General features: G+C 45.1%; 5 protein-coding genes and 1 long non-coding RNA gene across 12 annotated transcripts; 2 read left to right on the top strand and 4 right to left on the bottom strand.

Annotated features, from left to right (window-relative positions):
• Nucleotides 1–18568: 18568 nt before the first annotated feature.
• Nucleotides 18569–34783, bottom strand: ST6GALNAC4 (ST6 N-acetylgalactosaminide alpha-2,6-sialyltransferase 4). 2 transcript variants are annotated; one of them, XM_020965643.2, is made up of 6 exons: nt 34692–34783; nt 33893–33956; nt 25371–25559; nt 24070–24482; nt 23016–23123; nt 18569–21649 (listed from the first exon to the last, which is right to left on the bottom strand). In XM_020965643.2, the coding sequence occupies exons 2-6, from the start codon at nt 33902–33904 to the stop codon at nt 21460–21462; spliced, it is 912 nt and encodes a 303-aa protein (XP_020821302.1). In that variant the 5' UTR covers nt 33905–33956; nt 34692–34783; the 3' UTR covers nt 18569–21459. The 2 variants fall into 2 exon arrangements, with proteins under 2 accessions (XP_020821302.1, XP_020821301.1); XM_020965642.2 differs by lacking the exon at nt 34692–34783 and adding an exon at nt 34390–34481.
• Nucleotides 34784–43443: 8660 nt separating this feature from the next.
• Nucleotides 43444–54257, bottom strand: PIP5KL1 (phosphatidylinositol-4-phosphate 5-kinase like 1). Of its 4 annotated transcripts, none has more exons than XM_020965750.2 (11): nt 54154–54257; nt 53287–53346; nt 52731–52974; nt 51984–52034; nt 49702–49856; nt 49094–49218; nt 48953–48987; nt 48813–48868; nt 47173–47285; nt 46628–46781; nt 43444–44860 (listed from the first exon to the last, which is right to left on the bottom strand). In XM_020965750.2, exons 1-11 carry the CDS (start codon nt 54156–54158, stop codon nt 44506–44508), a joined length of 1353 nt encoding a protein of 450 aa, XP_020821409.1. In that variant the 5' UTR covers nt 54159–54257; the 3' UTR covers nt 43444–44505. The 4 variants fall into 4 exon arrangements, with proteins under 4 accessions (XP_020821409.1, XP_020821411.1, XP_020821410.1 ...); XM_020965752.2 differs by having other exon boundaries at nt 43444–44758; XM_020965751.2 differs by lacking the exon at nt 53287–53346.
• Nucleotides 54258–56823: 2566 nt separating this feature from the next.
• On the bottom strand, nt 56824–64824 carry DPM2 (dolichyl-phosphate mannosyltransferase subunit 2, regulatory). The gene is made up of 4 exons (XM_020965735.2): nt 64685–64824; nt 59713–59802; nt 58966–59068; nt 56824–57710 (listed from the first exon to the last, which is right to left on the bottom strand). Exons 1-4 carry the CDS (start codon nt 64685–64687, stop codon nt 57652–57654), a joined length of 255 nt encoding a protein of 84 aa, XP_020821394.1. The 5' UTR covers nt 64688–64824; the 3' UTR covers nt 56824–57651.
• Nucleotides 64825–72309: 7485 nt separating this feature from the next.
• On the top strand, nt 72310–74716 carry LOC144455898 (uncharacterized). The gene is made up of 4 exons (XM_078150029.1): nt 72310–72593; nt 73290–73393; nt 74202–74411; nt 74519–74716. The coding sequence occupies exons 1-4, from the start codon at nt 72310–72312 to the stop codon at nt 74668–74670; spliced, it is 750 nt and encodes a 249-aa protein (XP_078006155.1). The 3' UTR covers nt 74671–74716.
• A 1672-nt stretch (nt 74717–76388) lies between these two features.
• Nucleotides 76389–120427, bottom strand: EEIG1 (estrogen-induced osteoclastogenesis regulator 1). Of its 3 annotated transcripts, none has more exons than XM_020965605.2 (11): nt 119065–120427; nt 93372–93492; nt 92892–92921; nt 89966–90082; nt 87427–87473; nt 86777–86940; nt 83683–83787; nt 83069–83258; nt 82232–82350; nt 81924–81993; nt 76389–80283 (listed from the first exon to the last, which is right to left on the bottom strand). In XM_020965605.2, the coding sequence occupies exons 1-11, from the start codon at nt 119208–119210 to the stop codon at nt 80238–80240; spliced, it is 1155 nt and encodes a 384-aa protein (XP_020821264.1). In that variant the 5' UTR covers nt 119211–120427; the 3' UTR covers nt 76389–80237. The 3 variants fall into 3 exon arrangements, with proteins under 3 accessions (XP_020821264.1, XP_020821262.1, XP_078006154.1); XM_020965603.2 differs by having other exon boundaries at nt 82232–82353; nt 119065–120426; XM_078150028.1 differs by lacking the exon at nt 119065–120427 and adding an exon at nt 105695–105915 and having other exon boundaries at nt 82232–82353.
• Nucleotides 101794–102921, top strand: LOC110193670 (uncharacterized). The gene is made up of 3 exons (XR_002320514.2): nt 101794–101879; nt 102071–102215; nt 102675–102921. It is a non-coding gene; the product is annotated as an uncharacterized LOC110193670 (long non-coding RNA).
• Nucleotides 120428–128120: the final 7693 nt, after the last annotated feature.

The following is a 128120-nucleotide window of genomic DNA, read 5'->3' as shown; positions in this document are numbered from 1 at the left end:
TTTGTATCTATGCTTCCATCCTGTGGCCATTGCTGATATCACAGGCCTCTAGAGTAATTGCTGTCGGAGAGAGACCTGGACAAGGCGGTTTTTGAGTGGGGGAGGGAGGTTGCCTCTTCGTAATTGGGATTGAGTCCAACAGGGTTAAGGTAGCTCTGCTCAAATTGTGCCCAGCGTCCTCTCTGCAAACTTCCCTTGAATTCATTTGGAGAACTTCAAGAGATAACCAGCCTCAGTCCTTTTCAGAACATGCCTCCTAAAATGTGGGCCTCTTAAAACTTGATAGACAAAGTCATTCAGCCTCACTCAGTAGAAGAATAACCCTCCCCCGCACACACACACAACCCTTCGAGGCAGAACAGATTTAAGACACTCAGGTCAGGAAGGGTGCAGGGTAAACCCCAGAGGATCTATCCATGGAGGATCATTAAGAAAAGCTGGGCATGAGAGGTGAGGAGCTTTCAAGAAGAAGGTGGTCTGTTAGGAACAAGGAGATCTAGTCCCAACTCCTTATGTGACCTTGGACAAGTCATTTCACTTAGCTGCCTCAATTGTAAAAGGAATGTGGTGGGCTATACCTTCATTCTGCACTGTCCAAATAACTTCTGGTACTTATCTGCAGGTAAAAATGGCCAGACTTGGACCAATCCCCTTGTTGGTGGCTGTCTTCTCTTACATAGAAGCTTTCGCTATAATGCAGTCAATGGAACCTACACTCATGTGGTCACCTCCAAGCCTGAACAGATCCTTCACAGGATAGGTACTCATTCACCCGATATCATGAAAAAATAAACACAAAAGAGGTAGCCCAAACCCCAACTCGGGCTTGCCTAAGCAAGGAGTAGGTTTTACATACTATACACTCATGGCTACATGAAGGTCTTATGGAGTCTGGGGTGGGCAGCTAGGTGTTCTGGTGGATAGAGTGTTCAAGAAGACCTGAGTTCAAATCCAGCCTTGGACACTTACTAGCTGAGGAAACTGAGGCAAACAGGGTTAAATGACTTGCTCAGGGTCACACAGCTATTAAGTCTGAGGTCAAATTTGAACTCAGATTTTCCTAACTCCAGGCTCAGCACTCTATCCACTGCACCACCTAGCTGTCCCAGGATCAAATACATACTTCTCTGCTTAGCATTAAAATCTCAACAATCTAGCTAGAGTACATAGCAAAACTGTGAACCAGCTACTGAGTTTCTTAAGAAAGGTGGGAGAATAATGGTAGCAAAGATCTGGATAGAATGATGAGAGATGTAAGTAGGGCAGGGCCATCAGTGCTTTGACCCTCAGTAGAAAAAAAAATTTTTTTGTTAAAATTCCCCATGTAATTTTATTTACACTGGATTTTTAAAACCTGATAGTATTTTATTGTTTTCCAATTACATATAAAGATAGTTTTCAACATTCATTTTTGTAAGATTTTGAGTTCCAAATTTTTTGTCCCTCCCTTCCTTCCCTCCACCTTCCCCAAGACAGCAAGCAATCTGATATAGGTTATACATGTACAATCATGTTAAACATATTTCCACGTTAGTCGTGTTGTGAAAGAAGAATCAGAACAAAAGGGAAAAAACATGAGAAAGAAAAAGAAAATGAAAATGCTATGCTTCGAGCTGCATTCAGACTCCCATAGTTCTTTCTCTGGATGTTGATAGCATTTTCCATCATGAATCTTTTGGAATTGTCTTGGATCATTGCATTGCTGAGAAAAGCGAAGTCTATCATAGTTGATCATGGCACAATATTGCTGTTACTGTGTACAATGTTCTCCTGGTTCTGCTCATTTCACTCAGCATCAGTTCATGTAAGTCTTTCCAGGTATTTCTGAAATCTGCCTTCCTGAAATCATTTCTTATTTCATAATAGTATTCCATTGCATTCATATGCTACAACTTATTCAGCCGTTCCCCAATTAATGGACGTCCCCTCAATTTCCAATTCTTTGCCACCACAAAAAGAACTGCTGTAAATACTTTTGTACATGTGGGTCCTTTTCCCTTTTCTATGATCTCTTTGGAATATAGACCTAGTAGTGGTGTTGCCCTCAGCAGAAAATTTAAAGAGTCAACTGGAAATCACATCAGCTCTTCCTCTTTCTGATCCTGCCCCTTACTCCAGTTGGGTGCTAGCCTCATTCTGGTGATAACTTCCTAGTTTCAGAAATCACATCCATGTCCCATCTCTTCCCAGAAGTGCCTAGTCCATCAGCTGCGTGGACATCTTTTAAATATATAACACAAAAGTCATTCTAAGTGACAAATGGCTAAAGGACTTTAACAGCTTTTTAAAAAAACATTAAATAGTATTTTTTCCCACAGTTACATGTCAAGAAAATTTTTAGAATTCATTTTTACAAGATTGAGTTCCAAATTTTTCTCTTTCCCTCCCTCTCTCCCCTCTTCTGAAAATGGCAACAATTTGATATAGTTCATACATGTGCTATCATGTAAAACATATTTCCATATTCATCACTGTTGTGGAAGAAGAAACAGATCAAAGCGGAAAAAAACTACAAGAAAGAATAAAGTAAATGAAAAAAAGTATGCTTCAATCTACAAAGTCTATCGGTTCTTTGTCTGGACATGGTCAGCATTTTCCTTCATGAGTCCTTTGTACTTGTCTTGGATCATTGTGTTGCTGAGAAGAGCTAAGTCATTCATAGTTGATCATCACACGAAGTTGCTAACAAAGAGTTTTTAAAGGAAGAAAGCCAAGTTACCAACAATCAGGTAAAAAAAACCTCCAAGTCAATTAATAATTATTGTCATTCAGTCACGTCCAACCCTTCATCACCCCATTTGGGGTTTTCTTAGCAAAGATACTGGAATGGTTTGCCATTTCCTCCTCCAGCTCATTTTACAGATGAGGAAATGGAGGCAAACAGGATTAAGTGACTTACCCAGGGTCACACAGCTAGTGTCTGAGGCCAGATTTGAACTCAGGAAGATTCCGGCACCCTATTCACTGTGCCATCTAGTGACCACACTAATAATTAGATTAGTAAAGATGACAAAAAAAAGAAAATGACTGTCCACTGGCCACACCCCAGGAAAATCTCCCCAACCCATGGTTGTACCAGGTGAAAAAAACTGACAGGTATGTCTCTAAGGGTAATGTAGACAAATGGAAGAAACCTGGAAGGAGAGATTTCTAGGAGGAAGGAAGCAACAGAGGAGAGAGGGTCTGAAAGTGGTCATACGGAGCAAGGAATAAACCGACTCCTCCTCTTAGCCTAGTGTTTTGGAAACATGAGAGAAAGAACAGCTAGTCCTGGAGAGGATGGCAAGAAATAAAACTGTCTTCTATCTGTATTGTTTGTTTTTGTTTTTGGTGAAGCAACTGGGGTTAAGCTAGTAAATGTCAAGTGTCTGAGATAAAGCTGTCTTCTAAAGAAATCCTGATTTCTCTGTGTTCTAGAAGTTGGAAAGAGCATGAGAGAAAGAAATAGGATGTTGAGTTCATTAATGATAGAACAAGAATTCTAGAGGGCACTATAAAAGAGGAAGGGCTGAGGAGAATAAGGACAGGCTTAGGGTAAGTTTAAATTAAATAAAGACTAGAGAACATGGATAGATCAAAGGAAAAGGGGATTCCATTTAAGCAGACATCAGTTCTGCATCACAAGTTTAGGGGATCAAGAAGCAGGAGTTTGCTAGCTATAGGACAGGAGAAGTCCATTGAATTGGAGCACACACTCAGTTGTTGGGAGCTGGGGTGGCATGATGTTTTTAGAGCAATGGACTTGGATTGGAGTCAATAAGACCTGAATTTAAATCCTAATCCTACATCAGACACTTACTAGCTGTGTGATCCTGAGCAAGTCACCTAAATGCTGTCTGCTTCAGTTTCCTCAACTAAAATTGGGGATCATAACTGTACCTACTGAATAGTTGTGAGGATCAAATGAGGTAACACATTTTACATATGCACTTTGCAAATCTTAAAGTGTTATACAAATACTAGGTATTGTTATTATTATAACCATTAATGATATTAATAATAATAGTGGTATATAGAAGGGTCTCACGATAAAGGGAGCCAGTTGTCTCAGCAGCTCAGGGACTGTGGTAGGGCATTAGGGACAATGGGGTAGCTAGGTGGTATAGTGGATACAGTGCTGGTCCTGGAGTCACTTACTAGCTGTGTAACTCTGGGCAAGTCACTTAACCTGTTTCCCTTGGTTTCCTCATCTGTAACAAAGCAAAGGAAATGGCAAACCACTACAGTATTTTTGCCAAGAAAACCCCAAAGGGGGTCACAAAAAGTTAGACACGACTGAAATGACTCAACAATAACAACATTAGGGACAATGGCCTATGGAAATATTTCTTTTCTGTTCAGCAGCATTAGCCTTCATCCAGTTAGGTGATGTAGTGATGGAAAGTGGGATAGACCTTGCGCCTTGGGACAGCTGGTGGCTCAGTGGCTAAATTACAGGACCTAGAGTCAGGATGACTTGAGTTCAAATCTGGCTTCAGACACTTATTGGCTGTGTGACCCCAGCCAAATCATTTTACCTTAGTTTTGTCATCTACAAAATGCGGGTAACTATAGCAACTACCTCCCAGGGTTGTTGTGAAGGTCAAATGAAATAATAACTGTAAAGCAACTTAGAACAGTGCCTGGCACATAATAAACATGATCTAAATGTTAGCTATTATTACAATTTTTTTTTGCCTAATAATGGTATATCTGGGTCAAAGAATATGCACAATTTAGTGACTTTTTGGTTCTAATTCCAAATTGTTTCCCAGAATGGTTGGAACATGTCCCAGCTTCACCAAAAGTATATTAATGAGTCTATTTTCCCACATGCACCCTAATAATTGTCAGTCTGATGGGTGTGAGGTGGAACTTTAGAGTTGCTTTAATTTGCATTTCTCTACTTATCAGTGTTTGGGAGCAATTTTTCACATGGCTGTTGATAATTTGAATTTCTTCGTTTGAAAGCTGCTTGTTTAAAACCTTTGACCATTTATCAATTGGGGAATACTACTTGTTCTTATACATTTGAATCAGTTCTTCATGTATCTTGGAAATGAGATCTTGATCAAAGAAACTATCTAAGTTAATTTATTTCCTCTGTGTCATACCAAACTACTAAAGAATTACTTTATAGAATAATTTCTAATGTAAACATTTTAAAACTTTCAAAATTCTTGTCATCGTAATTGTCCATTCTATCTTCTGTGATGGCAGCTCTTACCCTTTTTTGGTGATAATTCTTCTCCTATCTATGAATCTGAAAGGTAATTTCTTGTTCCTCTAATTTGTCTATAATGTGCCCTTTTGGGGGCAGCTAGATGGCTCAGTGGATAAAGCTCCAGGCTTGGAGTCAGGAGGACCTGAGTTCAATTCTGGTCTCAGACACTTGACACTTACTAGCTGTGTGACCCTGGGCAAGTCACTTAACCCTGATTGCCTCACCAAAAAAAAAAAGAGAGAGAGAGAGAGTATAATGTGCCCTTTTATACAGAAGTCATATATTCATTTAGAGCTTATCTCGACATGTTATGAAATGTTGGTGTACACCGAATTCCTACCAAACAACTTTTCAGTTTTCCCAGCAGTTTTTATCAAATAGCAAGTCTTTATCCCACTAGCTCCAGAATTGTGGGCTAATCAAACTCAAGGCTACTACTAGATTCTTTCAGTTCTTTGTGTTATATACCTAATCTGTCCCACCGATCAACCTCTCTATTGTTTTACCAGTATCAAATTGTTTTGACGAGTAGAGTAATTTGAGTTCTGCTACTGCTAGGCCCCCTTCCTTCCCACTTTAAAAAAAGTTATCTCTTTTGAGATTCTTGACCTTTTGTTCCTCCAGATGAATTTCATTATTGTGTGTTCTTGCTCTATAAAATAATACTTCAGTAAGGTGCTGAATAAGTAAATTAATTTAAATGGTATTGTTATTTCTATTAAATTGGCTCAGCCGTCCCTGGGCAATTAATATTTCTCCAATTATTTTGGTCTGTCTATATATTGTAATTGTATTCATATAGTTCCTATGTGAGTCTTTGTAGGTAGACTCCCGAGTATGCTATATATTCTGTATAAAATGCAATGGAATTTAATGGAATTCTATTAAATATAATTTCTCTATGTCTTCCATTCTGGGTTTTATTGGCAATACACAGAAATGAAGATGACTTACATGGATTTATTTTATATCTTTCAACACCACCTAAGTTATTTCAGTTAATTTTTAGTTGACTCTCTATGGGTTCTTTAAGTAAACCATCATATCAGCTGCAGAAAGGGACAATTTTATTTCCTCTTTACCTATGCTTATTCTCGTAATTTCTTTGTCTTCTCCTATTACTATAGCTAGCATTTTTAACATTATAACAAAAAATAGTGATGATTGATTGACTGCTAATGGATAGCCTTGATTTATCCATGACTTTATTAGAAAGGCTTCTAGTTTATACCTATTACATAGCAAGTACATGGCAAATATGCTCTGGCCTCACTCTCCCAGAGTAGGGCTGGCTACATCTTCTTTTCAAGGTTCTAAGTGTAACCTTGAAAGAACTGGGGCTCTTTCTTCTCTCCTCAAACCCTCAAACCCATCAGTGATCAGTGCCTTAGTTCTACTTGACAACTTAACATCAATTAGCTTTTACAAAAGGCACACTCTCATCTATACCATCTCAGTATCTGGAAAAATTAAGTTCAGTCTCAGTTCAGTTTCTACATAACATTGGTCCCATCAAGCTCATGTCCAGATCTGGCATGAATACTAAACAAGTTCTCATCTCAGTTTGAAATAAGCTGGGTCCAAAAGGTCACACTCAAAGTTCATTTCTTGCTCCTCAGAACATCAGATAATGACACAGTAAGACAGCATACAAAATATTTGGGATGCAGTCATGGCAGTCTTTATAAGAAAATCTGTATTTCTTAATACATTCCATCAATAAAAGAAAAAGAAGAGCAATGAATTGGACATAAAACTAAAAACAAAAACAACCTAGAAAATCAACAAATTACAACCCCCAATTTAACATCAAAATAGAAATCTCGAAAATCAAAGAGATTAACAAAATTGAAATAAAAAATTGAATTAATAAATAAAACAAAGAGCTTTTTAAAAAACAATAAAAGAGACTAATAGTTGGATTAATATTTACAAAAAATTATAAAATGTCCATATTAATAGAATGAGAAAAGAAGAGTTTGAATATTTTAAACTCAGAAACATTGAACAAGCCATAAATCAACTCTCAATGGAAAAAATTATCAGTCTCAGATGATTTTGCAAACAAATTCTTATGAACATTGAAGAAAAATTCATTCCAATATTACATGGAATTTCTCTTCCTCTCTCTTCTTGCTGTGTTTTGCTGAAAATACATAGAAATTTTAATGATTTGTGTGGTTTTATATTCTGTAGTTTTGCTGAAGCTATTAATCATTTCAATTAGTTTTTAGTTGACTCCCTAGAGCACTCTAAGTACACATCATATCATCTGCAAAAAAAAAAAGTGATCATTTTGTTTTCTCTTTGCCTATGTTTATTCTTTCCATTTTTTTTGTCTTATTGTGATAACTAGCATTTCCAGCACTACATCAAATAGTAATGGTGATGTTGCTTTATCCCTGACCTTATTGGAAAGACATCTAGCTTATCTCCATTATAGGCAATGCTGACTCTTGGTTTCATGTTGATACTGCTTATCATATCGAGGAAAACTTCTTTTATTCCTATGCTTTCTAACGTTTTTAAGAGGAATGAGTATTGCATCTTGTCAAAAGCTTTTTCTGTATCTATTGATATAATCATATGATTTTTTGTTTTTATTATTAATATGGTCAGTTATGTTTATGGTTTTCCTAATATTGAATGAGCCTTGCATTCCTGCTATAAATCCAGCCTGATCTTGGTGTATAATCTTTGTAATATGTTACTATAGCTTCCTTGTTAGTATTTTATTTAAAATTTTTGCAGCAATATTCATTATAGATATTGTCTTTTATGTTTTCTTTTCCTGTTTTGACTCTCCTTGGTTTAGGCATCAAGATCATATTTGTATCATAGAAAGAATTTTATGAGATCCCTTATTTTCCTAATCTTTCCAAACAGTTTATGTAGTGTTGGAATCAGTTCTTTAAATGTTTGGTAGAATTTGCCTATAAAGACAATTCCAAAGCACCCATAATGAAAAAATGCTATCCATCTCCAGAAAGAGAACTGATTAACTGGGAATGCAGATTGAAGCATACTTTTTAAAATGTCTTTATTTTGGGAGGGCTTTTTATATATGTTTTCTTTTGCAGCATGGCTATTATGGAAATATGTTTTGCATGACTTTATGTGTATACTCAATATTATACTGCTTGCCTCCTTAAGGGGTAGAGGAGAAGTAGGAAGGACGGATTTTGAAACTTAGAATTTTCAAAAATGAATGTTAAAACTTTTTATGTAATTAGGAAATATTTAATGAAATAAATAAAAATATATTTTAAAACTTTTTTTTTAAAAAAAGGACTTGTTTATAAACCCATATGATCTTGAGTCTTTTTCCTTTAGGAGTTCATTTATGGCTTGTTTAATTTCTTTTTCAAAGATATGATCATTTGAGTACTCTCCTATTCTTTTAATCTAGGCAATTTATATTTTTGTAAATATTCATCCATTCCATTTAGATTGTCACTTTTAGTGGCATATTTAATTGGGAAAAATAGATCCTAATAAGGGGGCAGCTAAGTGGCGCAGTGGATAGAGCACCGGCTCTGGATTCAGGAGGACCTGAGTTCAAATCCAGCTTCAGACACATAACACTCACTAGCTGTGTGACCCTGGGCAAGTCACTTGACCCAATTGCCTGACCAAAAAAATAAAACAAAAACAAAATAGACCCTAATAATTTCTTTTCTTTTTTCTTCATTGGTTGTGAAATTACCTTTTTTAAATCTCTGACATCAGCAATTTGGCTTTACTTTCTTTTTCTTTTTTTAAATTAAGTTAGCTAATGGTTTATCTCTTTTGTTTGGTTTGGGTTTTTTTTAAGCCCCTCAATTTATTAATTCAATTAGTTTTTTCTTTCAATTTTGTTAATCTTTCCTTTGGTTTTCAAGATTTCTATTTTGATGTTTAATTGGAGGTTTTGATTTGTTGGTTTTCTAAGTTGTTTGTTTTTTTAGTTTTTTTGCCCAATTCATTGATCTGCTCTTTCTCTTATTGATGGAAAATTTTAAGAAATATAAAAATTCTCATAAGGACTGCTGTGGTTGGATACAAAAAATGTTGGCATGTTGTCTCACTGTTGCCATTGTCTTTAATGAAATTATTGTTTCTGTGATTTGTTCTTTGACCCACCCATTCTTTAGGATTAAGTTATTTAGTTTCCAGTTAATTTTTTTTTTTGCCTTAAAGGCCCTTTATTGAATAGAATTTTATTGCATTGTGATTGGTAAAAGATGTATTTGATATTCAGCTTTTCTACATTTCTCTGCGAGGCTTTATGTCCTAATAAATGGTCAATTTTTATGAAGTTGTCATGCAAAGTTGAGCTATATGTATAATCATTTCTATTCCCATTCAATATTCTTCAGATGTGTAGCATATCTAATTTTTCTAAAATTCTATCCCGATCTTCCATTTCTTATTGTTGTTGTTGTTGTTGTTGTTATTGTTGTTGTTAGATTTATCCTCTTCTATTTTATGGGTGAGTTCATCTCATTTACATTCACAATTATTATTGTTGTGTACTTCCTTCCATCCTGTTCTCTAACACTTTTCCTTCTCTTTATTTCCCTCTTGCTTCTGACTAATTCCATCCTTAATGTATCCTCCCTCTTATTTCTCCCCTGTCCTTTAACCTCTCTCCCTCCTATTTTCCTTTGGGTGAAATGCATTTCTGTACCCAGCTATGTGTTTGTGAGTATTCTTCCCTTCTTTGGCCTGTTCAGATGAGAGTAAGGTTCACATGTCACTCCCTCCATTCACACACACTACTTTCTCCTTGTTACATAGACTTCTACTTGTGCATCCCATTTATGTGAGATAATTTTTCCCATTCTTCTCCTTCCCCCTGCCCATTGTATTCTTCTTCCCCTCCCTTTCCTTCTTCTTTTAATATCATCAAAACATCAGCTGTGTTACTTGTAAACAACATATTGTGAGATTCTGCTTTCTAATCTTCTTCCATTTTAAGCTGACTTCATCCATTTATATTTATAATTATGACTGTCAATTGTGTTTTTCCCTCCATCCATAAAAGTTCTCTTATGCCTTTTCCTCTATTTGCCCCCTGCTCTACTTTTTATAAAGAAGAGGGTAGGAAGAAAGGAGTATTCTCAGTACTAGTGCAATCTGCTTCTGTTCCTATCTCCCTCTTCTCCTCACTCAAACTCCAGTCACAGCATACTCTTTCTTTCTTTCTTTCCTTTTAAACATCTCTTCATGATCCACCCTCCAAGATTAGAATTTGTTTTGCTTATAACTGATTTCTTTCTGAATTTTACTCTCCCCCTCTTCTCCCTTCCCCCCTGCCCTTTTCTCTTGTTTCTTTGCTGAGTTGAATGTATTTCCACACCAAACTGTGTGTCTTTGGCGGGGAGGTGATTAAATGAGCCTTTGTCTGATTCAGATAAAAGTGAGGTTCAAGTGACATCTGCTCCCTCCACTTCTTCCTCTGTGTGGTCTTCTGTTTGAGTACTGAAGTTATTTGAGATAGTAAGTTCTTCTACCCTTCTTCTCCCTTTCTTATCCAATGTATTCCTTTTTCATCTCCTTCTCTTTTCTTCTTTTAAGATGTTTAAAACATAATAAAGACAAATCTTACATAATTCACTCTGACTCCTTAAGACAATTGTTTCATCTCTCCCACTAGAATGTAAACTCCTCATGCTTGTATAGTCCTTCCTAATTACTCAAATGTATTTTACCTTTTTATGTTTCACTTGACTCCAATGTTTGTATTTCAAATTTTCTACTCAGCTCTGGAATCCTTTCATCAGGAATGCTTGGAAGTTCTCTATTTCATTCAAGACTTATTTTTCCCTTCACACAAATAAAGTCAGATCTAAGTAACTGGGAAAATATCAGTTGCTCATGGGTAGGCCGAACTAATATAATAAAAATGACAATTCTACCTAAATTAAATTACTTATTCAATGCCATATCAATCAAATTATTAAAAATTATTTTATAGTGCTAGAAAAAATAATAAAAAATTAATCTGGAAGGACAAAAGGTCCAGAATATCAAGGGAATTAATGAAAAGAAATGCAAAAGAAGGTGGCCTAGCTGTACCAGATCTTAAAATGTATTATAAAGCAGCAATCATCAAAACTACTTGGTACTGGCTAAGAAATAAAGTGGTTGATCAGTGGAATTGGTTGGGCATACAAGACACAATAGTCAATGACTATAGTAATCTACTGTTTGATAAATCCAAAGACTCCAGCTTCTGGGATAAGAACTCATATTTAACAAAAACTGCTGGGAAACCTGGAAAATAGTATGGCAGAAAGTAGGCATAGCCCAATGTCTTACACCCAATACCAAGATAACATCAAAATGGGTACATGATTTAAATATAAAGTGATACTATAAGCAAACTAGGAGAACAAGGAATAGTTTACCTGTCAGATCTACAGAGAAGGGAAAAAATTATGACCAAACAAGAGATAGAGAATATTCTGAAATGCAAAATGGATGATTTTGATTATATTAAATTGAAAAGTTTTTGCACAAAGCCAGTGCAACCAAGAGTAGAAGGGAAGCAGAAAGCTGGGAAACAATTTTTATAGCCAATGTCTCTGATAAAGGCCTCATTTCTAAAATATGTAGAGAACTGAGTCAAATTTATAAGAATACAAGTCATTCCTCAATTGATAAATGGTCAAAGGATATAAACAGGCAGCTTTCAGATGAAAAAATCAAAGCTATCTGTAGCCATATGAAAAAATGCTCTAAATCACTATTGATTAGAGAAATGCAAATCAAAACAACTCTGAGGTACTATATCAGATTGGCTAACATGACAAAACAGGAGGATGATAAATGTTGGAGAAAATGTGGGAAAATTGGAACATTAATGCATTGTTGGTGGAGTTGTGAACTGATCCAACCATTTTGGACAGCAATTTGGAACTATGCCCACAGGGCTATAAAAATGTGCATACTCTTTGACCCAGCAATAGCACTTCTAGGGCTGTATCCCAAGGAGATCATAAAAATGGGAAAAGGCCCCACATGTAAAAAATATTCATAACAGCTCTTTTTGTGGTGGCAAAGAATTGGAAATTGAGGGGATGCCCATCAATTGGGGAATGGCTGAACAAGTTGTGGTATATGAATATAATGGAATATTATTGTGCTGTAAGACATGATGAGCAAGCAGACTTCAGAAAAACCTGGAAAGACTTGTATGATTTGATGCTGAGTGAAGTGAGCTGAACCAGGAGAACATCATACACAGTAACGGCCACACTGTACGATGACTAACTTTGATAGACTTAGCCCTTCTCAGCAATGCAAGGATCTAAGACATCTCCAAAAGTCTCATGATGGAAAATGCTATCCACATCCAGAGAAAGAACTATGGAGTCTGAATGCAGATCAAAGCATACTGCTTGCTCTTTTATTTTCCTTATTTTGTTTTGTTTCCTCTTTCTTGTGGTTCCTCTTACTGGTTCTAATTCTTCTTTACAACATGATTAATGTGAAAACATGTTTAATATGAATGTGTAAGTAGTATATCAGATTGCATGCCATCTTGGGGAGGGGGGAGATAATTTAAAACTCCAAATCTTATAGAAGTGAATGTTGAAAACTAAAAATAAATTAATTAATTTTTAAAAGATTTATTTTTCCTCTGAAGAATAATACTAAGTTTTGCTAGGAAAGTTATTTTTGATTTTAAGCCTTTAACCTTTTGGAATATTGTGTTTCAAGCTCTCTACTCCTTTATAATAGTGGCTGCAAGAATGTGCTGGAGCCAGCTCATACTAGCTTATGAGAGCCAATTGTTAAACACTCCATATGAGCATTACATCTCAGAAATCATCACATGCTACAAATCAGGGCTTGATTTATTATTTTGTTGATTGTCTAAACTTAGGAAAGTAATGGAGAAAATGTTAATAATGCAGAATAAACTTACAAATGTATCATATATACATTTTCTCTCCCAGAGACCTGGTTGTTAAACATTTACCAGCACACCCCTGGTTAGCTGCCAGATTTTGCATCATCCTGACTGTGGTTCTTGTGTGACCTGACTTGGTACTTGAACTCTTTTTTTCTAGCTTCTCTCAGTATTTTATCTTTGACCTGGAATTTCTAAATTTTGGTTATGACATCCCTGGGACTTTTCATTTTAGAATTCCTTGGTTAGGGGGTTGCCAGCTTTCTGTGGGCCCTAAGCAGTGTGAGCTAGATCGTGGTCTGATTGCTGCCTTCCTGGTCAGAATCGTGTAGACTTCCCACTCTGGTCTGTCTCTGGGCAACTGGACGATCCAGTTCACAGTTGCTGACCCTGGCTTCTGTTAGCTAGCTGGAATACTCTGCAGGTTCAGGATGATATAGATTCTATGGGCTCACCCCTGGATGCTACTGTCTGCCCTGGATAACTAGCTGCAGGCCCCAGATCAGGCCTGTGAGTCTAAGATCCTGCTCCAGTGTCAGAGGGACGAAGCTGTAAGCCCACAGTTAATCTACAGTCTCTGCCTTGGTTACCCAGCTTCAGGTCCCAGCCTCAGTCAAAATGTGCTGGCCCTGTGGCCCCAGTCCAGACTCAAACACGTGGCTGCCAGCTCTCTCCTTTTCCTGTTTCCTGCCCACACACAGCCCAGTTTCCGCACTGGAAGGTTCCTTGTGGGCTTTCTTGGCTGGACTACCCTTCCCAGGGCCCAGAGGCCTCTGGCTGTCTCCTTGTGCTGCCTTGAGCTGGAAAAAATGACCCACTGTGGTTTCTTCACGGATTTTTCAGTCACTTCTTGGTCTAGTGCACTTTCTTAATCCGCATTGCAATAGTTATGGGAGAGAGAGCAAGACTCTATGACTTCCTCTTCATCCACCGTTTTTGCTAGTCTTGTATTCTCAGATGGTAACGGACAGCGTGCAGGGATGAGGATAGAGTAGGGGATCAACAGGACCAATACAGTTAATCAGAGAACTCGGGTTACTGGGTCAAATAAGAGGAAGGTTCGTGGTAACGGCAGCAAAGAGAGCCCTGTGGAGAGGAGGCCTCTTGACCTAATTCTATGGCGGGGAAGGACGTGAGCTGAGCCAACGCAGAGGCAACAACAGGGTTTTGCTCCCCAAAGGAGAAAGTGAGGCGGGTGACTTTGCACAACCTTCCCTCACTTAAATCCAATTCACTTGCAAGTCATGGCATTATCTTCCTGATGTCATGAGAAGGAAGGACAAACAACAACCTGTGAGTAGTACAGCTGGGGACCCAACTGGTCACAATGCAGCCCTCCCCTCCCCTCCCTTTCCCTTCCCTTCTCTTGCTCCCTTCCTCTCCCTCTGACCACATAGGGTATACCCTTACCTGAGGGTGCTCTGCCCAAAGGAATGTAAATTTTGATCCCTGAAATATTGAAAGATATCTTGGGGTTTAAGGACTAGATTTCTTCCTTAAGGACCATGCCTTAAACCAGACCTACACAACTTGGCAGTAGGCAGGGGCCAAAATTAAAATAAACTAAACTTCTTCGGGTCACAGATAGGTTTTTAGTGGCTCACTTTCCAAGTAAAGGTATAATTAATGACTAAACTATTTTACAAATAAACCATATTTTAAAAAGGGAAATTTCAGGGTACCTAGGTGGAGCAGTGGATAGAGCACTGGCCCTAGATTCAGAAGGATCCGAGTTCAAATCCAGCCTCAGACACATAACACTTACTAGCTGTGTGACCCTAGGCAAGTCACTTAACCCCATTGCCTGGGGGGGAGGGGAAATTTCAATTAATTAAACATATTAAGATTTTTATTTATCATGAAATCTTCCTCTCAGACTACAGACAGACTGATGATGGTTGTCATGGGTCACATGACAAACAAGAGGGCACAATGGCAGCCCACCCCCCAAGTTACATGATGGGCCCAATTGTGACTAGTGGAAGGAGGGTTAAGTGGGGCACAGACAAAATGCTCTTCACATCTTTACTTTCTTTTACATCCTCTACATTTTTTGAGGGCTGCCTGAAATCTTTTGGCAAGCCATATGTTGTGCAGATCTGCCTTAAACCCAAATCACTCTAGCTCTCATTAATTAGCCAACAATAGGTGTGGCCCAAGCCCCACCTGGTCATTGCTTGGGCCCTGATGGCTCAGAGTGAATTAAATAGCAATTGTTTCTGTTTTGGCCAGAAACGTTGAGGCTCTTCCACTTCCAGATTGATTTTTTTTTTAACTAGGTAAAAGAGGCCATTCTTTGCCTCACTTTTTATCCAGCCTTAATCACTGAATGGGGCTTGCCTCAGTCAACCTGAGACCTGTTAAAGACCTTAGTTTAAAAAGGCCAACACCTCCCAGTGCATTCTGGGTCATCTCCAGTCATCCTGATCTATATCTGGCCACTAAACCCAGATGGCTCCAGGGGAGAAAGTGAGGCTGGTGACTTTATATGGCCCTTCCTCACTTAAATCCAGTTCACTTGCAAGTCATGGCATTATCTTCCTGATGTCATGGCCCTCTTTGAGAATGTGTGTGTGTGTGTGTGTGTGTGTGTGTGTGTGTGTGTGTGTGTGTGTACATACATATAATCAACAGAGGGAAGGCCCTGGGATTAAGGGTATCAGGAATGGTTCCCTGTAGAAAGCTAGGATTTTAGCTGGGACTTAAAGGGAGCTAGAGGAGCCAGGAAGCAGAGATGAGGGGGAAGAACATTCCAGATATAGGGAGCATCCAGGGCTGAGTGAAGAAGTATCGTGTTCCAGGCTCAGTAAGGATGCCATGTGTCACTGCATGGCAGAACAAGTGGGGATGGGAAGCAGAGAAGTGGGAATATTGCTCGTTTGTGAGAAATGGTTAGGGGAAAACCCCCCTCAAAATAGAGGAATAAGACTAAATTGAGAAAATACCTGTTAGAGCTGAAAGGGACCTCAGAGCAGAAAGAGAGCTGGTTTTGTAGTCAAGGGACTTGAGTTGAAGTTCTGACGCTCAATATCTGTGTGACTTTAGGTAAGTCACTTAACCCCTAGCAAGAATATTGGGGGAACACAGACTTGGAGTCAGAAATCCCTTAGTTTCGGAGTCAATGAATCCTAGCTGCTTCGATTCAGCCACTCTCCCCACCCCAACCCTTGACCATCCTGCAATCCTGTGCCCTCTCCTCCCCCTCCTCAGCCCTGGTGACCATTCCTGCTCGCCTCTGGTTCACAACCCACAGCATCCCCAACATCTCCCCCGTCCTAATCCAAACCCCCAGATCAGGGTTTTGGCTACAACAAGCGGACTGGATGGTAGGTCTTCCTATTATGTGACAGCCTTTGAGTGGCTTAGCCTGGCATAGAGAAGAATAGAATAGCCTCCAGGCACCTAAACTTTTGAGTGGGTGTGTGTTGGCACAGAGGGTAGGAGGAGAGAGAAATTGCCAAATGTTCATTATCATTGTCATCAAGAAACTTTTCACTGAGCTCCTGGGTTCACTGAGATGAGTCAGAGTCAAGGCAAAGCTAACCTCTCAGGATAAGCTAACGTGCCAGGGCACCTGGTGGAACAGAGGGGCAGTGCGTAGAGCTGTAACCAGGAAACTCTGTGCCCAGGGGCTACTACCATAAACCTCACCCAGGAAAGACTGTGAAGTGCAAACTCAGGTACAGAGAATGGAGGTTGGGGGTGGGGGAAGACAGAGACCTTGGACACATTGCCATGAGCCCCTTTTAGGGCCCAGCGCCCCCATATGGGTGGGAAGCAAGGCCGGATAGGGTAGAGGGAAGAAGTGATGCCACAGCCTCCCATCTGGTAGCTTTCAACGTTAACGAATGGCTCTTGCTAAGTAGGTGCCAAACTCTATTGCTTCCAGGCTCTGGAGACTACAGCTGCTGTTAGCATCCCCTAAATTCAGTGCCCTCTGAATTTCTAGTTACAGCTCTGATGGAACTAGTTTGGTGTGCTGGAAATAGTAGCAAACATTTATATCATGGGTACTCTGTGTCAGGCACTGTGCTGAGCACTTTACAGTTACTTTATTTGACCCTTACAACAATCTGGGGAAGCAGGTGTTATCATCATCCCCACTTTACATATGAGATAACTGAGGCAAAAAGAGGTTAAATAATATTTATATGGTGCCTACTATGTGCCAGGCGCTGCGCAGAAGTGCTTTACAATTTTCTCGTTTTGTCCTCACAACTCCGGGAAGTAGGCGCTGTTAATCATCCCCATGTTACCATGGGGATGAGAAAACCGAGGCTGGGAAATTGCTACATCTTTCAGATTGCACAGCTGATAATTGCGGTAGCCAATACAAGCACAAGTCTTCCTGATTCCAAGGCCATCATTCTATCCACCACATCAAGCTGCCTCCCAAGTGAAAGATGAAGTCAGGAAGCCAGGGTTTCAAATCCCTACTGCCACATCACCTATCTCAGCCTCAGTTTCCTTATCTGTAAAATATTGTAAGGGGAAGGGTGAAATAACTAGCATCTTCACAGGATCTAATGAGATAACATGTGTAAAGTGACTTACTGACCCAAAAGCCTATATTCCTATGTTAATGTTATCATTGCCACCATTATGATAGTCCAGTGTAAGTCAGAATGGTCCATGCCCCAGAACAGGTCCAACCAAAAGGCATTTTGCAAGCCTTTAAGCACTATACAAATAAGAACTATCAGAGCTATGAGGAGAGGCCACAGGACGTGGGGAGAGAGTTGGTCTTAAAGGCACGAAAATCTCTGATCCCACCTCTGATATGTAACCCTTTGTGACTCTGGGTAAATGACTTCTCAGTGCTCAAGGCTCTTTCAAGTGCCCTAGGACTCTTATGTTGCAGAGAAGATGACAACCCACATCAGTCAGTTCCCAATACCAGTAAAATCACAGGTTCATTCCTCTCCTCTAATTAGGACAATGGGAGAAAACAGCACACAAGCCCCAGTCTCATCTTCCTGATCTTCCTGCCAGCCTCTCTGCTCAGAGATGCCAGAACATCTGGATTGATGCAGATTGCTACTCCCACCCCAACATCGACTCTTCCCTCAACAGACAGAACCCTACACCCCCCTCCTTCACATACCTCTGGGTCTTTTCCCACCACCCCTGCACAGTATCTGTGTAAGAATTCTGCTCAAATAACACCTTCTGATCCTTCTGACTTTCCCCTTTCCCCCCGACCCAAAAAAAAACAACTTACCTTGCATTTATTTTGTCTATGATTATTTACTTAACTGTTTTCTCCCCAGATAGCAGGGCTAGGATTATCTCCTGTTCATCTTAGTGCCTTCTGCTCACACCCGGTAAGTTGCCTGCTTGTTAACCCTGGGCCACCAGGGCCTGCCTCCCTTGCCAGCCCACGAATCCTCTCCCTCTGTCTTATTCCCCAGGGGCTGGCAAGCAGCAGCCTTCCCCACCCTTCCTCCACCAAGGCCAAGACCACACAGCATTCAAAGTGACTTTATTGACAAATCGCTTTGGTATTTGATCCAAGGACACTTTGTAATTCAAGGAAGGGGACACTGGTGAGTTAAAGGAATCCTTTCAGCTCTTGGGCCGACTGACTGACAAGTCAGCTGCTGGGAGCTTCCAGAGTTTTCCCCTTCATGGGAGGCGGCTGGAGCTCAGTCCTGATGTGGGATGTACATGTGTTTGAAAGAGCTTCTGAATTTGAATGCCACTTCCTGGGTCAAAACGGGGGTAGGATGAGGAGGTGGAGGCAGCTGCGGTATGCACTGGAAAGAACACTAGCTTTGGAGTCTAAAAATCTGGGTTTAAATTCTGGCTCTGCTACACGCTGCCCATGGGGACTTGCGCAAGTCACTTTGGGCCTCAGTTTCCTCATCTGTCAAATGAGGGAGGGTTGAACTAGATGATCTCTAAGGTCCTTTTTAGCTCCAAATCCCACAATCCAATGTCAGGGACTGAAGTTCTTTACCACAGAACTCTGAGGCCTCATTTTCATCCCAGGGAACAGGGCTCTTCCTACAAGGAACCTGCACCCCCAGTACCACGTGGTACCCATTGGCCCACACAGCCCACAGTGTGGCTACAGGCCCACAGCAAGGGAAACATCAAGTCTAAACAGGAGCAGCATCGGGATGCTGGGATATTTGGCCAGACCAGGTAGCCCCAACTGCACTGTTTATCCCAGGGGACAACAGTCGGGGAAAGCTGGATGGGGTCCATAGTGAATTGTGGTAACAAGAGCACGGTTGTTCCACTATGGGACCTTGGGAAAGTCATTTTCCCTGTCTGACACTAACTTTCTTCACATATAAGATGAGAAGGCTGGACCAGACCATCTTTAATAGCCCTGCTAACTTCAATCCTATGATGCTGTGAGCTACACCTCCAGAGACAGGTCTGCTGGCCCCAGGGATGAGGAGCTTACCGAAAGAGCCTGGCTGGTAGAATGAGCTGAATGCCTGACCTGGAGACAGGCAGACCTTGGTTCAAATCCCCATGCCTGAAACTTATGACTATGGAGTTTGATGATGTGGGGCTGGTGTGAGGCCTTTATCTGTATTCCTTGAAATCTCAGATCTGAAGAGCATCCTTGGGCAAGTGACTTCATTTCTCTAAGCCTCTGTTCCCACATCTGTAAAATGGGGATGATAACACCCATAGCACCTACCTCACAGGGCTGTTGTGAGGCTACAAGAAGATGGTGCACACACAGCACTTTGTAGCACTACGTAGGTATCAGTTGTTGTGGCTGTTACTATTATTATAGGAATTATTAACCAGGAAGGAGGTGCCCTCAACTGATGAATTTGGTTTTCAGTTCAGATCATTCCCAGAGAATAAGAAATAGAGCTCTGTTGTAAAAAAAAACAAAAAACCCTGGACCTGGTTAGGAAAGGTCAAGAAATAGCCCATTGAGGGAATTATAATAATCATAATCAGCATTCTCATAGGGCCTACTATGTATATGCCAAGCACCGTGCTAAGCACTTTACAAATATTATCTCATTTGATCCTCACAACAACCCTGGGAGGTAGATGCTATATTAGCCCCTTTTTATAGATGAGGAAACTGATAGGCAGAGGTTAAGTGACTTTGCCAAGGTCACCCAGCTAAGGAAGCATGTGGAATATATGTCCAGAAAGCAGCACCTTTATCTCCTGTGCATCATTGATCCCTGGGCAGTCTGAGAGGAATGATGGATTCCTTGAAGTCCCATGAGAAAGTCAGATGCCCTGGATTTGAATCCTGCCTTTTGTCACTGACTAGCTATGTGACCTTAGGAAAATCATACTAAGTTTTTTAGTTCTTTATCTATAAAAGGAGAGGGTTGCCCTAGAAAATCTAAGTTCCTTCCAGCTCTAAATCCTATGATCTTATGACTCTGGGGAGGGGAAGGAGAGAAGTTTTAAAAGCTGCCTGTCTTGCCTCCTACAGAGTTTTGGCCAATGAGAGTCAACGAGCATTCCCAACAGCCTGTCCCCTGCTCTTTTGGACCTTCCAGCTGCCTATCTGACCTGCCTGCCAAGGAAAGTTATCGGGGCTAATGCTAATTCTCTACTTTCCAGGACAAGGAGGGGACATGAAATAGTTGCTGAGGAGATGGGGGTGGGGGGCACACCAGAGCAGGTTTCCCAGAGAAGGTAACCTTGAGTTCTCTACTGGTCGGAGTCAAATCCCACTATGCTGGTGAAGGGACACACCAAAAAAGTGCCCATTTTGACCTATGTCTGACCCAGATTCAAGGTCACACTAAGGTTTCCTGATGTACCTCTTGATGAAGGAGGATGGAAATGGGAGAGGAAGCCAGAGAGGAGAGGGGACTCTGGCATCCCAGCCCCACCCCTGCCAGCTCCTCCTGCTACAGAATGCTAGCTCACTCAAGTCAATAGCTCCCACCCCATCTCAGAAGTTCAATTCCCTGCCCCCAGGACCTCTGGTATGCTGGGAGATAACAGGGAGAGTCCTAACTAGGCCCTGGCACACCAAACCACTGGCCTCCTCTGGACTCCAGTAGTGTCCACAAGTCCCCTTGGAATCCCAGTGGATTCCAAATTCAAGTAAATGCCCAACTTCCAAAAGTTCAAGGTAGGTTTCCTTAAAAACAGGAAAAAAAAATAATCACTGTGGAAGTGGTGAGGGGGGAAGCACTCCTTCTTCCTCCCAGTTTGGTTCAGAGGCTAGAGGGATGTCATACATCAGAAACATGCCTGTCCATCTACCCCATGGAGTACAAGAGCCTTATATTCCCTTGGGCAGTAGTGCAGCCCAGGACACCAGGCTCTGCCATGATCTGAAATGGGCAACAAGATGTCCCAGTCCTGGGTCCGCTGTCTGGATCTAGGAAGATTCAGTTCTTCAGAGGACCTACTCACTCTGCCAGGAGGGGTGTGTAAAGATGATAGACTTCTTTTTGGCCCAGCGAGAGAAAATAGCCTTCTCAGTGATGAATCGATGGGCACCCCGTGGTGCCTTCTCATGGACCAGGTAAGTGTGGCACTCATCCAACTTGCCCTTCTCAAAGTAGTGGTAAGGCACAGAGGGGGGGCTCTTTTCTCTGCAAGGGAGGTGAACATCAGAATGAGATCAAGCAGATTTCAACCCCTGGCTGAGATGGACACCTGCCTCCACCCCTTGGCTGTCACCGCCATCATCATTATAAACAGACATTTGCTGAGTTGCTAATTATGTTCAGGGGCCTTGCCTTGGTGTTCTTAGAAATACTCAGAAATCTAAGATCTAGTCCCTTGCCTCAAGGGGCTTACAAAGGCACACTGAGACAGTTAAATGCCATACAATGTCACACATGGGTTGTTTTTTGCTTTTTTTTTTTGATGTGTTGGTCGGCTTTGCTGGAAATTTTTTTCTCTTCTTCCTCTTTAAACTTTGTTAAAGGATGGCTAAATGATAGGGATGAAAATACAGACAAAAAGAAAGGCCACATGGTGACTTATGCCTCTGCTCTCCTATGCATCCAGGGCAAAGATAGAAGGAAACATAGGATTAGAGTCCCTGTTGAAGACTGACTCACTGTAGTGAGAGATTGGACTAGATAATGCAACGTTTGTGGATTGGGTTCTTAACGTAGGGGCCACAGAAGAGGGTCTGTGGATGGATTTTAGCGGTTGTCTATGAATTTGGATGGATAAAAAAAACCACATCTTTATTTCAAAAGGATTAGTTTCCTTTGTAATCCTAAATATTTTATTTTATGCATTGAAAAATATGATTCTGAGAAGTGGTCCCAGGCTTCCACAGACTGCCAAAAGGATTCATGACACTGATAAGATTAAGGATCTTCGCTCTAGGGAAAGTATGATCACAGGGGGCAATGAAGTGTGGGGGGGGGGGCCCCACTCAGTCCTGAATTACATTCCAAGGTAGTGAGACTAGACAAGCCCTCTTCATACCCCAGGAAAAATATGTTGGGGCCCAAGAAGTAGTAAAATGGCTGATGGGGCTCAAATATCTATGTAAACCTGTTCTACTCTATGCATGAATGATTCTACCCTTGTGAAGAATGTAATGAATAAATAGTTCTTTTCCCTGAACCTTGAAAGAATCTAGATAAAGTGGGGGGCCCTGCCTTCTATTCTGCTGTAGCCCCCCCCCCAAATGAATGGACTCAATAAATGCTTGTATATGAGATGAGTAGCATATTCTAAGGCTTCTAGGCAATAACAGTTCAGGTGCCCTTTCCTAGGTTACCTATCCCCCCAATAAGGGTACCCCTATATCCCTGGGAAAGGCACAATTTCTCTGCTGAGGGCAAATCTCAGCCCAAATCAGCCTTTACTCAAAACTTCAGGTCCTAGGCAGGAGACTTGGAGTATCCCAATGGAATTTCTGGGTAAGGCTGTCCCACTACCATTGCTAACACCGCCTTGTCCCCTAACTTCCCCCCTCTCCCCCGCCACTGATACCTGCAGTAGCTGTCGCTGACCATGCCATAGACTACAATCTGCTCACACAGCTCCATGGCCAGGATCATGGTGAACCACCCTGTGCTCAGGAAGGAGCCTGACTTCATCCTGAAGAAGGCAAAAACCATGCCACTTATCAGTACTGTCCTTCCTCCAAGACCTCCCTCTTCCCAAACCCAAGGCTGCAAGCCCTGCCAACCTGTTACACACTTGAACTGACCCCACCTCCTCCTTTTTCACAGCCTGCCTCTCCAGGGTTAATTACTACCCTCTTTATTTTCAGCCTTGTTCTCTGCTGATTTTTATGGTTCTTACAGACCCCTGAGAAGTCAAGTCTCAGATTCCAGATCTCAGAGACCCAACTTTAGAGGCCACTGATTCCAGCCTCCCAGGCAACCCCTCAACCGCAGGCCTGGCAAAGCATCCTGTAGCCTCTTCTTGACACTGATTCACAGTGCCATGGCAAGAGCGCTGGGCCTGAAGCCAGGAAACCTGCGACCCTGGGCCAATTACTGCCACCCTCCCGGCCTCGGGCTCACAGTCTAGTAAGTAGGGATAACACCACTTGTCCATACCTTCTTCTCACCGGGTGTTGCTTTGTAAACCTTAAGGTGCCAGAAAAACATGAATTTTTATTATTAGGCCACTGTAGGCCAAAAGCTCTGGTCAAAACATGACCCCCTGTGGTAACTCACACTGATACAGCACTGTAAGTATACAAAGCACTTTCCTCTTAACAATCCTACGAGGTTAGGAGTAGCAGTATTACATGCCCCTTTTTACAGATGAGGAAAACTAAGAAAATGAGTGATTTGACCATGGCCATACTACTAGTCAGAGCCAAGGTCTGAACCTAGGTCTCCTGACTTTCCACTCAACCACATTGTCTTTGGTTAAATTCCTAGTAAAACAGTCCTAGCTCCCCTCTCTGGTGCTTTGCAGATTAAGTCTGATCCCAAGCCCCTCCAACATGAGGACATGCTCTTACAAGCCCACTGGAACCCTCTTGTAGCAAAGAGAGGGAAAACTTGGGGAAAGGGGCCGTGGTGCTCACCGGTTTTTGCCGGTCTCATTCTGGAAGACCTCATCACAGTAGGCCATCATGTGGTCAGTGAGGGTGTAGAGTTGCACCCCAGGGTACATCTCCTTGACCTTCAGCAGGGTTCGGTAGGTGGAACCTCCCTGGTCACGGTTCATGCGCTTCCCAGGACCCCAGACCACATACACAGTGTCCCTCGCTTGCTGGAAGAAGTATGATTGGTTGCGCAGCAACAGGGGGACGCTGGTGTGGGACACCATGCGTAAGGTACTTCGGTGGCCCACATCTGCCTCGTAGCCTGCCGTGGGTGCCTGGTTCATACGCAGCACACACTCTGTCTCATCAATCTCTGGTCCCCAGCGGGAGCCAAGCATCTGACCGGAGCTAGATACCAGGGCACAGCGGCGACAAAGCCTGTGGACCAGAGGCTGCAGAAGAAAGATTCAATGGGGTAGAGGAATCTTTCCAGGATCTGATCTTGTATCTGTCTAAGGCCAATATACCCTCTGGACACTTGGAGGAAGGTGGTAGTAAGGAGGAGGACTTGTAACTGGGAGCAGAGGACTGTAAACCCTGACCTCTCGCCCTCAATGTGACCAGTGGCCTGGACTCATGGGCCAAGACACCTTTCTCAAGTCTTCTCTTACTTCCATTCCCTTAACCAATGCCTTCTCCCCTGAAACATCATTGTGAAATACCCAAAGGGACCTTATTTTCTTGGATTCTTTTGGAATTATGTCATGAGTGATATGGACAGCCAGAATCCAAGCCTTCTTTCCTTCTCAGTCCCTCACATTCACAAAATACTTAAAGAACAGGTTGAGCAGCTGCTCTCTCCAGAGGTCATGAAAGAAGTAACTGACCTCAGGATAATTATTTCAGTTTAGCATTAAGAAGATTTGTCCTATTTGCCAACCTCCATCTCTCAGGGAAGAAGCATTGTGTTTAGCTATATCTAGCAACAGAGATACTGTATTTTACTATGTCCAAGAAGACAGAGCTTTTATTTAAATAATAATCCCATAATAGAGATAATTGTATTTCTTTATGGTAAACAGCCAAAACATTATGCCACTTCTCTTTCTCCGATATCCCTTCTCAGAGTGTCTGGCAGAGAAATGGGCAAACAGGAGGTATCTGGAAGTCCTGCTTTCTGGATTGAACTAAATTGTTCATCTGTCTTATTTTCATTGGAACATAAACCCCTAGAAGGGTGATAGAGATGGGGGTGTTGAGGCAGTATGGCTAAGAATCTCATCCCCCACCCCTAAGTTGTCCTAAAAAAGCACAGAAGCAGACCCATGAAGTTAACCCACCTTGCCATCAGGCACACTGCTGTAACCCTGAAAGTTCAGGGGGCCAGGTACTGTGGGCCAGAGGCTCTCACGACGTTGCCCTGAGGCTAGGCACGCCTTCCAACACAGCTGTGTACACAGATGATTGCAGACAAGGACATAGAGGATGATGAGGACCAAGAGGCACAGTGGGATAGAAAACAGTCGGCCCTGGAGGGGAAAAAAAGGAAGTAGAAGTCAGCCGGAGCTGGGGGGTGGAGGCAATCCCCTATTCCATATTCTCTTAAGACTTTCCAAGCTCGAGATCACATAGGGCACAAGAATTACAAGATCATGGAATCACTGAATGTGAGCAGCACGGAATCTTAGAGTCACGCAATGTTTCCTTTGGAAAGGACCTCAGAGATCATCTAATCTAAAACTGCAGCCCACCACAGGAACATCCTCTATAGGAGGTTTCCCTCCTGGGTAGCAAAGCAGCCAAGGAGCCCCAGGCCTTAAAAATAAACCTATTCCTCTGTTAGACAGCTTTAATTTGTTAGGATTAACATCCTCTATCAAGTCAAAATCTACCTCCTTCTAACATCCCATCTCTAATTCTAGTACTACCCTGGAAAGAAAGGAACGAAGGGAGGGAGGGAGGGGAAAAAGGAGGGAGAGAGTGAAGGAGGGAGGGAAGAAAGGAAGGATGAAAGCAGGGAGGGAAGGAGGAAAAGAAGGAAACAAGTACCTACTATGTGCCTGGTACTGTGCTAAGCACTTTAAAAACAGTATCTCATTTGACCTTCATAACAACCCTGAGAGGTAAATGCTATCTGTTGTTCCGTTTTCAGCCATGTCTGACTCTTTGTGACACCAAATGGGGTTTTCTTGGCAAAGATACTGGAGTGGTTTGCCATTTCCTTCTTCAGCTCATTTTACAGATGAAGAAATGGGCAAATGGGTGAAAATGGGTGAAGTGACTTGCCCAGGGTCACACAGCTAGTAAGTCTGACGCTGAATTTGAACTCAGGAAGAGGAGTCTTCCTGACTCCAGGCCCGGTACTCTAACCACTGCGCCATTATTCTCCCCATTTTACAGCTGAGGAAACTGAGGCAGACAGAGGTTTAAATGACTTGCCCAAGCCCAGCTATTAAGGGTCTGAGGCCAGATTGGAACTCAGGTGTTCCTGACTCCAGATCCAGCGCTCTATCCACTGCCATGACTTAGCTGTCTCTGGTATTACAAAGCATATGCCTTCTCATCTTTAGGCAGCTAAAGTGTTGATTTCAAAGTTCCTGTCACAGGAGCTTTTCTAGTGAAAACTGATAAGGCCAGGAATAGTTACGCAATTATCCTTGATTACTGGCTTAGCACTTGTACTTTTTAAGTGCACATTCAAGTCTTCCTGACTCCAAATCCAGCAGTCTATCTACTATTCCACATTGCTACCCCTTAACAAGCTAGGCCAGTCAAAGGGACAAACTTGCGGACCTACAGTACCCCATGTAGCCTCGAGGCCCGCAGGTTCCCCACCCCTGAGCTAGGCTCTGGCCTACCTTTTCAGGCCCTTTGTACATCGATTTCCCTTCCAGCACTGCCCACTGCAGCCAAACCGGTCCCCAGCTGTTCCTCGTACATACCATCCCACTTTTCACCACTGTGATCACTGTCTCTTTGTACAGGTCGTCCCCTTTACCTGAAATGCAACCTCTCCTCCTCTTGGGATTCCTAGCTCCCTTCCAGGCTCACTCAAGTGGTCCTCCACATGTGGAGTGCAGTCCTTCCTCCAAAACACAGCTCAGAAGCCACGTTCTATGAGGCAGCACGTGGTCAGGATGTGGAATGAGTCATGTATATTTCTGGACAGGGACTATGGGCATTTGTTTTGCTTGACTGTGCATATTTGTTAGAAGGATTTTCTCTTTCTTTTAATCTTTAAAATTGGGGGGAGGTGGAAGAGAAAGGAAATAAATGCTGATTAATTGAAAAATAAATTAGAATTTTAAAAAAAGAAGTCACCTTTTTACACAAGGCCTAACGTCCTCTCCCTCTTAAATCACTTTATATATTCTTTATCCATGGACATGCCATATCTCCTCAGGAAAAAGCATACAGCAAAAGCTGTTTTCTCTGTCTTTGAAACCTCAAAGTGTAGCAGAAGGCCTTGTACACACGGAAACGGCTCAATAAAAGCTTTTTGAAATGCAGAGGTTTCACTTCATACCCTGCAAACTGGCAAAGATGACCCCAAAACCCCCTAATGCCGGAGGGACTGTAGTAAGACAAGCACTCGAATACATTGGTCAGAGTTCTCCAGAATTGGTCCAATCATGAATCCATCAAGTATTTATTAAGCACCCAACCACTGGGGATGAAAATCCAACGAATGAAGTAATTCTTCACTCAAAGAATTTACATACTAATGGGAGAGGCAAGAAATGCATAAAATATGGAATAAACATAAAGAGAATAAATACAAAGTTTAACTAAACAAAGAGAGGATAAGGAGAAGGCTTCAATAGCTAGGTGGTACAGTGCATAGCATGCTGGGCCTGGAATCAGAAAGACCTGAGTTCAAATCCAGCTTTAGGAACTTACTAGTTGTGTGACCATGGGCAGGTCAATTAACCCAGTTTGCCTCAGTTTCCTCATCTGTAAAATGAGCTGGAGAAGGAAATAGCAAACTATGCCAATATCTTTGCCAAGAAAACCCCAAATGAGATCACAAAGAGTCAGACCCCACTGAAATGACTGAACAACAACAAAAAAGAAAAACAAGGTGGAGCCTGAGCTTCATCTTGAAGGAAGAGAGTATCTAAAAGGCCATGATAAGGAGTGCATTCCCAGCATCAGAAATTCGAGGTGCCACATATCAAGAACAGAGAAGATAATTTGGAACTAAGTTACAAAATCGATGAAACTATTCCTACCCTTTGATTCAATGATCCCACTCTCAGGAACTTATCTAAAAGAGGTCAAAAACAGAAAACAAGGTCCAATATATACCAAAATATTCATCACAGGGGCCGCTAGGTGGCGCGGATAGAGCACTGGCCCTGAAGTCAGGAGGACCTGAGTTCAAATCCAGCCTCAGACCAAACACTTGACACTAATTACTAGCTGTGTGACCCTGGGCAAGTCACTTAACCCCAATTGCCTAAAAAACCAAAACAAAACAAAACATTCATCACAACACTTACCATGCTAGCAAAGAACTGGAAAAAAAGCAGGCATCCATCCCCTTAGGGAATGGATGATCCATAGTATATGAAGGGAATGGATTATTATAGTGAAAAAATGAAAATGAGGAATTCAGAGAAATATCAGAGGTTTTTATGAACTGATAAGGAATGAAACATACACATAGTGACTATCACTGAGTAATGGAAAAAAATCAGTAAAGGTCCTGGAGACTGGGATGATAACATATCTCTCTTCTCTTCAAAGAAAGGTGGGGAAGTTGAGGGCAGAATAGTGCATATACATCATATCAGTGTTTTTTGTTACTAGGAGGGTACAATTGTTTTGGGGGAGGAGTCTAAATACAGAAATAACTACAACTTAAAAAACAAGAGGTACCAATGAAACATTAATTTATAAAAGAATCAATGCTTGTTGAATTGAATGTGGATAATCGGTTCTTTTATCTTACGGGGCCAATTTCCCTGGCCCTTTGGGCCTCCTCGACTTCTCTGCCAACCTTTACCTCTACACTTGACCAAAGAACGAGATCTGGGTCAGTGATAGCAAATGGGTAAGAAAGACACAAGGATGGAGAGAGAAGCAGAGCAACATCAAGAAACTGCTTGAATAATTGAAACCTGCTGGTCTTGTCCATGACTAAATGTGGAAATCCATTAGCAAATGATTTTTAAATTATCTGCAGGGTCACAACGGGCAATAATTATCTCTTGAATACACAGATTTATTAAATAGGTGTGGTGGAAAGACACAGGATTTGGAGTCAGGAGGCCTGGTTTTGAATCCTGGCTCTGCTTTCTTGTGTGACCTTAAGCAAATCAAATCACTTTACCATTGACAGGGGAGGAGGACTTCAATTTAGGCTCATAAGGCAGCTAATGGTGCAGCAGATGAAGCACCAGGCCTGGAGTCAGGAAAACCTGAGTTCAAATCTAGCCTCAGAGTTGCTGCAGACTAGCTGTATGACCCTGGGCAAGTCACTTAACCTCTGTTTTTGTTTATCCATGAAAGAAGGAAATGGCAAACCACTCCAGCCAAAAAACTGCCAAGAAAACCCCAGATGGGGTCCCAAAGAGCCAGACATAACGACAACAACAAAAAGGATTATGAGCTGGAAGAAAGCTTGGAGGTCATTCTAGTCTAGTCTTCTCATTTTATGAATGAGGAAACTGAGCCTCCGCAAGGTTAAGGGACTTGACCAAGGCCACACAGATAAGCTGGGACCTGAACTCAGGCCCTCTGGTACCAGATCTCATATCTTCTTTGTTTCCACTTTTGTAAAATGAGGGAGTTAGACTAAATGATCCTTAAGGTCCCTCCCAGCTCTAAAGCCTACTGCCCCTAGAAGTGTTCCTATTATTATCTTCAAAGACAGCCAAATGAAGCCTCCCCCTACCCCCTCCTCAACTCCCACTAAGGACGAAAGGGGGTAAAAACCATGCCCCTTCCTAACCACGTGTGTGTCCCTTTAGCCAAACTATTGGTTGTAAGGACAAGCCAGCTGCGGGCGATGAAATAAGATCAGTGACCTCTCCCTCCTCTCAGACAGCACCTAAAAATAACCTTCCCCAACCTTCCCCCTCCTCCCACAAAGGGAGAGAGCATTCAGAGCCAGAAGAGGCCAGAAGGATCATCTCCAATTCAAACCCCTTGTTTTACAAAAGAGGAAACTGAGGTACAGAGAGTGGTAGTCCTGGAAGCAAAATCAGAATTTGAACTTGGGTCTCCTGAATTCAAATCTGATGCTATATCCCCTATACCATATTTCTTCCCAAGATCCCTTAACTCTATAGAGATAGCCTGTTTTGAGGAGTGGGCCTGGCTCTTTGGCCTAGCAGAGAATCACAGAACCTGGAATGTCAGAGATAGAAGGGACCAGGCTAGGGGTCAGGAAGACTTCAGTTATGGGTAAACCCTGGGCAAGTAACTTAGCTTCTAGAAGTTTGCCTCAGTTTCCTCATCTGTAAAATAGGAATAACTATTGTGAGAATCAAATGAGATGATAATTATAAAGGGTTTGGCACAGTGCCTGGCACATAGGAAGTGCTGTATAAATCTTAGCTATTATAATAATAATTATTATTATTATCTACAAGAAATCAACTTTTTTTGGGGTCATGTGCATTATGGTGAAGCCTATGGACATCTCAAAATAATGTTATTAAATGAATAAAATAAAATACCAAAGATTACAAAGGTAACCAATTTTGTTTGAAATATAGTCATTGGGGTATTTAATTAGAAAAAAAAACAGGTAAAGAACCCCTGATAGAGCCAACCCCCTAGGTTTTCCAGAGACAAAAACAGACCCTAAGGGGCAGCTAGGTGGCACAGTGGATAGAGCACCAGCCCTGGAGTCAGGAGGACCTGAGTGCAAATCCAGCCTCAGACACATAACACTCACTAGCTGTGTGACTCTGGGCAAATCACTTCACCCTGATTGCCTCACAAAAAAACCCAAAAAACAAAAAAAAAACAGACCTTACGAAGGAAGTGACCTGCCCACAGTCAAAAAAATAATAAGAATTTGAATCTAAGTCTTCCAACTCCAGATTTGGCTCACGTTCTTGGAACACAGGAAAATTACTTCTATGATCTCTAAGGATACTTTCAAACTCTGAAGATCTAAGAGTTTAAATAACGCATTTATTTAAGTTTGGGAGTAGAACAAAGCCTTATTGTGAGTGCGCCTGCTCTACCATGATGAACATTTTAGTTTAACCTTGAAGGTACTAAAAATAACTAAGGCCCAATGCCACAGGAACTGTGGAGAAAAGAGGAACTTCCTTTTGACCTTTAAAGTCATCTTTCACTTTTCCCTCTTGATGACTCCTCAGTGACAAAGTCTTACTTACAGTCTTAAGGAATTGCCTGGAGAGGCAATGTCCCACAACCAACCCAAGTCTTCCTGACTCTGAGGGCAGCTCTTTGTGCACTATGCTACAGGCGCTACTGACCCAATCTATGTCTACTGCCACCATCCAGACAGTTACCTGCACTGTCCCCCTGAACATAACTGGCACATCCTGGGACTTCGACTCAAGCCGTCCCTTCTTTATCTACCAGAATCCTTCATTCCTTCTCTCTGACTCTTCACCCTTGAGAAGTCGTCATCCCCTCTATGAACTGGTGAGTCCCACCTCTTCTAGGAAACTTCCCAGACTGCCCTGGACACATCTTCTAAGTTCCTGTAGCACTGACTGGTTGGATTAATCAGCAGGTACTAAATCATGAATTGAAAAGTTCCTGTTATACACAGTCCTAACTTCCCCCAAATGAACCATCATGTCCTAGACAGCAGGGCCTATATTATACATATCGCTATGGAGAACAGCGCCTGCCAGATAGATAGATAGATAAATAGATACATAGATAGAAAGATAGATAGATATACAGACAGATCTAGATGTAGACAAAGCCTCTAGTAAATGTTCATTAAGTTGCTATTTATAATCATAAACTAATCTCTAGTCTCTTTAAAAAAAAAGAATTCAAAAGAATAAATTCTAGTTCTTACTGCATGATCCTGGGCAACTGACTTTCATCTGAGCCTTAGGGGAAGTCAGGAAAGCTAGACTGAAAGAAAGATTAGTTCTAACTCTGAAAGGCCTATTCCTTAGCAAATGGTTAATTTAGACTCAACATGTCAGGTTGTCATGGCAGTCTCTAGTTTGTGGGACTCCAGGCCATATCCCCAAGCCACCTCATTCATGAACAACTACCATATCCAAGCTATAATATGTAGTCACTTGGGACCAGCTGCTCCTACCTTTGGCTGCTGCTAATTTGGATTAAATGATCTCTAAAATTTCTTTCCAACTCTAAATCCTATAGTATACAGGTTCCTGTGATGATTCTTGCTGTTAATTTTCTAAAAGGGCAATACAGAGTCCTGATCAGTTACTTCTGTTTTGTCTAATGTCTTAAAATCACTGAGAACATGGATTAATTATCCTGTTTCTAAGTTACTGACTGGAAGGTGAGTTAAAAGAAGTTAATGAGCAGGGACAAAGTGCTAGCTATATTCCCCTTCCCACTGAAAATCCCCAAAGCCACAATAGGGATAAAGCCTGATAACTCCAAGTGGGAAGGAAGGAAGGAAGGAAGGAAGGAAGGAAGGAAGGAAGGAAGGAAGGAAGGAAGGAAGGAAGGAAGGAAGGAAGGAAGGAAGGAAGGAAGGAAGGAAGGAAGGAAGAAGTGAGGGAGAGAACAAAAGGAAACAAGGAGACAAGCATTTATTAAGTGACTGACTACTATATGCCAGGCACTATGCTAAGTAATTTTACAAATAATCTCTTACTTGAAACAATAATGCTACAGTGTTCCTATGACACTCATTTAACAGTTAAGGAAATGGAGACAGAGATTAAGTGACTTGCCCAGAGTCAGAGAGCTAGTAAACATCTGAGGCCTGTTTTGAAACTCATGTCTTCCCCACTCCAGGCCTAGCACTCTATCCATTTTGCCACTTAATTGTCTCTGAAGCAGTCCAAGGACAAGCCTGGAGTTTGACCAGCAGATTTAGGCCAGTCATGTAGGGACCCCCTGCTTCGTGCTAAAGAGCTTTGTCCCCAGAGTCAGAAGACTAGATTTCTAATACCAGTCTAGCACTTAGTGGCTGTGTGAGTTAGTGAAAAATCCTTCACCCTCTCTGAGCCTCACTGAACCCAGACATCCCTAAAATCCTGGCCCTGCTTCCCTTACAGGGTTGCTGTGAGGATCAAATAACCACATATGTCAAAGTAACCTACAGCACAATAGAAATGTGAGCTGTTATTAATGGCAACAGCAATGATGCTGTTGTTATTAGGCTACGTACCCTTGCCTCTCCTCCTAACCAGGCACTTTTCCCACTACCAACACCCTCCCTCTAAAGGCAAAGGCTGGGCAGTCTATGGAAAGAGGCCCTTTGGGAGTCATAGGCCCTGAGTTCTGGCTCTGCTACTTACTCTTTTTGTGACCGTCCCCTTCTCTAGGCCTCAGTTCTCTTGTTTGTAAAATAAGGTGGTTTGGACTAAATGGTCCCTAAGCTCCAAATCTATGTGATTCTACACATTCCCTAGACTAAGAGTCTTCCCATGGACACCCTTTTGGCAGTATGGTGAAGCTTATGGACTCTTTCTGAATTATAAAAAAATTCATAATGAAAGAAAATGCTAAATTTCAGTTAGAGATTAGTGAAAATGAAAATGCATTTTTTTTCCCATCCAAGTTCATAGATCGAAGGTTAAGAACTCCTGCTCTAGGATCCTGATCCCATCTCTTCTGCTCGTTCCCATTTTCCAAGGGGTAACACTGAGGCCCCACCAGCGGCGGCCACTACGCCGCTGTCCTCCTCTACTTCTCCTTCTTCACTCACCGCCGTCTTCATTCTTTAACCTCTTAGCGGCTGCAGTTCTTCCTTCTCCACGGAGACAATCGGCCTGAAAGGGATCCCGAGGGAAAGTCGGTGCGCGGCGGCCACGCCCCCGCCTCCTGGGGGGCCGGAGCGGGTCTGGACTTCGGGGTGAGGGAAAGGAAGGTCCAAGGAGGGAGGGAGGGAAGGGTCCACGGAGGGGCTCCTCCCCCGCCCGCTCTGTGGACAGGATCGTCCAGGATGGAGAAAGGGCGCGGGATGAAGGGCGGCACCCGCAGCCTGGGTCCGGGAGCTGGGGGCGGAGAGACAGGGAAAAGAGGGGGGAGGTCTAGCTCTCGCCCCCCCGCCCCGGCCCATCTGTTCCCCTTCGCCCCCTGCAGCGCTTCCCCCCCCCAGAGCTGGAGTTTTCTCCTTGTCGGAAGGGAGGTCACCCCCCCACCCAGGAGGGACCCTCGTCTCCATCCCCAACCCTAGCCCCGCCGCATCCTACAGGCGCGTACCCGGCAGGGAGGAGGGAGCAGGGGGCAGGGCGGCGCGCCGGCCGCTGGGTATCGGCTCCTGGGCGCAGCTCCATCGCCAGGGCCGCTCCGCAGCCGGGGGAGGCGTCCTCGGGGGCCCGGGGGGCTGGGGAAGCCCGGGAGCCGCAGAGCTGGGGCCTGCAGCGGCGCTGAGAGGGGGAGGGGAGGAGAGAGGCCGGGTCCTGCGAGGGCCCCGCCCCGCCCCCTGCTCCCGCCCCCGGGGTCCTTCCTCCCCACCCCTCCCCGCACGTCTCTGCTGAGTGACCTTGGGCAAGTCACTTTACCTCTCCGGGTCTCTCTTTCCTCCTCTGGGCCGTAAACATCTCTCAGCTCACTGAATAATCGTGAGGTCACCCGCCCGGCGGGCCCAGGCTCTCCCCAGCCTGCCGCCATCCGGTCCGGTTTCCTGAGGCTCTGCCCCGCCTATCTCCAACTCCCCTCCCTTCCTCTCCCCCCACCCCTTCCACTTCTAAGCAAGCAGGGCAGGAAGCTGAAGATGCTCGGTGTCGGCTACCAGCCCCATCCCCCATCCCCCCTTCCCCCCATAACGGAGAGCACGGCTCAAGTCCTCTCGGCATTTCCTGTTGCGGCAGCCGGGCTGGGCATTCCCTGTGGCTTTCTTACCGCCCCCCCCCCCAAGGCCACGCCGTGCCCCCACTCTGCTCTGGGCCCTGCATTGGTAGCCAGCAAGCAGAGGTAGCCCAGAGGCGCCGCCCCCCCCAGCCCCCGCCCTCCGGAACCCATCGCCAGGCTGCCCTGGGCTGTCAGCGCTTTAAGAACCTTAGATTCCCACACTCACTTACGCACTTTGCAGAGGACACTCAGGCCAAATGAGGGGCTTGAGGCCACCCTGGCAGTGAGCTGGCAGGACCAAACGGAACTTGCAGCCACCTGAGAGCCACACTCCTTCCCTTCCAGCACACTGACCTATCAGTAATACCTTTCTTTGTTGTGTAGTTCAGTCGTTTGGGTCGTGCCCGACTCTCCCTGACCCCATTTGGGGTTTTCTTGGCAGAGATACTGCACTGGTTTGCCATTTCCTTCTCCAGCTCATTTTACAGATGAGGAACTGAGGCTAACAGGGTTAAATGACTAAATGCCTGAGGCTGGATTTGAACTCAGGAAAATGAGTCTTCCTGATTCCAGGCCCAGCACTCTGCGCCACCAAGCTGCCCATATTCCCTTTCTACCTTCTGCCTATTGAAGTTAAGCAGAGCAGGAACTATTATCACCATTTTACAGATGAGGAAAGTGAGGCCAAGATGTCCTACAGATTCCAGGCCCCAGGGCTAGAGGGTTTGCCAGATGTATCCCTCACCTTTTCAGCCTCAATTCCTGGGGACAGGGTTGGTCTCCTCCCTAAACTCGCAGAGGGATTAGTGAAAGCTGATCAGGCCAACTGTGAATTTCAGCCAACATTCCAGCACTTCCTTTGAAAGCAGAGAATGGGGGGCAAAAGTGACCCTTTAAATCCATTGTACAAATCAGCTGAAGCCTAGAGAGGAATAATAATTTGCCTAGGATCACATGGAGTTAATGGCAGTTCAAGGACTAATCCTAGTAATATCTCACATTTCTATAGCACTATAAGGTTTACAAAATGATTTCCTCAGTGATTTTTTCTCCGCTGTATATTTATTCAAGTTTTCATTCCTATTTCTTGATGAGTTCATTCAGCATCTTTTTGTTTCTCTTCTAGATTGTCCTTCACTTCAGTATACTTGTAGTCCCAATCTACTAGTCCCTCTTTTGTTTATTTAGAGAGTCTTGCCTCTGGGGATTCATGTTTTTCTATTTTGCTAATATTTCTTATATGCAGGTCATAAATGGTGCCAATTGTTTCAGTCTTCTCATACAATCCTGGTTTCTCCTTTGAATTACTTTGGAACATCCTGCCATGATTTCAGATACTGTTGGGAACCCACGGGGTTTTGTGTTTCATCAGGTCAGTCAGTCATTCTACAAGTACTTATAAGCACCTACTGTGTGCCAGGTAATGTGCTAAACTCGGGAGGCTGAGCCAAGCCCAGCTGCAGGTATCCAGGTAGGCTCAGGAACATCTGCTGCCTCAATGTGATTCCAAAACCTGTACCAGAGCCATATCGCACACATGCGCAGTCTCCTCAATGATTTTTTGAGGTTCATAGTGTTATTCCCAACCTAACAGCTGAGGAAACTAAGATTCAGAAATTGCCAGTGTGACTTGCCCACAGGCAGGCAGGTAAAGACTGAAAGAGACTCAAAAGCAGGTCTTCCAATACCAATGCCATGTTCTTTCCATCCAGCTCAGTCTTTCTAATATTTTCTCTTAAGCTACGTTTGAAACCATGCCACAGGAGAATTGGTTGAATTGGGGTTAGACTGGAAAAGGGCCAAATTTGGCCACATGTTGCTGTGGCAAGAGCAAGGCACTGACTTGTCTTTGAATGCCCATCCTGGCAGGCCTGTGTGACCTTGGCCACATTTCACCCCTCTAGGCCTCAGTTTCACAGGAGCATAGATTTAGAGCTGGAAGGGACCTTAGAGAACATCAAATCGAACTCTCCTCCCACCCCTTCTCATTTCACAGATTGAGGAAATTAAGACTGAAGTTAAGTGAGCTTGTCCAGGCTCACATAGTCAGTAAGTATAGGAAGTAGGATTTGAATTCAAGTCTTCCTGACTCCAAGCCCAGCACTCTATTCACTGTTTTTAACTAATTTGTAAAATGAAAGGGTTGGACAAGATAATCTTTAAGGCCCCTTCTGGTGCCTACCTCAGACTTTTCCCTTTCCAAAACAGACCTTGCAGCTCCATTCATTGTTCAGTTCCCATCAGGCCCACTGTGAGCTAGATGCTGACCCCCACCTCCCTACATCTGCTGGGGGTATCCCAGAACCCAACCCCATTGAACCCACTACTTTCTTGATAAGAGATCATTTGCCCTACTCCCCAAGGTCTCCAGAGCGTTTCTGTCAGCTCTGATACTTTCTCTGCCTAATACTATTTGGCCTTTCCACCTGTCATGACCTCGAACCTTCCTTTATATCAATTCATCCCATTAGAATGTAAATGGCTTGAGAGCAGGGGTTGTCTCCATTTTCTGTCTGAATCCTAAACACTTAGAATAATGCTTAATAAGTGTTTTTCTGTCCTATGCCACTTTTGACTCCAGACTGGATAACAGCTGGGAATCCAGGGGACAAGGTTCTGGACATACCCAAAAGGGACAGAGCTGGCCCATATTAATGAAGATCGTAAAAAGATGTTGGGGGGGAAGGGGGAGCATAGGATGGTTTCTTAAGAGGTATTTATTTCTCCATCTTGGTCTAAGCCATGCCTTCTCATCAGTGCTCAACCTCTCCCAACCTAATCCACAGTTACTGGGGCATAGAGGGAAGGTTGAGTGCATTTTAAAATGACTCTTTGATTGAGAGCTGAAACTAACTCCTAAACCCTTTGGCCTCCCCTCCCCTCTCCCCAAACTGCCTGTGTGTGACCATACCAGCCACACCCTCAGTGTGGCCTTGTCTGTGAAGACTAACTAATGGTTACTCACAATTCCAGTCAAGTCTCTTCCTCTTTGGAGGTGGGGTATAGGAGGCTGAAACCTTTCCAGAAGTTTCTCACTTTCCTCTGCCTAGATCACTTTTCAGCAGTTCACAAGCTCTCAGCACCAGGAAGGCCTTCAGGTACCATCTCAGTCTAACCCACACTGGAATGAGAATCCTTTCTATAACATAGCTGATAAGTGGTCCCCCAGTCTTCATCGAAGACCTCCCTCCATTGAGGGAGAATCCACTGTCTTTTGAAACAGCCTATGCATTTCACTTGGGCATGGAGCTTTTGATGAAGCTCATTAATGCTTTTTTCCTGACATCAAGCCCAAATCTTCCTCTCTGCAACCTTGGACCATTACTCCTCCTTCTACTTACTGCTGTCAAACAGGACCATCCTAATCCTCTCTGTAGCACAGCTCTCATGCTCCTTCAAGCTTTTCTGCTCTAAGCTAAACATCCCCAGCTCCTTCAGCTGGGAGGGGCCTCAGATTCTTTACCATCTTGGTTGCAACATCCTTCCAAAAATGTGACACCCACAACTCAATACAATACTTCAGACATGATCTGTCCAGAAGGAAGACAGAGGACTATCGCCCTGGACATGATGTCTCTCTTAATGTAACTCAAGATCACATTAATTTGGGGGGGCATATCCTATTCTGGTCAGTCCAGATATCTTATCCAGGAGCACACTCCTCAAAATAAAGATAAAGTTAGGGGTGTGTTAGAGCCAGCAGTTAGCTCAACAGAGAAGATTGTTAAATTTTCAGTGGGAGCATTCACACCTTGAAAAATCAGCAAATGCTACAAATCAAGGCTCAATCTAGTGTTTTGTTGCTTATCTAGACTTAAGAAAATGACAGCGATGGGCAGCTAGATAGTGTAGTAGACAGAGCATGAGGCAAGAGGTCCTGAGTTCAAATCTGGCCGCAAACATCTATTAGCTGTGTGGCTTTAGGCAAGTTACTTAACCCCAATTAGTTGCCTACAAAAAAAAATCAAAGAAAGTGATGGAGAAAATGTTAATGATATAGATGAAACTGTCCTGTGTCTGTTTTTGTTTTTTCTCAGAGAACTGGTTATTAAACATTTACCAGCACACCCCTGATACAGATTTTCTTTGAATATAGTTATCATGTTCTTTCTAAGTTAAACATATTCATTTCCTTCTGATGATTCTTACAGAGCTGAATCCTAAGACTTCACGCTCCTGGTTGCCCTCTAATCACTAGCCCAGTAGCTCAGTGGATCAAGTGCTACAGCTGGAGTTAGGAAGACCCAAGTTCAAATCTAGCTTCAGACATTTATTAGCTGTGTGGCCCTAGGCAAGTCACAACCTCTGTTTCAGTTTCCTCATCTGTAGGATGAGGGTAATACTAGCACCTGCCTCCCAGGGTCATTGTGAGGATCAAATGAGATAATACATGTAAAGTGCTTTGTAAACCTTAAATTGCTATATACATGCTAGCTATTATTATTTTTAATTCGTTTCTCCCTCCAAAAAAAAAGGCAAGAGGTTTCAAATTCATAGATTGAGAAATCTCAAAAATTCTTTTCTAAATCTGAAGAAATAAATCTCCAAGTACCCATAGTGAAGAGGCAGCAGAGAGTAATGAAAAGTGGGCTGGCTTAAGAATCAGGATGCCTGGGTTCACATCCAGGGCAAGTCTTATTATGATTGAGGCTCTGTTTCTTCACCTATAAAACAGTGATAATAATACTTGGATTACTTAGCTCACAAGACTGTCCAGTCAACAACCCAACAAACATTTAGTAAATAACTGCTATGCACTGGGGTCACAAATCAAAAATGAAACAGTCCTCTTCAAGCACCTTATATTTGATTGGAGAAAATAATGTGCATACATATAAATAAATGCCAACTATACACATAATAAATAAATAGTAATTTCAGGAAGGCACTGAGAGCAGGACTTCATATAAGAAGTGGGCACTTGAGCTGAGCTTTGGAGGGAGCTATAGATTCTAGGAGGTGGAGTTGAGGGCAGAGTGCATCCCAAGCATAGGGAGACAGCATAGGCAAAGGCAGGAAGATAGGAGACAAAATGTATGTACTGGGAAGAGCCAGGCCACCTGGCCTGACCATGGAGTGAGCAAAGTGTTTTTCTTCTCTGCTGTCTCCAAAGTTAGCAATGATCTCTTAGTTGCCAAATCCGATGGGCTTTTCTCAATCCTCATCCTCATGACATCAAGTAATGTGCATTGAACCTGGAAAGGGAGACTGGGGCCAAATTGTGAAGGGTTTTGTACTACCAATAAGAGTTTCTATTTTATCTCTAAGAGGCCACATGGAATCACTGGAGCTTTTTGGACAAGAGAGGGAGACGGTCAGACCTGTGAATTAGGAATCTCAATTTGACAGCAGTATGGAGGATGAGTTGAACAGGAGAGAAAGGGAGGCAAAGAGACCAATTAGGATGCAATTACAATAGTCCAGGAGAGATAGTAAGGCCCTGAACTAGAGTGGTGGTAGTGTGGGTAGAGGGAAGGGGGAGGGCGGATTCAAGAGATGGCACAGAGGTGGGGCTGATGAGACTAAACAATTGATTGCGAGAGTATGAAAAGTGGGGAATTGAGGATGACTCGGAGATTGTAAACCTGGGTGACAGGAAGGATGGTGGAACCTTTGACAGAAATAGGGAAATCAGAAAGGAAGGTGGATTGGAGTGGAGAGGACATGGTCCAATTTTGGATATGTTCAATTTGAGCTGCCTAAGGGAAACCCAGTGGGAGATGGCCAAGAGGCAGTTGGTGACATGAGACTGGGGGTCAAGAGGGAGGGCTCCAGGCTATATATATAGACCAGGGTGTCATCTGCATAAAGATCATCATTAAATCCATGAAAGCTAACAAGTTCACCAAAGAGTGTGGAAAGAGAGAGAGAAGAGGGCCCTGCACAGAATGTTGAAGTACATTCTTGCTATGGGGTGGGGACATGAAATATGATCCTTATGTCTGCCTCTTAGAATCCCTAGTTTCTTTCAAAAACTATCTCAGGTGTTGTCTTCTACATAAAGCACTCACACATACCCAGAATCTTTGCTGGTGTCCTTCCCACCAATATTATCTTGTATCTATTTTGTGCATACATGCATATATATAGATATAGATATAGATATATGCATATTTACATATATAAAATATATACTTATATGTTGTCATGTCTCCTCCAACATAGTATAAGCTTCTTAAGGGTAGGAACTATTTATTTCACTTTTGTGCTTATAGCCCTAGTGGACAGTATGATGACTGACACATAGTAGGTTCAATAAATGACTGCTGGTTGATTGATCCAACAAAAAGCATGAAGAAGGAAGAGTCAGCAAGGTAGGGGGAGAGCCAAGAAAGAGCAATGCTCCAAAAACGGAGAGAGAAAAGAGTTTCCACGAGGAAGAGGGGAGTGCACAATGACAAAGGCTGCAGAATGGTCAAGGATGAGGATTGAGAAAAAGCCTATTGGATTTGGCAACCGACTTTGGAGAGAGCAGGGAAGAAAGTACTTTGTAAGCCTTGAAGCAGGATTTCATTAGCTTAGAGCAGTCCTAATGAGAAAACTCCTTCTAGCAATGCAGTTAGTCACCTTCTCTACAACTTATGGTCTTAGTTGCCTAAAGCCCTGAGAAATTAAATGACTTGCTCAGGATCACACATCCAGGGCCTTGAATCCAGATTTTATTGGTTTCCAAAGCTGTATTATTATTGTTGTTGTTATTGTTATTACTACCCAAGGCTAATGGTTTACAGATTTAAGAAAGTCATGTCCTATTAGCTCTCATAAGACTTGGCTTTGATACAGAGCCATTGAAGTCCTAATAAAACTTTCAGTTTCTAATAAATTTCTGTATTAGAAAAGGATGAAACCAGAGTGGAGAGGCTGAAGAATCACACAGGGTCACACAATGAGCTAAAGGTAATGCTGAGAGAACCTCTAGACTTCTTACCCTAGACTTTCTCCAACTCCAGTTATCCCTTCTGCATTGAGACTTTTCTCATTGAAGTTTCAATATATCCTGGGTCAGCATAAGAAATTAAATGGGAATTTTGGGGAAGTTCTGTGGAAGCCACAAATGACATGCAAAGGCCAGCAGAAGACACAGAAAAAAAGTTTAGAAACCCAGAAACGCATAAAATATATGTATAGTATTATATAATATAAACATATTTTACCTTTTAATACCATAATAATTCAGACTTCTCTGGTACGAAGGGAGGGGCTAAAAAATTTTATCTGGATTTCCCAGATCACAGCAAAGGGGGGCGGGGCGGGACAGGTGACTGCCCTTAACACCCTTCCCACTGTTACTTCCCTATACCCCCACTCCACCCCTCAGAGCGCAAGGAATAATTGTATCTCTCCCTATTTCATAATCTTTCTCATCAGGATCAGAACTAAGTGGAGAGCTTAAAGTAAGGAAATTATTTTCCTATTTTGAGGCTGAACTGTGACCCCCTCCCCTTTTAATAAAGCCTTTCTTTCTGCTGGGCCCACTTTAGCCGCGGTTAGTGTAACCACAAGCCATCTTGTTTTCTATACAAACTACACCAGGTAATATAAAAACATCCAGTGTAGGGCTAAGGTTCTACTACAACAGCTCGTCAAAGCTTAGAGACAATCTGAGGTTTTCAAAAGGTAAACCAGTAGGGCCTAAGTTCTGGAGGCTCCCGCCAAGCCAGAGAAAGATGTGGACCAGTGGTGGACAGCGTGTCTGTTGTCCCTGGAATATCTCACCTAAGCTTGGAAAGGCTCATCACCAGGATGATCGTTCAGCATCACACATGGCTACTCACCTTGGAATGCTATGCATGAGGCAGGGGTGGGAGTCTCTTGGTTTTATCAGCCCAGTGTGGAGCAGCGATAATAGAAGCAAGTATGAAGGGGTTCCCAGACATGTCCCCTCCCACAGTGACCCAACCAGACTCAGTCCTTTCACTGACAGACCATTTCAGCTGTGCACAATCTTTGGGAAACGGTCTCTCCAAGGCACAGCTCACTATGAAGACGGGCATGGCACACGAGTGCCAATATACCCTCTATCATCCCAATTCTCTGATATTACTGCCACACGAGAAATTAAGATCTTGGGGGGGGAGGGCATGAGGGTTTGTGCCAAATGGAATTTTGACTAGAGTACTGTAGGTTGGCATCATAGGGAATCCTCCAGCAGAATGGTGATGGTTGTTATTCAGTTGTGTCCAACTCTTCATGACCTCTTTTGGGGTTTTCTTGGCAAAGATATTGGAGTGGTTTGCCATTTCCTTCTCCAGCTCATTTTATTTTACAGATGAGGAAACTGAGGCAAACAAGATTAAGTGACTTGCCCAGGGTCACACAGCTGAGACTAGATTTGAACTCAGGTCTTCCTGACCCCAGACCCCAGGGCTCTATCCACTGTGCCACCTAACTACAGAATGGTAGGCTGTGGGAGGTCAAGGACTGTTTCATTTTTGTTTCTCTATCCCCAGCATCTGACACACATTAAGTGCTTAATAAATCCTTGTTTATTGATCAACTAACCACAGAATGATGTGGTTTTTTTGGACATAACAACTCTCAAAGACCATTTACTGCATCAGAGAAAGGTTGCTAAAACATAGCAGTGAAGAAAGCACTTGTCCCAAAGAAATGACAGATCCCTGATGTGGCAAAATATTTGATATATTGCTGTGACATCTACCCTCCAATTATCTCACTGTACATTTATCTTCCAAGAGATGGAGAGAGCAATTGTTATTTCCCCCACTTTACAGAAGGGGAAATTGAGGCATCAAAAGTTGAACAACTTGCTCAGGGTTACACAAGACAGGGTGCAGATACCTTAATATGAATCACCACCCCACTTCTGCTGCCTTGGCTCTATCTACTTCTTCATAAAGGAATCATTTTCATAACCACCCCCAACAAGAACCCTGTTCCCTGCGCTTGAGAAAGTTCTCTATTATTTATTCCTCTTCCACTCCCCAGGCGATGGGCTCTGGGAAGCAGTAGATGGATTGGGAGGGTGACATCCTCTCCTGAGGGTCACTTGCCATGTTGGTGGTTGGATAAGAGACAGAGGGGCTTCCCAGAAGTCATTCTCTTATCAGAGATGGCTCAGACCCATCATTTAGACCATGAGTAGAGAAGAAGGAGGTATATGTTATGCCCCTGAATTTTATCCTAACCAGACCACAAAATCGTAGAGCTGGAATGACCTCTGAGTCTATTAAATCCAATACCCTCATTTTACAGAGAAGGAAACCAAGGCCCAGATGAAGGAAGCATAGTAAATTAGAGACAGAGATGGGACTAGAATTGCTGGTATCCTAATTTTCAGTCCAGCGCTCTTCCTGCTACATCAGATTGTTTCCTGACGCCAACTTTATCTCCCCAGCATCCTGGGATGTTTGGGAAGAATGAAATAGGAGTCGGAATATAGTCAAAACATCATTCCAAGTGCACAGCCTACTATGAAGGAGTCTGATTTTTTTTTGAGCCAAGGCTGCCTCCTGGTGGTGGAAGGGGAGAAACCCAGAGTAGGAATTTTCCGAGGACACCCTGTCACACCGTGTGAGCCTCCACCCACTGGCAGAGGCGGCTGGCATAGCGGGTAGGGTGGACAGTGGAGAAGGAACCGCCAGGATGGAGAATGGATTTCCACAGGAACTCTATCCGTTTGCGGAGATTGTAAATAGTGAAGAAGTCTATGATCCCTATAAAGTAGCGATGCTCTGGGCCATCCAGGGTGTGCAAGGCATTAGGGACATCGGGCAGGAGCCGGCAGTTGTGGGCAGCTAGGTTGTAAGCTTTGCTCCTGCGCAGGGAAGAGATGGTGGATTTCCTCACGTACCTGGACTGCCTGTCTGACACCATATAAGGCACTGATGAAGCCTCGCCCCATGCCCCTTGCACAGACCTAAAAGGAAAACAGGGGCTAGGTGGAGCAGTGGATAGAGAGGATACCGGACATCAGGAAGACCTGAGTTCAAATCTGACCCCAGAAACTCCCTGGCTGGGTGACCCTGGGTAAGTCACCTAACTTCTTCCTGCTTCTGTTTCTTCAGCTGTAAAGTGGTTATAATCACACCTGCTTTCCCAAGTTCATCAAGTTAGATAACACTTGTAAAGTGTTCAGCACAGTACTGGTGCTTCATCAGTGATCGTCGCTTCCCTCTCTCTCCTAGGAAGCCTAGGTCCCCCTTCTCAAGGAAGCCTTCCCAAAACAGTTCCTCCCTTATCCCTCCATCGAGTCCTTTTCACTCTTCCTTCCCAGTTTCTTACATGGATCTCATCTGCTCCATTCCCACAGTCTTGACCCTAGAATCACAGAATCTCCAAGGTAGATACACCCTCCAAAATCATTTGGTCCAACCCACACCAAAACATCTCTCACAACTGATCAACCTTGTAGACCTCCAATAGTGGAGAGCTCATTACTTTCCGAGGGAACTTTCCTTAGGAAACCCATTTCAAAACATTCAAATATTGCTATGGTCACAAGGCTTCCCTTTATCTTTTTACTTTGGAGCAGCCAGGAAGTGCAGAGAATGGAGCACAAGACTTGAATGAGGAAGATCTGCATTCAATTATTGCCCCAGAAAGTTACTAGCTGTGGGTAGGTCATTTAACCATTGTCTGCCTCAGTTTGTTCATCTGTAAAAAGGGGATAACAATAGCATCTACTGCCCAGGATTATCGTAAGCATTTTGCAAACCCTTAAGCACAATACAAACATTAGGTGGTTATTATTATTATTATTGTTATTATTATTATTATTATTTCCCATGCTAAACATCTGTGGTTCATAGACTCATAGGACTCTTTCTAAAGCTAGAAGGGACCTCCAAAATTCATTATACAGTCCACCCATTTTCTAGACAAGGAAACTGAGGTCCAAGGACGCAAAATGATTTGCCTAAACTAAAGTCACAGAACTGGTACAAAGCTGAGTATCTTCGGCCAATACTTGTGTGGATGGGTTCAAATCCTTTCACTGTCCTAATGGTTGTCATCTAGGTCTTCATCATACCTCAAGTAATGGCTGCTACATGGTCCCTCTGCCTACAGCCTTTTTTTTTTTTTTTTGGCTAAGCAATAGGGTTAAGTGACTTCCCTGGGGCCACACAGCTAGTAAGTGTTTTGTGTGTGAGGCTAGATTTGAACTCAGGTTCTCATGACTCCAGGCCAGTGCCCTATCCACTGCACCACCTAGCTGCCCTATACCTACAGCCTTTCAAATCCTTCCTCTGTTTGCCTTGAACTCTGCCCCCACTCTCAAACAATCACAGAATTATAGAGCTGGAAAGCAGCCACCTATTCAAATCTATCCCTGAAAGGAATCCCCACCATACTATACCTGACAAGTGGTCACCCCGCCCCTGGTTGGAGACTTCTAATGAGGGGGAACCCACCGTTTCCCAAGTAGTCCATCCTCCTTCCAGACAGCTCTCACCATTCAGAAATTTCCCCTCACATCAAGCCTCAGTCTGTCTCTTTGCAACTTCTACCTATTTTTCCTAGTTCTGACCTCTGGGGCCAAGCAGAGTATGTCCAGTCTGGTTTCCACATTCCAGCCCTTGAAATCCTTGATCCCAGCTCTCATGTCCCCTCCTCACCCCCCCATCCCATCCTCATGTCTTGTCTTCTCCAGGTTCTCTGCTGCTGACTCCCCAAGATGGCTTACTTAGCTATACGACTCAAGACATTCTTTCTTGGTTGCTTCTCGTCCAAGTGGAGCTTCTGAAAGGCCACCAGGAGGCTGTAGTCCAGGACATTGAGGTTACGCAGGAAAGTGGTATCCAGCTCCATCTGCTTGATAAACCAGTTCCTCTGGGACCCTGTGGAAGTGGGTTAGGATCACAGAGCAGGGTGGGCAGTGTGGGTGAAGAGGAAGCATGAAGAGACCCTAAGCTGTGTCTCTGGGGCATTCAGGACAAAGCAGAGAACAGGGAACAGACAGAGAAGGCATAGCATTTATCAGCATCTCACTGGGGTAAACTAGGCCCACAGTGAAGGATTTGCCACTGTTTTCTCTCTCACAGCTGCCTCCTGCCACAGTGGTGAGGGTAGAGTTTCACTCAGCTGGCATCTGCTGGCTATGACCCACTGCCCTCCCAAGCAGAACTGTGCTCCTATGAGAGCTGAGAGGCTGAGGCCGTGGACAAGATATTGAGGAGCACCAAGTGACAAGTGCCCTACAGGCAGCTCCAAGACCAGAGGCTGGCTCACCTAGGGAGATGGTGCGTCCCTCAAAGTTGAGATCCTTTAGCACCATGATAATGTGGCTGTCCTCAGGCAGAGGTTCTGTCCACCGGCTCACTCGGCACCCTTTAATGTCAAACCTGACCAGGCAAGGGGAAGGAAGGAAGGAAGGAGGGAGGGAGGGAGGGAAGGAGGAAAGAAGCACTTATTAGGCGATGACTATGTGCCTGGCGTTGTGTTAAACATTTAACAAATTTGATGAGGGGATGTGAGTGAGTCCCAGAGACAGGCAGGGTGGGCAGCTTAGAGGGTTCAGTGGGTTTAAAGGGTTCACAGAGACTCAATCAAACAGCGGTTCCCCTTCATATGACCTTTCCCAAGAGCCCCTCAGGGAGTTTGCGTGACAGAATAGACCAAGAAAAAAGCTCGGGGGGGAGTAATCAAGGTGTTTCCTTCTTTGTCTTGCTCCCAAAAGTCTGTCACAGGGCCAGACCCACACAAAATGCTCAGTCAAGTTCGGTGAATGAATTATAATACTTCCTTGTCTGTACACAGAGCTATACAGTTAACAAAGAATTTTCCCATCCTTCATTTCATTTTACCCTCAAGACAGTCCTGTGAAGGAGGAGTGGGCATCATTACCATTTTACTACTGGGGAACCTGAGGTGGAGAGAGGCTGATTTGCCAGAAGTCACCTGGTAACGAAGTGGCAAAAGGAAGATTCGAACCCAGGCACATAAGTTTTCCCACTTTTGCTCTATCTACTCCATCGCCTTTGCCTCTTACCTTCCCTAGCTTCCTTTTAGACTCAGCAAAAATCTCACCTTCTGCAGAAGGCCTTTCTTGGTCATCCCCCCCCCCCCACTCCTCAGCTGCTAGCACCTTCTCCTCTTGGATTACTTTCCATCTACTCTGTTATCTACTCTGTTTCCCTCATGTGAGCTCTTGGAAGGCAGGAGCTATTACAGGTTTGTCTCTATACCCTCAGCACTCAGAAAGTACCTGGCATACAGCAAATGCTTAATAAATGCTTGACTGGCTGACATCCTGCTGCCACATTTAGCATCTCTGGGCCTCAGTTTCCTCCTCTCTAAAATGAAGGGGATTCTAAAGGTAACAAGAGGGTTCAATGAAATGACCTATAGAGAGGGTCTCTTTGAGTTCTACCATTTCTATGCTCTTAGGGTTTCCTCTAGCTGGGACATTCTGGGATCATTCAAGGGCTCAGCAGAGGAATTCTGGGCCAGGACTCCTGAGACCTGAGCTCCAGTTCTAGCTCTGACATTCATTGTAAGACCAAGGACAAGTCATTTAGCTTCTCTAGGTCTCAGTTTACTCATTTGGAAAATTCAAGGAACAAAACTTGTACTCCCTACTTCACAGGGTCGTTGTATTTTTTTTTCTTTTTTGTGAGGCAATTGACTTGCCCCAAGTCACACAGCTAGTGAGTGCTATATGTCTGAGGCCAAATTTGAACTCAGGTCCTCCTGACTCCAGGGCCAGTACTCTATCCACTGTGCCACCTAGGTGCCCCAAGAAAGTACTTTCTAACACTTAAAGAATGACAGAAATGTGCATGGCTAGTACCAGGAGCTCAAACACCCCTTCCATGGAGGCACCTCAGATAGGCATGTGGGGATGGAACTCTCCCTGTCTTCCAACCAACCTTTCAGTAATTCGATTGTCAGGGTAGAAGATGCTCTGCATGATGATGAAATATTTCTGGGGGAAAAAGAAAGGGAAAAGGGGTCATCCTCTGCCCTCCTCTTCACACTCAGAATCCCCCATTCCCTCAACATCCCCTACCTTCTTCTCCCGGGCCACCTTGATGCTGTGGATGCCTAGCAGGAAAGAAAGAGAGGGGTCAGAAGAGGAATGAGAGATAGGGAGCCCAAAATGCATCCCTGCCCCCTTAGAGCAATGTCCTCAGGCAGGCCTGGATCCTACCCATAAACTTGACAAGCAAGGAATGGGGGTATTCATGGAGGTGATTAATGTAGAGGGCCAGTTTGGAGAGCAGGAACTGGACCTCCCACTTGTCTTGGGTCTTCAGGAAGAAGCGCTTGTCATTTCTGGGATGGGGGAGAGGCCAAGAAGGATCAGAAGGTCAGGCTTAGGCCCAGCCTGGAGGGTTGACCATATCACCCTCTATGAACTTGTTCTTTCTCTCTCTCTCTCTCTCTCTCTCTCTCTCTCTCTCTCTCTCTCTCTCTCTCTCTCTTCCTCTCTCCCTCAACTCCCCCCCCTTTTTCTTCATCACTCTCTGACCTCTCTAATCCCAGGATTTCCTCTAATCCCAGCCCAGCCCCTCCCCCCACTCTCCCACCCTCTATACAAAAGGTCCCCTACCCACAGCTCCTCCCAGATCTCCAGCACTCAGATCTCTGCTTTCTCCCCATCTAGAACCACATATGTAGAACAAGGCAGCACACAGATAATTGAGAGCTCCTGGGACTAGCCAGTCTGCCTGCTCCTAGCAGGTTCCCCAATATTCATCTTTCCTAGGGCCCCCTTTCTTCATCCTGCCATGCCCCCCACTTTGATGCAACACTCACGTCAAGAAGAAGTTTGCTTTGCTCTTGGAGTTACTGATGAACTGTAGGAAGCAGTGGCTGGAAGACAGGGAGTTCTGGTAATCCTTTTCTTCCAGGCCCAGGAAGCGGCGAAAGTGGGCAAAGACGGGGCCTGCCATGGTGGTCATTTCAAAGCCCTGAGGGAGAAGGGCCAATGAAATAACATAACAGATGCCAGAATTCCAGAGGGGAGAGAACAGGAGAGCTCTGGGATTACCTCCCACCCCCCAATCGGAACACTGATTGCCAAGAATGCACAGGTATCACCTTGTACAGCTTAGCCTAATAATAATAACAATAACAATATATTAGGTAGTGTTTATATAGCATTTTGAGATTTACAAAGCACCTTATGAATCTCATTCTTTTTGATCCTCACAACAACCCTAGGAAGTAGAGGCTATTATTACCCCCATTTTACAGTTGAGGAAATTGAGATATACAGGAGTTCAGTGATTTGCCCAGGGTCACACAGTTGGTGTCTGAAGATGGATCTGAACTCAGGTCTTCCTAACTCCGGGTCTATCACGCTATCTACTCACCACCTAGCTGCCTAGTGGATATAGGGCTGCTCTAGAAGTCAAGAAGTCCTTGGTTTCAAGTCATTTCAGTCATGTCTGACTCTTCATGACCCTATTTGGGGTTTTCTTGGCAAAGACACTGGAATGGTTTGCCATTCATTTCCTTCTCCAGCTCATTTCACAGATGAGGAAACTGAGGCAAACAAGGTTAAGTGACTGCCCAGGGTCACACAGATATTAAGTGCCTGAGGCCACATTTATGATACTGGCTGTATGACCTTGAGCAAAGTGTTTTAACCTCTCTGAGCCCCAAACAACTTTCTAAAACTATAGGTAGAAAAGATGCCAACATGCATTGTAGAATGTCTCACCTGGTAGAGCCTTATACCAATGAAATCACAGGTCCTTCTACCATTATATATGTGTATATATACATACATATATATATATATATATATATACATACATATATATATATATATATACATACATATATATATATATATGTATATGTTGTATCCTAAAGAATGTTAGCTCCCTAAGGACAGGGACTCATTTTTTTTTCTTTGTTTCTCCAGCTTGGTACATAGAAGTTGCTTATAAATGACTGTTGGTTGACATGTACATGTCAAACACATGAAATGTGAACATATGTTTATATATATATATATATATGGGACATACATACTGTGTACACTGTATAGGAGCATACTATATTAGCATGCACATATGTGAGTTTATGTAATTTCAGGTCTGAATGAATCAAGTTTGTTTGTTTTTTTAATGAAAATTACAGAGAAGTGAGCTAGGCGGCGCAGTGAATAGAACACCACGACTGGAATCAGGAAGACTTAAATTCAAATCTGGCATGACCCTGGGCAAGTCACTTAATCTCTGTTTGCTTCAGTTTCCTTAGTTGTAAAATGGGGATAATAACAGCATTTACCACACTGGGATGAGCCCTATATACTATTAATTATTACTGTTATTATTATCATTACATGAGATTATATTTGTAAAGTGCTTAGCACAATAGCTGGCACATAGCAGGTGCTTAATAAATGCTTATTTCCTCTTTTTCATTATGACATGCCACATTATCATGCACATTTATAAAACATATATGCACACTGTGTGAGTATTCATACTGTGTGTATGATGTAAGCACAGGCCCATGCAAAGTGCATTTGTGCGTTCTTGGGATTGCTCCTACAATGTATATTCATGTGCACATTTGCATACACATATCATATCACGAGGAGGGTGAGTAGTGTGTTTGAGGGGTCATATGTTGGAATTTCAAACGGAGAAGTCCCCTTTATTAAGGGGATTTGTTCTGTGAAGTTTGGATTCAGTCAAAGGGCCTGCTTGAAGACCTAGAGGGTCATATGGGCCTCGAGGCCACCAGTTTCCCACCCCTGGTTTAGGCCAAGGGGAAAGTGGAACATTTGGGCCAGAGATCTGTCCTGAGGGTTCCCCCTGTAACCCAGCCCTACCAGGACTCATCTCCACAGGTTTGTGGGGTTTACACACAGCTTTCCCATCCATTATGTAACTTGACCTTCCTAACAATTCTATGAGGGAGACAGGGCAGGGATTATTACAACCATTTGAAAAATGAGGAAACTAGAGCCACCCGAGGAGAAATGACTTGTCCAGGGTTATTTCCAAGCCCAGTTTAAGTCAGTGGCAGAGTAAGAGCCTCTCCCCCATTCTATCTCCAAGGATCCCAGAAGCTCCTACCTCGTGGGGCTGGGTCACTACAGATGTAAAATCTTCCTCCTTTAGGGGTTGCTAGAGGGGAAAGACAGACAAAGGCTTGGGTGAAATTCTCCCTGGCTGGCTCAGTCCTTTGAGGACTTTCAATCCCACTCTCACTTCAAAGCCATTTCCTGCCCTCTGGGGTGGCCAGGAAAATGGGGGGGTGCCTACAGCTAATCAGTGAACCTCCGAATCCTACCTCTCCTACTTCCCCCCTCCCACAACCTTTCCTAGCCCTCTCCCCGACTTTCTTCCTCTTCTCTTCCAGCAATGACAGGAGAGGACAGTACCTCTCCCCAACGCTGCCTCATCCAAATGCTTGGCTCAGCTTCTGCGCTGACCTGTGAGCTCTGGGATTTGCTGAGCAGGCTCTGGCAGGGTCCCAGGCCTGGGGGAGGCCAAAGGGATGGGGCACAGTTGGTTCTAGGGTAGGCAGAGGGCAGGGTCAGTCTGGAGCTGGGAACATGTATGTATATTTTTTATTCAAAGAATCACAGACTGTTGGAATTGGGAAAAGCCATAGAACCTAGGGGTGTGGGTACTAGAATGGATCTCTGAGACCATCTCAATTTGAGTCTGACTTCCTCATTTTACAGATGAGGAAATTTAGGTTCGGGGAAGGAAAATGATTTTCCAACTGCCATCAGTTCTTTGTGCTGTCTCCCCCACTGAATGACACCCCAAAGCAGTTAGTCAGTCCCAGTGGATTCTCTTCATAAGCTGGCTCACCCTGGAAGGGTGGTCAACAGAGACCTGGATGGCATCTCGAAGCCCTGCCTTAATCATGCATATCAGATCATAATGTTCATGTTCAGAGCTAATCTCAAAAAGGCCGTGTAATTTCCACTTCTCTCTTAAGTGCCATAGTAATCGCGGAAAGAAGGAGTCGCCTTGGCAGCTTTGGGAGCTGGCTGGGAGGCTAGGACTGTCTTCAGCACCACCGTCCTGTATGCAGGCACAGGGACGGGACCACCTGGGGGAGGGAGATACAGTTAAGGCTTAGGAAAGATGGGGCGACTGGGTTTTTATTTCAGAGTACTGAAGTGGAGAAGAGCGTGCTTCTCCCCAGGTGGTCCTAGGGACAAGTGTCCCTGCATCTCACAGTCTTCCCTCAGCCCTGTACCATAGCCTCTGGCCTCTGGAGCACGGCTCCTCCTACCCCCTTACCCAGACCACCACCTTTGATGGTCCCAAGTCCAGAACTCCTCACTGTTGGTCACCTCTGGGATATGCTTTAGATACGCTGGGATCGGGCCCCCTGCCCCTCGATGGCTGCCTTCCTCACCTGTCCAAAGGCTCGGAGTTTTGGCTGGACTCCCTGGAGAACTGGCTAATTTGTCTGTGCCTGTCCAGAGAAGACTTGGAGAGTCAAGGTCTTGTACAAAATGAAGGGGTTTTTTGTCTTGTTTTGTTTTTTTCCAGAAACCCAGGTAAATTCCAGGCAAACAGCTTCCTCAGCCGCTGTCTTGTCATGTTCACCCCCTACCCCACACACATCTATTTTGTGCTAGTTATGGGTCTGGGGTATGCCTCCTAGGGCAAGGATAGGGTCAGCCCTCCTGAGGAGGAGAACATGCAGGTTCAGGGTCAACCCATCTTGGGGTGGGGAGATACAGGGATAGGGACGGCCTTCCTGGGTGGGACACAACACAGGGTCCGCTCTCCCCGGCTGTAAGACATAGGGACGGGGCCAGTCTTGGGCTGAGGGGGATGGAGGTGGGGTGAGGAACAAGGACAGGTCGGGAGATGAGAGACCGGGTCCTCTGGGTAGAAAACAGGAGTTCAAGGTAGCGCTGCATTCACTGTGGTCGCGGCTACGAGGTGGGCTCGGACCCCTGTGCCCACTGGGACTCGACGGCGCACACGCCACTCGTGCAGGAGCGGGGACAACGCACGTCCCTACACGGGAACGCCGCGACCCACGACGCCTGCACGTGCAAGTGCGCGCCCCGCTCCCCGTGAGCCCGGGGCGGGGGACCCCTACCACCCACCCCGACACACCCGAGCCCCAGGATCCCGCCCGTCCCCCTCCACGGGGCTGCCTCGCTCCCTAGCCCTGAGGGCCCGCAGACGCAGGGCCGGGGGGCGCCGGGGCCCGCGGCGGCCGCAGCGCATCCCTCCAGCCGGCCCTCGCGCGGACCCCCGGACCTACTTCATTGTGATGCGAGGGCCTCTCCGCCATCGCTCCCGCCGCCGAAGCTGACGCTCCCGCCCCGGCACCCGCCCGAAGCCAGGGCTCCGGGCCCCGCCCGAATCCTTTGTCCCGCCCCTCGGCCCGCAGGCCCCGCCCCTGCCTCGGGCCGGGATTCGAGCATGCGCGCGGGAGCCGCGGATTGGCTGGCTGGGGAAACGCATCGCGGGGCGGGGCGGGGCGGGGCGGGCGGGGGGGGCGGGGCGGGGGTGGAGATGGCAGCAGCTGCGAGGAGGGATGCCTAGGCTCTCTCCTGCTGCCTGAGTGCTGTGTCGGGAACTAGAAGAGTGGGTTAGAGTCGTGGCTCCTCCCTGTATCAGCTGCCTGACCTTGCTCTATCTCATCACTTTCCCGGGTCTCAGTTTCCCCAAACCGTCCCTCCTACTCGGTTAAATGATAGGTCCCGCGGAATTCGAGACCTTGAGCTGGAATGGGATCTTAGAGGCCTTGGGAGTTCAATCCTCCCCTTCGTTTTACAGATGAGGGAAATGAGCCCCAGAGAGGTCATGGAGGGCGAAAATGGCAGAGATGGGCCTCGAACTCGGGGCACCTGAGCAGATTCGAGTTGACCTTTTCACACATCATGCTGCTAAACCTGTCGGATTAGTCCCTTCCATGGATGGTATTTGAAGACTGCAGGGTACCGAGGTGTTTCCTCCCCCCTCCTTTTCCTTCCCCTTCCCCACCCAGCCGGTCTAGGACCACAGCCCCAAGGTGGACTGCCCCTGGGTGGGATTGTGGGGTTACCCAAAGGGACTGGGGAGAAGGGGATGAGTTCAGTAATTTGGGAACTCAAACCCAGGTCAGGAAGTAAATGGAGTATGTGGGAGGTCCAAAGACTTAAAATCCTGGTGGTCAAGGGTCCTTTGGTCAAATTTAGGATGATGCAGAGACCAACATCACCTTCTCTAGGAGGAGAGACTGAAAATACCGTACTATGGAACTGGGAAGAACTTCAGAGATCCTATATTCCACAGCCCACTCTTTATTTTACCATTGGAGAGACTGAAGGCCAGGGGGTTATGACTTGCCCAGGGGCGAATTAATGGCAGGCTGAGAGGACTGAGGGAGTTTCAACTGCCTCCAAAAGCACAAAATTGGTAAATAGTCAAAGGATATGAAGGCAATTTTCAGGGAAAGAAATCTAAGCTATCAATAGCCATATTAAAAAATATGCTAAACCACTAAAAATTGGAGAAATGAAAATTGAAACCACTCAGCAGTTCCACTTCACATCCATCAGAAATGCAAATTTGACAAAATTGGAAAATGACAAATGCTGGAGGGGCTGTGGGAAAACATACATTTCATGCACTGTTGGTGGAGCTGTGAACTGATCCAGCCATTCTGAAAAGCAATTTGGAATTATGCCCCCCAAAAGTTACATTGTACATACCCTTTGACCCAGCAATACTGCTACTGGACCTAAACTGAAATCAAAGAAAGAGGAAAAGAACCCATGGGTACAAAAATATCTATAGCAGTTCCCCCTCCCCAGTGGCAAAGAAATGGAAACTGAAGGGTTGTCTGTTAATTGAAGAAAAGCTGAACAAGTTATAGTATATGAATGTGATGAGATACTATTCTGCTGTAAGAAATGATGGAGACAAATTTCAGAGAAACCTGAAGACCTGTATGAACTGTTGCAGAGTGATATGAGCAGAACCAAAACAACTTATATAATTATAAAAGCATTGTAAGGACAACTTCAAAGGACTTAACAAAAGTCATCAACACAAAGACCAACCATTATTCCAGAGGACTGATGAGGAAGAAAGCTACTTATCTCATAGAGAGGCAATGGATTCAAGACACAAATTGAGACCCACATATTTGGACATGGCCAATGCAGAAGTTTGTTTCATAGAATAAGCGTATTTATTGTGAGGTTTTGGTTTTTTTTTTTTTTTTTGCAATGGGGCAAGAGAGATAAAAAAAATATTTAATTGAAAAAAGTAAAGTCTTTTGAAAAGAATGCATAATCTCCTTGAGGGCAGGTCTTTGTCTCCCCACTGTTTAGCACAGAGAAGGTACATCACAAGTGCTTACTGATTGATTCCAGAAGATTCCTGATGACACATGGTACCCACCTCCTGAGAGAGGAGTGCAGAGTGAGACATATATACACTTCTGGACATGGACAATTTGGGAATTTGTTTTGCTCAAATAAACATATCACCAGGGCTTTGTTTTTTTCTTTCTTTTTTTCAACTTGGGAAGAAGATGGCAGGGAGTAAAAGCCTAGTTTTAGTTAACTGAAAAAGAAAATAAAATTTAATTAAAAAAATAAACCACCCAAAGCTGCACAGCCCCAGAATGCCAAGCCACTGATGATTCCTATCCTCAGGATCAGTGAAAGTCCCCTCTCCCGCCACTTAGGGACAGCCTGTCTGAAGATGTCATTTGGCTTTTTGGCCACTTGAGTACAGGCTGGGGGGGGGGGAGATTCTAGGATGAAAAGAATCCCCATACTGCCAGGCTTCCCCATCCACCTCTTGACCACCCTTCACCCTTCTCTTCTCTCTGAGCTACAAAGCTCAGCTGGGTTCAGATTATACTTATACAACTCCCAACCCCACCAAATTAGAACATGGGCCAGGGGTATGAGGGGTGTGTGGGATGACTGAGACAGACATGTATCAAATATTTATTGAACACAGAGATGAAGCCGGAAGCTTAGTAGCACAGGGGCTGTGGTAAGGTATAGGGACCACATGGAGATCAGATGAGTACAGAGTGTGACACAGCACATTGGACAAACAGTATCTGTCAGGCCTTTATACCTGGCAGTGCCAGTAGTTTGGTCCACAAAGCTTCTAATCTTCACAGCCTGCATTGAGCATCTTTCCTCTTTGGCCCCTTCACCAGGTTGGGGTCTGGTCTTGCTCCCCAGGGAAGTGAATTTAGGGCCAGGGATTTGTCTAGGAGAACCTGTACCCTGGGAAGAGCCCAAGGTTGTGTCAGCCTCTGAAAAGCTGACTTTCCACTGAGCAAGAGGTAGAGAAATGAAGGGACCTATAGGAATGTGAAGGAAAGCTCGTCTGCAGAGCCCAAGAGGGATAGGAGAGAGGGAAGGAGGTTGGCGTCTCCTTTGCCCATAAATCTGGGAGAGGGGCCAAGGGAGAAGAGCTGGAATGCCCACTTCTTGCTCCTCTCACACGGGCTGGATCCCAGGATGAAGGAGGCAGTCAGTCATAGATGGAACTCAATTCAGGCCAGTCCCATAGGACCAAAATGTACACCTTTCAAGGGGCATCTGGGAGCATCAGCTGTGTCCTAAGATTAGGACTGCACCCCTGTCCCAGTCCACCCTGGCCTGAGAGGAGGTGGTGAGGCCGGGACACAGAACCCTCTCTGATCTCTGCCCCCAAAGTCTCCTCCAAGCCCCGATGGGATGCAGCAGACAGGGTCCAAGATTTGACCTCCAGCTCCTCCCCAAGTCTGGCTATGCCTCCTCCTTCAATTTGTCTTCTTGGCTGGCTTCCTATTCTTCAGCATTACGTAAGTGATGAACAGCCCTGGAACAAAAAAGCACAGAAATGTCCTTTCACAAGTCAGGACTACCACCCTTTAGAGCAGGCTAGTGGAGGATACAAAGCAAGGACAAGGACAACAGTCCCTAACAATGAAAGTGATTAACACTGAACAGTACCAACAGGGATCTTAGCCGTCCTGGAAACTAGTCTCCCACTCCACGCACAAATGCCTTCCTCGCCCCCCTGCTAGGGGGTCTCCTGCCCTTTCCCTGAACACTCTTAGGGTAGGAAATTCACCACCCTCATATTCAGACAGCTTAAACTTAAACTTGAGCTGCAACAGGAGAGACCTCTCGGCTGAAAAACAACAGACCGAGTCCCTGGTAGAGACCAGGGAGTATCTTCCTACAGCAACGCCCGGGGAGAGGGGAGCCAGAACTGCTGCTGGTGTCGCCCTGCCCACGTGGGGAAGGAATGGTCCCTGGAGGTCTTCCAACAAAGGTTAGGTGGTCGGTCACATGCTAGAGAGAGGACCCACATGTCAGATGGCACTGAACTGCATGACATCTAAAAATGGGCCCTTTCCAGCTCTGAGACTACAACACCATGGTCTCTCAAGGCCCCTCCATAAATGACGCTTCTTCTACTCAGACAGCTAGCAGACAGGGGGAAGGACCAGAAGATCAGGAGCTTTAGGTCCTGGTCCTGGATCTTCCACGAATGATCATAATAATAAATGACAGTGATACGGCACTTCTAAAGTGTGCACAGCGCTATAAACACACACTCACATTTGAAGCTCATTGCAAACCAGTGGTGATATTTTCCCATGAGAGAGGTTAAGTTTAAGTGACTTGTTCAGGGTCACATGGTAAATGTCAGAGGTGGGATTTGAACCTAAGTCTTTCTAATTCCAAGTCTAGCACCTTTAACAGAAGACCTTGGTCAAGTCATTTCCTAACATCATGGATTTAGAGCTGGAAGGACCATAGAAGGTCATAAGGTACAACTCCCTTATTTTACAGGTAAGGAAACTGAGGCACACATAAGCAATTAAGCAAATTAAGCCCAGGGTCACACAGCTAGGAAGAATCTTAGGCAACATTTGAACTCAGGTCTTCCTGACTCCAAGCCCAGTATTCTATTCACTGTGCTACCTCGCCACCATTTTCATGCAGTGGCAAGTATCCCATGAAATCACTATCCATAGCAATGAAGAAGCTCAAAGAGCTGCTATCCTGTAAACCATTCCTAAAACGTTGTCCCCATTCCTGAGGGAAGGAGGAAGGTTACTTACCCACAAACAGCAACAGGACCAGGCCAGCTGCTAGGGGGATGATAATGGCATACTCTCTGGGCAGGAAGTACGTGTGGATGATGTGGTCACTGTCTATGAAAGGCTGCAAAGTGAGAGAGAGAGACACCCAAGTAAGTTCTACCACCCAGAGGCAGCAGTATCCAAATCTGGGGGCACCAGAAACATCCCTGAAGGGCAAGGTGACCCTGGTTTTCTTGGGAGCCCTCCACTCAAGGCCTCTTAGAAGCCACCCACCCCCCCACTTCCCAAAAGGAAAATAGCACCCAGCTGCTGTTTGGTCTACATAGCCTGACTGGCAGATGCCTATGACCAGGAAGAGCTCAAGAAAGTGGGTGTTTTAGACTTGAAACTGGGGCTGCAATAGCTGTGGGAGAGAAAGTAAGTAGCCAAGGAAGGAACATAGCCACTTATCCTTTAATCCAGTCGATCATTCAAAGTGCCTATTTGAAGACAACATAAGGCACGTCATAATATTCATTCAACAAATGATTATTAAGCAAACAAAGATTAAGCACCTCCTGGATTCAGGGCACTGTCTTGGGTACTACAAAAGACAGAGAGTTAGAGAAATTCCCATCACTGTCCTCTAGAAGAAGGATGAGATGCAAATGCAGATAAACTAACATGCCTGTTATGTCTGTTTTGGAGTGAGGAAGCAGAGGGCTCTGTGAAGTCGGAGGGGAGAAGGTTGTTATCAATGATGGGATCAGGGAAGAAGTAGCATACCAGAATGATCACCCAGATTGTGTAGTAGATGAAGATCACAAGACTGAAGACCACCAGGCCAAACCCAACCACCTGGTCTGTTCTTGTGGCCTGGAAGGAGAGAAAAGAGAAGGCATTATTGAGCAATCACCTACAGGAAGGCGCGTATGTATGTGCGTCATGGCAGGTGGGAGGATGAGAGATCTATGACTCTGATTACCTGAGAGAGTCAGGAAACTACCACAAAGTTGCAGAATTTGAGCGTTAGAAGGGACCTCCACAGCCACCCATTCTGACCGGAGCCTGAAAGGAATCCCCACCAGACCACACCTCATGAGTAACATCTTTCCTGTTTACCTACTTCCAAAGAAGGGGACGCCAGCCTCTCCCAAGCTGGGCCATGTCATTTTGGACAGCTGTTAATTGTTAGGAAGTTTTTCCTTACTAACAGGCCTAATTTTTCTGCTTTCAAAATCTTCTACCCATTCATTGCGCCTGGTTCTGTCTTCTGCCTTCAAAGAAAACACATCTAAACCCTTTTCCACAAGGCCCTTCAACTACCTGAACACAATTCTCACATCCCCCAAGCCTGTCTTCTCCAGGCTAACCATCATTTATAAAGTAAATACATTCTGTTTCCAAGCTCAGTATTAGGTGAGGCAGCTCCAGATTCAAGCTGGGGGTAAGTAGATATCTGATAATTCATGGAACCAATGAGAGATCAAGAGACAAAGGGAGGGGCAGCTAGGTGGTGCAGTGGATGGAGCACCAGCCCTGAAGTCAGGACGACCTGAGTTCAAATTCGGCCTCAGACCAAACACTTGACACTTAGACCCTAGGCAAGTCACTTAACCCCAATTACCTAGAAATAAAAAAAAATAAAAAGAGATAAAGGGAGCAATCTCTCCATTTTACAGATGGGAAAACTGAGGCCAAATTTTTGCCATGAGGGCAAGCAATGGGAAAATAACCAAGGAATCCAGGTGTCCTGTCCAAAGTACTATTTCTTCAAAGTATTTCATTGTAGCTGAGGCAGTGCACTATACCAGAAGGAGTACCAGATTTAGAGTCAAAGAAGCTGGATATGAATTCTGGGTGTGCTTCTTTTTACCTGTGTCATCCTGGGCAAGTCTGGGCCTCAGCACCTTCATTTGTAAAATGAGGGACCCAGGCTTTGGATACCATGATCCTATAAAGCAAAGACTGGGCCTTCTGGCTGTGATCTGGTCCAGCCTCAACCCCCAGCTTCTACAGAGGCCCCTAAAGCTGACTGGGAAAATATCCTTCCTGGTCTCAAGAACCTTCTCAAGTCCTTTCCAACGGAACATTCCATGTTCTGTGGTCCCTATATTTGAACAATCCATATTCTAAGTTTCCCTGGGGTTCTGTGGTCCTAAATCATGATCACAAGGCAAAATGTGATTGTCATAAGAAAGGCTAAAATTCAGGATTCTATGCTTCAAGGTCCCATGATGTGAGCAGTGAATGTCAACAAAGCATTATCCCAACTCTGGACTCATGGAGATGAGACAGCCCCATTCTCACCCACAGTGACCTTTTGAAGACAAAAAAATAGAAGCCCACAGAAACAACGGCTCTCACAAAGCCCCAGCAATAAAACCCCAATCCCTCTCCTCTCTTCACAGCACCCAGGACACAGATTTCCCCTTATTCATTAGTGACTAGGCTCATCAGCCTCACCCAAACCCTCACGAGGGATCTGGTCACTTTGCTGCCCAGGAGAATAAAGCCAGGCCTGTCTCCTGCTCAGTGGCTAGTGGCCCCAGCTTCACTCTAGAGAAAGGGACCTGAGTTTCCAGCTTTATCTCTGGCACTCTCTCCAAACCACATGGACTCCAGGGACTCCATTCCCCTGGCACAGACACAGATGCAGAACAGAAAAACATTAAGCCTTGGCACCAAGATGATAATAATATAGGGCACATCACAGGAAAATGTCTCCCTCCATGTTGGCCTTTTGCTCCCTCTTTTCAAGGAAGAGCCCACTCAGTGATAAATGATGGAATAGAGGACTGAAAGGCAGGAGGCAAGAGCTCCAGCTCTGGACATTTATTAAATACAAGTTTTACTGATGCCTTTTGTTTTTATATCAAAATCACTTCTTAATCAATATCCAATTGCTTGGCTTCTAAGGGGCAGGAGATACGAGAAGAAGGAAGAGAATTTGGAGCTCAAATTTTTAAGAAATGAATGTTAAAACTTTTTTTAAATATAATTGGGAAATATTTAATGAAACAAAGAAAAATATATTAAAATCATTTCTTGATATACCTCTCCCCACGCTTTTAGGGCACACAAGTTATCTCCCTGGTAACGAAGAAAAATAGTTAGACAAAACAAGTGATGGCAACTGACAATATAGGCAACATTTCACACTCCTAACTCCTCATGGGGCGATAACAACAGCAGGGAGGGATGCTTCCTCTGTTCTCCTGGCTACTTCAAAAGAAGAGATGAGAGGCAGCTAGGTGGCGCAGTGGATAGAGCACTGGCTCTAGATTCAGGCAGACCTGAGTTCAAATCCAACCTCAGGCACATAACACTTACTAGCTGTGTGACCCTGGGCAAGTCACTGAACCTCATTGCCTAGCCCCCCCCACCTTAAATAAAAAAAAAGAAAACAGCATAAAAGAAGAGATGGTGGTGTGATACAGGGAGTCGAGAGTCAAGAAGCCTGTGAGTAATTCCAAATCTTTGGACTCTAAAACACTTTCCCTCTCAGGGGCCTCTGGTTTTCTAGTTGTAAAATGAAAGGGCTGAATTTGACTCTAAGGCCCCTCAAATTCACGTCCTATTCCTTCTACCTATCATGTCTTCTCTCCAATTTCTACCTGCTAAAATCATAGGACCCCCAAACAAATGAATGAATAAATAGGTAAATAAATGGATGAATGAATAAATGAATAAATAACTGAATGAAATCATTGTCTCATCCAACCAGAGCTAAAAGGGGCCTCCCAAGCACACTGGTCCAACCCTCTCACTTTGCTAACGAGGAAACTGAAGTCTACAGAGGTCAGATGACTTGCCCCTGATCACAGCTATAGTGTTTGACACAGGATTTGAATCCAGGTCCTCAAGACTCCAGAGTCAGTGTGTTTTCCACTATGCCCTGAGGCCTGCCTGCCTGCCCACTGAGGGTCACCTCAAATGCCAACTTTTCCTTGACTGCTGACTACTTTTCATCTTTCCCTCCAGAATATCTGTAGCACTTTGTTCTCTCATAGGACTTACCTGCTTTGTGTTATAGTTATTTAAAACCACAAAGTTGGAAGAAACCTCAGAACATGGAACACTGGAGCTAGAAGGGACCCCAGAATATAGAATATTAGAGCTAGATTTGTTGTTTGTTGTCATGCTTGACTCTTTGTGACCCCTTTGGGGTTTTTCTTGACAAAGATACTGTAGTGGTTTGCCATTTCCTTCTCCAGCTCATTTTACAGATGAGGAAACTGAGGCAAACAGGGTGAAGTGACTTGCTCAGGGTCACACAGCCAGTATGTGTCTGAAGCTGGGTTTGAACTCAGGTCTTCTTAACTCCAGGCCCAGCATTGTAGCCACTGAGCCACCTAGCTGCCCCTATTAGAGCTAGAAGCTACCTCAAAATATACAGCTAGAAGAGTCCTCAGAATATAGACTATCAGAACCAGAATGACCTTCAGAAAACAGAATATTAGAGACGGAAGGGACCTGAGAACACAGAATGCCACAACTGTTTGGCAGTACCTGGTAACATGGTATTTAAATGTTCAATAAATTCTTGGTGATGTTGACGATAAAGAAGCAGAAGGGACCTCTGGATAAAACGTCATAGTTAGAAAGGTCTTTAGCACAGAGATGACAAAATAGATGGGACTTCAATGGTTTTTCATGATTCCAAGCCTTGCCTGGGAAACTGCTTGGTGAGAAGAGAGCAGGGTTCAGCCTCAGAGGGCTCTGAACATGAGCTCTCAACAGACATCTGCAGAATGGGGTGAGAGAGAACAGGCTGATTTGGTGCTGCGAATGAATCCGGCTTTAAGCACTGCAGCATTTGGGAGGAAAGACCACAAACACACCAAGAATTCAGAAAAAGTGGGAAGGAAAAGCTACAAAAATTGGGATTTATGCCCTCAATAACTTACTGCAAAAACCTATCAGTGCAAAAATATACATACAGCACTATTCGTAAGAGCAAAAGAATAGAAACTGTGTGCCCAACGACTGGGGCATGACTGAACAAACTGTGCCATGTGAATATAATGGATCATCATTTCACTAAATGGGATTAAAATAAAGTGATACAGAGTGAGCAAGGATAAATCGAGAGGACAACTCACACAGTTACTACGACCATGTAAAGGAAGCCCACCTAAATGGCAGCCAAAGTCATGACCCAAACCACTGGACAACAGAGATCTTTATTGGTAAAGCACACACCCCTTCATTCTTTTAAGGAACAGAAACCTACTAAAAAGTGCCATGCATACACTGTCAATCATTCTGCCACTGTGCATTGTGGGGGACACAGGACTTTGCTGGGCTTGGGGAGGATGTTTAGAAAGAAAATTTATATATAATTTTTTTTTAAACCTCCCAACCGGGCTGCTGTGTGACTAGAGGGAAAGTTCCTAGTCATCTCTGGGCCAGCAGAACCTGTTCGAGGCCTAAGACCCATCAGAAGGAGGCAGAGAGGCTGTGAGCTGAAAGGGATACCCCACGGCCAGAGGAGCTGCCTCCCATGTAGGTAGGGGGCTAATTAGGAGGCCTGGGAGGGGTTCTAGCAAAGCCAGGAGCTCGCTGTGTGAACTTGCTGCAAATCACTACCCCCTCTCTGGGCCTCAGTAACCTCCTCTGTAAAATGGGGCAGCTGGACGAGGTGATATTTAAGGCCCAGTTCAACCGCCACTTCTTTCCCATACCTTTCTCATTTTGACACCAAGATTGCTGAACACCCCCTCTCAGAATGCCACCACCCCCATCCTCCACTCACCATTTCTGCCGAATCTTAGTTGGAGCAGGACACATGCCACTTCCGGACTAATCCATTTTCTTCCCCCCGGGGGCAGAATCACGGTGCATCCTGGGAGTCGTAGTTCCTCGCCTTCCCATCCCGGAGATCGGCCACGTCTCTCTGAACGCCGAAGCTCCACCTCCCAGAGCTGGCGGGTCCCAAGCTGCGCGTGACTGCAAGTGTCCTCCGAGCCCCACCCACTCGAAGGGCATTGTGGGAAATGTAGTTTCCAGGGATGGGCAAAGAGGAAACGCGAGGTCAAGGAGAGGGCTGGCAATGTTGCTAATGAAGAATGTTAGATCTGGACGAGATCTTAAGAGGAAGATCAAATTGTCCAAAGACTCTCAATCTTTTTTGTGTCATAGACCCATTTAGCAGTCTGGTGAAGTCAGTGCACCCTTCTCTAAGAATAATTTTTTAAAAATTCATAATTGAGGGAAATGCTAAATTTTAGTTAGGCATTAGTGAAAATAAAGATGTGATTCATTTTTCCCCCCGAAATGTGGGGGTCCCTGGACTACAGGTCAGGAACCCCTGATCTAATCCAACGCCTTCATTTCACAGAGGGGGAGCTCAAGTTTCAGAGATGGGAAGTAATTTGCCCAAGGTCACCCAGCAACCTAGTTTAGAAGTAGAGACCTTGGGTCTCATAGCTTCCAGTGCCAGGCTTTTCCCATTCCATGATAATAGTTAGCATTTATATAGCATTCTGAAGGGCAGCTAGGTGGCACAGTGAATGGAGTGCCAGGCCTGGAGTCAGGAAGATTCATCTTCCTGAGTTCAAATCTGGCCTCAGACACTCACTATCTGTGTGACCCTCGGCAAGTCATTTAACCCTGTTTGCCTCAGTTTCCTTATCTGTAAAATGAACTGGAGAAGGAAATGGCAAACCACGGCAGTATCTCTGCCAAGAAGACCCCAAATAGTGTCACAAAGAGTCAGACAGGACTGAACAACAACACAGAACTTCCGGGGTAGCTAGGTGGTGCAGTAAATAGAGCACCAGCCCCAGAGTCAGGAGGACCTGAGTTCAAATCTGACCTCAGACACTTAACACTCACTAGCTGTGTGACCCTGGGCATGTCACTTAACCCCATAGCCTATCAAAATACAAAAACAAAACAAAAAAACCACAGCACTTTCAAATCAGCAAAGCAATTTACACCTGTTAATTATGTGTTGATGTTACATAAGTGGGGACCCTTACAACACCACCATGGGGTAGATGCTATTATTATCCCCATTTTATAAATGAAGAAACTGAGTCTGAGAGAGGTTAAATGACTAGCCCAGGTTCACACTGCTAGGACGTGTCTGAGGTAGGATCCAAACCCAGGTCTTGGCAGCTCCAAGTCTTGCACTCTATGCCCTGTATCACCTCGGGACTGCTCCTAGCAGTATGTTAGGCTACCTCTTCTACCCAGTCTAGGCTTAAATCCCCAAACCCCTCGCTAGGAGCAGCAACAAACATTTATCAGGGGCCTCTAGTAAAGTCAACACTGCGCTGGGGGGCTGGCAGTGGTGCTAAGGGCTGACCTCTTGAACTGAGATGAGATCCTTTCCAGTTCTAAGATTCATTCCTTGAACAAACATTTATTAAGTGTCTGTTACTTAAAAAGCCCTGTGCTCCATGCTGGGACCACAAAGATTAAAAACACAGTTTCCGTTTTCAAAGATATTCCAGATCTTTGGGATGGAGGAGGGGAGAATTGTGTCAATTAGTATGATGCAAGGAGTATATTCCCCATATAAGAATGACACAAGGTAGAAGGTGATAAGGACAAGGGAGAGATCCAGGCATACATAGCCTTCCGGGACAGAGAGAGATCCTTTCCAGTTCTGAGGGATGCTGGGAAGATTTCCCCCAGGAGAAAGCAGCCCTTCAGCGGGGCCTTGAGGGATTTCGACAGGCTGAGATAAGGAAGGGCAACTTGACCCAGTGGATAGAAAGCCAGACCTCCCACATATTTCTCCAGAGCAAGCAAGACACTCCCTCTGACGTACAAGCTGGCATACCTTCTGGTCGGTTTATGCCGGAGTTCAAATCTGGCTTCAGACAGTTACGGGCTGTGTGCCCCTGGGGCAAGTGACTTAACCTCTGTGTGCCTCAGTTTCCTCATCAGTAAAGTGGAGTTCACAATAGCAATAATAAGAGTACTTCTTTAGACTGACATGGCACAATACTATACCCTCCGTCTAATCAGGCACCTGTCTTCAACCACTGAAACTCTTCCTAGACTCACTCCTCAATGGATAGGTTACTTCCATCCCTTCACACTCACCCACCCCAGTTATTTTGATCCCCAGCCTACCCTGTCCCCACTTGGCTGCTCCTTACTCCTCTGCTTCAATACCACCCCTCCAACATCCTTCTCCGGATCTGCATGACCTTTCTGTGCCCTCTGGAATGCCAACTCCATAAATAACAATCTTCCTTTCATGTTAAGCGTCTTCCTCTCTCACTCCTTCCATCTTCTGACCCGCGCTGAGACCCGGCGCCCTCCTGATGACATTCATTCTCTCACCCAGGGGTGTGCTGGAGCAGCTCTCATGAGTCAATTGTTAAATTTTCAGCGTGGACATTTACACCTTGTTGTTCAGTCGTGTCTGACTCTTTGTGACTCCATTTGGGGTTTTCTTGGTGGAGATACTGGAGTAGTACACCATTTCCTTCTCCAGCTCATTTTACAGATGAAGAAACTGAGGCAAACTGGGTTAAGTGACTTGCCCAGGGTCACACAGCTAGTAAGTGTCTGAGGCCACAGTTGTCTCATGAGATGAGTCTTCTGACTCCAGGCCTGGTACTATCCACTGTGCCATAACCCCCACAATTTGCCTCCTTCATTGCTATTCGTGTGCTACAGAATAGAGCTGGAAAAAAATCACAAACACCATGTTGATTTGGTCCACTATAAATTTATGGAACTTAAGCTCACTTGGGCCTCACTGTAGCAAAGCAAACATTCTTTTCCTTCCCGATCAATTTACTAGCTCAATTTCCAGAGAAACAATCCTCCCAGAGTACCCCCCTCTTTCCACCTTCTCAGCTGAGGACTTTGCCTCCAAAAAAATTGAAACCGTTCCCAGAGACCTCCCCCTTGTCCTCTTCTTATCTCACATCATTCCCGCATATCTCCAGTGAAGAGGTGGCCCTTCTCTTTGCCAAGGTCAATCCTTCTACGTGCACCCTAGATGCCGCCTCCTCCTGACTCGTCCTGCAGAGTGCCCCTACTACCATTCCCGATCTTTTAAATCTCTTTCTAACTACTGATTTTTTCTCTACTCCCTACAAACAAGTGGGAAGCCAGGTGGTGCAGTAGATAGAACGTCAGGCCTGGAGTCAAGAAGACTCCTCTTCCTGAGTTCAAATCTAACCTCAGACACTCACTAGCTGTTTGACCCTGGGTAAATCACTTTACCCTGTTTGCCTCAGTTTCCTGATCCATAAAATAAACTGGAGAAGGAAATGGCAAACCACTTCAATATCTCTGCCAAGAAACTACAAATGGGGTTACAAAGACTCTAAAAAACAACCAAACAAACCTATGTCTTGACCCGTCCTTTAAAAATCGTCTCTTGATCCAACCATCCCTCCTAGCTCTCATCCTATATCTTTCCTCCTCTTTCAGGGCTAAACTCATTTAGAAAGCTATTCACAACTGATGTCTCCTTCATCTCTCCTCCTCCAAATTCTCTGCTCTGACCTCATCATTCAACGGAAACTGCCCTCCTCAATGTTACAATAGCACATTTATTCATCTTTCACAGTATATTCAAAGGGAGAGGACTTCTCACTGAAGTTGACACCAAACAGATCAAAATATAAAACTGATACCTTCAACCAGGCACAAATCACAAAGATCAAAGGTTTCTTGCCCACGTCTTCCCTATCCCCATTTTACTTTTAGAGAAACTGAGGGTTAGAGATGCTGAAAATAGAAAGTAATACAACTAATATTCAAATTTAAATTGTCTAGTTGAGGAAAAATTATTTTCCATTTCCAATGATCTCTTGATTTCCAAATCTAATGACCTTTTTGCATCTCATCTTGACCTCTTTTGGCATCATCTGACACTGTTGATCTCCTCCAGGATTCTCTCTCCTCTCTAGGTTTTCATGATATTGCCTCCTTCTTTTGCTGTCTCTTTTTCTTTCTTTATCTTTGCTGGCTCTTCGCCTGTGTCACACCCATCAGCCATGGGTATCCCTCAAGGCTGTGCCCTGGGCACTCCTCTCTTTTCTTTCTACTCTCTCACCTGGAGATGTCATGGGCTCCCATGGGTTCAACTATCATCTCTATTCAGATGATTCCCACATCCATTTATCTCTCAATCAACTGCCGATTGCCTTTTGGTTATCTCAAATTGGATGTCCCGTAGGCATCTCAAAACTCAGTATGTCCAAAACAGAACTTATCTCCATCGCCACCACCCCAACCCTCCCTTCTTCCCAACTTTTCTATTACTGTTGGGTTTTTGTTGTTGCTGTTTTTTGGCTAGGCAATGGGGTTAAGTGACTTGCCCAGGGTCACACAGCTAATAAGTGTCAAGTGTGTGAGGCTGGATTTGAACTCAGGTCCTCCTGACTCCAGGGCTGGTGCTCTATCCACTGCGCCACCTCGCTGCCCCCTATTCTATTACTGTTAAGGGCTGTCACCCAGGCTTGTGACCTTGGTGCCATCCTCAACCTCACTCTTACCCCACATATCTAATTCTGTGTTAACTCTTGTCATTTCTCCTTCTACAATGTTCCCCATACCCAGGCCCTTCTCTCCACTCCAAGAGCCATCACCACTGTCTTGGTTCAGCCTTCTCATTTCTTGGCTAGATTATTGCAATATTCTTCAGTTTCCCTGTTTTAAGTCTCTCTCCACTCCAATCCATCCTTCACTCAGCTGCTAAAGTGACTTTTCTAAAGTGTAAGACTGAAGTGAGGCCTCGGGATAGAAAATGCTGTCCACATCCAAAGAAAGAACTATGGAAGTCGAATCGCTCTCACTTATTTTTACCTTAAGTTGAATTTTGTTTCATCTTTCTGATGGTTCCTCCTATTGGTTTTAATTTTTACTTACAACTTCACTAATGTGAAAATATGTTTAATGGGTATATAAATGTAAAGCCTATGTCAGATTGTGCGCCGTCTTGGGGAGGGTGGGGGGGGGAGAAAAAGGGAGAAAAAATTTTCAACTCAAAAGCATATGGAAAAAAAAATTTTTTTTAAATTTAATTTAATTTAAAAAATAAAATAAAATAAAAATAAAAAAGTGTAAGACCAAATAAGATCAAAGTATACTTTTTAACTACATTTTTCTTAGTTTTTTGTGTATATTTTCTTCACATGACTAATACAGAAATGTTTTGCATGATTTGCACATGTATAACCTATATCAAATTGCTTGCCTTCTCAATAAGGAAGGAGCAGAGGGAAGAAAAGAATTTGGAGCTCAAAATTTAAAAAACAAATTAAAAATTGTCTTGACATATAATTGGGGAAAAATAAAATATTAAACTAAAAAAAAAAAGTGTAAGATCTTGTTAACCCTCTCCCTAGCTCAATGATTTCCAGTGACTCTGAGCGATTATCTTCAGGATCAAATATAAATTCCTCTGTTTGGCATTTAAAACTCTTCTTAGCTCCTTCCAACCTTTCCAGTCTCTACACTTGATTCCCCTTCACCAAGTCTACAATTCAGCCGCACTGGCCTATTTGCTGTTCCTTGAACATGACTTCCCATCTTGCATCTCTCTGCCTTTGCTCTGGCTGTCCCAAAGCCTGGGATGCTCTGCCTTCTCACCTTCCTTGGCTTCTATTAGTTTTCAGATCCAATCCTACCTTCTGCAGGAGGCTTTTCCTAGTCTCTCCAGCTGCCAACCCTTTGCCCTCTGTAGCTTCCCATCTATTCCGTACATATCTTGTACGTGCCTAGTTATTCCCATTAGGATACGTGTTCCTTGACGGTTTATTGCCTTTCTCTGTATCCCTCATTTCTAGCACCATTTAACTCAGCACATACTAAGTGTTTAATAAATTTTTGCTGACAACCAGAAAGATGTAGGTTTAAGTACTATCTTATCTCTCAGGACCCTGGCTAACTCCCCAAGACTATACAAGCTGCAGAGAAGGCACTGAGGGAAATCCATCCTCCGATGAAGTCCCTGGTCCAATTCCCGTCCCCAAGATGGGCCAGGGCTATGTTCCAGGCATATTGGAGGCAGTGAGGTGGCTCACAGGATAGAATTAGGGTCAGGAACTTCTGAGTTCAAATCTGGCCTCAGACACTCACTAGATATATGACTATGGGCAAGTCATTCAACCTGTTTGCCTCAGTTTCTTCATCTATTAAAAAAGGCACAATAAGGGGCAGCCAGGTAGCACAGCAGATAGAGCTCCAGCCTTGGAGTCAGGAGGACCCGACTTCAAATTTGGCCTCAAACACTTGACACTTACTAGCTCTGTGAGCCTCAGCAAGTTACTTAACTCCAATTGCCTCACTAAAAAGGAAAAAAAAAAGGCATAATAACAGCACCTTTCTCCCAGGGCTGTTGCGCAGATCAATGGAGATAATATTTGTAGTTTAGCAGGTTCTCTAGCACAGAGTAGGTGCTATATACATGTTAGCTATTATTATATTGAATGACCTTGTAGTCAGGAAACCGCCAAAGACCAGGAATCAGCCAGTCATTCAGTCTGGTTGGAATGGAGTATGTGAAGGTCAGTAATATAAAACATGGTTGGAAAGGTAGATTGAACCATGCTGCACAAGGCCTTAAAACAACGGCTGCTGGTAATTGTTTAACAGGGCAGCTAGGTGGCAGAGTGGAGTCAGGAAGACATCTCCCTGGATTAAAATCTGGCCTCCAACACTGGCTGGGTGAGCCTGGGCAAGTCACTTCACCCTGTTCACCTCAGTTTGTCCATCTGTAACATGAGCTGGAGAAGGAAATGGCAAACCAGTCCAGTGTTTCTGCCAAGAGAACCCCCAATGGGGACAAGAGTGAAACGACTCAACTATTGTTGAACAACAAAAAATAATTGGTACAATGAACACGCTTTCTAGTTTAGCATGTTCTCTAGCACTGTCATGCGACTGGACAATGAACAAGACAATAGACCATACTCTGATTGTAGTATTTGCTGATTTCCAAGGTGTAAAAGCTCAAACTGAAGTTTTAACCATTAGGAGCCTGTTCAAGTTAGCTCCTGCATAAACCAGGCAAGGGAGACCAGGGTGCCACTGGCACCTTTGGAGCAGGGTAGGGACAAGAACAGACCCATGAATCTAGAGCAGATGAAGAAATTCCCCAAACTGGGCAGTGTTTAATTGGTGCTCAGGGAAAAGCCCCCAGATCCTCTGGAGGATTTGGGAATGGGGAGAGATGACTGAGGGCAGGGGTGGTCCAGGGTTCGAAGGAGGATCTTGAAGAATGGGTAGAATTTGGAAGGCCAAGAAAAGGCCAGGGCATTCCAACCACACCCTCTGAGCAGCCCCTGCTGCTGCCCTCCCCAGCCCTGTCTCCTCCCTAGGGACTGGCTCACCCTCATCTACTATTTCTCTCACCCTGGTGGCAGGAGTCAAGCCAGTTTCTGTAGATCCCTGTTGAGGATGAAGTGTTGGGGGCTCCTGCAGCTTCTGCTGAGCTTCCTGCCCCGGGGATGGGGGGCCCTGTCCGAGGACATGGACTGTGTCCAGGTCCAGCCTTGCACCTGCCTCCTGCAGGGGAGTCATCAGGTGATCAATCTGGCCACCGTGGGACCCCTGACCATCCCCTTCGCCACCGACAAGGAGCACGGGGGATATGTTCAATTCAGCCCTTGCCAGCCTTTCAGCGAACCCGCTAATCTCATCTCCACTGACTGTGTACAGGTGGCTGCCTGTGTGACCCTGAGGTAAGGAGACCCCTCGCTCCGCTGCCTCCGCATTCTGAGCAGAAATCATGAAATCACATGCATTGTGGCAGAGAGAAAAGAGGACTGGCTTCTGAATTTAAAAGGCCTGGGTTTGAATGTCTCTCGTACGAGGTTCGTCCTATGTGAACTTCAATGGACCTCGTGGCCTTAGCTTTCTCCTCTCATAAAATGAAGGAAGATATGTGTGTGGTAAGAAGAGAGGTGGGATGGGGAATGTTGTACTTGGAGTCAGGAAGACCAGACTTCAAATTCTGCCTCAAATTGTCCCAGGCTCTCTCCTCCTCAATGAGATGGGAGTACCCCTAGAGAAATGACTTACTTATTGCCTTCTAGAGCAAGAGTTCCCAAGCTGGGGTATGAGAAGCTTATCAAGGAGGTACAGGGAACAGGTTGATTTGATTTTCAATACGGTTATACTCTTTCTCCAAGAATCCTTGAAGAAGTATGTCTCATTCTTTTCTTTATGAAAAATAGATCCCTTCCCTTTATTTCCCTTTATTTGTATGCAAACTGAAGACTAGTCTTTTCATATTGACAAGGGGGCATGGAAAGGTTTCCAGAAAGCCAGGGGCTTGCCAGCCACTTTCACCATGCCTCAGTTTTCCCACCCATGATAAAAGGAGCCTCCAGCTGAGTCTCATTTGCTAAGACACTGTCTTTGACTTCCTCCTCCAGGCAGGCAGGCTCAGGGGATCTGCATCACACTGCCTACGGCAGGCACCAGAGGAGTGAATTTTGGTACAACAGCAGCAACCATGTCTTGACTGTCACGTACCCTGGTGAGGAGGGGATGGATCAGTCCTGTGCTGGGACCTATGGCACCCATCAATCACTTAACCATTTGAACCTTAGCTTTTCCCCCTCCCCCCTCTACAAAATGGGAAGGGTGTTGGCATTCCTTACCTCACAGGATTTTTGTGAAGTTTTTAACTATCAAGTGCTGTTTAAATGTGAGCTACTATGATTGTAGGGTTGGCTCTTCCATTTTGTGTGACTGGGCAAATAGGAATGCTTACTATATGTACCCAAGGATCTTTTTTAAAGACCTGGTTTGGAGTGGGAATTGGGGTGGGAGATGCCTTATTTCAGGGGCCGGTGGAAGCCCAGGGTTGTATTTTTGAGCTTAACTGTGGTTAGCAGAGATTGTCTGGACTTGAGAATCTTTTATGTTAAAAGAGGTGAAGAAAATGAGACCCTGGAAAATCAGGAGACAGCTAGATGAAAAAGTGGATAGAGCATGGACCTGGAGTCAGGAAAGGAAGACCAGATCAAATCTAGCCTCAGACACGAGCTGTGTAACCCTAGGCAGGTCACTTAATCTGTCTGCCTCAATTTCCCCATATGAAAATAGAGATAACATTATACCTACCTCATAGGGTTGTTGTAAAGATAAGAGTACTTTGCAAACAAAATGTTATATAAATGCTAGCTATTATTGTTAGGAAAAGGGTTGAAATCTGTCAAGGGTATGATTCCTGGGATAGCCAATGGGCAGGAGGCTGAGTTAGAGAATAAGGTACTTGGAATCAGAAGGCTGGAATCTTGAGAACTCTCCAGGCCCCAGTTTGCCCTCTTTATCGTTTCTAGCCTGGCCTAGCAGCTCCCTGAACACCCTGGTCCACTTTAACTGCAGCCCAGTGAGGACTGTGGCCCACATGTCCCTCCTGTCCACCCACCTGGAGGTCTTCATCCAGACTCCCTGTGCCTGCCCAGACCACTGCCGACTCTGGAGCCCAGAACCCAGCTCCCTCATCGCCATCTCATTCTTTGTGACCCTTGGCATCTATCTCCTCTGGGGTAAATGCTCAGGACTCTCCAGGCTGGGGAGCTTCTTGGGGAACAGAGGGAGGGAGGGTAGCTAGGAAGGCTAAGGAAATAACCACCCTTTCCTATGTGACTTACAGGTGTTTATGGGCTGCTGGCCATCGACACCGACGGAGGAAGTCAGCTCATCCCTCAAGACCAGTTCCAGCACAGCCCCTGTTTCTCTTGCCTTGGGAAATCAGAGGAAGACAAAGAAAACATCCCCCTTATAGGCCTCTGTCCTGGAACTTAGAACTCAGCTGGGACCCTCCTGACCTGGGGTCTCCATTGCAAGGTAAAGAGCCAGATGTGTAGGCTGCAATGGAAGGAGGAGGATGGGGAACTAGATTTGCCTGACCTCAGAGATAATTTGAAGAGGGAGTTGCCTCAAGGGTCGTCAGTCACTGATAGAGAATTGGGGGGGGGATGCAAATTAGGGCCAGCTGACCTTACTGTGGCACAATCCTAACCAGTACATATTGAGGAGCAGGATTTAAGTAATATCTGGAAGGATTACTAGCCCTGACAAGAGACCTACGTCTCTTCCATCTAGGACAGTTTGTAATCTCCTTATTAAACTTCGCTTGGTGGTCTTCGCTTTGCCTCCGAATTCTGAAGTCACAAGCTATGCCTCCCTCAGTCTTGGCTGCTGTCCAGTCCCATCTAACCCAGCGCCAGGATCCTTGGCTCCCAGCCACACCACGTACCACAGCACTGTCATAAGACATCAGGCCAAAAGGCAGGAGAACCTGGCTCTGAGGTCACCTTGGAGAAAGCGTCTTCCTTCTCTGACCCTTAAGTCGCCTCCTGTGCCACACTGAGAGGTCAGGAAGACAGAAGGACCTAGAAAGGAGATATTCTCATCCTTCCATAGAGATAAGAAACATACTTAAGGACTGCCTGGCAACGAGCTACCTAGCAACAGGGGGAGAGGAGCAAGTAAGTATCATGGGAGTAGGAAAGTGGAACCAGGAAGGGGACTAAGGGAGGGAGGGGAATAACAAGTGAAGTAATACTGCTAGGAGGGCCGATGAGGTACAAACCAAGGTGAACAGAGCTGAGGAAAGGAGTGGAGAGGGGTGTCGTTCAATTGTTTCAGTCATGTCCGACTCTTCATGACCCTATTTGGGATTTTCTTGGCAAAGATACCGGAATGGTTGGTAATTTCCTTCTCCAGCTTATTTTACAGATGAGGAACTGAGACAAACAGAATTAAGTGACTTGCCCAGGATCTCACACCTAGCAAGCACCTGAGGCTATATTTGAACTCGGGTGTTTCTGACTCCAGGCCTAGTGCTCTAAAAGCAGGACAGTAGAGGAAAAAGGGTGATCAATCTTAAATTACTGGTATCTATTGACATCAGAGGATTCTTAAACATCTCTGAGACAAGCTCCTGTATAAGGCAGGGGAAAAGAAGGACCTGATGTTCTATGGAGGTTCCTTCTGGTCTTTGACCAGTTTTAGGCAACTGTCTTGAAAACTGATAGCACATGAGAAGGAAGAAAAAGCTAATCCCGAGGCATGTCAGCCTAAAGCTATTGCCCAGCACCTACATTCCTGGCCCACAAGAAAAACAGATTGTGCAGAAGCCAGATTCCCTGAAGACCAGAGACCAAAAAAGAGAAGGAAGAGTGGACAGAGCCTCAAGGACGGCTCGTCCAGACTGCCCCAGGACAGGAATCCACCTCTCTGACACACCTGGGCAATAGGACTAGCTCTGTCTCAAGTCTAGACACGATGCCTGGATAGTGAGGGGCAAGGCTGAATAGGGTCTGGAGGAGTTCAGTCTTCTGTCTGCCATTCCAGAATGGCTGAATCCTAGATCAGCCAATTCACCCCAAGCCGCTCCCATGCCTCCCTCTTCCTACTAGAAGGAAACCAGCATCAGCCCAAACCCAACATTTTCTAGTATCTTTAACACCGGCCTCTAAAAATGCAGCATGCCCAATAACACACAAAACAACAACAACAACAAAAACCCCATAACTTTTAATTGGCTCCCAATCATAATGCCAATTTGACAAAAGACTGAATTTCCCCTTACATTGTAGTCTTCTATGATAGGAACAAGATACAGAAATACAAATACATCAGTTGAATCAAAGATGGCAATGATATTCCATAAGGAGAAGGGGAGAAAAAAAGAGGAAAAAGAATTTAGCTCCCTCTCTCCCTCCCTCCTCCACCCCATGTAAAAAAGGTGGAGATCACGCCATCCCAGGAAGCCGAGAATCACCCAAACCCAGCTAGACACCTGCCCCATGGCAGTTACTCATGGGATGGACTCATGATTGAAAGGGAGTGGGGTGGGCTGAGGACCTAGAACTTCATTAACTCTTTAGATCTGAGTAAAAAAAGATAAAACTCTCTCAAAGATTTCCAAACTGTTTTGCATAGACCTATCCCCTTTCCAAAAATATCTCTAATATAATCTCTCTCTATATAGAATTTGAATCTAAAGCTTTGACAGCACTAGTTAGAACCATGAAGGTCCAGGTATCAGAAAGGACACTATCCTTAAGAGGAGAGATGGGAGGGGCAGGGTTGGGGATTGGGAAGGAATGGGATTATTTCACTAAAAATTTGAAAAGGACCAGTGCAAGTTTTCATCTAACTTCTTGTCCCCTAACTACCTAATTCCCTCAGGTTCTCCTCCAGTCTGAAACTTTGTATTTTTGTTTTCTCTTCTAAGGCTGCCTGGGCGCTTACTTCTCCCAGAAAGGTCATCAGCTGGAGGTCCAGTCCTAGACTCCAGTGAGCCTAAGGAACCTTTCCTATCCCTGACCGCATTCATTCTGCGGCCTTTAGGCAAAAAGCAATAACCCATGCTAGATGACTGGGGACCAGTATTGAGGCTGCCAATTGAGAGAGGTAGAGGTGGGAGAGGCTGATGTGGATGACAGGTTTAAGGGAGCTCTCCCAAAGGGATTGGCATGCCCCCATCTCACAGGACCCCCTGGGCTTTCCCAGTAAGTGTGGAGGCCAGCTGCACACTCAAAAAAACAAAACAGAACATTAAAATACCACAAATCCCTCCTCCCCCTTGATCAAGTTTTAGTTTAGTTTTTTTTTTGTTAAGATCTTAGAACAAACTGTTGAAAGAAGGAATGTGAGAGGAGGCAGGGCACCACCACCTTCTTAGGGACCCCCCACAATGTTGGCTCCCAGTTAAAGTGCTAGTCATTCACAAGAGGGGGGAGAGAGAGCTCCCTCAGGGCTGAATCTGGTGGTTTTCTAGGACAATTCTACTCAACAAACGTGCAGTCCTGACTTAGCAGGCAAGGTCTGATAAGTGTTTTCTAAAAGGTTAGTAAAAAAAACAAAAAAGAAAAATGAAAGGGATCAATCTGGACCCAATGCCCCACTGCCCCCTCCCCCCTCCCCCCCCATGCTCACCCCAGCAGGGTTCCAAAAACAAGGATGTAGGACAAACAAGGACAACTGAGTCCTCCTGGGACCAGGGGAAGGTAGGGTGGGGACTAGAGCCCAGCTCCATTCCCAATGCTCAGAAAAAACGTTCCCCCCACATTCCCCACCTAAGAGAGAGGGCCAGCTCTCTGAATTCCAGGTCCTGACCAGCCAGCTTCTCTGGGGGGCTGATCAGAGGGGTGGGGTCAAGGAAGAGAAGAAGGGAAATGATCTTTCTCTTTCTGGGAATAAAATAGCAAAAAAATACCCAAAACAAAACAAAAACAAAAAAACCATTATCAACTTAAAAAAAAAAAAACAACCCTCCCACCCTTCCCAAAACCAAACACCAGCCCGCTGGGTTTATTAAAAATTACAACTTGGTAAATGAAATTTAAAAAAAAAAAAAGTGAAACCAGTGGTTTGAGCAAGGAGGTCCCAGGCTCTACATCTCCCGGCCTGGGCCTCTGCCATGGGGAAAGTGCTAAGAACAGAAGCTTTGGCAGTGGCAAGAGGTGATACCCAGACACTAAAGACATGGACTGATGGAGGGGCTCTGTCCTGCTGGGAGCACAGCTCCAGGCCATAACTGAGCAAGCACCTCTCATCCTGCCCATTCCTGTGAAGGCTGGGGCAAGGCATCCCCTTCCTGCTCACCTCACCAACTGCGTAGGTGGGGTTACCTCCGGCTGCCACGAAGGTTCTATGGCCCACCAGGCCAGCCTTGCTGAAAGGAGACAAGCTTTTTTCTCCTATTCCAACACCTCCAGCCTCCAGGAGCTTGTGGACACTTCTCCATGCCTCTGTGTCCAACTTGCTATTTTTTTTTCTTAATTTCTCTGTTGCATCAACTGCCTAAGACCCAGCCCCAAGCAGAGAGTACACCAGGACTCATAAGGTAGAGAGGAAAGAGGCCCTGAACTTCTCCCAAGTGGGGACGTGAACCTGTCACAGTCCTACCCAGGAGGGCTGATGCAAAGTCAAAGTAGGTGGCTCCCTACCCTAATAAGGGAAGTTCAGGGGCAGCAGTTACCACCTGGGCAGTCTGCTCTCCTACCTTACGTGGTCTCCCCCACTCTGGACAGATGAGGGGATTGGGAACGGGGGACCTGATAGCCCATGATGCTTAGCCAACCTGGCCAGCAGACAAGCATAGGTTTCAAAAAGGGGAGGCTAGAAGCAATAGAGGAGGAGGGGGCTGGCAGAAGGATGTGTGCGCATTGTTGGGGTGGGGAGGGGGGATGGCCAATCACCAACCCCCTGAGGCTCTGCTAGGGAAATATGTGCAAAGTGCAGAGAGCCACTGTGAGAAACAGAGGCAGGCAAATTCAAAAGGGAAGAGGGAGAAGACATGGATAGCTTATAAGTTGAAGGTATGTGGTATAGGCCAGGACAAGCTAGGGATGGGGAAGGCAGGTCTACCAAAGGCCACCTGGCAAGTCCACCTGAAGGGTGCTGACCTCCTAGAGGCAGGAACTCAGGGCTCAAAATCTCTAAAAAGATGAGCAAGGATACAAGCGGAAGGGAGGGAGCTGCAGGAGAACGCCATAGTCTTTAGCTCAGAACCAGAGAACAGCAGGAAAGTCTCGCAGCCAGCTCTAGGAGGCTTCTCCAGTTTCTCCAAGCGGCCTGTCTCTTCTCCCCTGGAGTGTTGTTAGAGGGAGGACTCAGAGATGCCTCCAAGGTGCGGCTGGAACCAGGGTAGCCAGTCCATACAACTTCCAGGTGGGGGAGGAAGACATGGCAGGAAGATCCTTGCCTCCACACACTGACTCTGGAGAAGTCAGAAGCACCAGCACTACAGGACAGGACAAGGTGGTAGGCCAGACCAAACAGGAGTCCTTTTCTCCTGCTTGTAGGGAAGCATGCCTGCCCACATCCATACTCCAAGAGGCCACAACCCTGCCCAGCAGTGGGCCTACAGTCCTGCAGTAGGAGTTAGCTCCCTAACCAGATTCTACCTCTTCCCTTTGCCTTCTGAACTGGCACACGGGCCAATAGTTTCCTATGATGAGGAAGGATCTGCTTATGGGCTGCTCTGGAGTGTACAAGCAGGGTTTCCTAGAAGGCTAGGCTGCCCTGGGGCTCTTCTTCCTGTCTGGATGTCTGCTCTATAGTGGTCTGGAGAATATTCACAGTGGTACAATCAGACTGCAGCCAGGGTCCTGGGAGATACTCTCAAGAACACCATGTGATTCCTCTGGGGAGAGGAATCAAAAGTGGTGGATGGAGGAGAGACTAGATGATGAGGGGAGGCCCCAATGCCAGCTTGGGCAGCCCACCCTCAGGACTGGTCTGGAGTGCAAAAATCAGATGAGAGTTGACAGAAGTAGAGATAGATGGAGAAGTGGTCCCTGGAAAAAGAAGGGACCTTCCCTTCTGGAATGACTCAGGTCAGAAGATCATGGTGGTCAATGGCTTTCAATCACTACAGGCTCAAAAACTCCAGAGGATACTCTGTAGGAGGAAGTGGAGAAAAACTGTTTAGAAACTCATCAAATTCAAAGGCCGTCCAGTGATATCCCAGAAAAGCTGATTCGGAGAGGAGCAGAGCCTGATTTTGGCAGGTAGTCATAAAGAAGGCATAATAATTGAGGCAAGGGACCGTCTTTGTATCCCCAATACCCAGCAACAGGGCCTTACACAATCCAGGGGCTTCAATGTTGGCCAACTTAATTCTAACCTGGCTGTGCCACCAATTTATTGCATGACCTTAAGACAAGTCCCTTCTTTTCTCTGTGCCTTGGGTTTCCCCATCTATAAAAATTAGGGGGGGTTAGGCTAAATGACCTCTAAAGTTCCTTCCAGTCCTAAAACCTAAGAGGCAGAGAACACTGAAGTGGAAAGACCCCTGGCTTTGAAGCAAGGAGGATCTGGTTTGTGTCCCAGCTATGACACTGATTCAGGTTAAGTCTCTACCCTGGCAGGTTTGCATTGACATCCATAAAATGGGGCCATAATACTTGTATTCCTTGACTTCAGGGTTTTTATGAAGAAAGCCCTTTGTAAGCCTTAATAGTACTACAGAAATGTGTATTAGGCTGAAGCTTGGTTCTCCACTCCTGTTTCTAAGAGCCTGGGGCTGCAGTTCCATCTCTGACCAACAGAGGACAACCACATCCTTCCCAAGCACATCACAACCCTCCCTACAGCCTCACCTGGCCCAAGTCCAGAGGCCTGGCTGGCCCTGGCCACAGGAATCCAAGATTTAGAGCTTCCTGGAACCCTAAGGGGCCACCCACTCCAACTCCCTCATTTTAAGTGGGGAAACTGAGGCCCAGAGGGAGAAATGACTCATCTAAGATCAGATTGACAGTGATAGAGTCAAGATTGAAACCAGGTCTTTTTTTTAAACTTTTTTTCTTTAATTTTGGCTTTTTTTTTTTTAAGGCAATTGGGATTAAGTGACTTGCCCAGGGTCACACAGCTAGTAAGTGTCAAGTGTTTGGTCTGAGGCCGGTTTTGAACTCAGGTCCTCCTGACTCCAGGGCCGGTGCTCTTATCCACTGTGCCACCTAACTGCCCCGAAACCAGATCTCCTTGACCCTCAATCTAGTTTTTGTTTTGTTTTGTTTTGCTTTACTCCAACACTCTATTATATGGCATATAGTTTTGTTCATTTGGAGAACGAATGCCAAATAACCTGTTAATGGTTTCATTTTACCTCTACTTTCACGTCCCTCAACATGATCCATTCTGCTAGAATTTCTTACACCACCAGGAAAGGAGATTTTAGGGTCTATTCTGGTGACTCTGCTCACACCCTGCCACCTAAGAGTCCTTCCTGTAGTCTAACCTTCATCTTCCACTGCTATGCCTGGTCCTTCTCTCAATCCGACCTTTGGGGAAATAGAACCCAGTGGAGCCCCACCAACACCCTCCCGACACCTCTGCAAGGTCTTTGCTGTGGGGCCAGAGCACCATAAAAGCTCACTGCTACTGTTTTGCCCAGTAGGTCTCTAGCTTTGCAACTAAATTAATCAAATTCACTGGCAATTCCCATCTGCCTCATTCTCCTCTCCAGTGAAGGAAAACCACTACAGGCCTGCCTGATTAGTGCCCGGCACAAAGCCTGGTTAAGCAAGGAGCCACTGTACCTGGTTGCCAGCTGAATACCACTCAAGGTGGTGGTGCCATCCCTGCTCACAAACAACCTCAGGTTACTGTCTGTGAAGAGAAAGGGGCAGGCCAGGGTTAGGGATGGCCTCCAGAGGGAGCCTGCCTACCCATCCCTACCCATCCCATCCCATCCCACCCAAGAGGAGAAGGTGCTTGGGCAGTAGCCCTACAGGCTCTGTGGGCAGCTGGGAGATGCTGGTACTTGTGCCTCACGCCCCACTCAACGTCAGCACTGGCTGGGCAGGCCAAAGTCAGGCGGGGGCAAGCTCCCCTCAAGGGAACTCACCCTCATTGTTGCTGACATCTGTAAAGTCTTGGCTCTGCATGATCTTCTCCACGATGTCGTCTGCATCAATTCTCGTGTCATCTACCCATGTTGGGTGGCTTTCCACTGAATCCTTCTTCCTCCTCGTGGGGGAGGGGAGAGATGATGGAATAAAACACCAAATCCTAGTAAAGCCAGCCGAGAAAACTCCGAGCTGAATGGGAAACACTCCTGATGCTCACCTCTTTTAAGAGAGGCACAGTTTGGAGTGGCAAGAATACTGGACTGGGGATTATGGAATTGTAGCAACGTAGAGCTGGGGCATCCTGTCCAATCCCCTCATTCTTTACAAGAGGCTGAGGTCCAAGGGAGGGGAAAAAGCTTGTCTGATATCCTAGTGGCATGTGTAGGCTTCAGACGGAGGTCCTCTGAACCCAAGTCCAACATTCCTCTCATTACATCCCACCCTTGGGCATCAGGAAACCTTGAACAAGTCACTTACCCCTTTCTTGCCCCACATGATGGTGTTACACTAAATAATCCCTGGGGCCTCTTCCAGCACTAAATACTATGATTCCATGCATCTTAGCTCTGACTCTTACTAGCTGTGCGACTGTAGGGAATTCACCTCATCTCTCTCAGCCTCAGTCTCTTCACTTGTAAAATGGGGACAATAACTCTCCTACCTCATAGCATCTACCTCACAGAGTTGAGCTGTAATGCTCTATAGACATGTGGACTACCAATTCTGGGATGGCCTTAGAACTTGGTTCACCAACCAGAACCAGGAATGAACTTCAGGAAGAGACTCAAGGGCACCTTCACCTCAATAATCGATTAGCTCCTTCCCCACCCTACCTGAATGATCGATCTGACAAATGCAGAGGTCTGGGGGGCCGAGGAGGCTTTTCTGGTTTGTGCTCCCTCTCGCCCTCAGGGCACTCTACAGTCATGCTGAGGCCGCCAGAGGCACTACTGCTGGTGGAGGTGTTTCTTCGGTGAGTCAAGTCTGACAGGCTGGAGGAGCGGGAGTGTTCAGTGCTGTAACCTGGGAGAAGGGCAGGAATGGGTGTGTGGGGAGAGGCAGAGAAGCAGCGGTGACCACCCCTCCCTATGGCCACGCTAGTGACAGGTGACAGCTTGGCTGGGGACAGGAAGAACAGGAAACCATCAGGTATCCCCCTAACTTAAGGAAGTGGGTAGAAGAGCTTGGTCCCAGCTTTGAATCTGATTCTGAAGGCTCTATGAAATAGGAAAAGAAGAGCAGCATGGAACAGTGAGCAAAGAGCTGGCCTCACAGTCAGAAACACCAGGGTTCCAGTTCCACCTCTGACACGCACTGGCTGTGTGGACCTTAACCTGAGACCAGACCCTACAGCAGTAACCTCATAAGGCTGTGTGCCGCCCACGGAGCTAAGGCATGTAAAAAAGCACTTCTCTGGCTTGGAGGCTGAGTGGTTATTATTATTTACCAGAGATCTTGGACTGCTGGCTGGCATAGCTGGAGTTACGGGAATGGCCAGAGTGGAACACTTCCTCTGGGCTTGACAAGGTCTGATCTGGTTCTTCAGGGACCCCTGGGAAGAAAGCAGGGAAGTTCATTATTGACTGTGCGTGTGTGTGTGTGTGTGTGTGTGTGTGTGTGTGTCCTTCCCTCTGTCCTTCTGTCTCTCTCTGTCTGTCCCTTTCTGTCCCTCTGCCTTTCTATCCTCTATCTGTCTCTTTTTATCCCTCTCTATCTGTCTTTCTGTCCTTATCACTCTATGTCTCCATGTCCCTCCCTGTCAGAAGGGTCCCAGCACTCCAGCTCATGGCCAGCACATGTTCAAGAGTAAATATTCACTGCTAGGAGTGCAGTCAGAGGGACCAGGGACCCCCAGGCTTCTAGGCTCTCTGGGCAATAGGGCAGTCCTGACCACTGTAACAAGGACTCAGATAGCTGAAAATGCCTTTTCCTGACAGAACAAAAAACGCTTATCTGAAATATGAACTATGCTACAGTCAAGACTCTCCACCCCTCCCTACCCTCCCACCCCCTGCTGCACAAACAGGGAGAGTGAAGGGCACCGAGTTTGTTTCTCTGGGGTGGGCTGAGCCAGAAGCAGAGCCAAGACCAGCACTCCCCAGGGTGTCTGGTGCCCCAAGGATCTGCTCTCTTTATCTACTCTACCTCTGGAGGTTAGAAAATGCAGTCCCAGAGGGAGACCCAGGGAGGAGGCAATGAGAGGACATTAGAAGGAATTTTCTATGGGAAAAAGGTCAGGAGTTTCTTTTAGGGGAGAAAGAACAGAACAGAGCAAAAACATGGCTAAACCAAGGAAGAAAATCAAGTCTGGAAAGGGGGGAACAGATAGATGTTTGAAAGAACAGCCTCTCTACCCTGAGCATACCTTGTAACAATAAAAACAATAAGAGCAGCTCATATCTATATAGCATTTTTACATATAACACTAACACTCATGTAGCACTTTGAGGATTGCAAAGCACTTCACACATTTTCTTATTTGATCTTCACAAACACCCTGAAAGGAAGATGCTATTATTCCCTCATTTTACAGCTAAGGAAACTGAGGTTAAGACACTAAGTACCTGCCTAGGATCGTACTTCTGAGGCAGTATTTAAACCTGGGTCTTTTTGCTTGGGCCAATGCTCTATCCACTACCCCCCACTGCCTCTCACATTTAAGATGACAGATGGAAGCTGCCCATGACTTTTCCTCTCTCTCTCTCTCTCTCTCTCTCTCTCTCTCTCTCTCTCTCTCTCTCTCTCTCTCTCTCTCTCTCTCCCCCCTCTCTCTCTTTCTCCTCCCTCTCTCTCCCCCCCCCACCTCTTCATCCCCCTCCCAAGAGCCAGGAGCCTGTTTGCCTAAGGCGTCTCCTAGCCCATGGCTCAATTAGTAACCGGGTGCAATTAGCTAGAGGGGGCACACCTAGTTTGTTTGAAATGGTTCCCTCTGGGAACTTCAACTCCTAAAAACCTTCTGAGTAAGGTTGGACTGGCCTGGATACTAGAACCGGCTGGTTCCTTATGAACCTGCTTCCAAAGCTGAACTGGGCCTGACCAACGGTGAGTGAAGGAATAACCCAATGGGTCCATTGAGGAAGTTCTGGGTAAGTAGTAGTTTCAGTTCCTAGAACGTGAGGCACTGAGTGGATGGGAATCAGAAGGATCTGATCTCAACTCCCGCCATTTTTTAAACGCGGCATTTGCAAAGCTTTGTTAAAGGACCAAGGGGGAGGTAAGCACCCACTTCACATACTCTTAAACTGTTGAAATGCTAGCTCTTCAAAACTATGAAGCTTTGGAGCCCAGAGATTAATAGGGGCCAGCACGGCCAGGCCATGACAACTCTCCCATATTGCTGGCCAACTCCTATATTTTTATGGTCTTTTTCTCTAGTCACTGTCACATTATCAACATTCTATCATATATCCTTGTTTCACATATGCTTGTGTCTTGATTTTCTAACAAGGAATGTGCTTTATTTATTCATTCCCTACATTTATGAATTGCTACAATTGATACAAAACTCAGGAAAGACTTGGTTCCCTGCCCTGACAGACCTCAGGCTAACAGAGGCACTTTCAGTTATGATGTACAATATTATACCCTAAGTCTGATGAGGTAGACCTGAACCCATTCTCCCAAATCTAACCTCAACCTGTTTGTGCTGTGTGGAGTGAAAGCAGGGAAGATCAGTATCCTCCTGGAAGATTTGTGGATTTTTAAGTCAGGTTTAAAAGGTTGGGTAGGCTTTTTTGCAGAGGTGAGGGACTATGGGGTGTGAAACAGTGGAGACACTGTCAGACTCGGGTGACATGTTGGTTTTGCTGAGTTGCTTCTTTTCTTCCTTTTCTTGTTTTTTGTTTTGGTTTTTGTTAAGACAGATGATGCATCTGGGTAAGGGATGGGGAAGGTACATATTCAGAATGAAAGTGATATAAAAATAAAATAAAAAATAATTTTAAGTAAAAATGAGAATGGAACTCAACAGGCGATAGAGGAGGGCATTACAGAAACAGGAAATAGTATGAACGAAGACACAGAGAAGCAAATAGAGTCTGTTCAGGGGCCAAAAAGTAAATCAGTTTGGCTAGAGTATATATAGTTCAAAGTTGGAGAAGCAGGTGGTACTAGACCTGCTGTAAGCCTTGAATGCCAGGCAAAGATGATGTCTGAACTTTAGGTAGATAAAAAGTCACTGAAGATACAGAGAAATTTCAGCTCAATTGTACACTATCCTGGTACCCAAGGTGTTTACCTATTTGTATCTTACCCTAACACAATGATCTGGGCAGAGAAGCCACTTAATATTTGTGAAACTGAATTAACACAGTGTTAGGTGCAAACGAAAGGAATCGATTAAATTTTTCTCCTAATAACGCAACCCAATACATAACAGAAGTCACATGTTTTCCTCTAGAGAATAGGGGTTCTCCTTCTCCCTAGGAAGCACATGACAAATCTCATCTGACACTTAGGAAAGCCAGTACCCAGAGTAGGTCAATCATTTGCCAGAGGTCACATAGCAAAGGTTCAGAAAGAGGAGAGGGTGGATTTGCTACCTGATCCGAGGATGGTGGGTCTTGCCTTGGTCTGCCGGGGCCCCGTGAGGGTTGTGGAGCCACTGGCTGTGCTGCTGCTACTGGAAGTACCCTCACCCTTACAGGTCAACTGGAGGGACGTGTCCTGGCTGGGGATGATGATGGACTTGGCTGTGGAAGGTGGCCTGTAACGCAAGAGGTGGTGAGCATCAATGCTTCCTGCCACTCCTGCTAGCCCATGGCTCCATGGAGCATTTAAACTAGGAAATAGCCAAAGCCTAAGTGGAAAGAAACACCCAATTTCCAGTTTCTCTGCAGAACCTTGGATTTTCATAAGCCATGGAGGCTAATCAAAACTGAGAAAAGATATAACCTCCCAGCTCTACTTTCTAGTGCCTCCAGATAGAACTAAAATGAATGAAGGAATGAAAAAGCATTTATTAAGCATTCACCATGGGCCAAGTACTGTGCTAAACACTAGAGATATAAACAGAAAAATAACAGAGTCCAGGCTCTTCCCTTCTAATTTAAGTCTCCAAGACATTTCCCCTTTCTCCTTTTCCTAGTCTGACCACCCTCAAAAATCAACACCCTGGCCCTTCTGTCCCTTCCTTCAACACTTTATCCCCCAGAATGTAAGACATGACACCAAGAAAGGGTTAAAAACTCACGTCTTAAAGCAGGGGTCTCCAGAGAGCAAGGACATCCCAATGGTGACCTGTTAGGGAAAAATAAGACAACATTGGAATCAGAGAGAGAAATCATATGATGGAAATCATGCTAGACTGAATCTCAAGACTACAAGTGAATCCTTATTCAGACAGTTACTAGTTGAGTGACTATGGATAAATTTATTTCACTGAGGCAGTGAGGTGGTACAGTGGCTATTCAGATACCCACTGTACTGTGGGCATGTGTGAGCATGGGAAAGTCACTTCATCTCTCAGCCTGGGTTTGTCCATCTGTAAAATGAGGATGATAATAGCAGCTACCCCATGGAGGGGTTGGTTGGAAGGATCAAATGTGGCAACATGAACTGTGCTCGGCAAACCCAAAAGGCACTATATATAAATCCTAGCTATTGTTATTATTTACTTCTGAGACCAAGTTTCCCCATCTATAAAAAGGAGCTGACACTTCAAATATTAATTGGCATACATCTGTAATCCTGTGGTGTTTACATAATGCTTTCCTCCCAAATGTCTAGGCCTCACAGGTTTATTAACCACAATTATTATCAATCAATAATAATCTGAACCTCCTCTAAGGCAAAGACCTAGAAATTTCATACTCTAGACCAGGAGTTCTTAACCTGATGTATGTGAACCTGGTTTCTAAGAAATATTTTAATAACTACTTCATTATGATTAATTTCCTTTGTAATCACAACTACTTTAGAGTTTGTGCATTTAAAACACTGATCTGGAGGTGGCGCAGTGGATAGAGCGCCTGTCTTGGAGTCAGGAGGAGCTGAGTTCAAATTCGGCCTCCGACACTTGACATTTAGTAGCTGTGTGACCCTGGGCAAGTCACTTGACCCCATTTGCCTCACCAAAAAGCAAACAAACAAAAACAAAAACAAAAACAAAACTACTGATCTTACAAGGGATCATCAGTAGGCCTCACTATGCTCTCAAAAGGTTCTATACACAAAAAGGTTATGAATCCCCTGCTCTAGACCTTGATCTAGAACTATGGAGCTGCCATCCCCCATCTCAAAACTGAGATGTTCCCAGTAACAGCCATGTTGTGCAATGACTAACTGTGATAGACTTAGTGCTTCTCAGCAATGCAAGGATCTAAGACATCTCCAAAGGTCTCATGATGGAAAATGTTATCCCTATCCAAAGAAAAAACTATGGAGTTTGAATGCAGATCGAAGCATACTATTTGCTCTTTTTTTTCTTCGTTTCATTTTGTTTTCTTTTTCTTGTGGTTCCTCCTCTTGGTTCTAATTCTTCCTTACAATATGACTAACATGAAAATATATTTAATAGGATATATACGTAGAGCCTGTATCAGCTTGCGAGCTGTCTTGGTGAGGGAGGGGGAAAGGAAGGGGAAGAAAAATTTAAAACTCAGAAGCTTATGGAAGTGATTGTTAAAAACTCAAAATAAATTAATTTTTAAAAAATACTGAGATATTCCACTAAGGCAGTCCTCTTTGTCAGGTTGTTTAGTTTCTCTAGCCCTGAAATGCATACGCTCCGAATCTTTCTATATTCCTAAGTACACAGAATACTCTAAGTTTGGTTTTCTATTTTTGGATTTCTTTTACTATCTACTCTTTCCACCCTCTTAATACTAATTTCCTCACTTCGGAAACAAAGACCAAACCTCTCTCCCCACATCAGGTTCTCTAAACCCAAACGCTAACAAGCAGGGCCTGAATTCTATGTGCATCCCAGCATGGCGGATCCTGAGAAGCCTTCATCTTTTCCTGGCAGCCTGGTAGCTGTCTGATACTGGCAACTAGAGCTGCCAGCTAGCTCCCTACTCCTACACATCCCCCAGACTCTCCCGGGAGACAAACATGCTTGTATTTTATCTGTTCAAGGAGGATGTTGTTGGGACCAGATTGTTTTCTTAGGCAGATGGATGGGTGTGGATAGCAAGGAGGAACTGGGCTCCTCTGGAGGAGGAAGCCGCCCTTCATGTCCCTCTCTCCTGGGGGAGGCAAAGACAACAGAGTTCAGAGGAAGCTGCCTCTTCTAACAACCTCTGCCAGCACGTGGCTGGGCCAGGGAGAGATGAGTGTGTTACTACAGACCAGGTGATTCTGCCAGCCTTCAAAACCACCACTCACGAGGATGCAGTGCATCACAATCTATGCCAGATAAATAGAAAAATTGGATTGCTCATTCATTTTATTCCTAGGGTACCACCCAAGGAAGCAAATAGGTTAGGGAAGAGTCCTTTGGAAATCTAGCTTAACCTCTGTGGATCTCAGTGTCCTCATATGTGAAATAAGGGAGATAAATCGGCTCATCTCCAAAGGTCCCTTCTAGCCCCAAAGCTTGCTATATTATATACATATATTTATATATATATATTTGATACATCTATGGAAGGTGTCTTTCAGCTCCAATGTTATGTGGCTGTAGTCTGACTTTGTTATCACCATACCAGCTGCTGGAGGTAAGGGGGACCAGGGAGGGGCAAGGGGAGGGAAGAAGGGGAAGAGCCTGGTCTTCCTGTCACTGGAGATACCTTTAAGATGGAGTTGTCCTGCCGGGTGTTCTTGGTGTCATACCCTTCTAACAGGCAACATCGGACAGTGGAACCAGAGCCAGCAAATTCAGCCAGATTCAGGTCTGCAAATCCTAGCTAGAAGGGAGGAAGTGGAGGGAGAGAGGGACATTTTGGTTAGTCAATGAAGAAAGATGTAGGTGCCCTGGAAAAAGATAAGAAAGGGGCAGAGACTAACATTGCTGTCAATAGCTCAACTACCATGAGTGGGAAGCAGCATACTCCTGAGGATATCAGCCACCTCTTCCAGGCTAACTTGGAAGGCTGGGAGGAGGAAGGAGAAATGCAAACTCTGGGCCAGCCACGAGAGTGTTAAACTGCCCTGGGGCTGTTGCATAACCAAGGACAGGGAAGGCACTAGGTCAATGATGTGAAAAAAACAGAATCACACATCCACACCACATAATAAGGCCCCCTTTGTCCTCAGTATTCCCAGCATGCACCCTGGCCCTCACGCCAAGAGATGAAAGGCTATTGTTGTCGATGAAACTGACACATAGTTCCCTGGAAACAAGAATTCGGGTCCATAGGAAACCACCAGTGGTAGCAAGAGCAGCAAGGAATGAAAGAATCAGCTTTAAGCCTGCAGGTCCCTGTAAGAGATTTTTGGTGGACTGTTCCCTGGGCTGGACACACCTGGGCACGCAACACCTCCTGGACACGTATACCCCCCACCCCCAAGAAATGAAGGTCAGCTAGAAAAAAGTATCCATTGGAGAATAAAAGAGGCAAACTGGTCTGAACAGGCAGGGAAGGAAGCAAGTTTAAATGTTTCCAACAGATTATTCTCATAATCGACTATGGATAAGAGTTCACTAGTGAAGGACAAAGTGGCAATGGCAGGGGGACAGTTCAAGATCAGGGTGCTAATACCCAGAGTCCTACACTGCTCTTCAAGGACATCCTTGGAACTTCAGGAGTCTACCACATCTGACTGAAGTAACAAAAATAGGGGGCGGGGTGGGGGGGTGTAACCCCTTCTCCCTGGAGCAACCACTGAGCAGGGGCATCTCAACATAAACCAGACTAAGAGATTAAAGAAAAAGGGGGCGTGGCAGTGATGGTAATGGTGATGGTACAGAAGAGAGTAGAAAGAAGCATGGGAAAAATCCAAGCTGAAAAAAATCTCCTTGAATCAAGACAGTTTAATTTCCCTTCACCAAGAAGCCTAATGATGGCCATTCTGAATTAGTGCCCATCTGTGATGAGGCAGGGTGGTACGGCTCAAGCTGAATCAAGCTGAATCAAGCTGGAGAATGGCTTTTATATGTGGATGCCCAGTTTCCCGCTTTAGTCAGAAGATGGGTGAGTGAATTCTGAGGAGTTTAATAAAGCTGAACACTGAGTCTTTTTTAGAGCCCGCACACATTCTGAGCTAGGTAGGGGGAGAGTAGGTGGAGTCTCCAAACTGAAAGGCTCTCCTAATGCTAGTCACATTTAAATAAGTTAGCTCAGTACCATTACCTTAAAGACAAAAAATACCGTTCCCCTATGATGCATAAGGCACAGCATTTGAAGCATTTTTCATCATTTCCTGAGAATAATTCACTCCAGTTAAATGCACTACATGGGGAAGAGGCTTATCAGAAAGTCAAAGGTAACACATTTTGATTATTGCTCGTGAGTACAGACCCTCTATCTAAGGCACCGAAATCCCCGAATTCTCCCTGACCCTCTTATTCTGATCAAACAATGTTCTCTCTAGAGGTCCAGGTGCCAATATTTTGCTGAAAGAGCCATTTTCCAAAAAAGAAGCCTGCTATAGGGACTGGATGGTGAAACAAAAAGGATGCTATTTATTTAGCCCTGAACTCTCATGTTAACTAGGGCTTTCTTTCCCAGCTAGGAAGTTCTGTTCTCATCCAGTTCAGAGAGGCGTCAGGAGAAGTGCCCATTTTGAAAGCATCTTCAACTGGCCAGGTTCCAGGGACCACCACTCCTGGTGACATCAGAACAGGGCAGAGAGTTGGTCCCCGTTCCAACTATTCTTCCTGACTGCCAGTTGGGAATCAGCAGAATGGGCTGCCTGCCCAGCTGAAGGATGTACTCTTGGCCACACCATCCCAACTCCCGAGTATGGATGAGAGGGTCAAGCCAGAGGCATTTCCCTCTCTTCCTCTTGCCCAGCCAATTCCCCCAGGGCATAATACAGACCAGCAATGCCATTTCTCTGACTCAACCTGGGATAGGAATGATGGAGATAACAAATCTGGTCCTACCTGGCACTGCCAGATAGTGATACCTAGGTTTAGTCTCTCTATTAACAAGGAGTGAGGGAAAAGGACGTCCCCCACTAGTCAGGAGAGAGATTCTCCATCTTTACAGAGAATAGATAGCAGGCTTTGAGTACAACAGGGAGAATTTAAGTTCTTACACATAAAGAACTCTAATAGAATGGACTATTAAATACAAGGGGCGGTTAGATGGCACAGAGGATAGAGTGCCAGGCCTGAAGGCAGGAAGACTCATCTTCCTGGATTAAAATCTGGCCTCAGACACGTACTAGCTCTGTGACCCTGAGCAAGTCACTTAATCCTGTTTGCCTCAGTTTCCTCATTTGTAAAAATGATCTGGCAAAGGAAATGGCAAACTACTCCAGTATCTTTGCCAAGAAAACCCCAAATGGAGTCACAAGGAGTCAGACAGGACTGAAAACTACTGAACAACAACAACAAATTAGAAAGTACAAAAGTAGAGAAACTGAGAACCTCTTAACCTTAGCAGAGGGTAGGGAGGGAAGAGAGGGAATTGGAAAAAGCAGAGCTAATCTGCGATATTTAGGGTAGTCTGCATATAGACAGGAAAGCTGGATATCTTTTTCTTTCCCCTCTGGCATTTCTTTCTCTGGGAAACCATGCCCAAGGGGATTGTTTTATAAGACTCTTACCTTGGAGTAGGCCTTCCCACCTTTCAGCTCCTACAGAAAGAAAACAGGACATGTTAGCAGGATTACTAAGGCAACTAAAAGAACCTGTCACTCATTTATCTCCCAGGCCCCCACTTGGGACTTATCACCCCCACCTGGATTGCCCTCAGAAACATCTCTCAGAAATTAAAAAAAAAAAGCCTGAGCTAATGAATCAAGGGCTCAGCCAGAACCTATGAACTTGACTTCACTGTGTCTCATTTAAACTTAACCCATCAAGTGACCCCTCGAAGGGACTGCTGCTGCCTCCCATAAAAGCAAGCTCACAGGGGCACCTAGGTGGCGCAGTGGATAGAACACCAAGCCCTGAAGTCAGGAGGACCTAAGTTCAAATCTGGCCTCAAACCAAACACTTGACACTTACTAGCTGTGTGACCCTGGGCAAGTCCCTTAACCCCAATTGCAAAAAAACAAAACAAAACAAAACAAAACTAAGCTCACCTTTCGGACAGACACTCTGCAGATGCAGGCATCCAGAAGGCCAGTGGCCGGATTCGCACTCATTTTACACACAAAGGTAAACCTCTTCCTCCATCGGACACAATTCTCCTGCACTTCCTCCCTAAAGGTGAAGAACATGGATAAAGTTAGACTGGCCTAGGGGTGCTGCTTGTTTCCTTCAGAACAGAGAAGATGAATTTATCTACTCAAGGGAATAACAATAATAGCTAATATTTACACAGTACTTTAAGTTTTACAAAGTGCTTTATATATATATATGATCTCATTTGATCCTCACAAGAACCCAGGGGGACAGGTGCTACTATAATCCCCATTTTACAGATGAGAAAACTGAAGTTGAGAGAGATAAAGTGACTTTGCCCAGAGTCACCCAGCTGATAAGGGTCTGAGGTGGCACCAGGCCTCAGGTCTTCCCGACTCCGAGACCCGTCAGGCTGGTCTAAAAACTTGGCTTTCAGACCCATAGTCCTCATCTGCTCATTTGTCCCTCAGAACTCTGCAGCAGGGTGGGGTGACAGCTTAGGAAGCCAAAGGCAGAGAAAATCAGCTCCATTTTTGCTGTCAGGGAGTTTATTTCCTGACTGCTGAAAACTCAGAGAGGACGTGGGAGTAGGGCGGAGGGTGTGTGGGAGATGGCAGGGGAGGCTGATGGAGCAATGTCTCAGCAGCGTGAAGTGGGATCTGGGGGTGGGCTACGTACAGGGAGAAGGGTATGTGGGTGGACTGAAAAGCGGGGTGGGTGGTAACGTGAGAACAAGTATACGCACTCTGAAGGGCCTCTCGTGTGCTCAGGGCTGGGAAGTACTGAGCAGAGTATGCTGATAGCCATGTATCTGTACGTGTGAGAGAATGCGAGTGCGAGATCTGCGTGCAGGCAGGAGCAAACACGCCTGGCTCACGTGCACTGGGAGAGGCTGCTTACAACTCACATTACGAGCCCTATTCAGTTTGCTAGGCTCTGAAAAGAGAGGGTTCTCATCTTTTTAGAGCTGCATGGTGGACCTGCCTGATGAAGTGCTCGGGAAGGGTGGCTGAAGCCCCATGAATCCAAACAGGATGATCAGCTAGAGAGATTATCTCTAGAATCATTTAACTCAACAGGAAAGGGAAGAGAAGGTAGGGTGGAGAGGAGTGGGGCAGCTGAGAAAATGAACACCTCCACACCCACTGTGACCCCAGACAGTGAGTCCAGGTTACCAGCCAGGTCACAGGGAGGGAAGATGAGGCCTCCAGTGCTGGATGATCTCGTAGATAACTCAATCAAATGATCGACCAGAACCTTTTTGCCAGCAGACTGTTTTTAGGTTAGGAGATGCCCTGAAAGTCCTGCGATGATCCTTAGGGAACATCTGGGAATCCCATGGAAGGGTAATGCCACTCAGAAACCAATACTTTTCCCAACTGTCCCACCAGCTTAAATAATGTTAAGCATAAAAGGACTCTCTGCCCTCCCCCTGTGGAATGCCGCCTTAGAAAACAATCACCTAGGAAGAACTGGTCTATAACTGGGAGGCAATATAGCTCAAGGACATTCCCCAAGGGCTCAAGAACTACCCCCAAACTTTAAAGATTCATTATATGATCCTTTCTGGGCTCCCTTTTGTAAATTGGGGTTTTGTGTGTAACACCCTCCATTTCAACTCATTTTTCCCATTTCTTATAAGTTAATATTGTAGAAAATGAGGTGGTTGTGAAAGCCCTTCTGGGCTCTCTGAAAAACTCTAGGGCATCACAATTAATTTCACAGCTATGGCATCTTGGGCCCAGTATGAATGGAAGGCCTAATCCCTCTCCTGGGGCAAAGGTACCTTGAAGAAGCAGATGCTAATCTGCGCTCCACCACTGATTTATGACCCTGGAACTTCTCTGTGCCTCTACTTCTCCAGTAAATTGGCATCTCTACACCCAGATTATAAACCAATCAGGGAATGACTCAAAACTTCTCATCCATTGACGAGTCACAGAAACATCAGGCCATCAAAATCCCCCATTTCCAGTGTTTTCCTTCTGAGATGATCTCTCATCTACTACAGGGCATTGACCTTTTATGTATGTAATTGTTTGCCTATTGTCTCCCTCACTGGCAGGGACCATGTTTTTGCCTTTCTTTATATCCCCAGCACTAAATGCTGTGCCTGGCACATAGTAAATGTTTATACCTGCTGACTAACTGGGGACTGTCTTTTTCAACCATTCTGTACAAATGGTGGCTTAGCTCATGGAACCACAGACTTAGAGTTGGAAGAGACCTTAGAGGCAACTCAGTTCAACCCTTTTTACAGATGAAGAAATTGAGGCTGTGAAGATAACTGACTTGCTCAGCTAAGGTGTGTCTGAGATGGCATTTGAACTCAGGTCTTCCTGATTGCTTGTCCAACACTTCTATCCATATTTCTTGGTCAATCTATAATCACTACTTCCTGTAAAAAGCTTTCCCTGATTAACTCCACCCACAGTGAGCACCACACCTATCCCTCCCTCACAAGCTAGGGTTTCCCAGGGTTTCACTATCACATGCCCATTTTTTGTTTCCTGGAAAATGGCCTGCCTGCTAAAACTAAGTCAGCTATTAACTTCCTCTGGAAGCTCAGCTTTGTACTTAATCCCTCAACAAAGGCAGGGCCTTCAGTATAGTAGGTGATTGATCTATGGTTGCTGAATGAAGACAGTGGGTAGGCAGGGGAGGGAGGGCAGCCTTTGTCTGGGTGTCACCACAACATCACAGGGTCTTGACATGGAAGAAATCTCAAGGTAATTTAGTGATTTTACAGATAAGGAAAATGAGGCCTAAGAAAGTATCATCCAGGGTCACCCAGCTGACAAGTGTCTGAGGTAGCACTGGACCTCAGGTCTTCCCGACTCCATGACCAGTGTTCTAAAACTGGGCTTTCTGAACCATTGTTCTCACGGTCTCTTCTGTCAAACAAAACTACCCAAGGTCACCCAGGTAATGTGGCAGATGACAGATTCAAACTCAGATCCCCTCATTCCAAATTCAGTGTCCTTTCTATTTGCCTACTTTGACTACTTTGTCTTAGGGCAGCTAGGTGATACAGTGGATGAAACACTGGGTCTGGAGTCAGGAAGACCTGAATTCAAATCTAGCCTCAGATACTTACTTAACTGTTTGACTCTGGGCAAGTCACAAACTTGTTTGCCTCAGTTTCCTCATCTGTATAATGAGCTGGAGAAGAAAATGCCAAATTACTTCAGTATCTTTGCCAAGAAAACCCCAAATAGGGTCACAAAGGGACACAACCAAACAACATTATGTATTGTATGTCTTAGCAAGACATACAATGACTCTTTATTTTCTTATCACAGTTTTTTAAACTTTCTTATCAATGTCTTTCCAAGCTGCCACCAACAACCTGCTCTTTCTGGTCTCTCTTGAATTTTTTCCCAGCCCCTCCCCACCCTCTACTCACATGACACACTTTTCAGAACTTGAGGACCTTTCAGCGAATCAAAGACTGCATGGAGTTTGGGGAGAGAGGCCACAGGAGATACAAGGATGGTCTTTCTGGAATGAACTTAGAAGCAGAAGGGGCAGAAACTGGACCCCTGAAAACAATGGCTAGGAACACCCAATGGGAACCCGCAGCTCACCCCTGCGTAGGTAAGAAATTAGGAAGCAATCTGACACTGTTTGGAGGCTGCAGATGGATTCTCTCAGTGTTGAGACTGGAATCTGAGACTATTCAAAACTTAAGCTGTCCTACCTCTCCCTCCCCTCTTCCTCACCCTCCCCACTGGAGAGAGTCAGATGACAGACTCCAAAAGACTTAAATGGATCCTAGGTTAGACATGCTGGAACACCCAAAAGAGATTAGTCACTTGGAACAAAATACTTAACAGAATGGTGGGGTTTTTTTCCCCCTTCTTCTTTATAAAAGACTAGCTTTGGGTTGAATGCAGGTAAGGTGGTGGCCTATGCATGACTCAAATCTCTCCTGCCAGGGCTGATCCAGTTAAAGCACATTGATTCAAGACACTGGAGGGTCTCCCAGGCGTAGGTAACAGACTCTCTTTCTCTCTCTCTTTCCTTTATGGGAAAATGAACCCAAATCATTGTACAGACTTTGCCCATTATGCAACAAGCTGGTTGTTTGTTGGCTTACCACTGTTAACTTCCTTCCCATTTCCACCAAGTTGATAAACACTCATTTATCACCACTCCCCTGGGAATGAGATAGCATGCCCATCTTCATTTTTCCAAGAGGTCATGGAGCTATGCCACACAGTCTGTGGTATAAGCACAATTACCAACTGTGCTCAGGAGGACTTGAGCTATAGTCCTGGGTGGACCTTACCAGGCTTCAGTGTTCTCTGGGGACCTGACCAGTACAGATCCATAGGCTCACCCAGTAAATGTTTGTTCAGTAAATATTTGTTGGACTGAACAGCCTGAGTTTTTGAGTAATGAAAGCAAGTCTATTTTCTAACTTGCTATGAGGCTTTGGACAAAGCTCTCTTTATGCCTCAGCCTCAGTTTCTCTACCTATAAAACCAAGACAGGAAATGTGGACACTCCCATCACAAGATGTTATGAGAAGTAATAAGATTCTATTTATCAGCAGCTCAGGGATGCAAGGTAGACAAAAAAGAGTTATTACTGTTGATATTAATACTGGGGTGGAGAAGAGTCACAGAAGCTTGGTGATAAGGTTAATGAGAGACAAGGAAAAATTCTCCAAAGCCTCAGAATGGAGGAATCCTAGAGTTCAAAGGTGTCCCTAAACCCAAAGATTCCCATCACACAAGATTCCTTCCTTTCTTTCCAGAGGTAAGGGACTATGGGCATGGAACACTGAATATACTCCTTTTTATTCTTTGTTACAAGGAAGGGTTCTTTGTAGAAGGAGGAAGGGAAAGATAAATTAGGAAACAAAGACTGTAAAAACAAAAGGTATCAATAAAATGAGATTTTTAAAAATAGATGCTATAAGCTTATATGGAAGGACTACTCTAAGGGATAGAGGAAAGTGGAATAATATAAAGTATATAATTAGTAAATTATACTACAGAGATGTAACTTTAAGAGTGAAAGAGGACCAGAAGGTAGGTTGGGACAATGGGAAAAGCTCTGATTCTGAAGCTAGAGGACCCAGATTCAAATCTCATATCAAACACTGCCTGTCTGACTTTGGGCAAGTCCCTCCACCCCTCTGGGCCTCAGTTTCCTTATCTAGAAAATGAAAGAGGATTGGAAGTGATGGCCTCTGGGGTCCCTTCCAACTCTAGATCTGTCCTTCTAAGAGAGACTTGGATATTTACTGAAATAGTAGCGAACACGGAGGATGCCAATTCTGAAAGTAGATCTATGAAACTTTGCACAAAAGACGTTCATTTGCAGAACTTGTGGGAGGTGGAAGCAGCCACCCAGCCAAATGTCAGATATTTTTCTTTTATGCAATTGATACTATAGCTGCACCAGGAGCCATCTTTTGGGAAGATAATTTTTTAAAAATATTTTGATAAACTAAATTTTAATATTTTAAAAACCTTTTCTCTTAATAGTCTAAAAGTCTCTTCTACTCTGCATGGGACATGGAAAAATAGAAATAACACAGAGAAAAGAAAGGGATCTTCTGTGAGCTTTGGGAGAGGTCGCTTTAGCTATCCCAACAGCCTGATATTTTGGGTGCCTAAACGTCCTGCCTGCTGTCTCAGGGCAGGTAATTATAGGGACGGTATTTCAAAAGTGACTTCAGAAGAGTTTCATTTTCAGCTTTGAGATTCCCTGGATATACAATTAGATCAAACCCCAGGGAGGTGAGGATGACTGAGGCCCAGCGTCATGGAGGGGACCACCCCCAGCCCACCTCAATAATCACAGGCCTCCTGCCGCAATGGGCCTGACCCAAACCAGAGAGGCAGGGACAAAACCCAGCTCTATTTCTGGGTCTTCCTGAAATAGACAAAGCTACACCAAGCTGGATGGACTCTTGTCCAACTAACCTTCCCATAAAAACTTTAAAGATGTTTAGAAAAACCCATCTTTACTGCCACATGTTCAGGTCGTTTGACAAGATCACCCTAGTGAAGGGGATGAGAAGGGAATCTTTTGCATTCTTTGTGTTTCAAGAGAGGAAAGGCCCGGATTTCTTCCCTAAGTGTGGCTGTCCCTGACCCCTCACCCCCCTGGCTGGGGAATACTGAACCCACATTTGCCGCTCAGCACCTACCTGCTCCTGGGTCCTAGATGGTAGAGCAGTAGGAGTTCAAGACTTGGGGTGGCAACAGGATGCCCCAAAGCACTCTCTTTAGCCTTGCTGGGGGGGGGGGGGTTTCCAGAAAAATAATAATAGCTAGCACTTATGTGGCATCTGAAGGTTCACAAAGCACTTTACACAGGTTATCTCATCTGACCCCCAAAACAACCCGGGGTAGCAGGTGCAATTATTATTTCTATTTTCACAGATGAGCAAACTCAAGCCAAGGTAGTTAAGTGTCTGAGGACAGAATTTTGAACTGAGGTCTTCCTGATTCTAAGTCTCCCTGCCTTAAGGGGACAACATAAACAACTCTGTAGGTAGGATTAGACCTTGATTTGGGCACCCTCCAAAATAACCAATCACCCCAAGAATTATAAGTAAGGGTTCCACTTCAAAGGTAAGCCTATGTAGCTTTTAGGTCACTCAGCCCCATCCCCTTTCAATTTGGCTTCCACCAGGTAGAAAGAAAGCCACTAGTTAGAGCCAGGGAAGCTGGAGGCAGGCAGGAGGGAGGGAAAAAGTCATTTTTCTAACTACAGAATCTCACAGTTTAAAATGCTTCAAATTTCACACCCTGGGCTAGGCTGGCAAACTACAGCTAAAATTAGGTTTGCTTCAAATGGGTTAATTCCAATGTAACAGAGTCTCCAATTTCTTTGATGGGAGGGTCTTGCTTTTACCCCACTCTGTCCTATAAAGAATTTAGGGAATGTAGTTCACTGGGTCAGGAGCAAAGAACAAACCATATTTTACTCCCAAACTTTTCACCTCTGCATGGCATAAAAGTAACCTCGGGCCTTGGATCATAAAATGTCCAAGCTGGAAGTAAGCTTAGCAGTGCTCTAGTCTACCACTCCCTCATTTACAGATGGGGAAATTGAGGCCCAGAGAGGTAAAGCAACCTGATGCCCAAGTTTATAAAGATTCTATAGCAGAACCCAGGTCCTCTGATTCCAGTTTTTTCCCACTGAACTGGCATTCCTGGAATCCCCTGGACCAAAAGAGCTGAAAAAAAAAATGCCACAGTAGACAAAGATCTGGGAAAACCTTTCATCCAATCAAGTAGTAAAGGGCCTGGGTTGGAACTTGTATCCCCCAGCTCCCAACAAGCTCCAATGGGCACACATACACAACAACAACAACAAAAACAACAACCATCCCAATTCAATTCTCCCAAGAACAGGGGGCTGGCCAGCTGACTCCCTGGCAAAGCCAACACAGCAATGATGATGCAACAGGAGTTTCCGACTGATGAAAGCCAGATCAGCCCAGAGATGCAAATGTCTAATAAGGAAACAATTTAAATCCAGAACATCTGCTACCATAGGGGTCCCAAGGAAGGGGCTCACTAAAACTTGGGTTGAGAAACCACTGGGCTCATGCGTTAACGCTGCAGCCACAGTCCACATCTGCTTCCTCTTGGCTACAGACCGTCAGGAAGGGGACGAAATGTAGGTTGCTCCAGACCTGACATTATCAGTTCCCTCCTCCACTGACAATCCTCCAAACCATAAATGATGTCAACTGGAAAACGTTCAGTGAGTAGATTCTCTGGAAGTCACTCTGTTCTCTGATAAGCGTGGCATTCAGAGATTCCAGCAGATTAATGTTTCCAAAGAGAGAATTTATTCTTCTAGGCTGCCAGACACAAGTACTTCTTACCACTCCAGACATAAATACTTTCTTCAGTCCTCAAATTGAGCCATGGAGAAGCCTAAAAAACCTCTCACGAGAGGTGGGGAGACTGGGGCAAGGAGCTATGGTTGGGCATTAGAGACTCAAACAAAAAGGTGCAGTTAAATTTAGAGGCCTCTGATGAGAAAGATAACAATTCACATTTGCAGAGAGTGCTTTCATCCAGGGAAAATCACAGCTGGAAGAGTAGATTGTCTGATCCAATTCTTCGATGCAAAGCAGAAAGGCACCCATACCTGCATGTGATGTGAAAGTAATATATTCCTACAACATAGCTGCCATGCTGGACATCGTTAAGCGCAAATGGGGTCTGCATCAGGCAACTAGCTTTGGGAGGAACGGAAACAGGCAACACCAGCTCCTCTGCCCTCCCAACAATGCAGATTGGCTTGACAATGGTGATATCCATAAATGCCATTCACACCAGAGCCAATGACTCATTCTTCCTAGCTCTACAGACAACAGAATAAGACGTCATGAATCCAAGAGAAACTGGTGGCTTTATAAAGATCTACCCCTCACTTATCCTGGTCTGTTCCGGATAGTCAAGGCCCAGATTCCAAAGAGAGTCAATGTAAGTCATAGAAAGCTACAGATTCCAACAACATGGAAAAGAGCACTAATTTATTAACAAAAATGGGAGTATTTCTCCCTTGTAAGCTTAGTATTTGTATAAATATTTGCAGGCAGTATAAAAAAATGCCACTCGGCAATATAGTTAAATTTACTTAACAAAGAACCTTTCAGCCCGAGTCTCAATTCCAGAATGTCTGCTGCTGACTTCTAAACACACCAGTTCCAGGAATGGGAGACGTGAATTTGGAGGATCCAACCCCAGAGCAAGGAGATAGAGTCATCATAGATCACAGAGGTCAAACCCATCAGGACTTGGGGCTTCAGTGGAAAAAGTGTGAGTACAATGTCAAGAATAAGGGGGGGGGGGAATCTACATTCCCTCCTAGTTTCTAGCTCATCCCCAGAGTGTCAGGTGGACTCTAGAGAGAGACTAAGGCTAGAAACTGTCCCAAGGACAGAGGGACCAAAGAGGAGAAAAGGTATTTCAAGTCAAAATGAAGAGATTCTGCCCTTCCATGGGCATTTCTTACAGAAATGTAAGAAAATGAGTATCTGGCCTGCTATTAACTAAGAGAAGCAGAGGTATTAACTACGGCTACTTAGGGTATTTCCTTTTCAGACCAGGCCACCTGGTGTTCCCAGAGATCCCCTTTTGCCATGCCAGACTAACTGCAGGGCACCGATCAGTTTCAGGAATACAGGGGGACAATGAGGTCTAGACTCACCTGTATTAGTCCCTGCAAACCTTCCCTTCGTTCTCCCATCATCTTTCTGTGTTTCATCTTCCTCACAGAGGTAAGGCTAATGAAACACCAGAGAAGTGTCATTGGGAGAAATGGCATCTGACTTCAGAACTACGATCAGTGCAGCGTCCAATTGTGACTTCAATGAAGAAACACGCCTCTCTTCCACTTGGAAGAGAAGTGGTGGGCCAGAAATGAGGAATGAAGCCTGACACTGACAACGTGCTGATTTGTTCTGCTTCAGAGTGGACCCTGATTTGTTGCAAGGGAGGGTTCTATGGTGGAAGTAACTCACTAGAAAATGCTAAAAAGATTATCAATTAAACATTTTTAAAGATTTTTTAAAAAACTGCCTGAAAAGTATCTAAGGTCCTATAACATGACCCTATGGAATAAAGTGACAAGTACTTAATATGTGCCAGGCTAGAGTGCTACCCACAAGGAGCTAGCGACCAAGTTTATACTCCACTATCCCCAGGCCAGTTCTGGGCTCCCGTCAATGCAGCCAGGATACAGAGAGAGACTTTGCCTGATACTGCTAAAAGAGCCAAAGCACGTGAAGTGATTATGTAGGAAGTTGACCCCTGAAAATCCGCCAACATCATGCTTGTACACTGTCAGAAATGTGCCTCCAGGGCCAACGGTTGGTCCAGAGACTCCCAGGTAGCCATAGAGGTGTAAGGAATGCACTGCTGTTTATGCCTCTCACCCCCGATAAAGTTTTAGGAGCCCCCTCGCTTGATGTGAAAGCAAAGAGCTCAGCCCCTGAAGGAGGGGCTCAGCCCACAAGCCCAGGCAGGCTTCCTCCTGAGTCACTCCCAGGTGGTGCCCCAGTCTTAGGCAGGCACACAGCACCTGGAAGAAGTACTGGCCAAATACCAGGCCACCCATGGGGGGAAAAGGGGCGGGGAGAGGGGGCAAAGAATGCATATGGCAAGATCCTGAAGCACCAACAATGGCTAGACTTGGTAGTCCAAGAAGAAGCCGGAGAAAAGAAATTTTTATGCCCTTAATTTACTCCTCCCTCTCCTTTTCCGGAAAAGGAGCAGAAAGGAATGAGAATTGGGAACTCCCAGACTCACATCCCTCCTTCAAGAAAAGGGCTGTACCTTTCTTTTTGTGCAAAGTAAAGACGTCAGGGGAAAGAGATTCTACAACTTGCCATGAAGTCAGACAATCTCTTAGAAATGCAGTTGCTCCCCAAATCTAATGCTAATCCCTTCCAAGGCAATCTAAGTCTGGTTTCTCTAGCCCTCTTCCTGAAGTCTCCCCATGGAGACCAGGTGGCCACTATCATATTGATGAGTGGCTTTTTCTCCCCCATAGAAATGGAAAAACACATTTTTAGTCTACTTCCAAACATGTACTCCACAGAAGGAACCATTCACTGAGACACTTTGGACACTGAATCAATTACTACCCAGCCTCAGGTCCTAGCCAAGACCCCTCTGGACTGGGGTCTTCTGTTTATACCAGCCACTGATATGTCCCTTCTGTGTGCTGATCAAAAGATTCCCATAGTTTTCCCATTTCTTCTTGACAATTCCCTCACAAGCCTCATCCTCCACATGGAGGAGACAGGAAGAAGCAGTGTTGTGCAGCGGAGAGAGCTAGTCTCGGGGTCAGGAAGACCTGTTTTCAAGTCCTGCCTTTGAAACATCCTGGCTCTGCACCCTGAGTAAGTCAGGTAGTCCTCACACACTCCTACGCATTGGTCACTGAATACGGAAAGTCTTTCTATCAGTGAAAAACAGAGGTCCAGACCCTAATCCTATGGAGGAGATAAGATCAGTCAGCTGAGTCACACCAGAGAAGGCCTTGTTCCACTGCTGACTTACTGTATGATCTTGGACAAATCCCTTCCATTCTCAGGTCCTCAGCCTTCCCTCCATTAAAATTCAATTTTTTTTTTTGGTGAGGCAATTGGGGTTAAGTGACTTGCCCCAAGTCACAAAGCTGGTGAGTGTTATGTATCTGAGGCCAGATTCGAACTCAGGTCCTCCTGACTCCAGGGCCGACGCTCTATACCCTGCACCACCTAGCTGCCCCAAAACTCAAAATTTTTAAAATGAATGCTAAATTTTTAAAAACATAATTGGGAAATATTTAATGAAGTTAGAGAGAGAGAGAGAGAGAGAGAGAGAGTCAACCCTCCTTGATCTCCCCATAACCTACAGTACTGCTGGCACTCTTTGGGAAACAGCTGGTAAGATTTCTAAGCACCAAGAGGTGTTAGGCATGCTTAGGATAAAACTCCAAAAAGCAATAACTTTCTAAGACAGTTCCAGATCATCCCCAGCAAGTAGGCCCAGTTCCAACAGAACACAGATGGAAGGGGGGTTGCTTCTCCATAGGGAGGAGGAAAGAGGCAAAAAATCTGGGGAGCAAGGCAAACGTGCAGCAGGGAGAGGTACCCTGACATCTATATTTCCTGAGTGGTTTGTAAAAAGGGTTTTCCTCACAACCAACCAGTCCATCAGTCACTTGACTAGCATCTATGAAGTATCTACTATGTGCAGGGCACTGTGCAACCCTGCAAGGTGGGAAAGGTAAGCATTCCTATCCCTATTTTACAGGTTAAGCAACTGAGCCGACTTTGAATGAGGAAAGGGCTACAGGCCTGGATCTTTGTGCTCCGCAGCCCTGACAACCACGTCCTCCCCTAGGTACATTCAGAACTAACCAATGACAGGAGGGACTTAGGTTAGCTACGAAGAAGATTTTGTAGGCAGTGACAGCTGTCATCAGCCAGATCCTGAAATGGGTTATTAAAAATAAGGCCTGTTAAAATAGAAACCACTCAAGTATCATCTTATTTGAGAGTAAGGAGGTGAACTCATAACCTGGTAAAAACTTCTAAGGGTTTATGATGTTTTAAGGATTTTATCAAAAGGATTTGAGGTTAACAGCCTCTGTGTGTTTAAGCATTTTTTTAAAATTACAAAAGATGGGGGATGATAAATAAACTACCTGTATAAACAGCTATCCTTTGATTTCCTCTAGCACCATCTAGAAAGAACTTCCATTTCAACATGGCTCTGGAGCCAGAGGACCCAGATGCAAATCTTACCTCTGATACCTGTATGACTCTTGGGAGTCAGCCTCCCTGGGCCTCAGTTCCCACATCTGTAAAATGTGGGCCTCTGAGGTCCCTTCTAGCTGTCAGTCGCAGATCCTTTCTCGCTATGGCTGCTGGCTTGGTCTGGATCTCCCATTCAAAAATCAACCCGGGCTCAGATGCAGAGCTAGAAAGGACCTCAAAGGTCATCTAATCCATTCTCCGAATTTTAGAGACGAGAACTCTGAGACCCAAGAGAGAACTGACTTGCTCAAAGTCCCCTATGGAGTCAGGATCTGAACCCAGGTCCTATGCCTTCCAAATACAACATAAATTCCACTGCCCACTTCAAAATAATGGGGATATAACCCAAAGGGCTCAGGAACATCCCATCCTGACTCATTTTCCAAAGAAACCGAATTAGAGGTCTAAGACCCCTTAGTCAAATAACCATAGACTTCTCTTAAAAGCTACTTTTACCAGCTTAGCACCTACATTTCCTGTTGTTCACAAGGAGGCTGGAAGAGGAAGTAGCAGCTAAAGTCAAATTTGTTTTTCATGCAATGAAGCGCAGACATCATGGAACATTTTCTCATGCAACTGGAGGTGATAAGAGCAGAAATGTGAAGGTCTCAGATGCCAAATAAAGACAAACCCCTGTTCTTCTACTAGAATATTTCATTCTTCTAACAGAATAGTCCTCCACTAATTCCCAGAATATCTGATCCCACACATCCTCCCTTCTTGAAGCCACCTGGCCTCCATCCCACCCTCCACTCACAAAACAGGACCCTAATTCAAAGTCAGCCCTCTCACCTGAATGGGGTTTGGAAAGTGAACAAACTCCTGCCTCAGAAGAACAGAGCAGACAGTCTTATGCAATAGGCTATAGTGAAAGCTGGCAGCTGGGTGGCACAGTGGATAGAGCACCAGCCCTAGATTCAGGAGGACCTGAGTTCAAATCTGGCCTCAGACACATAACACTTACTAGCTGTGTGACCCTGGGCAAGTCACTTAACCCCACTGACTAGCCAAAAAAAAAGGAAAAAAAAACCATAACAATCAAATCCTGACACAGATACTCACCAGCTGCATGACCCTGGGCAAGTCACCTGTTTACCTCAGTTTCCTCATCTGCAAAATAAGCTGGAGAAGGAATGGCAAACCACTCCAATATCTTTGCCAAAAAAAACCCAAATGGGGTCACAAAGAGTTTGATACAACTGAAATAACTGAACAATAGTAAAAGCTTTCCTATATATAAAAGTATTTACAGCAGCACTTTTTTGTAGTAGCAAAAAATTGGGAGGAAAATGGGTTCCCCACCAGTGGAGGTAATGGCTGAATAGACTGTGTCTGTGTGTGTGTGTGTGTGTGTGTGTGTGTGTGTGTGTGATTATGAAATAAACAGAATCCAGAGAAAATTTTACACAAGACCCACCATCATGGAAATAAAAACAACGGCGAAGTGAGAACAACACTCCAGAATTCTGAACCAATCAACCAAAGGGCAGTTGTTAAGTGCCTACTATGTGCCAGGCTCTGCAGCTACAAAACACTCCCCAGTCTGAAGGGCCACAGTGAAGGCTGTGAAGCCAACCTTTGACCTCTCGGCAGAAAGACTACAAGTGCTGACGGCCCATTTTCAGACGCGGCCAGTGGAGGTGGTATACTTGACTGTACATATTTGTTAGAGGACAAAGTGAAAGGTGTCTTGGAGGAAGGAGAGAGGGAATCACTGGGAAGAGACAATATTTTTTAAAACAGCACCAACAAAACTTTTTTAAAAGATGCTACCATGAGAAAAAAAAAAACCACTGGCCTCCCAACCCCCAACTTATTTATGTGACTTTGGCCACGCCAGACCTTCTAAGACTTTCACAATTTGCATTACCCCCCTCCCTGGGTTGTAGTGTCAGGCTCAAGGGAGAATATCCTCGAAATGTTTTGTATCCATACAACATTTCACTGTTGAAAGTCAAAACCTGTCAATGTTCTAAGTCAAAACCCATACATACCTTTTTCAACCTACGCTTCCATTTACTCCACTACAATCCTTCATGGGGGTCTACCCAATGTCCTAAGGACCTTCTTGTGACACTCCTCTTAACACTGTATAGATATTATGAAAGACACAGGTTATTCTGCCATTACCTCTTCTTCTCACTATGATCACTGGTATACCTTCTTCTCTTATTTTCTATCTTCTCTCTGCTGAGATCTCCCCATGCAAATCTGCATTAGTCATATGTGGCAGCCTGTTTGTGCCTACCATAAATCTCTCCCTTGCCCTGCGGGGTGATCCACAATTCTCATCTGTCTCAGAGATAGTGTTATTCTAGAATTTGCAGCCGTGTAACATAACAGGAAGAATGGTGACATTAAAAAATGTGGGGTTTTGTCTCAAGAAGAACATGAGTTTGATGAAAGTAAGGGGGAATTTCCCAAACATAATCCAACCCGCTGCCTTCCTCCTGTCCAAGTAATGGCTCTGCTCACTGGTCCATCCACAGCATCTGCCCAAGATATATGTACTGAGAAAGACCAGGCCAACAGGCTGTCTGTCCATCCAGATGCATATCAATCGGTGTCTTGACAAGAGATACGAGTCATCAATAAAAGTGATCTCTAAACATAAGACACCCACAGATCTGTATCCACTCTCACTCAACGCTTCAGACCATTCCACACTCTCCCTTGTGACCAAGTCCTCACACAGGTATTTATACAATCCCCCGGTGGCAATGCTGGCAGGTTCCTAATGCACATAGAGAAATGAGAACTGCCTATAGGGTCACAGACTAAGCCTCCTTCAAAGTCCATCTCAGGAATGCAATCACCCAGTTCTTGACTATCCAATGCCCACCAGAGGCAGCCTAATCCAGGAAGGCTGGGACAAGTTAGAAGAGACAAGGCAACTTGGAAGGAGGTCAGCCCCAGGAAGAACAATCCACATCTCATCTCCTCCCTGCCCCACAGACCAGTGGGGTGAGTGCATCATTGCTCCCCGCTGGAGAACACAAACTTGCCTATGCGGCAGGGGGAGGGGCTTTTGGAGCTCAGAGATGACGCTGGGATGGGAGTGGGAGCCCAGCTGCCTGGGACAAGGGGAAGAGCTGTTCCTGACACTGACTGATAATGGTGGGAGGGAGGTAATACCCTGCAACAGATGTGGGAAGGGAGAGTTGGGGACCCAGAAGAAAAGCAAAAGGGAAGGAAGAAGAGCAAATCCCAACACCTGCTTTGTTACAAAGAAATCCCAAGCAGCAGCTGTTCCCCCCTGTCCTTAGGGGCCAACATCTCCCTTTTTTCTGGAGTAAGCTGGGACTAACTTCAGGAAATGGGGTCCACCAATACTCTTTTTAAAAATGTGTGTGTATGTACACACATATGTATGTATACATGTATATACAGTTAAATGCTTCCAATTACATTTAAAACAATTTTTAACATTCATTTTTTAAAATTTTGAATTCCAAAATCTCTCCCTTCCTCCCTCCTGCCCTTCCTTTACCCCTTGAGAAGGCAAGTAACATGATATCACTTCTCCATGGACCACCAATATTCTTGAGTTTTTTGGGGGAAAAGAGATAACAATCCATCAGCAAGCAATGAAGTACCAGACACCAGGAATACAAAACACAGAAATGAAACAATCCCCAGTCTCAAGCAACTTCTATCCTATCCAGGAAGATAACATCTATGCACATAAGTACACGCGTAATATAGTAAAAGGAGAGACATTCCAGGAAAAGGTACTACTAGCTTGTTGGAGGCAGCCCTTGAGCTGTGTTCTGATGTAAACTAGAGTTCCCAACATGCAGAGGTGAGGAGAGAATGTATCCCAGGCATGGGAGCCGGGAGGCCTAGCTTAAGGAAAGACAGGAGAAGGAATTGTGTGCATAAGGAACAGCAAGGCCATTTGAGGCTGGAACACAGAATGCAAGATGGGAAGAAATATGATAAGCCTGAAAAAGTAAGCTGGAGCCAGATTGTGAAGGACATCAAACATCAATCCAGAATTTTCATTTGATCCTAGAAGTAACAGGGAGCCACAGGAGTTTATGGAGCAGGGAAGTGGCACAGACAGATGGATGCTTTAGGAAAATCACTTTGGCAGGTGGATGGAAGGTGGATTGGAGACAGGAGAAATGGGAGGCCAGGAGACCAATGAGCACACTACTGCAACAGTTCAGGAGAAGTCTCATTCTGTAATTTCTTCTTCTTCATTTTTTTCCTTTTAGGCAATTGTGACTTGCCCAGGGTCGCACAGCTAGTAAGTGTCAAGAGTTTGGTTTGAGGCCAGATTTGAACTCAGGTCCTCCTGACTTCAGGGCCAGTGCTCTATCCACTGCACCACCTAGCTACCCTTCTGTAATTTCTTTTAATGCCTACCCTACAGATTATTAACCCTAAATCCTTTAGATAAAGCCCTTATACCACAACAACTCTTAAGAGGTGATAAGGGCCTAATCTAGGGTGATGACTATTCAAGCAGAAAGAAGGGGGCAAAATGTAATAGACGTCATTAAGGCAGAACTGACAAGTCCTGTCAACTAACTGACTGCAGAGGGAAAAGTCAAGGATGCTCTGAGGAGGTGAACCTGGGTGAATGAAAGGATGCCCTGGGAGAAACAGGCAAGTTCATAAGAGAAGGCAGGTTCTGGGGAAAAGCTAAGGAGCTCTGTTTTGGCCTTGTTGAGTTGGAGATGCCTAAGGGACATCCAATGGGAAACATGTACTAGGCATGTAGTAATATGAGAATGGAATGCAGAAGAGAGTAGGGTTGGATAGATGGAGATGACGTACACAGAAATATGCTATCTACAGATCTAGCCATTTGCACAGATGATGATTGAACTCATGGGAGCCAATGAGGTCACCAAGAGAAAGATGAGACCCAAGTCAGAGTGTTAGGGTTCCACCCATAGTTAGGGTGCAGCAAGGGAGATGGTACAACAAAGGCTCCAGAAAAGTGGTCAGACAGCGAAGGGGAGATCAAGAGAGCAGGGTCATAAAAACTCAGAAAAAGGGTATCCCAGAGAAGGAGGTGAGCAAATACTAAACGCTGAGGAAGAGGTCAAGACAGATGAGGACCGGGAAAAAAAAAAGCATGGGACTTGGCAATTTAGAGATTATTCATGATGGTGGAGAGAGAAGCTTCAGCAGAGTGATGAGGTCAGAAACCAGATTCCAAAGGATCATTAGATCACAGATTTAGAACTGGAAGGGGCTTCAAGGTCATCTAGTCTCACACCTAGGCAGCTAGATGGCACAGTGGATAGAGTACGAAGCCTGGAGTCAGGAAGACTCCTCTGCCCAAGTTCAAACCTGGCCTCAGACACTTACCAGCTATGTGAAGCTGGGCAAGTCACTTAATCTTGTTGGCCTCAGTTTCCTCATCCATACAATGAGCTGGAGAAAAATAGCACCTCTGCCAAGAAAATCCCAACAGGGGTCATGAAGAGTTGGAAAAAACTGAAAATGACTGAACAACAAACAAGTCCAACACCCCCATTTTACAGATGAAGAAATCGAGGTTCAGGGAGGTTAAAAACCTTGCTCAAAGTCACACAGGTGACAGAAATGGGTTTTGAAACTAAGTAGCTATTCCTGACTCCAAATCCAGCACTTTACCCACTCTGCCATGTTGAGAAGGGTGAAGAAAATAAAGATAGGGACAGACAGCTTTTTCTAGGAGTTTGGCTATGAAAAGAAGAGACATAACAGGATGGAAGCTTGAAGTGATGGTAGGATCAAGTGGGAGAGGTTTGGTTGTTTTTAAAGGATGAGGAGGACTGGGTATTTTGTGCCCAACAGGACATGAAGGAGGGAGAATTTGAAACACATCTGGAGTGAGCCACTGACTTGGCTTTCACAGGATGCCACCTATAAACAAAAATTACAGGTGTGAAAACCCAATCTAGGACTACAAATGTAGGACAGTAAACAATGGTGGTCGGGAGGGAGACATTAGACAAGCCCTGAAATATCAGGATAAGCCTCTCTATCCCTGTTTTCACAGTTGAGATGATTCAATCCTTTCTACATCAGTTGATTTAAAAAAATTTTTTTTTCTACATTGGCCAATTAGAACCCCAACCCCCTTTCTACCTCCCTTTGGAATCTCAGCTAAGGATCTTTTTTTCTCTCCCTTCTGTCTCCATCTCATTATTTTAAGCCTCCAGGGGGGTTGGGGAAGCCCATGTACTGAGGTAACAGCCAAAGGAAGCAGCAGTACACAGCACTTTCCAACAGACAATATGAAAATGCCTCTTCCCTCTTCCCATCCCCCCCCCCAGCCCCTGGTCTATAGTGGAGAACTCCAGTTCTCACCCTCTTTGAGCCGAGCACCATGATCACAGCACAAAGGACCCTCTGTCTGGCTCACTCAACATGGGGCAGGCCTTTTTTTCCAGCCTTTCACAGGCTAGGGTGTAAGAGAATTCTCTGTGCTACCCGCTCCCCACAGGTCCCAGGCTGAGGGGTGGATGGGTCCTTCTCACTCTGGAATGGAGAGCCCCTGACCCAGATGGGGCCCAGGCCCCAGAAATTCAACCTGTACCTAATGACAGATCCTTTCTCCTCTTTGCTCCAGTACATAGACAGTCCAGGGGGGAGAAAATGACCTTTCCTTCTCCCAGAACTCTTTTTTTGTTTAAATCACAAGACAGAGAGTCAGCAACTTAGTCAGTTCCAGCTTGAAGGAGCTGGACAAAGCCAACAGAAAAGTCAGACTGTCTCAGAGGGGTCTTAGCTGTTGCCAGCCATGACCAACTTTTGCCCACAGTCAGTGACTCAGACACATTGTACCCAACTCCTTTGCTGGCTCCCCCTTTCCCTTCAGTCACTCCACTCCCCAGCATTTATTAAATGATTACTTATGTGCCAGGCACTGTGCTAAGTGCTAGAGGTATGAAAAGGGGGAAATAGTTCATGCCCTTAAGAAGCTTATATTCTAATGGGGGAGAAGACATAGAAATAAATAAGAGCATATGACCTAGTCAGAGTGGACTGAAGGTAACAGAAGGCAGAAAACCAGTACAAACCCTTCCCTCTATCCACCCTGCCTCACCCTGAGCACCCCTACAGTCCAGTCTGATTATCCTGTGTTTGGGGTCCCTACCTGATGGAGACATTATTCTATTTTCATGCCACCCATGATCAGGCATCTGGGGAGGGCTGTTGGACTTTCTAAATCAGACTTAGGACCCAGGAAAGTTTTGCTGCTATTCTCCATAATGAGAAAGAAGAGGGAAGTAAGGAGGCAAATTTAGCATATCAAAAGGTCTAATCTGTTGCTTAGCATACAGACCTATTACCCACTAGTCTCTACTAGCTATCAAGGCACAGGGATTTGTTAGCAAAGGAAAGGACTGAACTTGGAACAGCACCATTGAAAGCTGTTAAACCTGGGCAGCTAGATGGTGCCGTGGATAGATCACCAGCCCTGGAGTCAGGAGCACGTGAGTTCAAATCCAACCTCAGATACTCGACACTTTACTAGCTGTATGACCCTGGGCAAGTCACTTAACCCTACTGCCTAGTCAAAAAAAAAAGCCATTAAACCAATCCAGGAAGGAGGCTTCACACCAAGTGGCTCTGTTTAACACTGGTGTTATCACCCTTAAAGACAACAAATTTAAATTCTCTGTCCCAGCAACATCATAGAGTTCCTAAGGATGAATCATAGATCCTTTTTGAATCATCCTCTACTCTTTCCTCTCTCTCAAACTTATCATTTAATCAGTATCTAGGTCTTGCTCAAACCCATCTGAAGTGCTGGGCCTGGAGTCAGGAAAACCTGAGTTCAAATCTAGCCTCAGGTACTAGCTGGACAACCCTTGGCAAGTCACTTAACCTGTCTGCCTCAGTTTCCTCAACTGTAAAATGGAGATGATACCATCTAACTCACAAGGTTGTCATGAGGATCAACTGAGATCCAGATTACTGCAATAGCCTCCTAATTATTCTCTTAACTTCTAACCTTTCCTCTCTAACCCATCCTTCACAGAGCTACAAAAACGATCATGCTGCATAACACACAATAAAGTTCTGATGACATCACTTCCCTTGCTCAAAAATCCTCAATGGCTCCTTATTTCCTTTGGAGTAAAACACAGAATCTTCAAGCTGGCACTTAAAACCTTCCACAATCTGGCTGCCACTACCTGTTCCATCTTGTCTCAATCACGCTCCTTCATACACTCTCTGTTCTAGTCTGGCTGACCAGATCTTTCCCATAATTGATATCCCACCCCTCACCTCCGTACCTTTGTACAAGTGGTCCAAAGTCCCCTGTGTCTAGAATGCACTCGCCTCCATTTTGCTGAATTCCTAGTTTTCTTCATAGCAAAGATCCCCTGTCCTTCTACCCAAGTCTTTCCTGATTGTACTAGTCGTAACTTTGTATTTACTTAGTGGGTAAAACTTTACAAAACTTTGTATTTAACTTAGTAATTTACTTACTTTGTATTTACTTAGATTTATCCTATCATCACCTCAGGATCCCCAAGCTTCTCCTGACCCCACCCCAAACAGAATGTAAGTTCCCTGAGGGCAAAGGCTAGTTCATTTCTATCTTTGTATCTGTGACACCTAACACACATCATTAACAAATGCTCAGTCTAACTGAATTGAATCTTCTGGTAGGACTGATCCAGAGGGCCATCTCCTTTAGCATAACAGACCAGCTAGGGGCCACAGTTCCTTCCTCCTGCTCCCCGTTCAAGTACTTCCCCTGGGAGGAGGTGGAGATGCCCCAAAGGGCCAAGAGTTCAGGAACCTAAAACCAAAAGGCACTCCTTCCTAGAGGTCCAGAGAGAAATAACCCAGAGAGAGGAGGACTTGCTACCCCTGAAGCTCCTATACCTCAAATTAATTATGACAAGCTAACCTACATGAAATGCTTTGCAAACCTAAATCATTACACAGGGATATGGTCTGGGATAGGAATTGGGCCTGTGATTTCATCGGCACAGGGAGCTCTTATGAGGAGACTCCCCCTGCCTAAGCAGTTCAGCACCTTCTCTGTAATCTATATAATCTTAGAAGAGCTGCCTAGAGCTTTGAGAATTTAAATGACTTGCCTAGGAGTACACAGCCAGTATACCTCAGGGGCAGGACAGAGCCCAAGGCCCTCCTGGCTCTGAGACCAGCTCTTTATTACTATGCTACACTGCTTTTCCAAGCACTATATATACTTGTCAATTATTACATACTTACATTATCCAATCCATGGTGAGAGAAATATCCTAATTACTACAAAAAGTCTCAGTCATGTTTTTCCAGATCAACTGAACAATCACCAGAGTGTTTCAGGGTGAAAGGCCAATGCCTTTGGTGCCTATGAAGTTAGGTTACTTCAGGTAAGCTCAATGGCCTAACAGGTGAGGAGGGCCAAGTACACTTTTGGCCTGGGGTAGGGTAGGGGTATATGTGTCAAGCAAACACCAAGCTCAATGACCTGAGCAGACACAGAACCAGATCAAAATGATGGGCACCAAGTATTGTCAGATTAGGGCAGCGAGGTGGGGCAGTGGATAGAGTGCTGGGCCTGGACTCAGGAAGACTCATCTTCCTGAGTTCAAATCCAGCCTCAGATATTTCCTAGTTGTGTGACCCTGGACAAGTCACTTAACCCTGTTTGCCTCAGTTTCCTCATCTGTAAAATGAGCTGGAGAAGGAAATGGCAAACCACTGCAGTATCTTTGTCAAGAAAACCCAGAAACTCTCTAGCATTTGTCTCTCACTGGGGTAAGGTGCCATCAGCTACACAAAATGGTGCAAGCCAGCAGGGCCTGTCTCCAGCCTGACGGAGGGAGCAGGAACCTACTCCAGGACATGTGGGATAGATGGTTTATGCATTAAAGAGCTTTTAAAGACTTGGACGGGTTTCCTCTGAGGCCCGGGAACTTGGCTTTTGCTAAGTCAGCTGGGGAAGCTGCTGACTGACCCACTCTTTTCAAAATGCTCCAAAGCCCTAGAAACTTGATGGTTAGGTGGCCAGGATCCAATCATTCCCTCAAAGCCCAGTAGCTCCTTGAGGGCAGGGCCAATCTCTTGTGTTTGCCTCGCTATGTCTAGAATTTAGCACAGTGCCAGACAGTGCCTTAGCTAAATTCTGTGAATGCTGACTGAAGGTAATCTTCCTAACTTAATTTAGGGTTCCAGACCCTTTGGGGGGGGAATCACAGGTTCAGAGATTTAGAGCTGGAAGGGGCCATCTAGTCTACCTCACTTCACAGAGGAGGAAGCTGAGGCCTATAGAGGCTGAGAGACAAGGAATGAAACCCAGATCTGACTCCAAATCTAGTGTTCTATTTGGTACCACAGCTGCCTTCCATCCTATGGAAGGGTCACCCACAACCACCCAAACTCCCTAACCTCTCCTAGCCTAGGTTGTTTATTCTAAACCGAACCAGTTCTGACCTACTCACATGTCCCTGATCCATCCAAATACAGGATTCCATGCACACTACAGCTCACCTGAAAGCCCCCTAGGGAGTAGAGGATGAAGGCAGGTCTTGTTTCAGTATCTACCTGTCATCTCTACTGTTCCACCCAAGTCCAACAGTCTTGCAACAAACAAGTCAGCCTCCATCCTATGAGAACACTACCACCTGTTCTACCTGTTCAAATTGGGTCAGGCAAGAAAGCTGTGTACCCAGGGAGTTGTTATGGTGCTGAATGGACTTAAAGAGAGCTAAGAAGCCAGGCAGTGCAGAGGTGTGGCTCTGAATCTACCTCCTAAGAACAAATGGGCCTGGTTGCAACACCAGGCCTATCACACTGAAATGACATGAAGTGTTCAGGCATATTAGCAGGAGGAAAGATGATATAATCATCTTTTTTAAATGCCTCACTTATCACTTGCTGCCCCTCACTCCCAACTAATACTAAGAGCAGGCCCTTTCAAATTCTCCCACACCCTATAGAACAATCAAGGGTAGGAGCCTCCACAACCCTGAGGCCCAGGACTTTGATTGTTACTAGCAACCTGCTCACCACAGCCCTAAACCTGCTCTGGGACCAGGCAAGCCTGCTTCAGCCAAGGAAGGGACCTCTGAAGCAACTCCCCAGGCTTTCTTCAACCTTCTGCTCCCTTCAAGGTGACAAAAAAGATCAGACAAAAGGTTCTGATACAGAGCTGTTAAAACTCAGCCAATTTCTGGGAAGGCACAGAACCTTGCCAGGAGAAGAAAGGTTAAGAAAAGGTGAAATCCAGGCAACTCTAGCCAAGACCAGTAACTTTCCAGATGCAGATTGGAGGTTTACATGCTGTCTAGAAAAGCCAGACAGGTAAGAGTAGTGGAGCAATCTTTAGCAGCCAGCCAGCTACCCCCCTGCTCCAGAGGCTGCTTTATGACTAGCCTGAGCAGTTGAAAAACCACTGCCGTGGGCTTGGTTTAAATTATAGCCAAGTCCTCTACCAGGGCCCAGCTGCTGAGCCACTGCCTGAAGCTGGGCCAGCTAGACCCCAGGGCTGGCAAGCAACTCGAGTGATTGCTGTTTGCCTGCCTGCCTGCATTCTGCAACCTGCCTGGGGTTAGAGAGGGGAGAGATGACAGCTTTGCTGACCAGGCCTGGGTGGTCCTCACAGGTCTTCTAAAACCTTAAAACGTCTATGTCCCCACCCCCCACCTCCTCCCCTGGTGGCATAGGCAAGCAGCAAGAATTCCTCAGATAAGCAGCTTCTACCACTCTGAAGAAATCAAATCCCCAGGGAAGAAGACTATAAGGAAAAGTTGTTATGATGTGACTCTTCCCAGAGCAGATCTCTATTTGAGCAACAGCTTTGCTACAAAGGTGGGGGGTGGGGGGGGAGAGAAAGGAGGAGAGAAAGAGAGAGAGACAGACAGACAAACAGACACACATTCCTCTCTGGATGTGCAAATCTCTTCCACCTTGTAAATCTGGCCACTCTCCCCTAGCAGTGAAGGGCTGCTCAGTAATTTGCCTTAAAGTAGAGGGGCCCCCAGGCTCTAAGGGGGATAAATTGTCCTCTGGGAAAACTGAGCAACAGGTTTCAAGGCCACCCGGTCCTGTTCTTCCCACACTGCTTGAAGTAGGCAACCATGGATCAGGAGTTTAGGGGATTATCTGGGCCAGGTTCTACTCACAGGAGAGTACCAGCTATGCAGAACAGGCGGAAGGTCTCAGAAGCACCTGGGGGGGCAGGGCAATCCGGCTGGGGCCCAGCACCAGTTAACAGTGTACAGCAAGGCGTAGTGTTGAAACTGCCCATATATTTTCGAAAGGCCTCCCCACCATTTACACATTGTTCCCAGCTGGTGGTTAGTCAGCTGGATCAGTACAGGTGGGGAGCATAATTCACCAAGCTAATCCGTGACTCCTAAAATCCTGGCAAGAAGCAGTCCTTTTTTTACAAGGCCATTTGCAATGCAAAGCAACTCCTTTGCAGCCCTAAGAGGACAGTAATGCCAAGGGGGAGGGGGACAAAAGCAATCTGGGCACCTTCTACTCTCTGGGGCTAAGGAACACTGAACAAAATTATTTAAGTCAGCAAGTCAGTCAAGTAGCATTTATTAAGCTCCTAGTATGTTCTAAATTCAATCGAGCTTCAGGAAACTCATACCTGAAGAGGTTTCTGAACACAGGAGTCCAGTCTGGAAATTCAGAAGAGGGAGGATGAGATGAATGAGGGCAAGATGGAGGAGCTGGAGCCTCCCATACCCTCCCAAAACAGCTGATCCGTCTATATCTACTCGATATTTATTCAGTGTCTACTGGAGAAGTGCTTTTAAAAGTCTCAAGGGAAGAAAAAAAGTAGAAATAAATATTGCACACATCCCATATAACTGGCATTACTATTGCCAATCGATGAATGCTAAACACTTTGCTCCTGTTAGAAGTTGCTTCATAAGGCCCTGAAATTAGCAAGAGACCATCAAGGAGTGGTGTGGAAAGAGCCTTTGAGTTCTAGACCGGTTCCTGACATTTACCAAGGAGTGAGACGACTCAAGTTTCCTCAATAAGAGTGGATAAGAATACTTGCAACTACCTACTCCCTGCGCTCAGAGGATGTGAGCAAAGATTCTTAAAACACAACGGAAATGTGGCCCAAAATGTTCCCAAGCTTCCCATTAAGCACATCAAGGCATTTAAAAATCTGCTTCTGGCTGCAATTGGGAGTAATACAAAATAATTTTTCAAGTCCCTGACCCACTTACTCGAAGCTACACACCCCTGCGTTGGGGCTTTCCAGATGTGCCCTGTCCAGTTCCCTAAAAGACAGAAGAACCTCTGGGACCCCAAACAGGTACCCCCTTCCCTCCATGAGAATGGGGCAGACAGCCAGGTTGGAGTTGTAGCCCAGGACAGCTGGAGGCACGGTTAGAGGAACAGGCATAAATTCCTACCTGGACGACAAGCTGGCGAAATCCCCGCCATCCAACAGCCGGATTTTGCAGAACAGCACGCCATTCACGAATGGGACTGCAGTCAGCTCCTCCAGAGTAAAAGTAGTTTGAAATTTAAATTTCTTCTTTTTCATCAAGAAAGCCATGGGCAAGTTCCCTGAGACTGATACCCTGTACCGTAGATTTAAAAAACAAAACCAAAAAAAAGAAAACTACCTAACAGTCTCCTTCCCCACCTTTTCTTAAAAAAAAAAAAAAAAGAGAGAGGCGATCAGATAAGCCCCAAAATCGTCAGTCAAACGCAAACACTGTCTGAGAAATGGGTGCCTGGTGGCGTGGGGGTAGGAAAGTCTCAGTTTGAATAAGCACCAAGTCTCAAGTTCAAACGCCTGGATCTCTTCACTCCTGTAGAGCTGGCCCTGGATGGGAGCTCAGTGCCTCCAAAGGCTTCGCAGGAGGAGGAGGAGGAACAGGGAGGGAACAATTCGTGCATCTCCAAGGGGAGAAGAAAGAAACAAAACTCCAAAAGGCTTCCCGGGTCAGGGCCTTCGAGGTGGTCCCCCGAAGGGCGCGCTTCGACGCACCGAATCTAACCAAGCGTCCCCAAGTCCATGCCCTGGCAGTTCCACTGAGGATGGTCCCCCGAGATCAGTTCATCTGTCGGAAGGGGCTCCAGGAGGGTTTCTGCAGTCCCATGGAGAGAGAAATCGGGAGAGTTTGGGTCCAGCCCGCTCGGAGCTCCTCCTCCCCGCCCCCAAACCTGTTGGGATGGAAGGAGAGAGGCCCGACTCACCGCCGCGCGCAGCTACGGCACCTCCTGCACTCGCCCTTCCTCCTGGGATTTAAGATCGCCCGGGAAGGGACTCCCACGGCAGGATGGAGGGGGCGATCCTTGGCAGCTCCCCTGGGGGGGAAGATACGGGAGCACCGAGGTTCCAATCCGTCTCCGGGGGGGGGGTGGAGGCTGCGTCTCCTCTCGGACAGCTGGGTCCAGCCTCAGCACAGTCCCCTTCCCAGACCCCGAGCCACTATGGACTCGGCCGAGATGGGAAAACGCAAGGACCCAGGGGACTTCACCGCACCCCACGACCCAAGCTAGCAGCCTACCCTCTCCTGCCCCGGGGGCCTTGGTCAAGACGAGCTGCGGGCTCGATCCAAAGCAACTCTCGGCGCTAGCCCAGCCACTGAGCGCCGCGCAGCAGCGCTCCACGCAGCAGCGCCCCACGCAGCAGAGCCCCCACGCAGCAGCACCCCGCTGGCCACAGCCTCTCCTCTCCCTACGCAGTGCCTGCACCCGCGGGAGAAGTGAAGAGGAGGACGGCTCCCCTTCTAGAATGCCGGCCCCGCGGCCGCCCGCGTAGCAAAAGGAAAGTGGGAAGGGAGGGGAGGGCGGGGAGGAGGCCCGAATATAAGCCCAGGATTGGCTGGTCAGAAGGGGAGGGAGGGAAGGAGCGCTGCTGGGGATTGGTGGCATGGAGAGGGGGAGGGTGGACCCAGGTGAGGAATAGGTTGATTGGGTTTGAGTGATTGGTTGGAGGAGGAGACTGAGCCCGCCTCCTTTCCCTTAAGCTCAGTAGAAGAGAAAGGGAGTCGGGCTTGAGGAGAGGGAGTGATGTGGGAGGTCGAGTTGGGGGAGGTGGGCAGGCAGGGAAGGGGGAGACGGAGACGGGACAATAGAAGAGAAAGTGGAGTAGGGACAGGAATGAAGAGGCTAACAACTTTGGGATGCACTCAGTCTGCATTCAGTGTTTAATAAATGCCTGTTCTAAGCTCAGATTTGTGCGGGAAGCCAAAATCAATAAAAACACTCAAAAACTCCCTCCACCCAGAGTACCCCAAGACCACCCTCTCTGAAGGGGATAACTACACCAGCCTCCGTACCTCCACTCCCCCCAATTCTTGAAGAACTTTAGTAATTAATCAGTACTTCTTGTGAAGGGCCTTCTATTGTTGTCTTGAAGGATCCTTTAAATCTTGTATTGTGATTAAATTTTTAGGGGTTTTACCAGTATGTTCCCCAGCTTCTGTACTGCAATTAATACTATTTCTTCTTCAGACCTAGCAGTGACCCTTCTCCACAGTAGACGTTGTGTAAATGGGTACTAATTTAGTATAATTTGTTTTGATAAGATATGGTCCCTGGCACCTGGGATCTTACAAGAGGAGGGGTCGCTAGACGCACTCCTGTTATTCCTGAGCCATTCTGCTTGTCCATTTCTTATTGGGAGCTGTTTTCCTATGTGTTGCATTCAGAGAATCACTGGTGGACATCCCTCTCCTACAATAATCCTCGAACTTCACAAAATGGTCATTTCTCCTTCCTTCCCCCACCCCACCTTTCTGGTTCAGCTCAGTTCTGCCTGGCTGAAGGTAAGAACCTGCAGTTCTTGACCCCAGGAGTGGGGTTTGTAAGGAGAGAGATAGCTAAGGGCCATCCTTGGGCTAACTGGCTCCACTTGCCTGTGAACAGTAGGATTGTACGTGTAACCACAGTAACAGAACAGAGCTGATCTGATTGCCAGATATCCCTCTATGGCATGTGGGTTGGGCTTTTGGATGCTTTCCCTGCCTTCTCCCCTCCCCCTTCCTTTTGGGGCTCCACGCGGGGGCCAGCAGGTTTCATCCGGGTGTCTGACTTCCCAGGCCCCAGGGGAATAAGAGTGTAGATTCTTGGATTCCTATTGTAACTGCTTTCTATCTGAATATGTAACAGGGCTGGTACAGGGAAGGGTTGTGTGAGAGATTGGAAGGCTTTTCAGCAGTGCAGTAGAACACCAGCTGGGATCATCCCCTAAAGATGCAAAGCAGTTTGGAAGCATCCCAGGCAGAAGAGCTCTGCAGCCCCTCTCTGCTCCTGCCTCCTGCCAAAAAACATCCCCCCACCCCATTTCTGTTTGCGGTTATCCTCCAGTCCTTGAAGTTTGGCTGGGGAGTTACTGGTAGAGGCATTACTAAGGGGTATGGAGAGTATGGCTGGAGTCATAGGCCAAGTATAGGCTAGGGACTGGTATCTTTCCCTGAAGGTGTTTTAAGTACACTCAAGGACACTAAGTAATTTGAAGTCATAAGATCATAGGGTTGAGTTAGATGATTATGTCTCAGAAGTCAAATGATCAGACTCCCATATTTTTACAGAAGAGGAATGAAATCAAGTGACCAGAATGTTGGAGGAGAGGTAGTGTTGATAAATTCAATTTGACAAATATTTACTAATCATTTATTGCCTGTTAGAAGCTGTGCTAGTTGAATATAAAGGCCAAAAAAGGAAATATTCTTGGCCCCCAAAGAGCTTCCATTCTACTGACTGGATACAGCATATACATAAATGCAAAGCAATTTGAAGAGGGAATAAACATTAACATTTGGAAGAATCTAAGAAATCTCTGGGGAAGGGAGGCTAGGGAGCTGAAGGAAGATGAGGATTTCAAAAACTGGTGAAGAGTAGTGGCTGTATTCCAGGCATGGAAAGAGAAGTGGGAGACAAATGCTGAGTTCTAGGAATGGTTAGTGTTCTAGCTTGGATCAGAAAGGGGAGCTCAGAAATTTGGCCTAGTAAATAAAATCCTAAGATTTTTTAAAATGAAAAGGCCCTTAGAGATTATCTAATTCATATAAGACTGAGAGGAGGGAAATGATTTGGCTAAGGTCATACAGTGAATTAGTAACAGGGCTGAGATTAAAACTGTGAGTCTCTTGGCTCTAAATAATGTAGTCCAGTGATTGTCAAAATGTGATCCAGGGACCCCTGGGGAGCCTGGGACCTTTTCAGGGGGTCCATGGAGTCAAAACTATTTTCATAATAATACTAGAATGTTTTAGTTTCTAATATGATGAATATTAATAGGTATAACCCACATAAACAGAAGTTCTTTGGAGGAGTCCTCATTAATTATTAATAGTATAAACGGGTCTTGAGACCAAAAAGTTTGAAAACCGCACTGTTCATAGTTTTTCCACTAACCACACCAAGCTCTCTCTTCCTGCCCACCCCTCCCCACCCATTAGTAAAGATTGGGCTGGGCTAGGCTCTCCATTGCTGAATCACTGATGATATTACTCAGACTATTTACAGAGCTGATGAAGCAGTCAAGTTCAAGATAGATCTATCTACCCATAGGCTGAAAGACCTATTGATTTATGGCCTGAACTTTGCTAATATTTGAACTAGCACACAAGGAGATAAAGGTTTCATATAACTCTTGAAGAGCTGTTCTTAATTGAATGCAGGGCTCCCATTTCTGTGTGTACCCGTTCCCATTAATCAGTTATTTGTGCCTCTTTTAGAGCAGGCAGGGCCAGTGCCAACATCATTAGGGCTACTTAACCTTTACTCAGCTCACAGGGAGCCAGAGTGGAGAAGGCTCCCTGCCCCCCACCTCTGCCCTGCACTGTATGTATGACTTCCTCATTTGGTGGAGGAAAGGTTGAAGCAGTATGGTTGAGTTGGTTCCAAGGGACTGTGTTGAACTCTAGGCCCTGAGAAATTTCAGAGTAGACTTCTCAGTAAATTTTAAGACACAAGATCAAATCAGGTTAAAGTTTCCTGGAGAGCAAAGTATATAGATACTATCCTGTAATAGCTCAATAATTGCTAATCCCAACTATTAATTCTAACTTTTGGATGCACAGAAGAGGGGACATTTTCATCTTTGAGATGTCTTTTCTTTCTTCTGCCTGTGAAGTCAGGTCCTAATAAGAGATTTAGGAAGGAAACATTTATTAAGTACCTACTATGTGCTGGGTACTGTACTAAGTGCTTCATTAAATATCATTTCATTTGCTCCTCACACAGATAGGTACTTTTATTATCCTTACTTTACAGTTGAGGAAACTGAGGCAAACAAAGCTGTCCCAGGGTCACATAGCTAGTAAGTAGCCATGACTTGAACTCAGGTCTTTTCCAGGGCCAGTCCTCTAACCACTGTACTATCTAGATTTAGAGCTAGGAAGGGCCATAAAGACCACGTAGTCCAACCCTCCCATTTTATAGATGAAGCCCAGAGAGGTTGTGAATTGCTCATGGTCACGTAGGTAGTAAATGTCACCACTGGGTTTTGAACCAGGCTTGGTGACTCCGATGCTGCTTCCATTGTAAGCCTGCTGATTCAGACTCAGGAGCTAAGAATCTAAAGCCAAGACTCTTCCCACTCCATCACCCTCCCTCTCCAGACATGAGCATGTTTGGAATAGAACTAGAGAGAGCATTCAGACCCTCAAGAGTCTGTTTGTGACATTTCTCAGTCTTCCTTCTAGTCCCTCCATTCTGCAAATTGATAGTAATGGTTCACACTGAAATAGCATTATTAGGTTTTACTTTCATTTCAATTCAATTCAGTAAGTTTTTCTTACACTATCCCTGTAAGGTAGGTAGTGCAAGTATTATTATCAGCATTTTCCATGAAGGGAAACTATGGATCAGAGAGGGTCATAGGATTTACAGCTGAAAAAGACCTTAAAAATAGTCTAGGTCAACCCCCTCTAAGAAATCAAAGCCAGAGAAATTGCATTAATTGCTCGAGTCACACAAATAAGAATTAAAAGACCAAGGAATCCAGTTCCTCCAACTCCAAAACAAATGATTTACCCAAAGTTAAATAGTTAGGGAGTGTTGAGGTTGGGCCTGGGGCCAAGATTTTCTAACTCCAAATCCAGCACTTACTACCAAGCAAACTTCCTAAAGCGCTCTTTTCACATACATGCTCCCTCATTCTAAAGTCTTCAGTGGCTCCCTATTGTCCACAGGATAATGTCCCAATCCCTTAACCTGACAATTATCATTCTACATAGGGCCTCCAACCCACCCCATAGTCTTGTCTGAGAAGTCCTAAAAGGCTTTGTGGAGAAAGTTGGACTAGAGCTTGGCCTGAAAAGATGGTAAGATTCAGAGTCAGGAAGAAGGGAATTTCCAGCACAAAGGCAAAGGTAATATGGGAGGAAAACGCAAGGGATAGTGAGAAGATTGGTCAAGCTGGAACATAAGGATTTTTTGAGGAGAACAGTAAAAATTGTTGGGAAAACCAGAAAGCAGTTGGTCAGAAATTGGGTATAGACCAATATCTCATCCCATTTACCAAGATAAGGTCAAAATGGATCGTAAGTAAATTAGAAGAATATGGAATATATTATCTATCAGACTTATGGGTAGGAGAAGAATTTATGAATAAACAAGAAATAGAGATCATTGTGAGGGATAGAATAGATAATTTTGATTACATTAAATTAAAAAGGGGTTGTACAAATAAAACCAAAGTAACCAAGATTAAAAGGAAAGCAGAAAATTAGGGGGAAATTTATAGACAATTTCTTGGATAAAGATCTCGTATCTCAAATGTATAGAGTATTTTGTCAAATGTATAAGAATATGAGTTATCCCTCAGTTAGGGTGTAAATGGTCAAAGGATATGAACAAGCAGCTTTCAGAAGAAGAAATCAAAGGTATACATAGTTATGAAAAAATGCTCTAAATTATTATTGATTAGAGAAATAGAAATTAAAACAACTTTACAATGTCATTTCATACCTATTAGATTGGCTAAAATGAGAGAAGGGGGAAATGTCAAGTGTTGGAAGGGATGTGGAAAAATTAGGACACATACACTGTTGGTGGAACTGTGAACTGATCCAATCATTTTGGAGAGCGATTTGGAATTGAGAGTTATAAAGAGTTATACAACTGTGTATACTCTTTGACCCAGCAATACCACTATTAGGTCTGTTTCCCAAGGTGGTCAGGGAAAAAGGAAAAGAACCTATATGTTCTAAAATATTTGTAACAGCTCTCTTTGTGGACACAAAGAATTGGAAATTGAGGGGATACCCATCAATTGGGGAATGGCTAAACAAGTGGTGGTATATGATTGTGATGGAATACTACTGTGCTGTAAGAAATGATGAGCAGGTTGATTTTAGAAAAATGGAAAGATGTGCATGAAATAATGAAGAGTGAAATGAATAGAAACAAGGTTATACAGTATACAGGAACATATGCAGTATATAGTAACAGCAATATTGTTTGAAGAATAACTGTGAATGACAGTTATTCTGAATATTATAAATACTCAAATCAATTCTAAAGGACCTATGAAGGAAGATGCTATCCAGCTCCAAAGAAAGAACTGATAAATAGAAGTATGCATACTATGGTGTATATGTATATATATATACACATATCTATGTCAAATGCTGACCTTTTCTAGTGTGGGGTGAGGAGGGAGGAAGACCACTCAGAACTTAAAATGTAACCAAAAAAGAATATAATTTAAAAAAAAGAAAACCACATATTATTAACACTGCATTTTTATTTATTTTGTTAAATATTTCCCAGTCATATTTTAATCTGATTCTGTGAAGCCAGGGAGTGTTGAGCTGTGTGTTTGACACCTCTGTCTAAACACTGGGTGATACTAGAGTCTGAAAGTGACTGAATAGGACTCGCAGTGGGAGGTCTAGGGATCAGCTGGCACTTCAGAGTTACCCCAAAGGCTAGCCTGCTCCTTTCCGAGGATAGCTAATGGGTTATATGAGTGCTTTATGTGTTTCTTTATCTGTTAATGGGCTTCTGGAGTCCCTTTTGTCTTGCATTTTCGTTGGGGTAGAATAAAGGAGGCAGAGAGGTAGCTCAATGGATCTGAGTGCTGGTCCTGAAGTCCGGAAGACCTAAATTCACATCTGGTCTCAGACACTAGCTATGTGACCCTGGGCAAGTCACTTAACCTCCGTTTGCCTTAATCCACTGGAGAAGGAAATGGCAAACCACTCCAGCATCTCTGCCAAGAAAACCCCAGGGACAGTATGGTCCTCGGGGTCATGAAGAGTCAGGCAACTGAACTGACTGAACAAGAACAACAACAAAAAAGGCTCTTCTCCACAATATTCATTTAGTACCCTGGGGCTTTGTCTGGGATTTGAAGGGGCCAAACCCATTTTTGGAAGTCCCATATGTCTTAAATCACAAAGACCTGACTACTAACAGGACTTCCAGTTTCTACTCTCAACCCCTTTCAATTCATCCTTCATACCATTGCTGCAATAATCTTTTTTTTTTTTTGGCTAGGCAATGGGGTTAAGTGACTTGCCTAGGGTCACACAGCTAGTAAGTCTTATGTGTCTGAGGCCGAATTTGAACTCAGGTCTTCCTGAATCCAGGGCCAGTGCTCTATCCACTGCGCCACCTAGCTGCCCCGTAATAATCTTTCTTATGCACAGATCTGGTCATCATTCTTCTACTTGAAAAAACATTCAAGGCTTCCAATTGCCTATTGAGTGTAGCTTTTGCCTGTCATTCAAGGCCCTATACACTCTGAAACCAGTGGACCTTTCCAGGCTACTCTCACTTCCTTCCGCCCATGCCAGGCTATAACTAAATTAGTTGAATCTGTCTCACAAACATATCGTTCCCCTTCTACCATTCTGCCCTTGTTCACTGTTGAATTTTTTTAAACCATTCTTTGCCCATCTTTTAAAGCCCAGCCACAATGCCACATCCCCCATGAACTCTTCTTTCCCTGATCCCTCCAGGTCAGTAACAACATTCCCTTTTAAGTTCAAATAGCACTTTATTTTGTGCCTCCCTAATGCACTTAAGGTGGATTTAGAGTCAAAGGACCTTGGTTCAAATCCTGACTTGGTTGCTTTCCACCACCCTGAACTTGGACAATTTGCTTAATCTCTAGGCCTCCCTTTCCTCAACTATAAAATTAGGAGCTGACTTGATGCCCTCCACAATCCCTTTCATCTCTAAATCTATGATCCTATGACGGTGTCTAATATCATGATTGTTCTATTTTTTCTTTCAATAAACTGTGAGCTGAGAAGGTCTGACCCTGGAATTGGGAAGACCTGGGTTCAAGTCTTTCTTCTAACCTGCAGTGGTTTGTGTGACCATAGGCAAGTCACTTAAACTGTCAGTACCCCTAGAATCTCTAAGACTATAAAATTACAGATGAGTTGTTGATCTGTATTGGAAGGAGTTTCCACCCTGGAGTCCCCTCTATCAGTGAAGTCCCAGGTCTGGATCAAAGGAAAAACAAAAAGTGCTGCAAGCTTCACAAGGGCAA

Source organism: Phascolarctos cinereus, unplaced genomic scaffold (assembly GCF_003287225.1).
Source record: "Phascolarctos cinereus isolate Bilbo 61053 unplaced genomic scaffold, phaCin_HiC Scaffold_2;HRSCAF=192, whole genome shotgun sequence".
Classification (NCBI taxonomy): Eukaryota; Metazoa; Chordata; class Mammalia; order Diprotodontia; family Phascolarctidae; genus Phascolarctos; species Phascolarctos cinereus.
This window is presented reverse-complemented; position numbering and strand designations above follow the sequence as displayed.

What these genes read in the sequence shown, in the direction of transcription:
- ST6GALNAC4 (XM_020965643.2), bottom strand. An exon ending in GCAGTGTGCCTGATGGCAAG is followed by an intron (nt 24,483 to 25,370) that starts GTGGGTTAACTT and finishes TTTCTTCTGCAG; the next exon opens with CCTCTGGTCCACAGGCTTTG. An exon ending in GTCAGCGACAGCTACTGCAG is followed by an intron (nt 21,650 to 23,015) that starts GTATCAGTGGCG and finishes CCTCCCTTGCAG; the next exon opens with AGAAAAGAGCCCCCCCTCTG.
- PIP5KL1 (XM_020965750.2), bottom strand. An exon ending in CTTGCTTGTCAAGTTTATGG is followed by an intron (nt 48,988 to 49,093) that starts GTAGGATCCAGG and finishes CTTTCCTGCTAG; the next exon opens with GCATCCACAGCATCAAGGTG. An exon ending in GTCTTGAGTCGTATAGCTAA is followed by an intron (nt 44,861 to 46,627) that starts GTAAGCCATCTT and finishes TTTTCCTTTTAG; the next exon opens with GTCTGTGCAAGGGGCATGGG.
- DPM2 (XM_020965735.2), bottom strand. An exon ending in CAATCTGGGTGATCATTCTG is followed by an intron (nt 59,069 to 59,712) that starts GTATGCTACTTC and finishes CTCACTTTGCAG; the next exon opens with CCTTTCATAGACAGTGACCA. An exon ending in GGTCCTGTTGCTGTTTGTGG is followed by an intron (nt 57,711 to 58,965) that starts GTAAGTAACCTT and finishes TTTTTGTTCCAG; the next exon opens with GGCTGTTCATCACTTACGTA.
- LOC144455898 (XM_078150029.1), top strand. Translation starts at nt 72,310, where the DNA reads ATGAAGTGTTGGGGGCTCCTGCAGCTTCTGCTGAGCTTCCTGCCCCGG. An exon ending in CTTGACTGTCACGTACCCTG is followed by an intron (nt 73,394 to 74,201) that starts GTGAGGAGGGGA and finishes TATCGTTTCTAG; the next exon opens with CCTGGCCTAGCAGCTCCCTG. An exon ending in TGGCATCTATCTCCTCTGGG is followed by an intron (nt 74,412 to 74,518) that starts GTAAATGCTCAG and finishes TGTGACTTACAG; the next exon opens with GTGTTTATGGGCTGCTGGCC.
- EEIG1 (XM_020965603.2), bottom strand. Translation starts at nt 119,210, where the DNA reads ATGGCTTTCTTGATGAAAAAGAAGAAATTTAAATTTCAAACTACTTTT. An exon ending in ACCCACCATCCTCGGATCAG is followed by an intron (nt 83,788 to 86,776) that starts GTAGCAAATCCA and finishes CTTTCTTCCCAG; the next exon opens with GGGTCCCTGAAGAACCAGAT. An exon ending in AGATGTCAGCAACAATGAGG is followed by an intron (nt 81,994 to 82,231) that starts GTGAGTTCCCTT and finishes TTCTCTTCACAG; the next exon opens with ACAGTAACCTGAGGTTGTTT.